Raw genomic sequence first — 144,179 nt, forward strand, 5'->3', positions numbered from 1 at the left:
CCCACTGTTGTATCTCGGCCGTGGAAAGGGTCCAGAATGCACTAGGCCCTCTCAGCACAAAATCAGTACAACAAATAAATGAGTACAGTGGAATTCTGAGTGACATGGCTCCCCATAGATTCTTTACGACTGAGAAAGTACCATTTTGTAGACAATTACTCCAACTATTACGCTCAGTTTGCTAAACTGTTGGCTCCATAGTTATTCTGTTTAAGATATTCTAACCACATCCATGAAGATGTAAATGTTCTAACCAACTCAAAGAGTGAACATTATAGAATAAACAGCCACTGAGCAAGTTACTACTGCCCCAACACTAAAAAGATCAGAAATTATTAAAAGAGAGTCACAATGTCAAGTTGTTTGCTTTTCTTAATATATAAAAACCCAATGCCACACTTGTATTACATTTGATATGAATTTACATTATATAATAATTTAAATATACCCTGAGGAGAAATTAACTAAAATTATTCTGGCAAAAAGTACAATAAAATAAGATGGTTTCTCTATTTTCATGTATTACATAATATGGATAATTTGCAGAAAATAGTTTTTTTAAACAAACACACAAAAATAAAAATGTATGTAACTTGGGCCAAACATGGCAAAGATAAACATATGCAAAATCTCATTCACAGAAGTCTGGTTGGCTGACATTTTGCATAAAAGAAGTCAGAACTCCAGGAAGAAAGTGTCTTAGAGATCCAGTCACAAAAATATGACATGAAACTTTACGGATTTCTGCGGCTACTCATTTATGTTTTTTATACTACCTCATATATATAAATTTTCTACCTTAAACTGAGATGTATAACACATAATAAAAATGAATTTGATTTTGAAATGACAATTTCAGAGTTGGAAACAAATTCCAGGTATAAACATCAATTCCAAAACCTTCAATACCACCACCACACTTACATGGACCATCATTTAAGACATACAAGATCCACTTACATTATTACTGAAGGAATCAATGAAGAGCTCTTGTATTTAATGAGTAACTGAAAACTATTTATTTTTTATACTTTTTAAAAAATAAGGAATATTAAAAAGAAAAAATCATGTATTCAAACTAAATACACATCTTAATTCTACCTAATCCTAATAATTCAAGTCTTAATTTTTAGACAGAAGTACCTTGCATGAAATTTGGGTGATTATATTCTATGAAACAGAATTGACATTTTACTTACAAGCAGAATACCATTTCTTTTGAAATTCATTACTTTAACTCAGAATGACAAATTTATACAGTAATTCTAACTGAAGATTTTTAAATAAACATAGTCAATAAAATAGAGTATCTGTTGCAGAGGGAGGAGTTGGTAACTATAACAAGTGATTTGAGCCAAATACAATATACTTGAAAAAGAATTTTTTTAAATGTGTATTATGAACTCTGGCTATATTACTCTAAGAAATGTAGTATCCTTCATCAAAAAAATAAAAGCTTCGCTTACTGAAATTATCATTTAAAAAAAAGTACACACTGCTAATTCCACCAGGTAAATAAAAATATAATCTAATAATAAGTTTCAACCAAAAGGAATACTTAAAGATATTTATAATCTAAACATGGTTTTATACAAAAAGATAAAAAGTCAAATAATATTCCCAAGGGAACATAGCACTCTGGACCTTTAAATATTCAGTCATGTAAGATTCAAACTTCAACCAGTAATAATGTTATTCAGTAATCAAGAAAACAAAAGAAACTTTCAAAACATTTTTCCTACATTCAGAAGATAGTATTATTGATTAAAAAAAGAACTAATACAATATATAATGCATAAATCCTGATTTTAAAGATCAGCAAACTATTTTAAAAAGTTATGATCAGGGGGCTTCCCTGGTGGCGCAGTGGTTGAGAGTCCGCCTGCCAATGCAGGGGACACGGGTTTGTGCCCCGGTCCGGGAGGATCCCACATGCCGCGGAGCGGCTGGGCCCGTGAGCCATGGCCGCTGAGCCTGCACGTCCGGAGCCTGTGCTCCGCAACGGGAGAGGCCACAGCAGTGAGAGGCCCGCGTACCGCAAAAAAAACAAAAACAAAGTTACGATCAGATAGTATTAAAAATAGTGAAATTCTTCACCGTTTTCCCAGAGTGACATTCCATAAGTTACTTAACCACGTCCAACAGGGAAACTGCGCATACTTCATTTTACACAGCTGGGAAACCATACTTTACTCACATTACAACTGCTTCCCATTTTTAAAAATTTAGTAGTGAAGGGCGCTGGAAAGGAAATAACACTTTTGGAAAATATGAAACTACTGTCAATTCATTTAATCCTGATTTATTTACGATGAGATAACCCACGCTGGGCTACACCACTTAAGAGATGGCCTGACCGCTTACTTGAAGTAGCACCCCTGCCCCAACTCCACGAGCCCCTGTCTAGGAGTATCTAACCAACTAGGAAGTAAAGACAGGAAAACATTTACAACTGTGGAATCTACGAGTCAGGTATGTGGGTGTTCACTCCCTTATCACTGCTACCCTCTCAAATTTCAGGAATATATTTTAACATGTTATTAGATATTGTAACAGAACTCTTATCAGAAAAAAAAAAAAAAAAAAACACACCACATTTAAATATCGCACTACTCCCCAGGAAATTTCCTGTTTTTCCAAGTAAAGTGTCCCTTTCATTTCTGACTAGTGCCATTTGACACCAATATCAAATTTTTTAAAGGTTAAACATACATTTGATCACATTCTTTCACAAAACATTTCCCTTCAATTACATATTTATGTTCTTTCTCTCATCCAGAATCTAAGTTGTAATTATAAACCCAACCCCAAATTATTAATAAGTGACTATTAACCATTCATCGTGACATTTAGCAATTACTATATAGAGTTTACATATAACACCAAGTTTCTGAAATATTCAACAAGTACGTTTCTGAATAAAATGTGATGGTATGATTTCAATTAGTATTTGGGAAACAAGATCCAATTCAGTTACTGTCATTGCTGATAATCTCTATTTCTATTAAACGGCAATTCCAAGTAAAACATATTTTTCTCCATTATTGATACTGTAGGATTAAAAACAAATATTTAATCTCTTCCAATGAACCCTCAGCACTGATTTTAAGCAGAAAAATCCAAAAACTCAATGAAGAATAACAAATTAAGCTTTATGAAATACAAGTGAACCAATAGTTCTTTAAAAACTGCATCTGTCAAGAAGAAAATGAATACATTTATTCTCAAAATAAACAAAAATGGGGAAATTAACAAAATACATTGCTAAAATAAAACAACTGGAAAATGGGTATTCCTTTATTTGTGCATGTTAATAATAGCATATGAAACCTAAATCCTGCAGACTTTAAATTCAGTGTTTCAAATCATTACACAAAAAGAAACAATATTGTGATGTTATAATACTAAAACTGTTTCATATTATCTTTTTATGGAACGAATTATGGGAGAATATATGACAAATTCACAATTATTTAGAAAAGCTAGTACTATTCTTTATTTTTATATTTACTGGTTTTAAGCAAATGACATTCAAATGTCTTTCTTGGTATACTCTTTCACAAGAAAAAACAATGACTGAGCGAGCCACAGAGTTGTTTAACTGGACAAAAAACACTAAAAACTGAATAACTAGCAATTCACAGATGCTCCACTTGACTGTCACTCAGAAGCTGACTGTTCCCAGGGTAAACTTGGTAAGAACTGGAACAAGGACTTTCTCGATGCAGGGACAAAGCTGTGTAGAGCTCTGTTCTTGGAGCCAGAGTGAGCCGGACACTAGAAAGTTCAGGAGATTAGGGCATCTCTTTGTGCAATGCTTTCAAATGTTCTTGAATGAATCGTATAGAATTTCACAGCCTTGGCCAAAGATAGCTTGGAATTAACATCAAGGATAAAGTTTCTCCCAATCTTACTTCAGCTTTGAAGCAAAATACAATGCTAAACATTACCTAAGAATTATATGAATAAAAATAACAGATGATGGGAAAGGTATATATTTAGGTGCAAGAGACATCACTCAAAAATCATAACTGATGTTAAAACTCCCCACACTGCAATTAATGTCACAAATCAGAATCCCACTCCCTGCCAACTCACACTCATGGAAAACGTGATGAGAATAGTCTGTGATTATTATTTTACAATCTCCATTATCATGTTTTCAAAGATTTGCCAAAAACAAAAGAATACTGCAAATTTTAGAAGACAATTCCATCCATACTGTTGTGTCTAAAAAATAGAACATAAAATAGTACATAAGAAAAGTTTGATACAAAAGCATGCATCTCAATCATGCTTTACACTCAACTGCTTTTACGCAAGAATTTAAATAAGTAACCAAACTTCTTTCTTTCCAAAGTATGCCTTCCAGCAAAAACAGAAACCATGCAAAGATGAGGTAATATTTACATACTGTTCACTTTAAAAAAGCACATTATTCTTCAGAAAAATGCTAAAAGCATGACATACTAACACACTGAAATGTTATGTGAGAAATAACTATGCTATGACCAATGCCTGATGCCTCAGATTTGTGGTTTACATTAAATACATGATTCCTCAAATGTAATTCTAAATTAAACATGTCTAACATACAGAATTTTAAACATAACGAGGACTCTGCTTTGGAATAAAAATCCCAATGTGATAAGATGTTTCTCCATACTATTGAAAATCAATCTTCAAAACACATATTTGACAGTAGAGAGATCTGATTCCAATAACACTAGCCATACTCAAGTTAATTCTGTTTTTTAAAATCACCACTTGAACTGTATTCCTGGGAGACAAGCACACCTAGCCTGTCAGACAAGTTTTGCTGGAGAGACTCCTGAGCGACAGAAGAACATTCACAACCCTGCAGAGTCAGGCCACCTTGAACACTTCTAGAAACCAACATGCTCAAGAAATGCCCAATTTCTTCTAAATCACACAGCAAATCCTCACCTAACATCCAACCTAACAGTATTGTTTGATTTTAAAGAAAATTTAAAGGGTAAGATCTAGATATTGACACCAAATAAATAGCAGATAAGATTAAAAATAAGACATTATTTTATAAGCAAAAGAGATTTGCCTTCAAACAGGTTTTTTTTTTCCAAGATTCAAAAGATTTATTTGGAAAAATCAGCACAGGACAAAGATATCCTTAATATTCCTCCTCAGAATATTTGAATATTCAGAATCTATATGAAATGTAGACAGCAACTCTGAGTTCACAGGACATCAACGGTGCATACAGATGTAATCCCCATACCCGCCCTCCCCAATGTGCTACTCTGTCTGCCCCTTAGTGACATCAGTTTTCACTAAGCTTCTACCTTCAGGGCAACTTGCACAAACTAAAAAACAGAAAATCATTTGCATTTTTAAATGGCTGGGATTAGTTAAAGCAACCAAAGTATTACTATTACAGCAAAGTTTAGTAAAACTATAAGAGAATACCACTAATAACATTTTAAAATTATCCAAGATGATTTCTTTATTGAGATTAACTACATAGAATTCACAGTACTATGGCATACTTATATTTAGCTAAAGTCACAAACACATTTGAACATTCACAATGATGAGTATCATCATTACCATTCTAATCTACAAAGCTTATGAATAAAGAAAAATACAAAAACCTCACGTTTTACAAAAAAAAAAAAATTTTAACGTCTACATACAATAACAATAAAACCACTTCTAGGTAACAGGTAAAAGTGTATTGTTTTCCTCTAGGTAGTCAGGAATGAAAGAATGTTTAATACCTACGACGCTTATTAGGGCCTTCAAAGTTGCCCCCTTGGCTTCCTCTACCAAAACCACCAGGACCACCACTACCAGGACCTACACCACTCATCGGTGCTTGGGGGGTCTCAGAGCCTGTTCTACTACCCATAGGTGAGCCCATCTGAGACGGTGGTCCTTGTGGAAATCTATCATTGTGCTATATAATACCACATAATACATGTGAAGTCCATTTGGAACACACCAAATGTAAGTGACAAGAAAAATTGGCAAAATCCCAAGTGGTGGTGTCATGAAGTTCAGCAGAAAGTCCAGCAGAATCAGGATCACACATAGAAGGAAGAAAGGAGCAATTTAATTAGTTACTATGTTTAAAAAATAAAAGAAGCATCTGAATGAAGAGTTACATTTTGCTAATGCTATGCCCCAATTTCATGAAAAAAGAACTGATTTTATGAAGTGAATGCCATCTTAAACCTAATTAGTTATTATTATACTGTTCTGATCTTTCTTTTTTTAATTATTTTTTTTTTTTGGCAGCACCGCACAGCTTGCGGGATCTTAGTTCCCCAACCAGGGATTGAACCCAAGCCCTCAGCAGTGAAAGGGCCGAGTTCTAACCACTGGACAGCCAGGGAATTCCCTCTCTCTTTTTCATTAAAGTTTATACTGCATGTAACAGCGCCGTGTAATAAAAACACTGTTTTTTTAAAATCAGAGAGACAAAACTAGGGAGCAGCATCACATTGTTTGAAAAAGTAAACATAAAAATTTCAATAGCAGTGCTTTTAACATAGAAAGCATGAGTATAAACACACAGTTATAATTTCAGTATGAAAACTTACGAGGTGTTTTTCTGGAAAGACTATCACTGGGAAAATAGATTTAGTTTTTAAAAGCTGACAATTAGCGTGTACTACTAATAGCAGAATTAAAACACTTGAATTATGTATTTTGTAAAACTTCACAGTAATAACCACATATATTAATCTCAAAGGTTGAACAGAACTCCCTACATGCAGCAGTAAAATATCACTGTGAAAAAGACTAACGGGGATATTTAAATAAACTTTACCATTTCTGCGGGAGGTATGGAAAAGCAGGACAGTTACTTTTACTTTTAACTCTCTGCTGATGATTATATGCTACACAAAATTTAACCAAAGTATTTACAAATTTTTACTAGCTCTCAGACATTTTACTACAAAATAAGCCTCCAATGGAGGAAATAGCAACACTAATTAGTATGCAACATCTGACCTGATCACAGTCGATATTACGGCACTGCCTCATTATCTCCCTATGTTAACACTCATTTAAAAAACCTGTTAGCATGTCCAATTTGTCCAAATTCTTAAAGGACTGTATTTAAAGTAAATAAATTTTAAAATAATAGAACACTGCCTCCATCAGTTCTAAGACGCACATTCACTGCTCACGTCTCTGAGATCAGGAGGGTTTAGAGCTGATGGCAGGTCTGCGTTTACAGCAGCACCTTTTCTTTCTCAGCAGCAAAGGCGCCTTCAGTTCCAAAATTGAACTGCCTTTTCCAAATATACGATCAACTAATTTCCCTTTTCTAAATGTCACTTAGGACAACCATTAAAAAGAACCAAATGAGAAAATGTCTTAGGAATATAACATCTCAAATAGTGACAGACTTTAAGGGAAATGAAAAACAGTAGCAGTCTTGCCACTGATTCTCAAATATGAATTACAACTGAAAAACGTTTTTATATTTAACCCACACAAAGATATCTTCACACTCTCAAACCAAGAAATGAAATTGTCTACTTTAAATTTAGTATCAAATTTAATTAAAATTAGTAAGTCTATAGTAAGAATACAATGTAAGTTTAAAATATATTTTAAAACTTTAATGTAAATTTTTTACAGTTAAATTCTCTGAAATTACTCATAAATGATTTTTTTACGAAAAATGACAGAAAACTGTGTTTTCACACATATTGAGGTTTTGTACCCCACCAAAGGTAAAGAGTTCACACAGGAATAAGAACACGATCACAAAATACTTGACCATTACACTGAATGCTGGTAAAAGGTGTGTACAAATTAAATTAAAATCACTGTAAAATCACTAGAGTTAACATATATACCTGCTATATACTTAAGTACAAAAGCATGCCATGGATCATAATCCTAACTCTTGGGAAACTAAAAAATTGCCTCTCATAATCACCATCTAACTTCACAAAATTACCTTTTCTTCACTGGATACTGATCTTTACTGACAAAACAAATGATGCCAAATTATGTTAAGTGTGAAGTTACCTTTGGGGCAGAAGTATATATTATTGAATATAATCACAATAATGTTTATGATACATTACCACTGCTCCATTATCTGGCATCATTGGAGTTCCCATATTTGCAGCTCCTTCTGGCCCCATGGCAGGACCAGGACCCATTGGTGGGCCAGGTATAGTTCCTCTGTTGTTCATATTCATACCCATCATTGGAGGAGGACCTTGGTTACCAGCAGGTGCTGGGCTAAACGCATCTACGTAAAACAATCTATACTTAGAGCTGTCCTATCTTAGTTGATAAACATTTAAAATTTAACAATACTTAGGCAATCTATATAACAAGACTATTATCAAAATTATTTTACTTCCTTGAGAACGGGAAACTCAATTATCTACTCTGATAGAGCATTATATTTGCTAAACAAATGTACATAAAACAAATGAGAAAACTGTCAATTATTTTTAGCACATTTGAGACTATAAAAGCTTGAAAGTTTTCTTTAAAAAATCAGTATTATTTGCTGTAGTCTGCTTTTTAACCAAATACTCCCTTACGAGTGGTGACAACTTTCTACCAGTTTAAATTAATGGCAAAGGATTAGCACTTAGGAAACCACTTAATTTTCTTACAGTCATGACTAAAAATACTAGCATGTAAAATTATATTAAATTATGAAGGGAGAAGCCATGTCCTCATACATACACATACACACACACACACACACACACACACACACACACACAAAGTTCACTGTAAATAAATTCTTGGCTTTTATATAATTACTGAACATCTCCCAAAATTATAGGAGGTACTCTTTTTTAACTTTATATAGAACTATGCAATAGAAACAAACAAAAAAATTGAAATGATTCATCATGACAAAACTTATTTCTAAAAGCAACTGCAACCAAATACAGATAAAATACTAATACAGCTGTTTGAATTTTTTCAACATGCTGAAATTCTGGAAATGAGAACAATTGGATACTTCAAATTTTTTCATCAAAAGACATCCATCCACCTGCTTCATGTTAACTGCAATAATGTTTAAGCTGTAATACATTTATAAGGGCCTCAAATACAACATTTTTGGGTATCCTCTTTGAACTTAAAAATTTTTTAAACTACTCATACTTGTTTATCATTAAAAATTCATGACAAAGACTGATTCTGAGTTTTCTTCTAGTATTTCATTATCCAGTTAATTTCATGACATTCAGAACTCAATTTCACAACAACACATTATAAATAGGAGTGGCAGTTTTCATTCAAACTCACAACTCTACACAGCACCCAATGCAGCTCAACCGGCACAGGACTGGGTCCAGGGAGCTGAGAGGAAGAAATCTGACTCCCTGCCGGCCCCTAGCAACAGACCCCTGCTCCTTCTGAGCCCAATCCCCAGGACCCCAGCCACTTCCTAGGGAAGGAAGTAGTTCCTTAATGCCCCAAAGTTCTTGTTAGTTAATCTACACTTCAACTACACAAGAATACTTCTACTCCCTTAAGATAGCTATAAAGAAAAATTTTTACTAGACTTCCACAACATCTCCCATAAGTGAAATGAGGAAGGGTAGAGACAGTATCCAGGAGGAATATTACCTCAACTTTCCCCGAAAAGAACAGATCAAGGATTAGTGGTTTTTCTTCTTTTAATAGAACATAATTATCACACCTAACTTATGAGATACGAATATAACTATACAAGTATGGGTATAATAAAATAAATGAAAAATATTTAAAACTATCATTAGTTGAGGTAGACTTAGTAACTATGTCTTCTACCAGATGGCTGTAATTACACTAAATTTAAAGATCTAAGGAATGTTAGAATTATCTGGTCCCCCGAAAAGCAGTTATATAAACTATGTTCCACTTCGTACACACTGGTAACAGACCAGAAAATCTGTCATGTTTAATCCATGCAACTTAACAGGATATGACAATTTACCAACTTAACAGTGACATTCAACTGCATGATAAGGACTTGTAGCTCCATGGATCCATAACTATCATGAGGATAAAATCTCACTTCGAATAAAATGTAAAGAGGAGAAAATTAAATGGCGTGGATGTTAGGGGAGCTAATTAAGTGCTCAAATGTAAACATGGTTCTCTGGTGAATAAAATGCCATTAAAATTTTTAATTCTCTTAAATTCCTCACTAAATAAGGAATCTAAAAGTACATTCTCTCATTTCTTCTAATAAAGTTGCTAATCAAGTAAGAAAGTCAGAATGTTTTCATGGTCTCTGAAACATCACAAATGTTTCAAGTTTGGTTCTGATGTTAATGACACACTTAAAATCCTTAAATCCAACTGGATTATATTATACACCAGCCCACAACTTACTGTGAAAAAGACATAAATACTGAACTACCTTTACATTACTAGACCCTCAACTGTGCTTTCTAATTTAGAACTTCTCATGTACTCTTGATGCACTAACTTTTTTCATGTATCCATTGTACTAACTTCACAATTAAGCTCTTTTGGTTAAGGGTTATGTCTCATGCTTCCTTTGCATATCAGAGATGCTCAATGACTACTTTTTGGTAGATAAGAAAAGTGACGAAGTAAACAGCAATTGTGTTAAATGATTTAGATTATCTAACTGGCAATGGCAACGGAACTGGCATGGGGGAGGGGTGCTTGGTCATGGAAAATGCTCGATCCACATATTAGAGGCTTTAAGATGTCTTACTCCACATACTACATGTACATTCCAAGTACAATCTGGATTTCCTCAGTGGGAGTGCATGTGATGCACACTGGAATGTTAAGGTAATGTAATCTTTACAACAATATGTACATTTGACTTTATATAAAGATTCTAACCTCAGCTTCTGTGGGACAATGTGAAATTAATATATAAAATTTTATTATTTACCTAATTTTCAAACGTATGACAGTTCAAACTTAATAAGACATATGAAAACATCCCATACTTATTTTTCCCTTAGCCTATTTACTTGATATTGCTGCCCTGACAACCTGGTTATACAAGCAATCAATATTAAAGATGCTAATATAGGCACTTTTTTAAAAACTTCACATCAACTCTAAACATACACATTAGTCTAAATATGCAAGACACATCTCATTTACTTGACAAGTCATAGATGTCTCCAAACAGTGCAGTTCTGTGCACAATACTGTGGGTTACGGCAAAATAGTTAAACATTCAGTAAAAGGAATAAAAATAGCCTCAAAGTTACACAAAAAATTATCTTAAAATAGAAATAAAATACTCTCAAAAAGTTTATAGACACTACAACTCAGAAACTATCAAAATTCCAAGATAAAAAAGCCAGTTTCAAGGCAAGAAATCGGATTTTTAAAAATGCAACAACATAGCTTTATTACACCATGTGATGACTCAACAAGTTTCAGGTCATTTACCAAAACCTGTTTACAGGTTTCTTTTTGTTATATCTATTAAAACATAATACCTCTTTTAGCCTAAGAATAAACAAAATAAAAATGTTCTTCCTAGGCATGTATTTTTAATATACTGGTATTTTTTTCCTCATTAAATAAATGTAAGAAATTTCACCACTTACAAACGCTGGTTGCAAGTTTTTGTTTGTTACTGATATGTAGATAACACAAATAGCATGTACACTTCCCTGAAAAATGACAAGTAAGTGACAGAAGGGTTTGCTTCAAATCCCTACCTCCCATGTTTATTGCTCCACGGGGACCCATATCACCCATTCTCATTTCCTGTTCTCTCTGTAAGTAAACATAGTTGTCACAGTCAACCTATCGATCTTAGGACTTTACATTTCCCATCTAAAATCAAAAAGAAAAGAATAAATTGCGACATCATGTTCCATTAAAATATTTTTAAATTTCCAACATCATTTATTTAATAAGAACACTGAAAAGACACTTCAGTCTCCCAGGCTTAATTAATATCCTGCATGTGCTTAGAGCACCCAATTTATATTGCTATATTATCAATGAGTCATACAAAAAACCTACTACAGGATATTTGTAATGTTATTCTCCCTAGAGATCATACACACATGCCTAGATTCTAAGAGAAGAAAAATCTAACAATAATGACCACCAGGACCAACTATTTTTCCCTCCCAGGTCTCTAAAGTCTTAAAACAGAAATGACTGTTACCACTTTCGTATTCAAATGTATTCAAACACACAACACAAGCAGCTGTGGGGTACTAAACCAAAAATAAGGTTATAGACAATTTTCATTTTTTAAATATTATAATTCACCTTTGCATTTTTATTCAAGTGCTCAAGCATTATTTCACCCAGGACCTACAGATAGATATACCATGAAAGCCTCCACTACACACAAACAATTACTGAAAGCTCAACATAATTTTGCTTCCTTTATTTGAACAAGAATTTTTCTTGGAAACCGAAATAAAAGTGTTATTACACAGTTGGAAAGTTCTGAAACAAAATGCTCTTGAGGTTACCTGTGACATAAAAAGCCATACAAATGTACAAAATGTTTTAAGTTTCAGTATAGAAACTACTTCCTAGAAACCCATTTACCAACAATAGTTATATAGAATTAACTTCAATGAAATCTCTAGGTGAAATTACCCAACATATCATAATTGAAATTTACACTACTATTTAATGATCTTGTGCAATACCAGACAAGTGTGTTAAATGTAGCAAATCATAAAAAACACTGAGGCAAAAGTAGCAATGTCTAAATCTAAAGAAAGCATCATTTTTCTACTTTTAAAAGCAGTCTTACTAATAAAATGGGTTGGTTTTAAAATATAGTGAAAAACACCTATAAAGCTAGAAATAAAGGAAATAAAAGCCTATGATAGATAAATGCCACTAAGCAGCAAATCAACTGCCCATCTAACCTAACAGAGATGCCTCAAAAGTTAACCTTTAATGAAGCTATGATATGAGAAAAATACCACTCACATAATAGCTTCATGAAGAAACATTTCTCATTGCCTAGAAAACGTAAATACCAAAGCTTTCCCAAAGCTAACTTTTAACTTTCCAAAAACTAAATTTCTTTCATCATAAAACATTTGACTATTAATGGATACTATTACTGACCAGCAAAAAAGCTATTTTATAAAACTGACTACTGATGAACTCATATAATTTTGCAATTATAGGGAAAATGCTATTCTCTAATCACACTTAGCACTATTATCAGTAAATTAAACCAAGTTGTCACTTCCTCATCAGCAAAGCCTACTGACAAAGTGTGGACTGTTTGCGCATATCCAAAATCTTCCAGGTACTATTTATATGAGATACTCTTCAAGAAGAGCTGCTTGCACTCCAGCACCAGAGAGTAAAATACATGGATTTTATGGCCCCAACATTTTTAGGGGACAAAGGTGTAACATATTTTTTGACTTGTCTTAACTATGAAAGACTAGAAAGGCAATATCTAATCACTAACAGAGGGTAATTATTAGTCTCACTCTTTGAGACTTCAATTTTCAAATCCCCCTTAAATACCCCAAACCCTAGCTTCCTAGTCATATTTTAAGGTTATTCTTTCTATAAACCCGCTACTACATACTTCTAGTAAAATGCAAGAGGCAGAAGTAATATTTAAGGGTAGTGTTATCAACAGAAATTAAGACAGTACTTCTCATTATAACTTGATATATCAATAAGGAGAATCACTTGAATAACCGCACTTTAACTATGTACCCACCCCAATAGAAATACATAAACAAGGCCCTCACTTCTCCTAAGAATTCTTCTAATATATTTTAAATTAGAACTGATACATGTGTGATATTTTTATAATACAAATTTTAATGATGCTTTATTACTTTACCAAAAATTATTGTGCTTTAACAGGCAACAACTTATATGTAAAAATCTCAAAAGACTGCAGTGCAATATAAAATGATAAAAGCTATGATAAACACTCCATTTTAATTAATTCAATAAATCCTCATAGCAACCCTATGAAGGTCTACTGTTATCCTATTTTAGAGATCATAAAACTGAGTCATAGACCTGCTCAATAACTTACTCAGGGTCATACATGTAGCAAGTGGTTGAGCTGACCTATAAACTTCTGCCAAAATAGAGTTCACAGAATTTTCTTCTTCACAGGGCACCTTCATTCTTCAAGAATTCCAAGACCAACAAAAGGCAAGATTTTTAATGTATTCTTACCATGTTTATAAGAGACTGTGCCTTTTGATTAAAAGAATTCTGTACTGTAAAGCAATTATACTCCAATAAAGATGTTAAAAAACAAAAACAACCAAAAAAACCCATGTCTACTAGTTAGACACATTTTGCTTCTCTTCTTCAAGTTCATTTCCCAGGACGCTGAAACCTCTCTCATATTTCAATGCCTTTAAATTGAATAATAAAATGTTAATTTGTATTTTATGGAAAAAAAAAAGAAAAAGAATTCTGCGTATGTATTCTTGAAAGCTGGTCAGTGAAATATGCCTAAATTTACCAAAAAAGAAAGTAAAGTACAACTGATTCCAAAGCAGCATTCCATCAACAAAAAGGTTGTTCTCAAGGTGTGGTTCCTGGATTGAAGAGAGTCCCCAAGACACATCCAAGACGTGCACAAACTCAAAACTACTTTATTAGAACACAGTTCTAACACTGGTCTAATCGGGCTTTTCACTGAGACACTCGCAGGGATGGTGCAAGAGCAATGATGGGCAAAAATCCTGGTGTTTCAGCACAAACCAAGGCACTGGCATTCAATGTTTACCAGTAATCGTTGTACTCTAGACATTACAATACAACTCCATTTAAATGATTTCAATTATGGCTGTCCCAGCCAGAGCATCCAGAAAAGACTGAAGATTAGATTGCAAGAAAATAAAACAGGACTTCCCTGCTGGCGCAGTGGTTAACAATCCCCCTGCCCAAGCAAGGGACACGGGTTCGAGTCCTGGTCCGGGAAGATCCCACATGCCGCGGAACAACTAAGCCAGTGCACCACAACTACTGAGCCTGCGCTCAAGAGCCCACGAGCCGCAACTACTGAGTCCACGTGCTGCAACTACTGAAGCCCATGCGCCTAGAGCCCACAACAAGAGAAGCCACCGCAATGAGAAGCCTGTGCACCCCAACAAAGAGTAGCCCCTGCTCGCCGCAACTAGAGAAAGCCTGTGTGCAGCAACGAAGACCCAACACAGCCAAAAAATAAATTTTTTAAACAAATAAATAAATAATTTTTAAAAAGAAAACAGAAGCCATGTATCAAAGAGCTGGATTTTATTTTTATTTTTTTTCTTTCTGGCTGAGCCACAGCAAGCAGGATCTTAGTTTTCTGACCAGGGATCGAACCCAGATGCCCCTGCAGTACAAGTGCATGGTCTTAACCACTAGACCACCAGGGAAGTCCTCAAAGAACTGCAGTACAGGTAGTTCATCAGTTTCTAAGACATGGGTCTGAAACAGCTACCAGTTTGGTTCTGAAAAGATCTCTGACTCGTGTTCAGTTACTTCATCGAGTAGGTCAGGACCCTGTCATGAGACAGGTGGAAAGAATAACCCTGTCACAGTATTTTCTCTGGCAGCAAATGAGATGTGGCCGATCAGGGGAAAATGAAGCACACCAAATGGGTGAGGTCAGTCAAAAACACGGCACAGACTTTCAGTATTCTGACCAGGCCTCAGAGATGTGGCATATCAGTATGTGAAAAAGGGGTCTCGAATTTATGTGGACAGGAAGGTAGACTATGGTGAGTATATGGATAAAAATAATGTGAGATAACAAGAAACAACAATTACAGCTGATAACATATTTCCGAGTGACCAGACAAAAGAGAAGGCATAGAATGGACAATTCTTCTTTGGCCATTGTTTGGTACAGTCTCATTTCCAAATCATGATTGTCTTTATAGTTTATAAGGACAAGAATCAAAACACTCTTTTATATTAAAAAAATAATAATTTCAACTATGAATACCTGGATGAAGCAGTAAAAATGATTAATTTTATTAAATCTCTAACTTTAGGTACATGTCTTTTTATTATTCTATGCAACAAAACAGATATATACATTTAGCATTTCTGCTGCATTCTGAAATATGGTGGTTATTTCAAAAAACACCATTCTTATGATTGGGCTGAAAGCTGAATAAGACACATTTTCTTGGAGCGAGATTTTTACTTGAGACAGCATTTGACAGACAAGCCGAATAGTGACCTGTGTACCTGGCAGTGATTTCTGACGAGTGGCTGATACTAAGAAATGTGATTTGTTTCTAACTTTGTATAACAAAATACATTAACATTTTTATGACTTGTGTAACTCAACTGGTCAATATTTTTCAGCTCGGTACATGACATTACAAACTCATGCATAGGTAGAAGATCCACTCAAAGGTAGACCAATGGATTCTAATGCAAAAGAGTACTTTTAAGAAAATACTGCTTGTCAAGTTTCACTGCAGCATCAAACAACAATATTCACAATTAGCTGAAAAGGTTAAAATATATATACCTCTCTCCACTTACTTATCCATGTGAAACCAGATTCTCTTCGTATTTTTTAACCAAAAGAGCATTTTGCAATAGGTGGAATAATGCAAAAGCAAATATGGGAAGCCAGTCATTTTCTTATAAAGCCAAACACTGAAAAACAGTAAAATAACACTCTTCCCACTACACAAAGTTGAGCATTAAAGAAATTTCAAAAAAAATGTAAAAATAAGGCCACTCTTCCCACTATAACATATTTTCTTTTAAATTTCTCTTTTAATTTCTTACATGGTAAACATTGATATAACCTAAACATAAAGCTCTTTGGGGTCTTCAATAATTTTTAAGAGCTTTAAAAAAGGATTTGAAACCAAAGTTTGATAACCACTGTTTTTAAATTCCAGTCAATATTTACTTGTGAAAATGTAAAGTGGCAGAAATTTTGCACTAATGTAAATTAACTAAACCAGTATACCCCAATGTGCAGAACCTGACATTATTTTATGTATAATGTTGATTTTTTTCCTTTAATACTTAATACTCAGGATATCGATCTGTGATTTTTGAAGATATTTTAGGGTTTTCTAGGTAATCTAATTTAAACAAATATTGACTCTATGTAATTATCAACTGGAACAACATGCTGCAGTCAATGACGAAATGTGCTCACCTCACACACTGATCAGTCTAAGTCCTAACAGCCACCATCATTCTTCTTTAATTCATAAAGTCCTCTCTCATGTATGTCTCTAAAGAAACTTCTAAGGATTTTCTAAGGATCACGATGTGCCACTTAGGTTCCATGTCTTAATAAAGAAAATGCTAAAAATCCTGATATAAAAATGCTGGAATAAAACTTTTAAATCTAAAAGAAATATAATTCTAGAGAAACATATAAGTTTTGGCAAGTAACAATAGTCAACCTTTTTATCATTAAATATTCCTAGAAATTTTCCTAAAAATAAATTACTCTTAGCACTTGGAAATATAGCTTTTCCTTCACTAGAGAAGTTTACATACAAGAATAATAAGACTGTTAGATAGCTAGTCAAACATTCATTGGAGAAAACAAACTGTCAGCATCTGGAAATACTAGGTAACAAACATATTTACAAGAACGGAACAAAAATCAATTATGTGAAATATTTTTTAAAAATAGGTATAAACAGGGCTTCCCTGGTGGCGCAGTGGTTGAGAGCCCGCCTGCCGATGGAGGGGACACGGGTTCGTGCCCCAGGTCCGGGAAGATCCCACATGCTGCAGAGCGGCTGGGCCCGTGAGACACGGCCGCTAAGTCTGCGCGTCCGGAGCCTGTGCTCCCCAACGGGAGAGGCCGCAACAGTGAGAGGCCCACGTACGGCCAAAAAAAAAAAAAGGTATAAAGATAAATAAAATCACAAAAAAGTAGGCCACTTTGCCAAGAAATTATCCACTCATTTAAAAAGTGTTAAGTTATGGAAAGGTGTGCATCAAGAAATTAATCTTCTAATAAACTAAAAAGGGAAGCAAGAAAAGGTCCTATTAATAGAACTCAAATAATAGCATGCAAACTTTCCAACATAACCAACAGAGAAAGTGTGGAAGACTTAACATTTTTAATTCAAGTAATAAAAAACACTTTCCAAGACATTATATCACTCACTGTTATATGGGGGGGGGATATTTTAAGTAACATAAGACAATCTTTAAAATATACAATTTATAGTGGGTTTTTCCCTTCAATTTGCATTCTAAAATGTCTGCCCCCGTGAGTATTGAGGAAACGTTCCTCAGGTTTATGATTGCTTAAGTGAAACTTTACATCACATTTCATTAGGGAACTGCTAATTAAGACAAAACAGTTACCACAACACATCTATTAAAATGTCCAAAATCCTAAATGGTGACAACAGGAAATGCTGGTGAGGATGTGAAGAAACAGGAATTCTCATACACTGCTGGTGGGAATGCAGAATGGTATGCCCGCTTTGGAAGACAATTTAACAGTTTCTTATATAACTAAACATACTCTTACCCTATGATCCAGCAATCATGCCCCTCGTTATTTACCCAAAGGCACTGAAAACTTACGTCCACACAAAAACCTACACAAGGATATTTGTAACAACTCTATTCATAACTGACAACCAAGATGTCCTTCATTTGGTGAATGGATAAACAAACTGTGGTACATCCAGATAATGGATTATTCAATGTTAAAAAGAAATGAGTTATCAAGCCATGAAAAAACATAGAGGAGGGACCTTACTTAAATGCATATTACTAAAAAGCCAATATGAAAAGACTTCATATCGTATGATTCCAACTATACGACATTGTGAAAAAGACAAAAATATGGAAACAGGAAAAGAATCAGTGGTTGCCAGGAATTATGGGGAGGGAGGAATAATAGGTGGAGCACAGAGAATTTTTAGGGCAGTGAAACTACTCTGTGTGAGACTGAATGGTGGGTACGTGTCATTTTCCATTTGTCAAAACCCAGAGAATGTGCAACACCGAATGTAAACTATGAACTTTTGGTGATGTGGATGTGTAAGACACAAGTGTGCCCTGTATGCTGTGGGAATCTGATGTTGGTAGGAGTCTGACGTGAGGGCATCTGTACGTATGTGGGGTGAATGGGGTGCGTGGGAACTGTCCCTTCTGCTCAATTTTGCTGTGAACCTAAAACTACTCTTAAAAATTTACTTTTTAAAAACTTTAAAAATTTTTTTTTTTTTTTTTTTTTTTTTTCCATGCATTTTTTTTATTTATTTATTTATTGCGGTACACAGGCCTCTCCTGTTGTGGAGCACAGGCTCCGGACGCGCAGGCTCAGCCGCCATGGCTCACGGGCCCAGCCGCTCCGCGGCATGTGGGATCTTCCCGGACTGAGGCACAAACCCGTGTCCCCTGCATCGGGAGGCGGACTCCCAACCACTGCGCCACCAGGGAAGCCCAAAATGTTTCTTTTTGAATAAATTATATCTTAATTTATATCACAAGTTTTAGTCATGAAATAATAAAACATTTCTTACTTGTTAAATACTGAATCAGAAATAGAAGGAACCACAAATACAAGTAGGGGGCTTTATCCTTAGTTTACTGTACTGATTAAGCTAAATACATGCACCTCTTAAACTACATTCACTCAACAGTGTATTTTTATTTTTATTTTTTTATTTTTTGCGGTACACGGGCCTCTCACTGTTGTGGACTCTCCCGTTGCGGAGCGCAGGCTCCGGACGCGCAGGCTCAGCGGCCATGGCTCACGGGCCCAGCTGCTCCGCGGCATGTGGGATCTTCCCGGACCGGGGCACGAACCCACGTCCCCTGCATCAGCAGGCGGACTCTCAACCACTGCGCCACCAGGGAAGCCCCCAGCAGTGTATTTTTAAAGCCTGGTTCAGGTAACTTTGTAAACAGATTGTTCTGAGGTCACTGTCAAATTCAACTGACCATGTAGCAAAATTAATTGCCACTTTTTAAAACACAGGATGGCTTTCTAATTGAAGATGAATTAAATATAACTACACATAATCTAGCATGCATCAAGAGACAGAAGGGAATATTTTAAACAAATCAATTTTTAAAACAAATTTATATTGAGCTTAGAATTTTATTTCTAATCTATATACCTGAGAGACATTTTCAAGTTTATCCTTTTCAACTGTCATGGCAAACTCCCTCTGAAAAGCTGCTTTTAAAAACTGAAATTAATTAGGAATATATGTAATTATTTTTCAAATTTAGTTATTTTATCCCAAACTATTAAAGAAATCAGCAATCTGAATACCGACTACAACACAGACTACTTTCAATTACATCTTACCAAGGCACATATAATACTGGTGACCGGTTTGCATTTCTTTACCTGTAACCCAGTTCATTTCCATATCAAAATCAAAACAACTATCATGACTGGCCAGATCAAGGGAAGAAAGATTAAAGAGCAAATATAAGCTGCATAAGAAGCAATTCCAAATCAGTCCCACCAACAGAAGAAAGCAAACAAAGCACATGTGTTCCAATGTATGAAGGATCAAGAACGTATTTAAAAGAGGAGAGTGTCTTTTTCTATTCATGATACTAGACATAAAACAAGTTATCTTAGCAGTCTACCAGAAGCTTTGAAATCCTGACAAATTATATATTGTTTCTAAGTAGATAACTCAAAGCAACACATTCAAAATATAGTAATATTTAAAATATTTAAATAACTAAATACAATTCAAAAAGTTATTTACAATTATAAGATAAACTACTATACAAGCATTTCTATTGTTCAAAAGCAGGATTTAGAAAAAGCAATAATACGTCAAATTAAGACGTTATATATATTATGAGAATTGTAGCAAATTTATAACCAGAAAAGACAGGATTTGAAACGTGGTGCACAGTGTAGTGGAGGATATCATAAGACAAAGAGGCAAACTCACCCATTTACTTTAAATTACTTGAAATTTCAAACAGAAGTAAATGCATTTCATCAGCAGAGCACGCTTACAAACCCAAGTTTTTTGCTCCCTGCCACTAGCAGTTAGTTAATAATTACACATGGATATCGATATTCACATTTATCTAGTTCGCTTTGGTAGAAAAATTCTGACATTTCAGGTGATACTACAGAGCTTCATGCCCTCAACATGAAGTACAAAAGATACGGGATACTGATTGGCCTAAAAAAAATTTTTTTTTACGTAATCCCCATGTAGGAGAACTCCTGTAGGGGGCTCTAAATATTACAACAAGAAATCACAAAGCAGAACTAACAAGTTTTTATGTCTTCCTAGAACCTTCTGTTATTACTTCAAGCTATTTATTAACTGAACAAAATTCCTATTGTTTGCATTGCATGTAGTGGACATTTCAAAAACATGTTCACTTTAGTTCACTTGTATTCGCCAATCTTAACTCTCCTCTTCTCCAACCCCTCTAAAAACGTAAATGTTACCTAAAAGATCTGACCATTCTGAACCAAGTAAGATTAGAAGAACTTACCATTTCAAAAGAAAAGACAGAGGTATACCTACAACACAGTGGAACAATAAACCAATCACATCAGTTTTTAAAAATGTACCCAAAAGAGCCCCAGAAGAGTGCAGAGACTACACACTCACTCTCCACCATACAATTTTCTCTAAACTCTCAGAACTTTTTAGCTGCGTCTCTTAACCTACCCCACATAGGTCCCCGGTCCCTAAAATACTCTAAAATCCTCAAAGATGTGACCCTGGGCTTGATTCCCCTCTGTATCCTCTATGAAGCTCAGGACTGTTTTGAACACAGGAAAAACAAGGAACAAATTTTTCCTACTAAAGGGAACCTCCAGTCTTTGTGTAAGACTAACTATCTTGAAGGGATAGTCAAGTGGAATCTGCATACTAAAAAGTTATGTGTGCTGAAAACCAAGATTAAAAAAATGGTTATTTTACTGTTTAAAATTTACTCTTGGGCTTCCCTGGTGGCGCAGTGGTTAAGAATCCGCCTGCCAATGCAGGGGTCCCAGGTTCGAGACCTGGTTCGGGAAGATCCCACATGCCGCAGAGCAATGAAGCCCACGGGCCACAACTACTGAGCCTGTGCTCTAGAGCCTGTGAGCCACAACTACTGAAGCCCGCGTGCCTAGAGCCCGTACTCCGCTACAAGAGAAGCCACTGCAATGAGAAGACCACGCACCGCAACAAAGAGTAGCCCCCGCTCGCCACAACTAGAGAAAGCCTGCGCACAGCAACGAAGACCCAATGCAGCCAAAAGTAAATAAATAAATTTAAATTTTACTCTTTACTATGTGACTCCATTATGAACTCTACAGAAATACATCAATAGGTGTGTTTCAATGCCACCTATGTTTCAAAACCACTGATGTTGAACATCTGAAATGTTAGTATTAAATAAAAATACTGAGGTTTAGTGGCTCATAAAGAACCCTCAAAACTGTATGATTGAGTTGCACGCTGTCATCTGAAAAAGAAGACATCAAGCAACTATTTAACTCTCCCAATTTGCATCTCAGTAACTACAATATAACAAATACAAGATTCCTGACCTCAAAAAGCTCAAGAGGGCTCAAATACTGGACAACTGTGAGAAAATATTTAGATGGCAATATAAGTACTAAAAAAGAATCATTAAAAATGATACAGAAAAAAAAAAAAAAAAAATGATACAGGATCACAGCCGGGGTGAGTAGTCAGGGAAAGTTATGTATGTGCTGAGTATACACACTCCCCAGGAGGGTAAAAGGGATATGGGAATTTTTGTGGAATATGAGCCCCTCTGTGACTCTAATGGGAGGTAAGGCCGATGAAGACACTAGAGTCATCTAATATGACATAGAAATAATTAAGTCCAACAAAGTGTCCTCTGATGAAGTGGTTAAAGAATATAAAGGACATGGTAACCATTTCAATCTGGATTCATTCAAAAGACTTTTAAACGTGAATGATAAAACAGAGGGGGAATATGCTACTTATAAGCGTAACATATGATTAGGGTGACCACACACACATCCTGGTTTGCCTGAGACAGCTTATTTTATGCCTGCTGTTAAAAAAAAAAAAAAAAAAAAAGTAATTTTACATAGTACTCATATTCACTTGTCCGAGTTTGGATGAAAATTTTATGCTACCAGAAAACTACTAGAGCTAATCAATGAATCTGGTAAAGTAGCAGGATACAAAATTAATGCACAGAAATCTCCTGCATTCCTATACACTAATGATGAAAAATCTGAAAGAGAAATTAAGGAAACGTTCCCATTTACCACTGCAACAAAAAGAATAAAATACCTAGGAATAAACCTACCTAAGGAGACAAAAGACCTGTACTCAAAAAACTATAAGACACTGATGAAAGAAAATAAAGATGACATAAACAAATGGAGAAATATACCATGTTCTTGGATTGGAAGAATCAACACTGTGAAAATGACTATATTACCCAAAGCAACCTACGGATTCAATGCAATCCCTATCAAACTACCAATGGCATTTTTCACAGAACTAGAAAAAAAATTTCACAATTTGTATGGAAACACAAAAGACCCCAAAGAGCCAAAGCAATCTTGTGAAAGAAAAATGCAGCTGGAGGAATGAGGCTCCCAAACTTCAGGCTATACTACAAAGCTACAGTAATCAAGACAGTATGGTACTGGCACAAAACCAGAAATATAGATCAATGCAACAGGACAGAAAAACCAGAGAGAAACCCACGCACATATGATCACCTTATCTTTGATAAAGGAGGCGAGGATATACGATGGAGAAAAGACAGCCTCTTCAATAAGTGGTGCTGGGAAAACTGGACAGCTACATGTAAAAGAATGAAACTTAGAACACTCCCTAACACCATACACAAAAATAAACTCAAAATGCACTAAAGACCTAAATGTAAGGCCAGACACTATAAAACTCTTAGAGGAAAACATAGGCAGAACATTCTATGACATAAATCACAGCAAGATCTTTTTTGACCCACCTCCTAGAGAAATGGAAATAAAAACAAAAATAAACAAGTGGGACCTAATGAAACTTAAAAGCTTTGCACAAAGGAAACCATAAACAACACAAAAAGACAACCCTCAGAATGGGAGAAAATATTTGCAAACGAAGCAACTGACAAAGGATTAATCTTCAAAATATACAAGCAGCTCATGCTGCTCAATATCAAAAAAACAAACAACCCAATCCAAAAATGGGCAGAAGACCTAAATAGACATCCCTCCAAAGAAGATACACAGATTGCCAACAAACACATGAAAGGATGCTCAACATCACTAATCATTAGAGAAATACAAATCAAAATTACAGTGAGTTATCATCTCACATGAGTCAGAATGGCCATCATCAAAAAATCTACAGACAATAAATGCTGGAGAGGGTGTAGAGAAAAGGGAGCCCTCTTGCACTGTTGGTGGGAATGTAAATTGATACAGCCACTTTGGAGAACAGTATGGAGGTTCCTTAAAAAACTAAAAACAGAACTACCATACGACCCAGCCATCCCACTACTGGGCATATACCCTGAGAAAAACCATAATTCAAAAAGAGTCATGTACCACAATGTTCACTGCAGCTCTATTTACAATAGCCAGGACACGGAAGCAACCTAAGTGTCCATCGACAAATGAATGGGTAAAGAAGATGTGGCACATATATACAATGGAATATTATTACTCAGCCATAAAAAGAAACGAAACTGAGTTATTTGTAGTGAGGTGGATGGACCTAGAGTCTGTCATACAGAGTGAAGTAAGTCAGAAAGAGAAAAATAAATACCATATGCTGACACATATCTATGGAATCTAAAAAAGAAAAAAGAAAATGGTTCTGAAGAGCCTACAGGCAGGACAGGAACAAAGATGCAGACGTAGAGAATGGACTTGAGGACACAGGGAGGAGGAAGGGTAAGCCAGGACAAAGTGAGAGATTGGCATGGACATATATGCACTACCAAATGTGTAATAGCTAGTGGGAAACAGCCGCATAGCACAGGGAGATCAGCTCGGTGCTCTGTGACCACCTAGAGGGGTGGGATAGGGAGGGTGGAGGGAGACGCAAGAGGGAGGAGATATGGGGATATATGTATATGTATAGCTGATTCACTTTGTTATAAAGCAGAAACTAACACACCATTGCAAAACAATTATACTCCAATAAAGATGTTAAAAAAGAAAATTTTAAAGTTTTCCTTACAAATAATTAGATATTATTAATTAGATATTATTCCTTACAAATATTCGTATAATATTAAATAATAATAATGCAAATAATAATATTTGTATTCCTTACAAATATTAATTAGATATTATTCCTTACAAATAATTAGATATTATTAAAATTATTAAATAATCCTTTTGAGAAGTGATCGAAGATTTCAACAGCTGGTTAAAATTGATATTATATCTTCAACACAAATGCCCCAAATCATCAAAATCCTAAGGATCACTTCCTAGAGTATATGTTAACATTATAAACATGTATCTTTGTTTTCATTTGATGATAAAAGTCTAAGTTCCAATTATGTACCATCCTTAAATATTCAGAAAAGTTCTTCGCTCATTGTAGGAAACCAAATTATTTTAGTAAATAAATAAAACATATTAATAACAAAAAATTGGGCACAACTAGAGCATTCTATGCGAGGCCACTGCAGTATAACTGTTATTATCCATTCTGATTTTTACCATCATGTCCAAACCATCAGAAGCAGGTTGCCATTACACCAGCGATAGGTAATAACCTTCCCACACCTAAATCTGACTCCAAACACTACAGCAAATAATTCTTCAGTTATTTCCATAGGATGATGAAGAGGCTATAAAAACCTCCTGTGAAATATGTCCTTTGTTCAAATGTGTCAGATATTTAGCCTTCCAAAATAACGCAATCTTCTACTTCAATACAACCAAATTACTTGTCAAAGCTAAATACTTTACTGAAAAAGAGAAGTGATGGCCATGTTAAAACCACAAAATGGCAGCTTCTCTCAAAAATTCACAAACTATTTCAGAAAACGTATTTGTACCTCCTCATTAGTAAGTGACACCTGGGATCAGTTGGCTCTGCCAGCACCTATTAATGAAAGTTCATTACTGGCTAGAGTTTCTGCCCTGAGTTTTGTACAGCGAACATGGGGGGAAGGGTTAGGTTATAATTAAATCAAGGAATGATGATAAGAGAAACAATACCCACTCAAGAAGCAGGAAGGGACTGGCATAAAATTAAACAACAGGCCCAATGTGGCAGCTCTTCCCATAACTTCTGCTGATTTATAACCGTGACTACTAATGAACCTTCTGAATACTAATTTGGATTCTTCAGAACCAAGAACCAAGGTTCTAGGATATGAGGCACTCTGCTCAATAAACCTTCTAAAAACGCTGAAAAAGAACACGTAAGTTAATATAATTACATTTTAAGTCACAAACTCTTCATGAGTTTGGTTAACATGAGCCACTTTTTATAGATTTCCCCCCCAGCTCTCAGACTGGCCTGAGAACAGAGGTCGGCAAACTTTTTGGGGAAAGGGCCAGATAGTATTCCAGGCTCTGCTGGCCATACAGTCTTGACACAGCCTCAGAGTTATGTCACCACTAGTCAACGCTGCCATTTTGGGGCAAAGCAGCCATAAACAAAACATAAATACAGCTGTGTTCCAAAAAAACTGTTCAGAAAAAAATAGGCAGTGTTCAGATTTGGCCTGGCTTACCCTAGTCTGTAGACCTCCAGTCCAGATGAAATATTTTAAAAACTAAAAATGTATCATCTGAGATAATACTCCCTTCCATATATAGGATGAAAGCCCAACTAAAAGTTGCCACACCAAAATCCCACAGAGCGCGATTCACAGAGAATGTTGTGCCATTTATACTGCTAACTGTATGAATTGTGTCTGCCTTGTCCAATGACCCTGAGCTCTCCCTTAAAACTCCCCAGGTCCCATAAAAAATTCAACTGCTACTACTATTCTCGCCTCAACATATGTCTCACTGCAACATATGGCCAGTGGTTTTCGATCTTTGCCAAGGAAAATAAGCAAGCTGAAGGGCTTTTTAAAATGCAGATCCCATGGCTCCAACCCAGACCCACTGGATTAGATCTCAGGCATTTTTCTTTTTTACGTTCCACAGATGTGCTGCAAAGATTGAAAACTACAGTATTTAGTCGAAACTGTCGATCGACAACCCATCAGAATCTACTGGGATCACAAATGAATCAATTAAGTAGGACGGAGACCTGAGAACCCACATTTTTTGAAAGCTCCCTGAGTGCTTATGATGCACAACTTGAAACACTACCGTGGAAGAGGTGTTACCCTCTTAGCCAGGCTACATCTGCTGTGGCCTCTCTGCTCAATAATTCCAGGAGCTACAAAGGAATACCTCTAAGGATTTGACATGGGTCAAATTACTGCCTTGGTATATAATACACATTCGGGTCTTTATGCACGTGTTCATTTCTCGAGGGCCAGTCTCACCTACTCAAACAGGAATAAAAGTTATTCCATATCAATTCATGTATATATCTTAAAACAGATATGAAGGGCTATTCTCTTCTTCACTAAAAACCAAACATTAATATTTACCATGCCAGATAAAGAAACTTCTTAAGTTTTAAAACAAAGTAGCATCCAATCTAAGCACTGCCCCAATTTTCCTAATCAAAGTATTTTTATAACTACATGATGAAACTACTAAAGCCAGAATGACATTTAGACATTTTATGACTTACTCATTTTTCCAAGAAAACAAAGTTTACTCCAGGAAACTGCATTTTAAAAATATTCTAATTAAAATCTCCCCTTTACTCCAAACCAAACTGCATCCACAAATGAAGACTAACACACAGCAGTACTTAAATGTTTAAACTACTGAATCTACAGTAAGTGAAACAACCTAATAGTAAAAAGTCACAAGACAACCATAAACAGTCTCACAAATTCTTACTGTAACAGAATAACTTCTGTGATGTGTTCAAAAGCTGTAAAACTGCGATAAGTAGAAAATTTCAACCTAGTAAATACTATCTAGAAAATGGTTCAAATACACTATGGTAAAGATAAACCTAAATGCAATTAAGGCACAGAATAAAAATATATACATTGTTATGGGAGTCAAAAATGTGTTATGCTACAGGAGTGAACACTAACATGTTTAATCTATAATTACCAGATCTATTACCAAAGAGCATGACTTCCTCTTAGGAGGAATAAGGTATGAAATTAAAATGACAGCTTCTAACTGATGAAGAGCCGGCATATCCTTGAAACTCTTAAAAATATATTCACACGGGGCTTCCCGGGTGGCGCAGTGGTTGAGAGTCCGCCTGCCGATGCAGGGGACACGGGTTTGTGCCCCGGTCCGGGAAGATCCCACATGCCGCAGAGCGGCTGGGCCCGTGAGCCACGGCCTCTGAGCCTGCGCGTCCGGAGCCTGTGCTCCGCAACGGGAGAGGCCACAGCAGTGAGAGGCCCACGTACCGCAAAAAATATATATAGATAGATAGATATTCACATGTATGTCATAATATTATGATAAATTTGAAAGCTAAAAAAAAAAAAAAAAAAACCCAAAAACCATGACCAGACATGACGCATCTTTTCTTTTGGTAAGGGCGGGAGCCGCGCTATGCAGCACGTGGGATCTTAATCACCTGACTTCGGTTCAAACCCGTGCCCCTTGCATTGGGAGTGAGGAGTCTTAACCACTGGACCACCAGGGAAGTCCAGATGTGTCTTTTGTTACATTAAAAAATATATATATTATTCAAGACAAAGTATTTATTTTATACTTAAAAGCCCATACTATTAGTTGTGCTGGAATATTCCTAAAAGGAATATTAGAAAGAAACGTGAGGTGGCATCTTAAAACGAACCAAGTAAACCTACATGACTTTTATTACCCAGGCAAGCTGAACACTTACCATTTGATTCCTCCCTTTATACTGAACAGTGAGAAAAGAGAAGCACATAAGAGGGCCTAATTTCAAAGCTTTTAAAAACAAAAACAAACATTAAAATTGTTTAACAATTTTTCCCAAAGACAGTTTTCAAAGTAAAAATGAAGAATAACTAATGCAACAATGGCCTCAATGTTTCTTCTATTAACACAAACCAGTCAAGACTAGTATAGAGCTTTTGTTAATATTTCTTTAGTGCTTGATTAGTTTATATTAATAAGCATTATGGAGCTAGGAACCAAATAAAACTGATACCAAAATGATGAAAAACCTGTGTCTATTCATAATTTCTAATCTCAAAAATACCTAAAAATAGAACAAGGACTATATTTTCCCCTAGATATTTAATTCCATTACTACATACTATGATTCCTTTCCAGAAAATTAAGAACATAGTAACTTTGTGGCCTAACATGAGTATTAATTAAAAAAAAAAGTCACCAACACTCCAGCCCAGGATTCAGCAAACTTTTTCTATAAAGGGCCAAGGAGTATTTTATTTTAGGTTTTGTGGGTCAAAAATACTCTGTTTAGTAGTCTTTTTTTTTCTTGTCCATCAACCCTTTAAAAATGTAAACACCATCCTCGGCTCTGTGGTAGGGTGGTATGAAAATGGGTGGAGGTTCCAGGCTACAGTTTGCAGACCTCTGCTCCAGCCAAATTAATCTTATGATGCTTCAAATATGCAACACATACTTTAAGTAACTACTTAAAAATATCTTAATATTAAAATACTTGATCATCTAAATTTTCTAAGAGCATGTTTATGAAACAATAAATGATCTATTTTTAAAATGCCAATAAATCTGTCATATTTTTAAATATCTAATTTGTTTATTCTCAAAGTTCCTTGGCTATCTATAAAATTTTACCCACCACTAAAATGATTTTGAAACATTCGAATGTTTTTAAGAATTTGCAGTATTTCAATTTTAAACTGTAGCAACATTTCTAAATAGTTTTTCAATAGAAAAGTAAAGTCGAAACTATCTGTTGTCCTTTATTAATTATACCTATATTAAATACCACTGAACATATTAAAAAACACTGGTGTAAGTTTTTTTTAAACTGAAATTTCAAAGAATGAAGAGTTTGCAATCAAGCTTATGATGTAGCCAGCTTAAGTTTAACAGAATATTTTATTTAATCATTTCCTTCTGGTCCCTAAATGATTTACATCATTATACATAGCTACACATTTGCTCCAAGAATATAAAGTGTATGCCAGAGAAATATTAAGAAAGCTAATTCCACCAACTTTACTATAAGCAGGCAGTTTAAAAAAAGATACGTTGAGGTACATAAAAGAACTGGGAAGAATTTCCTAATCCTCAATGGAATGAAATAAAATTTCCCTAAGAAATATATCACATGTGGTTTACATCGACTGTATTTTAAAATAAAAACGCTAGTTTTCAAAATATATGCGCCTGAAATTATTTTTTAATTCCACATTCTTTTATAACATCATAAAATATCCTCACATTGATAAATCCAACAGATTTATGTTCAAATGTAACTATGAAAGACCACCATTTAAATATGTCACTATGCAAGTGCTATGTATCCAAGAGGAAAAGAGAATTGCAATAATGCTAGAAATTATTCAAAAAGAAAGTTCAAAATGTACTCAACTAATTTTCTAATGGGATTTATAAATCTATTAATTTAAACTTTTAGTGTGACTTATAAATAATAAAAAAATTTCTAACAATTTAAATGCCATATAATTTTCATTCAAAGGATATTTACTTGATGGAAGGTAAGATAAAAAGTTCTTGTTGCTATTCTACTTAGGATTTATATTGCTGTCTGTATTCATTTTAAGTATTTTTTTAATTTTCCAGGGACAAAAGAACAGGGACAGAGACAGTCAGAAAAAAGACACCAATGATTGGAATTAATATATTTAGCCTCAGAAACTTACTTACTAAATAATCATGGCTTTTGAACAGCTAGAGGAAAAAAATACTGGTAAGTATTTTTTAGAGTGAGTTGTTAAGCTGGCATTCATCTAAGGTGAACAATGAGACTCTGTTAATTATTATTAAGACCCTGTGGGTTATAACCTACTTGAAGTATCCTTTTTTGCCCTACCATTTTGCCCCCCCAAAACAAAACCCTGAGTCAGATAATGTCTTTGGAACTAACTCCAGTTTACAAGAAATTCGGGCATAAACAAACTTGCTGAACATCACTGCAAGGATACAGTCAACAAAATCCAGGACGTGAGATACTCTATACGAGGAGCTGTTTCTTTAAAAAAAAAAATAAGGAAAAAAAGAGGGAGAGAAAACCTATAGACTAAAATGACTGGATTTACCAACCGATCTGAAGAAACCAACTACTTTTTAAAAAAAAAGTAAGACTTGGGCGAACTGGAGCTTTTAGTAGTTAATATTAAATAACTGGCAATTTTTAAGATATGATAAAGACATTTTTTGAGAGTCCTTATCTTTTAGAGATACACACTGAAATACGAATGAAATCATATGAAGTCAGGGGTTTCATATAAAAAAAAATTAGGGAAAGTGGGTATACTTAAAGATGAAAAAGATCTGCTAAGTATTGATAACTGTTATGGTTGAGTGATGAGCACATACTACTTCTACTTTTCTCTATGTCTACCAAACTAAAGAATTTTTAATGTCAATTAACGGTGAAAATCAGTCAAGTGGAGATGATGAATTTATCAAGATTCCTAGTTTAGTAGGAATTAAAAAAAGATAAAGTAAAATAGAGAAAAATTTAATATTCATTTCATAAAGCATGATTATCTTCAGAAACTAATTTTAATTTATTACCTGTAAGAGGTTAAGAAATTCGTTAGTTTAACATAAACATGACAAATTCAGAAAGATTAGAAAATATATTACTATATAAAGCAGAATCTAAAGAATTCTAAATATATATCATCCGCCTGACAATGTAAAATCATTTTAGTTAACCAGTATTTTACTTACATTTTCCATATAGTTTGGCTTAAAGCCCTCCTGCTGTCGCCTCAGCTCCTCCTGTTCTCTGTGTCGGATCATTTCCTCTTCACGACGACGGTGCTCTTCTTCATGCCTGAGAGATTTTTAAATAAAAACTCAGGGTGGTTGACATATAAGCCATAATACGGTATTTTATTTCAGGTAAAACAAAATCATTTATATATATCATTTATTTATACTTTATGCCTAATCTGTGATAACGAGTGGCTTACCAGATTTACCTTCCTTTTATTTTGCTCTAAACCATTACTAAATCAAACAAACCAATAAAATAATTTATCTAGGGTAAATCAAAAAAGTAAAATAACAGCATATAACTAGGATAATTATATGCTTACAGTCAAAAAATCCAGAACCAAAAGCTCAAGCCAGTACTCTATTACTCCACAAGAGAAAGCCTGGGATTCACAATCACTGGCACAGCAGAGTTAGTTCTTAGAGACACTCAGAACCTATTCCAATACAAGCCACTGCAAAGGACCACATTGCCTAGACAAAAATCCTACTACGTGCAAAAGGAAGCCTTAACAAACATTCTCTCCCCCACTTCATTAATGCACTGAGGAAAGTATGCACCTGGAGCAGGTGTCTGATTACCACCTGTTTTCGCAAATTAAGTTTTATGGGACAATCATTCCCTCACTGTCTGTGGCTACCTTTGGGCTAGAGCAGTGCTGAATAGCTGATACACAGACCATATGACATGAAAAGCCTAAAATATTTACCATGTAGCCCTTTCCCAGGAAAAGTATGCCAACCTCTGCCCCAGAGATATCAAGCATGGAACAACAACTACAAGACAAACAAAAAAGATATGTATGTGCAGGATTACTATTAAATCATAATTAGTTACAATATGATTAAGAGGGAAAAACCTACAAAATAATATTAAAGTAACAGTCTGACATTATACTGACATTTAAATCAATGCAAAAAAAAAAATAAATAAAAAATAAATCAATGCAAACTCAAATATACATGCTCTCCACTCAAAAACAAAAAAGTAATTTAAATAGCAAAGACTATATAATGCTGATGCCCCCTCAGTAGGTCTCATTTTCCAGGCTACTCTTATAAGCACCCTTTTACACAAGTATAGATACTTCGTTGTTGTTTTGTACACCAAACACAGTACCTGAACTAAAAGAAATGGCGGTTTCACCCACAGCCAGCAAGAAAACAGGTTGTTAGGACTTCATATCAGACCATGTGCAAGTAACAAGACAATGTTCCTAAGGTATTTCAAGCAAACTCTAGATTTTGAGATATCTACGTCCCCAGTGTAGATCTCTATTCAAGGAAACAGAATATTCCAATAAACCGGTTAATCCATTTCTAGTACATTAACACACTCATAAATTTTATGGTTAAGAAAATACTTTCATGTTCATACACTGGTGAAAATGTACATAGTGACAAGAAAAATTCTCTTATTCAAAAACTCTAAGGCCACATGTGTTTTTCAGACTTTAAAAAGGGTTTAATATACTATTATGATATCCCCAGTAGGATCTATTATGATACCCCAGCAGTACCCAATAATCAACACCATTAATACTTCTGTAGCAAGATGAACATTCACATTCTACAAATATAACAAAGGTTTGGCATGACCACAACATAAAACAGGTCAGGCTTTGCATCATACAGGCTCATGTCAGATCCTGCCACTAAATGATACTCAAAGCTTTTTGGTCTTCAAGATTGCAACAATGACTTTGTTGAGGACCAACGTGTAGCAAACAATTTTATGTGTGCAAATCCATTTCCAGTAAACTAAACAGAAATATCTATACATGTGTGCAAGAATGTATACACACAGATACAAGACTGTACATTAATTAAAGGCAAAAGGTTGAAGACATTCAATTACAAATGAGGGACAAGGAATACAATACAACCATTACAAAGAGGCAGATTTGCATTTACTGACATGAAACAATGTCTAAGGTACAGTGTCAGAAAAAAGGCAAGCAAAACAATAGTATTCCTATTGCTGCATCTAAAAACCATTTGTAGGAGCAGAGAAGAGAGTATGAGAGTTTCTATCGCACTGGGGATAATCTGGGGAGACAAGAGCATTGCCCTTTTTCTTTTGTACACATACGTATCATGTGAGTTTTTTTAAACATGTATTGCCATAACATTTTTAATTTAAAAGATATTTTAAACAAAATTTATAATGTACTTCTCCCCATTGTTAGAGCAATTTTTTTCTGATAAAATATGAGACTACATTTATATCTGGAGAAAAAATACGGTAAAAAGGTATAAAATCACTTTAAACATTTGCTATTTTTTTCCTTCCATTCCATTGCCTATAGATTCCAGAGTTTCTACTTTATTTTGTGATTACACCACACTGACAATTCCATAATATAAATTTACAGGCAACATATAGGAACATTCCCTACTGTACATGCTTGCTTTTAATTTTTTTCTTTCCACAAGATGCTTTAACAATTATCTTTATATTTAATGTCTCTTTGGATCAAGGATAATTTCCTAGGTTATATTCACAAATGTAACTAATAAGCATGATGAATTTTAACATCCTTCATGTTATACTTAATTGGAAGCTGACAAAACCTCTATTTTACAATTTATTTTAATTGGAAGCCCACTAATTGTCTCATATTTTAATAGGACTTTGAAACCTGAGAGGCTTTAGGCACTAAGCTATGATACGACTGATATAAAAATGTCCTGCTCTTTGTTCCAGTCCAGCACTATGGCCCCTACACCCACCAAAGGCCTCAGTCCATCTGATGATCTTTATACTTTGTCAAATGACATAAAAAGGGAAAGAATGGATGGATGGGTAGATGAGTGAGTAGGAAGGAGTAAGGGAAGGAAAGAAGAGAACAAATGAACAAGTACTAAGTGGGCCAGTTACAGCCTGAACCAGCCCATCTAAGCCCTGTCCGCCTTCATTGTCACAGCCTCTGAAGAAGTGACCCACGAAAACCTAACTTATTTGTAGCATTGAAATGAAAACCAGAAAATTTTGTATACTCCAAATTATTTAATTTCTTTCAAATATATTTTCTTAAGCAGTTTTTTCAGTCTCCCAACTAAGGTAAACAGAAAGGCTGTGTCCGGACTCTCTGGCTGTCTCACGTGGCAGCCTCCTGAGTCAGACCAACTTCTGCAGGCTGCTGCATTTTTATCTGCTTTCTGCTGCAAGGGCAGGATATGTTTAACAATTATTAGTAAAGTAAGTTCCTAGACACTATTTTTTTCCTTTCCTTCATACATGCTGCAAAATAACTCACACATTATTTACATTTCTTAAATCAAGAAACAATTCTTACAATTAACTTCAAAACAAACTCCACAGGCACAAGTAAAGATTAACAGATTTATCACTGGCTGTATCTGCTAGAATACAGCCAACCATAAAAGTTACGCATCAAATTATCACCTAATTGTTGATATATCTTTATATTGTTAGTACACACTTATCTGAATTTCAAATTGAATCTGATATACCTCTGCAATATTAAGTAAGATTAATGGAAGACCATTCGGTGAAAAATTACCAGGTACATAGAATACTTATCACGTCAAGCAACCAATATTTCAATTATTAAACAAGTAACCTATTAAAAATTCCAGTAAGTACTGCGTTCTATTTTGTGCGCTTCACTTTCTTTTTAATAATCTGATCATATTCCAACTAATGTCTGCCTCCCTCCCAGATTACCTAAGTGCCACACCAGCAGAGCTTGTGTCTTTTGTTTTCCACTGTATCCCCAGTACCTAGAGTCCTCTTTTTCATTTTTGTATTTCCAACTAATTTTAAACTTACAGAAAAGTTGCAGAAATAGTAGAGTTCCTATATCTCCCTCATGCAGCATCCCCTAATATTAACAACATCCATAACTATAGTACAATTATGAAAACCAGGAATTCACACTGGTACATTGCTACAGTTCAACTCTAGGTCTTACTCAAATTTCACCAGTTTCCCCACTATGTCCTTCTTCTGTTCCAGGACCCTATCCAGAATCTCACATTGCATTTAGTTATTATTTCTCTTTAGTCTCCTCCAGTCTGTAACACTTCAGTGTCTCTTGGTCTTTCATGACCTTGACACTTTTAAAGAGAACTGATTATTTTGTACAGTGTCCTTCAATTTAGGTTTGTCTTAAGTTTTCTCACGACTAGCATAAGGTTATGAAGCTTTGGCAAGAAAACCAAAGAAATGACAATGTACACTTCTGGGTGCATCATATCAAGGGGTGCCTGGCGTCCGTGTCTTATTAAGGGTGATACGAACCTAAACACTTGGTAATGGTGGTATCTACTGGGTTTTTCCACTTCAAATTTACTATGTTTCCATTTGTACCTCATACAAATTTGAGACTCCACAAATCCTGTATCCCAAGTTTTGCGCAACCACCTTAGCACCTATTGGGAAATCTTGAATGAACTATAGGCGTGCCTCATTTATTGCCCTTCCCAAAAATTGCATATTGCTTTTGCACACTGAAGTTTTGTGCCAACCGCGTGTTGTCAGATGGTTAGCATTTTTTAGCAAGAAAGTATTTTTAATTAAGGTACACACATTGTTTTTTAAGACATCATGCTATTGCACACTTAAAACACTATAGTATAAAGGTAACTTTTATATGCACTGCGAAACAAAAAAATTCACTTTATTGCAATATATTGTGCTGGTCTGGAACCAAACCCACAGTATCTCCAAGGTGTGTCTGTATTACTGCAGTATTCACCCATTGGTAATTTTTCTCTCAGACTCATTTCACATTTATTATTTGGAATTCTACTTCTAACAACTAAGGAAGAGTTGTCCATTCTCCCCATTTATTTACTTACTCATTAAAATAACTTCTATCAGCACAAACTCATGGATATTTACTTTATTCAACAGTGTAAAATCTAATACTATCATTTTTTATTTTGTGGTTGAAATTGTTCCAACTTTGGCCCTTAGGAGCACCTTCAGTTTGGCTCCTGTGTTCTCTCAACATGCCCTAGCATTGTTCAAGTACTTTGCTTCTCTCTGACACAAGATTTGTCAGGCTCATCTTGGACTTTTCAATCCTGGAATCAACCACTTCTCCAAAAACCCCTGGTTCCCTTTATTGGAGAATGGTGCTCAGAAACAAAAATCTGGGCATTAGATGAGCTCATTGTTCCTGAAGCATCACTGCTTCTAGATGGACAGGGCTAGGAAATATGTATATATCTATGAACCGATGTAGATATACATGTCTATATTTCTGTATCTGTCTAGATTAAATGCCACTCAGTTCATACTGATACTTAGAATCCCCATTAAACATCACAGGAGTCGTTTTAATTTTAGCCTTTCTCCCTTCTTTCTTTCTCCAACAATGAGAAACCTGGTTCATACTGATCTGTACTAATATATTCACTTAAAAAAGTATATATTATTTTCAATAAAGTCTTGATCAAAGAGAGGAAAAAAGTATACACATAAAGTAGTTTCAGAATTGCAAACCTATATCCTTATGAGAAATACATTTACTAACTAGATTAAAGAATTTATATATTGTTCTTGCCACTAGCCTATAGTATTCAATCAAGATACAGTTTTCCAAAGTTATTTAGGTTCCTTATTTTCTTCCCCATCTCCTTCCAGTGTGACAATGCTGTCCATTTATATATAATATAGTTAAGTTTATCTGTTATATTTTTATTCCCTACTTTGGGTTCCCCCACATTGATTGTTTTTTTCTTGGTTTCTGTTTTTCTTTTTGTTGACTGAAATACAATTGATTTACAATGTTAGTTTCAGGTGTACAGCAAAGTGATTCACTTATACATATATACTCTTTTTCATATTCTTTTCCATTATGGCTTATTACAGGATATTGAATATAGTTCCCTGTGCTATACAGTAGGACCTTGTTGTTTATCCGTTCCATACATAGTAGTTTGCACCCCACATTGTTTAGTTTTAATTACTTATTATTTTAGCACACTAGTATAGGGCACTAATTTTAAAAGTCTACTTGTCAAGGATAAATGTAAGAGAAGAAAGCTGGATTCAGGTAGGTTTATGTTAGGGGAGAGGAGGTTTCCTTTTCTTTGTACAAGTAGAGGAGACTTTAACACATTTACATGAAGTGGAAAGAAGCAACAAGAAAGAAACTGAAAAAGGTCCCTCATGTAAGAAGTTCATGGCGGGAGTTATTTACACCAGTGGTTCTCAAAATTTAGGATGGGCTTCCCTGGTGGCGCAGTGGTTGAGAGTCCGCCTGCCGATGCAGGGGACACGGGTTCGTGCCCCGGTCCGGGAAGATCCCACATGCCGCGGAGCGGCTGGGCCCGTGAGCCATGGCCGCTGAGCCTGCACGTCCGGAGCCTGTGCTCCGCAACGGGAGAGGCCACAACAGTGAGAGGCCCACGTACCACAAAAAAAAAAAAAAAAAAAAAAAAAAAAAAAAAAAAATTTAGGATGCACCAGAGTCACCTGGAGGATTTACCAAAGCACAGGTGAATCAGCTAATGATTCGGTAGTTCAGAGGGAAGGCTTGAGACTTTCTAACCATCTCCTAGGTTAGAATGCTGATGCTGCCTGCCAAGTACCATAAATTGAGAATAAGTAGGTTAGAGTAAAACCAGAGAAGTACCAAGACAGAAATACACAAACGCTGGTATAATCAGGTATCAAGTTGGAAGAAAAACACTAAAATATATGTCTAGTACCTATCTCCTGACCGTGAAGACACTTCAAACTCATTAACAGTTTTTCGCTTTATTTCCCATGAGCACCTAACTTCCGGTCACAAGCACTTACTACTTTTATAGCACTTTCAAAACAAAATTTTAAGTTTGCTTTAATCTATAATATCTTTGTTTATAACAATTCCTAATTATGTTTTTGTTTTTTTCTTTTTTTGCGGTACGCGGGCCTCTCACTGTTGTGGCCTCTCCCGTTGCAGAGCGCAGGCTCAGCGGCCATGGCTCACGGGCCCAGCCGCTCCGCGGCATGTGGGATCTTCCCGGACCAGGACACGAGCCCGCGTCCCCTGCATTGGCAGGCGGACTCTCAACCACTGCGCCACCAGGGAAGCCCCTAATTATGACTTTTGAAACTTGTAAGAGTAATACTTATCTCATATTTTACAACTGAATACTGCAGGTACAAGAAAAGCTGTTAATTTTTGTTTCTACATCTTGGATCAACTACTCCCTTAAACTTCCTTACTTAACCTAAAAGATTTTAAGTTGCCCATCACAGTTCTCTATTATGTACTGAGATCTTTAATGCCCATACCCTTTTTACCATGGATTCCAGATATCTTTTTTTTTTTTTTTTTTTTTTTTTGCGGTACACAGGCCTCTCACCGCTGTGGCTTCGCCCGTTGCGGAGCACAGGCTCCGGATGCGCAGGCTCAGCGGCCACGGCTCACGGGCCCAGCCACTCCGCGGCACGTGGGATCTTCCCGTACCGGGGCACGAACCCGTGTCCCCTGCATCGGCAGGCGGACTCTCAACCACTGCGCCACCAGGGAAGCCCCCAGATATCTTTTTTAAACAAATTATCACAAGTACAAAAATGCTTAACGGCATTCAGAGTAGTAGTATACGCATGAAAAAAAAAACTCAGATCAACGCAAATATATCCATCTCTGGAAAAATGGCCCCGTAAATCACGGTGCATTCTTACAATAAATTATACGAAACAATGCCTAAGCCCTTTATGTAAGTTCACATTGTCTGTAAAGTGTCCATAATCAGCTATAAAAAACATAGAATAACAAAGATTTGTGTTATCTCAAAGAGTTATGTTATCTTCTGGAGTAATTCCCTAAATGTGGTCAGAAATCGACAATTTTGGTTTCCTCCCCTGTATTTTCCAAGTTATATAACTTGTTGATAACAGGCATTGGGAGTTTTATTCATAACATACATAATGAAACCTACATATATTCACGTATATGTTATAGTGATGTTCTTTACCTCAGTTGTATTTGCTTCCGTTTTTGCAGCTCTTGGTTTCTAAGTTCTTCTAAGCGTCTGAGTTCCTCTTGACGCCTCATTAAATCTACAAGATATTGATTACAGATTAATATTTTTAGCTTCCCCTTCTGTATTTTTATATTCATAAGCATATAGATTCTCTATGACTGGCAATATATGTGGTAACTTATTCATACTCATGCACCTAGCTTCTCTTTTTGTCTATCACATCATTTTACAATGAAAGATTATAAGCTGTGTAATAAATTAATATCACTTCTGGGCCCATTTCTTCATGTGTATGAAGAAAATAATAAATCCATCCTTATATTAAGAAATTAAAATGGGCAGTAACTGTTTTAAAACAGGGCCTACAACATATTAAAAATAGAATAGTAGCTACATTTTCATTTACATAGTTTTAAACAAATTAGAATTTTTTTCAGCAGCAAGCTCAAAGCCCAAAAAGATGCCTTGGCAACCATCAGCAGAGAGCATGTAAGAACCAGACCAAACAGTACGAATAATGAGATAGGACATGGCATAAAACTCAAAAACATCCCTCCCAACACAATCAGCAGGTTTCCTCCTGCATCAGGTCTGTGTCATATGAAGGAGGGCAATGAGGAAACAGTTCTTGAAAGGGGAAAAGGGCTGAATACTGATATGAACAAGACCACTTTAAACAGGACGAACATTCCCACTGTCACCAACCCGTGTCACATCATCAAGAACAGGGGTTCCATAAACAAAAACAAACAAACAAAAAAACAATAAAATATATTTCCAGAAAAAAAAAGAACAGGGGTTCCACTGCAGAATAAGATGATGAAAGATACATTTGTTTTGCACATCTGAGAAGCAGTGGGTAAACTTCCCAAGTATTAAAACTCTTTGTACTATCTTACCAAATTACATGTCCACGCATGCATAAAATATATATATACACATATACAGATATATGAATACCCTGAATAACACAAGTATTGGTTGTTTTTATTTTCTTTTTCTAAAATCATGTTGCCTGAAATTTCTAAAATAAACACATATTATCTTAATTGAATGTTTCTTAATAAATTGCTATATTCAGAATTCACTTAACATAATACTTAACAGTTAAAGTTAATATTTCATGTGCCAATAACTCTAAACATCTTAACCATAACAACACAGGCATAATTATAACAAGGTATTATCCTCCCTACAGATTGAATTATGTATTAATTATGTCAAAGAAAAAAGATCCAGACAGATTATAAATGTGCTCTAGCCATCCAGCCACTACATGGTTCAACTGGGATGTATAGCCAAATCTATCCTTATTCCAAAGCTCTTTTCAAAATGCCAGCATTGCAAACCTGGCTGTTCAGCCTCAACTGAGAAACTTAAAAAAAAATTTTTTTTTTAAGATTTTCGGACTCTGCTCAGGAAAGCCTGCTTTGGTATATGGGATAGGAACCAGGCGATTCTGATAACATGCCAGTTGAGAAAACATTTAGCTATCTTAAAACCCAAACATGACTACAATTAAGTTCAAACATTTTTACCATTAGCTGTCAACCTTGACTACTCATTAGAATTACTTAAGCACCTTTTAGCCATAGACCAATTAAATCAAAATCTCTTGGGATGTGGACCAGCTATGAGTATTTTTTTTTGAAGCTCCCTAGATGACTCCATTCTGCAAACAACATTGAGACCCCATAACTATCATATAATTTCTATAGCTGGCGAGACTTGTAAAGACCAAAAATATACAATCTATTTATATTCCTAAGGGGAAATGCGTCAATAAGCCAAAGCATGGGAAGTATCTTACTACCATTAATTACCCAAGGAAGTCAATACAGCGCATCCTGTAACAGTTTTATTATTGATTTTGTAAGGTTAGCTGTTCTTAAATCAGGGGCACATATAGTAATAAATGTAAAATTACATTTTCTTCCATGAAAAGGAATAAGAAAAGAACATAAATGTTTTCTGACAACTGGATGTTCTCCTTTTAAGCTGGGCCAGTTAAGACAGGTGCTTTAACCTCTCAGATCGTGCTTTCTCACCAGTAACATGGGTATAATGATTAGCTCAAAGGATCTGACAATCAAATTATCAGATAAGCACAGTATCTAACAGTCATGAGGAGCACTATCAACTTAAAACAGAACGACCATTTTACATCTTCCAAATTACTTCCTTTAAGTTGCTAATATCCAGGGTTCCTGAAATTTCACTAAAGTTTATATATTTGTATACTGCCATGATAATATTCTTCTGGAGGAAAATATTACCCAAAAAACAGGTAACCTGAGGTGCTTTTTATCCTTTAACCCAGTAAATCACACTCATAGGAATTTTTCTTATAAAAATAATCCAGGGAATTCCCTGGCAGTCCAGTGGTTAGGACTTGGTGCTTTCACTGCAGGGGCCCAGGTTCAACCCTGCCAGGAAACTAAGATCCTACAAGTCACACACGGCCAAAAAAAAAAAAAAAAAATCCAAAGGCATCCACAGACATAAAGTATCAGCTGCAGCACTACTCACTAACAGACCAAATAACATTTAAAACTGTGTACCTAACAAACACAAAAGACGTAAAACTGTATCTATAATTGCAGTATATCATAATCACGAGTATACAGCAAAAAGGGAATAGAGGGGAATATGGACAAATTTTAAGTCTGATTTGCTAGACTGTAGGAAAGTGTTCTCTCAATGTAATATCCTTCAAGTCATGAAGACTAAACATATGCTCTCTGATCTAACACAGCTCCTTCCTAGAAATGTAAGAACTGAATCTATAGATTGAAAGGGCACATCTGGTCCCAAGAAAAGTATGATGGTGTGCAATAAGATACATCTGGAATATAAGACTGGACAGATGGAAAGATGTAATAAAACAAGTATAGTAGAATGTTAGTAACAAAATCTAAGTATTAAATACCTTAAAATTCTTTCAACTTTTTTTTTTTTTTTTTGGCCACACCATGCAGCTTGTGGGATCTGTTCCCCAACCAGGGATCCAACACATGCCCTCTGCAATGGAAGTGCAGAGTCCTAACAACTGGACCCCCAGGGATTTCCCCTCTTTCAACATTTTTATGTTTAAAATTTCTCATAACAAAATGTTTGGGCGGAAAACATATCCTGGATAAGTTACTGAACCTTAAAAGAATTCACATGGAAGCCTGTTAAAAGGATCAAGTCACAAGGGAAAAAAATCCAGGTTTGTCTCAGACTTTCCCACAGAAACATACTATCAAGTACTTAAGAAAGGGGAGAAAGAAGCATGAATTTTACGCCATTCAAGAGAGGATTTAAAGTATAAGATCATGAGGACTTCTCTGGTGGCGCAATGGTTAAGAATCCGCCTGCCAATGCAGGGGACACGGGCTTGAGCCCTGGTCCGGGAAGACCCCACATGCCGCGGAGCAACTAAGCCTGTACGCCACAACTACTGAGCCTACGCTCTAGAGCCCACAAGCCGCAACTACTGAAGCCTGCATGCCTAGAGCCCATGCTCGGCAACAAGGGAAGCAACCGCAGTTGAGAAGCTCGTGCACCGCAACAAAGAGTAGCCCCCACTAGCAGCAACTAGAGAAAGCCGCGCGCAGCAAGGAAGACCCTACGCAGCCAAAAATAAATTAATTTTTTTTAAAAGTACAAGACCATGGATGTTTTAGAAGATGCAGGAACACTGTTTCTGTGAACCTTCTGACAGAAGTCACGAGGATAAACATCAGAGAATCAAGTGATGAACAGAAAAGTCATGACTCAACATATTTAAAATAGGGCTGAGAGAATTATGTGAGAAACATGTGAGAACTACGGTTAAGGAACATTAAAAAGAAAACAGGGTCTCAAAGACACATTTGCACTTCCACTGTCTGTTGCACTATTCACAATAGCTAAGGTAATGGAAACAAACTAATGTCTATCAACAAATGAATGGATAAAGATGTAGTTGTGTACATACAGATACATAATGTACACACACAAAAAATGTGATATACAGAAATATAGACACACACATTGGAATATTATTCAACCATCAGAAAAGGAAATCCTGGGCTTCCCTGGTGGCGCAGTGGTTGAGAGCCCGCCTGCCGCTGCAGGGGACACGGGTTCGTGCCCCGGTCCGGGAGGATCCCACATGCCGCAGAGCGGCTGGGCCCAAGAGCCATGGCAGTTGAGCCTGCGCGTTCGGAGCCTGTGCTCCACAACGGGAGAGGCCACAACAGTGAGAGGCCCACGTACCACAAAGAAAAAAAAAAAAACAGATAGTGAAGCAAAAAAATAACCTGTATTAAGTATAATGGGATTTGGATCTAGAAAGGACTACATAAACAGCAGTAAAATAGAAATGAAGCAACTGTTAAAAGGAACTGGTGTGTCAGTAAGAATCAACATTTACAAAAATTTGCTAAGATATATACATATTGACTGCAACACTGTTTTTACTAACAAGCTGGAAAGAGAACTAGACATCAATTAAAAGAGGATAAGCAGGGCTTCCCTGGTGGCACAGTGGTTGAGAGTCCGCCTGCCGATGCAGGGGACATGGGCTCGTGCCCCGGTCCGGGAAGATCCCGCATGCCGCGGAGCGGCTGGGCCCATGAGCCATGGCCGCTGAGCCTGCGTGTCCAGAGCCTGTGCTCCACAATGGGAGAGGCCACAACAGTGAGAGGCCCGCGTACCGCAAAAAAAAAAAGGATGAGCAAAACTAATTATAGCCATTTAACAGAGTATCATTAAGCCATTTAAAAAATGAAGCAGATCTATACGTACACACTTATACAGAAAGTATAAGAGCAAGGAGCAAAAAAGATCTTCTTGGTTATAAATAAATACACACACACACACACATCTACTGACATATGCATGATTTTTTTTCATTAAAGGATACAGAAGAAACAGTGACTCCTATAAGAAAGCAGAAGGCGGGGCCAGGGAAAAGGACAGTTTTCTGTGCTGTCTGAGCTTTCCATTTCCAAGATAGGTCAACTAGAGAGCCCTGTGTCTCTGCAGAGCCAAAGAACTAAGATTACTTCAAGTTGCTCCCCAACCTGAATACACCCTTAGAAGCGCTCGATAAAATATAAAATTGTAGAACAAAAGAGAAGATTGTAAATTTTTTTTTTTTAAACAAACTAACACTGAAACGAATTTATCACCTGCAGACTTTTGCTGAAATACAGCATGCACTTCAGGAGAAGTAAACCCAGAAGCAAGGACTAAGATACAATAAGCAATGTGCTTTTCTAATATTATAAACCAAAAACTGTTAACATGGGTTATAAATAAGCACACAAAAAGCAATAAAATGAAAGCTCATAGGAAATAACTACAAAATTACTCTGCTTCGAAAGTCAAAACTCCCTTAGGGGTGAGGCAAAGTTTTCTAAGAGCTCACAAGAGCTCTACGAGGCCTAAAGAAATGTTGTTCTTTGTCATCACTACATCCTCAGTACCTCACATGGTGTCTTCTACAACCAACATTCAATATGGGTTCAAGTAATGACTGTTACACTACTGCCTGTTAGTAGCAGCAACAAATATCTTTCAGCACAAATGTTTACACATCTGATCAATGTTTTTTCCTAACTATGGCATGACCATAGAGAGCAGGAAAATAAAGTGGCAAAGTGCATGTCAGGCTAAGAGCTGAGAACAATTCATACTGGACAGAAGTGCAGGAGCAACCATGAGGCCTGGGAAATTAAAATTTTTTTAATTTCCCAGTAGATTCTGGTGTGTAGCCGATTTTTTTTTTTTTTTTTGGCCATGAGGGGCAGCATGAGGGATCTTAGTTCCCCGACCAGGTATTGAACCCGGGCCCCCTGTAGTGGAAGAGCAGAGTCTTAACCACTGGACCACCAGGGAAGTCCCTGGCCAAATTTTTGAATCATAAAATCTAAGGCTGGATAAACTTGAAGCTCTCTCTTCCAGGTCTAAGCAGCCTATGATTCTAAAACTTTATCTTAGATAACAATTTTCAAATTTCTGCAAGAGACCTAGTATAAACGTAACTAGTTTAAACATATTAGTATATGATATGAATGACTTCAATTTTATTAGAAAAAGAGTATTTTACAGTTTATAGAAACGCTAGGTTTAGGGTCCAAATGAAACCAGAAATGTCTGACTAGTTTCTAGCGTTTGCTGAGTTTGTTTTAACTTATTTGGCATCAACGCAGTTATTCAGTGACTTGACCGTAATTGCTCAATAAACATTTACTGAACAGTTTAAAAAAAAAAAAGAAAAAAAAACTAACCTGGATTTTATCTAAAAGGAAATGAGAATCTACCAAAAAGATTTAGAGATGAATGATGATCAAATTTTCACCTTTTAAAGAAATACTGGCTCTAGTATAAAGAATACTTTAGGGACTTCCCTGGTGGCACAATGGTTAAGAATCCGCCTGCCAATGCAGCAACTACTGAGCCTGCGCTCTAGAGCCCGCAAGCCACAACTACTGAGCCCATGTGCCACAACTACCGAAGCCCGCGTGCCTAGAGCCCGTGCTCCGCAACAAGAGAAGCCACCGCAGTGAGAAGCCCACGCACCACAATGAAGAGTAGCCCCCACTCATCACAACGAGGGAAAGCCCACGTGCGGCAACGAAGACCCAACGCAGCCATAAATAAATAAATAAATAAATTTATTTTTTTAAAAAAAGAAGTCTGCTGCAGAAATTGGGCAGCTGTCTGTGGCGCCATGACCTCTGGGGGCAGTCAAGAGAAGGTACATAGAACTTTACTGAAGTGCTAAGTTAAAAAAACAAGTGCAAAAAATTTAAGAGCAAAATAGAAAGCAATCAGATGCTTTATTTTAAGAAATACAAAATTTGGGGAATTCCCTGGGGATCCAGTGGTTAGGACTGCGTGCTTCCACTGCAGGGGGCACCGGCTGGATCCCCGGTCAGGGAACGAAGATCCCACAAGCTGCACATCATGGCCAAAATAAATAAATAAATAATTTTTTAAAAAAGAAATCCAAAATTTTACAGATAATGGAAAAGATGAGTAATAGGAAGAACCAGAAAAAGTTATTTGGAGAATTAACAGGAAAGAAGAAAGGGTAGAGATAAACAATATAGACAGGGATATAAAGAAACCTAGAAACAGGAATGGGAAGAAGTAAGCTTCTGAGATATATTTAAGCAGCTTGACATGTTAGGTATCTGACCAATGAATGCGAGTAAATGTTATGTTATGTATAACACCTGTTATGAGTGCTCTTAAAAATTCAGTTAGCTCTGCCTCAAGTGTTTAAAATGTTCTTGCCAAACACTCAGAATTTAGTATTCCTGAATTCCCATACCCAACAGCACACATGAATCTTTTTCATCTCTGCCAAGGAATATCCATCTGTAAATCTTCCGACATGTAGTAAGAATCTTAAATAGCCAGCATTTGCCATAATTCTTCTTTCCACCAAACAAAATCTTGATATGTGACTTTATGCCACAACTACATACCAAGAATCACCTCACTGGGCTTCTCTTTGCCAGCAGAAGCATGTACTCACTTCTGGCAAAAGTTAACAACCTTAATCACCTCCAACAATACTATTTATGTAGGTAACTTATTTTTAGTAAGTTTTTTTTCCTAAGGAAGTTCTCTCAGAAAAGTGAAATGTTTCTTTCTACCATTTTCAGTTTCAACTGTCTCTAAACCCCTAACTAGCGACTTAGTAATAGGTGTCAACGGGGACACCTACACGGAAACGCGTCTTACCTTGCCGCATGAGCATCAGCTGGTGCTCGTGCCGGGCCGCTTCCATTTCCGCCTCCAGTTTCTCTTTGGCTTCTCGGATGTTTCTATCAACCTGCTCACGCTGCTGCTTCTCCATTTCATCCAGAGCCTTCCAGCGAGATGCATACTCAAATTCAAATGTCCCAGGCTGAGCAAAACGTGGCGGCTGTTCTCTTTCCCTAAGTTTACAAGGAAAGACACACAGAAATGTTATGTTTCAAAGGTAAAATGACATGTAAGAACAACGAACACTACCATTCACTGAGCTATTACAATGTTCATGGCACTGTTGACAAGTACCCTCCATGAAATATATCACGGCAACATTGTCAAGCAGGTTTTAACAAGCCTAAGTTTGAGAAACTGCCCAAAGATGCCCAACTAATTAGTAAGGGCACCAGGATTCAAACCTAGGCAATCTGATGCTACAATCTACACTCCCCTAATTAACAACTCCAATAAGGCCTTCCTGGTTTTCACTCAACAATTTTATATAAGGTAGTCTGCAACATATGACCCAAATGTCCCTTAAGTTAATTGGCTGAAGTCAGATTTTTCTCTCTAAAAGTATAACTTTTAGGGATAGTAATACAAGCAGATACAGTTAACTGTTATGTACCAGGTTCATTGGCTAGGCCAAAAACTGTAGGCCTAATTTACTAAAACTGTCTTAATATTTGTTTGCCTTGCTAGACTATAAACTCATTGAGTACATGAAATTTCTGTTAACCACTGTAACTAAGTACGTAGTACATATCTAGCACATTGTACACATTTAGTATTTATTTCTTTGAATGAATAAATGACCGAAAAAATTTAAGACCTGTGAATGTACCTGACAGTCAAAGAAATTCTTCAGTTATTCAAAAGTACTGATAAGAACATAATTCTCACTCATCAATAAAAGTACAGATGGCATGCAATCACAAATTTTAACTTTTATTTTGGGGTGGGGAGGGGAAGATGGTGGATGGGACAAAGTTGGGAGATAAAGGGAGAGGTTGTCACAGAGGGAAAATGTAGTGACAAGAAACAGCTGTGGGACTTCCCTGGTGGCGCAGTGGTGAAGAATCCTCCTGCCAATGCAGGGAACATGGGATGGAGCCCTGGTCCAGGAAGACCCCACGTGCCGTGGAACAACTAAGTCCATGCGCCACAGCTACTGAGCCTGCGCTCTAGAGCCTGCAAGCCACAACTAGTGAAGTCCACGCGCCTAGAGCCCGTGCTACGCAACACAAAAAGCCACCGCCATGGAAGCCTGCATACTGCAACGAAGAGCAGCCCCCCGCTGGCCGCAACTAGAGAAAGCCCACGTGCAGCAACAAAGAACCAACGCAGCCAAAGATAAGTAACTAAATTTATTTTAAAAATAATAATAATAGGCACCCATATTTGTCATTTAAATCAACTACAAGGAAAAACATCCATCTGCACTAAAATCAAGGAATGCTCATTAAAACATGCATAAAATGTCATCTTGAGCCTACACTATCATATCTTAACATCGTAACATCCATCTTCTGTCAGGACAAAGAAAAATACTTTTATACACACACTCATAAGTATAAATTGGTATAGTATTTGGGGAGAACCATCTGGCAGTATTAATCACAGTTAAATATGCATAGCCTTTGATCTAAGCCATCATACCTCACTTTCTTGGTTTTAAATGGTATTTCTCACTACTTAATATGTTTTATAATCTTTGGTTCATTAATTATTGTATAGCCCCGCCATGAGAAACGTAAGCACTGTGAGGGCAAAAACAGTTCTAAGTTGCACTGGCAGGAACAAGAACAGTGCCTAGCACAAAGGCATTCCAATATTTGTTGAACTCATGCATGCAAATATTACAGGTTTTTTGTTTCTTTCTTTTGGGCCACTCCATTCAGCATGTGGGATCTTAGTTCCCCAACCAGAGATGATCAAACCCACACCTCCTGCTTTGCAAGCACAGAGTCTTAACCACTGGACCGCCAGGGAAGTCCATTACAGTTTTATTTACTATAATAAATGAGTGACTGGTTAAGAACAATACAACATATTCATACAGGCAACTTACGCAAAAATATCTGAATCACACTGAGTGAAAAGTAACTGAAAAAGAATAACATATAACATTTTGAAAACAGGCTATTTTTATTTTTCATCTTTAAGAAAAATTCTTAACTCTTTGCCAAGTTACTTAACTAGAACCATCTCCACTCCACCCCTGCCAAAATGTCTCCTAACTCACGGCACTTCCCTGGTGGTCCAGTGGTTAAGACTCCACCTTGCAGTGCAGGGGACGCCGGTTCGATCCCTGGTTGGGGAACTAGGATACCACATGCCGCGGGGCAAGAAGCCCACGTGCCACAACTAGAGAGCCCACACACTCTGGAGCCCACGCACCACAATTATAAAGAAGCCTGCACACCGCAACAAGACCCGATGTGCCACTACTAAGACCCAAGCAGCCATAAATAAATAAATAAATAAATATTTCAAAAAGTCTCCTAACTCTTAATTCATAATACACCTGAAGCATACTAAATACAGAAATTTTCATATCTAAAATTCTTTGTTGGGGCTTCCCCGGTGGTGCAGTGGATAAGACTCCGTGCTCTCAATGCAGGGGGCCCAGTTTCAATCCCTGGTCAGGGAACTAGATCCCACATGCATGCCACAACTAAGAGTTCACATGCCACAACTAAGGAGCCCACATGACGTAACTAAGGAGCTGCCGAGAAGCAACTAAAAGAGCCCATGAGCCGCAACTAAGGAGCCCACCTGCCACAACTAAGAGCCGGTGCAACCAAATAAATAATAAATAAATACCAAAAAAAGAAAATTCAGGGCTTCTCTGGTGGCACAGTGGTTGAGAGTCTGCCTGCTGATGCAGGGAACGCGGGTTCGTGCCCCGGTCCGGGAAGATCCCACATGCCGCGGAGCGGCTGGGCCCATGAGCCATGGCCACTGAGCCTGTGCGTCTGGAGCCTGTGCTCCGCGACAGGAGAGGCCACAACAGTGAGAGGCCCGTGTACCGCAAAAAAAAAAAAAAAAAAATCATTGTTTCTCTGGCATAAATACTACTGACAGTATCCTCTTACCTACCCCATCCATGCCCCAGTTGTAAAAGTTGAGACTTCGAAGTCAAGTTAACATTTTACCAATATACACAAGAAAACTAGCATTCCATGTAGACCAGCCCACTCTAGTAACCAGATTGTATGACTGAACAGCACACCTTATAATCCAACAATACTCGATTACAAATGTGAAGTAATAAATACCCTTGAGAGCACAGATCTAAATTATCTTTGTTAGTAAAATCTTACTTATGATACTGCTGAGTTTTCTGCATTAGCTTCTCTGGCAAGCCATCTTCATCATCAAACTGCTCCATGGGCTCCACAATGACTGGACGAGGGGTCCTGGACAGGTACAAAGCATTAATAAGAATTAATACAGTATCAAGAATTAACGTCCTCCTAGAAATCTTTTATAGTAACTCCAAGATACATACTTGGAAAATTTCTTTCCTGAGTAAAATGTCTGAAATCAGTCAAAAACACTGGCTGCACAGACACAGGTGAATGTCCAAGTCAAAAATCAGTGTTTATTTTTAGAGCATGGAGTCTATTCAAGGTGACAGAAAAATACATCAACCACGAACCTGCGTGAGCACCGCAGTTAACTTTTACAAAGCACAATGCAGAAGAGCGAGTACCTGACTCTCATCCTGTGTGTGTCGTCCTCATCCCCCCAACCCCATCACCTCAAATTCCCACCACTGCCCACCTGTCAGCCTCCCTCTGTGTCCAACCAGTCTTGTAAAGAAAAGTCTTTCTAAAACCCAAAATGAGACCTAAAAGATTATCAGCCAAGAAAAAGGGAACGAGGCGGGGCCAGAAGCAACACATGCAAGGAGGAAACGGGGTGGGGGGACAAGAAGAGTGGATGATGACACAGATCTGACCTGGAAACCCTCCTTTATTGTTTTCCAAAGGAAGGGAAAGCTCACTGAGGAAAGACAAGAAAGAAAAGTAACTGCAGTAGATGATATACTGATATTAAAACTTTCCTTGCTATCAGTCTCTCACCACGCAAACAGACTAAAATCTATTTATACTGCCTTCTGAACAGAGATGCTTCAGAGAGAAAAAAGTCACGGTTAATTTTTGAGGTGTTAAGAGACGAGCTAGAGAGGTGAAGGGGCTTCCGCAGTTCAGAATGCTTCCCTAGTTCAGAAGGCTTCCCTTTACAAATAAATAAAGGTCCAGAGATTAAGAGACTAGATCCTCCACTGTAGGGAAAGGAAAGATATAAATCCGTTATTTATAAAGTTATTCCTGGGCTAATGAAGACATTTTAGAGAGAAAATGAATTAGAAGCAGATGTGGAATACCTTGGGGTGATGAAGACAGTGAGATTAGAAACCTCAGATAAAATGCGTGGGAACCCAAAAGAAAAGGGATTCACAGGCCTCATTTTCCAGGGTGAGATCTCGTGTCCAACATGTAAAAACAGAAACATAAGAAAGAATAAGTAAACACAGCCTCCAAGAGTACACATAACCCAGTGAGGTGTGAGAAAGCAGCCAAGAATTCCTGAACCCACCCAGCCCATAGGACGATCTAGTATTCTAAGAGCACCCAAAGGGGCCCAGGGACAAAATGAAGAAGATGCACTATATGGACCACTTAACCACTGGAAGCCTTGGCAGGGCCACAAACATTCGAAGAGTAATAGAGCCAGGTAAGAACTACACCTGAACCGAGGCCAGCAACGACTGAAACCTGCACCCTCCACTTCAACACCACAAGGCCACCACCACCCCAGAGAAAAATCAGAAGAGACCTCAAGAGGAAAATGTACTGGGGCTTCCCCTGTGGCACAGTGGTTAAGAATCCACCTACCAATGCAGGGGACATGGGATCGAGCCCTGGTCTGGGAAGATCCCACGTGCCACGGAGCAACTAGGCCCTTGCACCCCAACTACTGAGCCTGTGAGCCACAATTACTGAGCCCGCATGCCACAACTACTGAGCCTGCGCTCTAGGGCCTGCCTGCGAGCCACAACTACTGAGCCCACATGCCACAACTACTTAAGTCCACATGCCTAGAACCTGTGCTCCGCAACAAAAGAAGCCACCACAATGAGAAGCCTGCGCACCACAACGAACAGTAGCCCCTGCTCACCGCAACTAGAGAAAGCCCACAGGCAACAACGAAGACCCAACGCAGCCAAAAACAAATAAATAAAATTTAAAAAAATAATAATGCCAATGTCATAACACTGACATTTTTGTCATTTGGGGAGCTAAAACAGATAAAAGGAAATAACAGATGTAAATAAATTCAATGTGTGATCTTTGATTGCAAAAAATAAGTTATAAAACACATTACTAGGCAATGGGGAAACATAATATTCAATTAAAATTAAACTTTAATATTCAATATTAAATATTGGATAAACATTGTTTCCTCAGTGTGACAATTATATTGTGGCTTTATTCACAGAAGATACATGCCAAGTACTGTAATCAGGGGTCAAGTATGTTATCCACTGCTGACTCTTAAATGAATTAGCAAAGAAAAAAACAAATTTGTACATATAGTGAAAAAACTATGACAAAATGCTAACAATCAGTGAGTGTAGATAACATTTATATTAACATTAAAGGATTGTTTTAAAGGGAAAATATCTTTCTCTAAACTGAAATTAAAACATACACTTTTTCCTCCTTCTAAGGAAGCAACTCCAACATCATCTTTAGGGTATCAGTTGGAAAATAGTAAGAACAGACCACTATATCTTCATTGAAGTTAACCTGAAATGATCTTTAAAAAAACAAACCAAAAAAAAAAAGGGAAAGGGAAAAAAATTTGAAAAGTGAGCACCTATCATTATGCCTCCTCAATTCCTGTGAGCTCCAGGCATGAGCACCTCTGCTGCTCTAGGTGTGATTCCAATGTTTAAAGATGTGGACATACCTTTATTATCATAGGTGAAGCTTTTTAATTTCCCCTTTTTTCTATTTTTCTGCCTCTTTTGTAATTTCAAAACAGCATAGACATATAATTTACACATACTTTTGCTTACTGTGTGGTAATCATTATATATACTGTGTACAAGGTCATTTACCTAAAGGCATGTGTGGTATACAACATTTTATGACAATTTAAAGGTATTTTCAAGAGAAATTTTGATTACACAAGATGTCTACATTTAGAAACTAAATCCCTGTGATACCACTCCTATAAATCACTTGTATTACCTCAGATATCTGAGATACAGTCAGTCCATCAGTAAATATTTGATTACCTAACAGGTACCAAGACTGCAGTTGGGGCTAGGGATACAATGATAAACAATCCCTGAAAGTCTTCTAAGAGACCCACCCCCTCCAAAAAAATGAGTAAACAAAAGAACCATTTTAAGACCTAAGAAGAAAAAACGATGCTGTCAGAAAGAATAACAGAGGCGCCACTTTAGATAACGCAGTCCAGAAAATCCTCTCCATAAAGCGACCCTTCAGCTGAGACCAACTATTCAAACAGCAGGGAGAAGAGCATCCTGAGCTCCATGAGAATGTTTAACAACAAAGGACCTGAGTAAGGAGAGTCTACAGAAAGAAGAAAACACTCCACCTGCAGCACAGTATAAGAACCAAGGGAGGGCTTCCCTGGTGGCGCAGTGGTTGAAGAGTCCGCCTGCCAATGCAGGGGACACGGGTTCGTGCCCCAGTCCAGGAGGATCCCACATGCCGCGGAGCGGCTGGGCCGGTGAGCCATGGCCGCTGAGCCTGCAAGTCCGGAGCCTGTGCTCCGCAACGGGAGAGGCCACAGCACTGAGAGGCCCGAACACCGCAAAAAAAAAAAAAAAAAAAAAAAAAAAAAAAAAAAGGCAAGGGAGAGACTTCCCTTGTGGCACAGTGGTTACGAATCCACCTGCTGATGCAGGGAACGTGGGTTTGATCCACGGTCTGGAAGATAAGATCCCACATGCCGCAGAGCAACTAGGCCTGTGTGCCACAACTACTGAGCCCACGCGCCTAGAGCCTCTACTCCGCAAGAAGAGAAGCCACAGCAAAGAGAAGCCCACGCACCACAATGAAGAGTAGCCCCGGCTCGCCGCAACTAAAGAAAGCCCGTGCGCCCCAACGAAGACCCAATGCAGCCATAAATAAATAAGTTTACTTAAAAGAAAAAAAAAGAAGCAAGGGATTTGGCATCAGACTAAACTCTACCATTTATCTGCTGTGCAATCTTAAGCAAACTACTTAACATCTCTGGGCCAATTTTCTCACCTGAAAAATGGAACAAATAATAACCAGTGTTGTTCTGGAAATCCATGAAATAAGACACATAAAATGTTCAACACCTTGCCCATTCCCTCAAAATTGTTATAAATTATTCTAAAAGCTACCCGTAAGAATTAAATATTTACCAATGCCTGGCTATGACTTTAAAAAACAGCAATTAATCAAAGCCTGCAGTGGAAAAAACATACTAACCACACACCTTGCCTACTGCTTTAGTCCTTGCCTTCCTTCACTCTTTAAATAACTATTACAAGCTTACTATGTGGCCAAGAAATATTAGAATACAAATGTTAGGATTATAGTGTTAAGCCAGACAAAGTCCCTGCCCTAGTGGAGCTTATATTCTACCGCAGAGAAAGACATGCAACTTAACACTAAGTGCTATGGAGAAAAATAAATTGGAGAATAAAGCATCAGCCTATTTTAAGATAGAACAGTCAGCTTCCCTGAGAAGATAACATCTTAGCAAAATGTGAATAAAATGCAAGAGCAAGGCCCATGATGATCTGGAGAAAGAGCATCTCTAAGCAAAGGGAACAAGAGCCAAGTCCCTGAGAGAACAAGTTGGCAGAGCTGTAATTCATGCTACATCTGCTATAAAACAGCTTTAACACAAATGCTTAACTGTCAAAAACAAACTGAAAAATGCTTTACAAATCACCAAACGAAGCTCCTTGGGGCCAGGAAACAATTTTTTTACATTGTCTTTGTATCCAATTCCCCAAATCCTAAAATATTTGAACGATCCCAGTCAACAGCACAAGTGCCAGAGGTGGGCACAGTATCAGATAAAAGAAATCAATTCAGTAATCAACTAAGGAACTTTTACACCAAATTCAGTCTGAAGACTAAGTAAGAATGCATATCCAGAGCTTTCTTGTGGGCAAACTGAAAGGAAAGACATATTAATATGGCAACAGGTTTAATGACCATCATAATTACTTTAAAATATTTTTAAGTAAATGGAGAGATACATCACATTCGTAGATTGGAAAAGGTTGATAGAAGATGTTAATGTTCCCCAGAATGATCTGTAAACTCAAAGCAATTCCAATCAAAAGCCCAGCAGATTATAAACAGAAACTAACACACCACTGTAAAGCAATTATACTCCAATAAAGATGTTTAAAAAAAAAAAAAGGCCTAGCAGAATCCTTTTTAATTGACAAGCTGATTTTAAAACCAGTAAGGATATACAAGGAAATGATAATAACCAGAACAATTTTGCAAAAAGAATAAAGCTGGATGATACTATCTGACTTCAAAGCTTAGGGTAAGGCAATTAAGAAAGTATAGTACTGGTGTAATAGACATACTGATCAATTAAACAGAAAAAAGAGTACAGATTTTTTTTCCAGTTTTCCAAAACTCCAAAATCCAGTTTTCTATGATTTCCAAAGGGGAAATCATAATCTTTTCAATTAATGGTGCCAGAACACCCAGATATCTATGTTAAATAAATAAACTGTTACCTCCCATCATACTCAATACGAATCACAGGTTTAAATAAAAAGCTATAAAATTTCTCAAGAAAACATGAGAAAGCTTTGCTACCTGAGGAAAGGCAAAGATATCATACAAGGATTCAAAAAGAACAAAGCATGAAAGAAAATAAATTGATAAACTGGACTTCACCAAATATAAAAACTTCTGCCTTTGAAAACCACTATTTAAAAAATTAGAAAGCAAACCACAGACTGGGAGAAATAGTCTTAATACAGACCTGTACCCAGATCTGTTAATAATGTAAGACAAACAAGTCAATTAAAAAACAGACCAAAAATGTCAACAGACATTTCACAAAACACATAAAAAGAGCCAAAAAGCACATGAAAAGATGCTCATCATTGGTCATTAGGAAAATAAAATCTAAACCACAATGAGACACCACTACACTCACTACAATATCTAAAAGGCTGAAAATACGAAGTGCTGTTAAGGACATGATCAACTAGAACTCTCTCATCCATTGCTGGTGGGAATGTAAATAGGTACAAACATTCTGAAAACAGTTTGGCAGTTTCCTATAAAGCTGAACATATGGTCATTTCCTCCTAAGTATTACCCAAGCCACATGAAAGCATAATGTTCACAAGAAGCTTTGTACACAGATGTTCATAACAGCTTTATTCACAATGGCCAGTAGTTGGAAGCAACTTGAACATCCACCCACATGTCACCGGACAAAGTTGTAACTCGGCCATAAAAGGGAACAAAATACTGGTACAATGATATGGATGAAATCTCAAAAACACGCTAAGCAAAAGAAATCAGACATGAAAGAATACACACTATATAATTTCATTTCTATGAAATACAAGAAAAGACAAAACTAATTTATAATAACAGAAAGATCAAGAGCGGTCTAGGCAGAGATAAGAGGTGGGGAGTAACTGCAAAAGGACACAAAGGAACTTTTGTTGAATGCTGGAAATGTTCTATATCTTGACTGTGGTAGTAGGTTACATGACTACATATATACATTTTTAAAAACTCATTGAGCTCTACATGCAAAATTGGGTGCATTTTAACATATGTAAATTATACTTCAAAGTTGACCAAAATGTCATTCATTCATTAAATGTAACATTTTGCTTTGCACACAATAGACGTTCAGTAAATTGAACAAAAATTGTAGTACAAAACATTCCTGAGATTCATGTAGAACGGATCAGTACACTGAAGTCTGAATAAAGTAAGACTCCTGACGGTACATAAATATACCCTATTTGTATTCACTGAGTATTTATTCAACACCTACTTACCACATGCCAAGACAACATACAGAATGCACTGCAAAGAAAGAAGTGAGAACAGAGAGAAGCCCATGTGTAACTGTATAGAAGAATGACAAGACATTTAAACTCACGTTGTTAGCAAGAATGCCCCATCACCACATCTCTCCAGAGCCTTTCGTGCAGGAGGTTTTGCTGCAAATTCCACAAAGCCTTTTCCCGTAGCTCTACCACGGTCATCCACGACAACCACAGCTTTCTCTACTGGACCAAACTGGGAAAACGCTTGCTCTAGAAGCTCATTGGAGACAACCGGAGAGAGGTTCTTGACAGTTAAGGCTGCTCCATGTGTAGCAAAACGAATTCGGAGAGGTCTGCTCTTCAAAATGGTGCCATCCAGCTCTGCTTTTGCAATTTCAGCCAGTGTTCTGGACTCCTTTTTAGGAAGAAAAAAATCACCTTTTAAAAATTACAGTAACAAACAATTTTAAATAGTGGTTTGTTTCTAGGGAGGAGAGCTGGGCAGCTTTAGAAAATGACTGATAAGGTCATTCTGTTTTTGCGTCATTCAATGATGGTATCACATGCATTTTATTAATATTTTAAAGATAATTAATTTTAAACATTTTAAGTAGAAAGTTCCAACCTCAATGTCGTGTAAAAAGTCATCACTTAAAGATGATCTACTCATAAACAAATTGCCAACTATTAAATATTCAAAGTAATATCTTTTATCAATCTCCTACATGTATTAAAAGAAACACATAATTACTTTTTGAGACCGATTACCAGTTACTAGAAACTATTACTGAAAATATATTAATTCTCTACACACTCCATGTTTCTGATATTTGTATCTTAATAAAGCGTACCACCTCTCCAATGCCAGACAAATCCCTTTCCATTTTTATTTCCATTTCTTTTATATTATCTGTAAGAAAACTACTATCAGGTGTTATTAATCACCTCTTCTGAAATACTTTCATGGGCCACACATTTCTCACCATTACAGTGAGAGAAGCAAACACACATTCATGGGCTGTAAGAGTTCTCTCCCAAAAAAAGAGTTCTCTCCATTATACAGAAAAGTGCACATGCACTTATTATAAACTAGAAAATATGTTCATTGCTGAAACTACAAGTTAAGAGAACTTCCTTCTTGAAGAATTCAAAGCTGGTATAAAACAGGCATCTAAAACAACAAACTGGTAAACTTACTACAAGTATGTTCTTTTTGTGCTGTGAAAACTTCCCAGCAAAAACTGAAAGAGGCTTTATACGCATTTGTGAGAAAAGTACTATGTACTTTCTTATGAATAAGGTCACAATAGCTTTTTATTCAATCCCTAAAATGTTCACAACAGCTTTAAATGACAGCACTTAGGCAAAAATCTACCTACAGAACCAATTTTACAAAGACAAATGAACCTAACCTTTTGATAGATATTCAAAATAGCCATTTTGTTTATCACTCTTAACTTAGTAACAGTAGTAGTAGTACCAGCAAACATTTCACGAATATCTAACAAGGGATATGTCCTTTGCAGCTAAGATGTCATGTAATCCAGCAACTCTGAGAGGCAGATTTTAGTAACAGAGTCTTGAATTAAAATGCTGTCACACATATAACTGGGAATGGGAAGAAACGTGAGGACATTTCATGGGGTGATGATAACATCTTGATCTAAAATCATGAAACCATACACTTAAAATTTGTGCATTTCATTATATGTAGATTTCAAATACCTTAAAAAACAATATTGGACTCTAGCTAATGATAAGCATGCTGAAGTGTTTAAGAGTCATCGACTGATGGACGGATGGAGATAAGAAATACAGATATGTGAAAAAAATACAGCAAAATTTAACCATAGAATCTAGGTATTGAGTGTATGAATGTTCATTTTTATACTCTGAAATTATTCATAATAGTATGTTTGCGGGCAGGGGAATAGAGAGAGCCTGGAGGACTTTGTAAAAACTTTGTAAAACTGTCAAGTGTTTCTAGAGGGCATCTCCTGCTCAGATTCAGTCAGACATAGTGACAATGTCACGTATCTTCTTTTTTTCAGGATGAGCAAGAAATCTCCATTTTTATGTTAAATCAAGTACTTTTTTACTGTTGGCAACAAATTCAATTTTTAATACTTTCTGGCCAAATAAAATGGTTATGCTGTCTGGAATTTTCAATGCCACAGTCCATCTTCAAAGTTTATACTTTTTATGGTTTTAAATGGTTCTACATCAGGGTTCCCCCAACCTCAGCACTAGTGACATTAGAGGCAAGATACTTCTTACCGTGGAGGGCTGTCCCGTGCACGGTAGGATGTTTATGCTAGTAGAACCACTCCCCAGTTTGACAACCAAAAATGTCTCCAGACATTGCCAAATGTCCCCTGGGAAGCAAAACCACTCCATTTGAGAACCACTGCTCTAAACGTGCATCAGTGCATCAAAGTAACTGTAAAGTCAATTAAAATTATGTATTTGAAATGAACCAGATTTCTTTACTTCATAGCTCCCGATAATGACAATAAGATAACTTTTATTAAGTGGTTATTACATGCCAGCCATTCATTCCTCCCCCCATATATACACATATACACACAAGTGTGTGTGCACTATCTTTCATTATCCTTACCAACAATCTAACGAAGTGGGTTTTGTTACTATCCTCCCTTCGCATATGGGGAAACAGGCTTATTATAAAGGTTCAAGTACCTTGCCCAAGATCACACACAAATGCTGATTTCTATCTATACAAAATTCACAATCTCCATCAATACACCATAAATACAGCCTTCCAGCTGGTATCTCTGCATCACTGTTCATAAAACGTAAACTACAGGTTCTTAACTGAAAGGAATACAAAAAACAAAAAGAAACTGAAGTGACTACCCCAAGACAGAGACTGCTTCAACTAGGGCCTAATGATTTCCACTGGCTCCACTTTCACTTTCCAACAGCTCTTTCCAAAGCACAAGATCTTTTCCCCCACTGTTTACTAATGGTGAAAATTCCCCACCGCAAGAGTACTAATAAGTTAATAAGGAAATACACTGACACAAAATGAAAAAATCCTTGTAGTCATTCAGTAAAGTTGCTTAAGTAGCCTGCAGTACATTCATACTGTGAAACACAATGTGGTCCTTAAAAAGAATCTAGTGCCATGAAAAGATGTTGAAGATGTTTACATTAAATAAAAAACTCAAAGCACAATACAATGTGTATGGTACAATTTGATTTTTATGGAAAAATTACACAATGTTTAACAGTGATCATCTTTACTAAATGTACTAAGGTAGGGAAGATCTGCTAATGTTAGAATTGTAATTAACAGAATGTCTCTGAAAAAAAAGAAAAGAGAATGTCCCTGAAATAAAAGATGACTTCAAACTATATGCTGGGCAGGCCAGTTACATTCTCTGCTACGTCTCCTCTAATATCTTATAGATCTAATAACGATCTATAAGAAGCACATATCATGTCATAATTAAACATAAAAAAGCACCAGAGGAGGGGGTTTAGTCCCCAGTGACTGACTAAAAGTAAATTCAGTTGATTTTAATTCTTTAATTAGAACAATGGTTCTCAAACTTTAACAAGTATCAGAATAACATGGAAGGGTGGTTAAATCCCAAAATTGCTGGGCCCCAACCCCAAATTTTCTGATTCAGTAGATCAAGGGTGGGGCCCTAGAATTTGCTTTTCTAACAAATTCCCAGTTAACAATTTTTGAGATGGTTTAGGGTCAGCATTGGTATTATGAATGGCAGGGAAGATCATTTAAGTGGACTTCTGCTTACACTAGGAAGAGATCTGAAGTTACTGGACGGGGACCAACCACACTTTTGTGAATCACTGCTCCAGAAATCTGGTTTACTAAAGCTAAAAGTAGGGGAAAATAAAAGCAGAAACCAAGTTCCAGTCAAACTAATGACAGTTTTAACTACAGTAAGCTTGCTTTAAAATGAACTACAACTTTTCAGTAAATTTGTCCAATCTAAATTGTCAGTAACCATCCAAAACCTAAAAAGCAGCGTCTGGGTCTAAAATTCCACAAAATGTGCCCAAAATACACACAGTGTTTCTCATCGCTCATGTACCATGGACTCAACAATATGGGTTAGAACCTCACGAGTAGCTGCCACTTAAATTCTTTTCCCCACCATTACATACAAGGAATGCTGATCCTACACCATCTCAAAAATGTTGCCTCACCTCATCAATTAACTGGAAAACTACAATTAACTAGAAATAGATTAAATATTAACTACTGAACAAGTAAAAAGAATTCCTAAAAACACACATCAGATCAAATTATACCACTATTTTAGAGCCACTACACCACCAGTACACACTACAGCCACCATACGATTACTTATATTCAGATCAGGTATGCACTATGATTTTTCTAAGTAGAAGAAAATACATAACTCAGAAATATTTAAAGCTCTTAAATATACCTGTTAAACACAGAGTTCAGGTTAAACAGTAAAATTATCCAAGAAGTAAATCTCATAAACTAAATTCTAATTTCCAACTGACAAATTTTTAACATTCCTACACAAAAATTTAGGGTGATGGAGTCTAGGAGCATATCTCAAAGGAGCAGACAACAGCAGCCCTTCTCACCTCCTCATTTCATAATCCCACAGATAACTTTTTTAAAGAAAAGAAAAGCGAGGACCTGTATTTTCCAATATAGTAGCCACAAACCACATGTGGCTATTTAAATTAAGAATAAAAATACAGTGGGTGTGAAAAAGAATTAAAAATAAACATGGGGAGACTGAGAAAAAAATAAATAAATTACAAAAATAAATTAATTAAGAATAAATAAAATTTAAGAGTCAACTCCTCAGCCGCAATAGCCACATTGCAAGTGCTGGACACTCACATACGACCAGTGGCTGTTCTATTGGACAGTGCAGACACACTGAGGAAGGAAGAATTTTTAGTAGCTTTAAAATTAGGAAGGAAAAGGATTTTTCCACATCAAAAAAGAAATGTTTATTGGCTTACGTATAAGGCTTCCAGAACAGGGAAATTCAGCCTTACCATTCTTCCTCCAGAATATCAACTTCAAAATAGAACAAGATGGTGCCAGAGGCCAAAGATGGTTAAAATGTTAAATAACACCCTTCTGGAAAGTTTACTAAAAGTTGCCTATAACACGTTATTGTAGAAGCCTAAAAGCCTAACTTCCTTTATTTTAAGATAAGTTTTGGATTTACGTTAAAAATAATTTTAGCAAGTGAAAGGCTGTTTCTCTAATGTCCAAAGGATAATTAAACATACTTATAATTTCATGTTCAAAATGCCAATTATTAAACTTGAATTTTAAGAAAATGTCTAACCCTTCTCTTGAAGCCATTTAGATCTTCAAATGTTCTCCCTAATACTAGTGCCACTGAATTATAATCAGTTTTCTCTACATATTAAAATTTTGCCTTTGTCTACTCACGGAGAGAACTCGATTTTGAAAGTTTAAGTTCCAAAAGGAAAGCTTCGGGAAACTGCAATGAACATAAAATTTGAGGATCAAACTAGAAAGACAAAAGACACAAAACCCACTTATTTATATAAAGCGGCCTCCCTCTAAGAAAGATATTCTGTTGGGGAAAACAAAATCCATCTAAACATGAATTACATTAATGCTGCATAAGTAACACTGTGAACACAAAGCACATAGAAAAACCTAATAAAGTAGCTCTTTTGTCCTGTAAGTGTAAACTCTCACTGCTCAAATTTCTTTTAAAGATAATTAGGGAGGCATAGTTTATACATGATGTCGGAAAACCCATTAAGGTTTAGACTGAAAAGGGGTAAAATATGTGCTATTCTAGTATCACAATGTATAAGCGGGACATAAAATAGCAGTAAGTCCCCGTGGGAAGCACGAGGCACGAGCTGAGGAGAGGGGAGGAGAGGGGATACGAGGGGAGGGGAGACGAAGGGAGGGAGGGAGACGACGGGAGGGAGGGGAGGGGAGGCAAAGGGAGGGAAGGAGAGGGGAGAGGAGAGGAGGGGAGGGGAGGGAGACGAGGGGAGAGAGGGGAGGGAGACGAGGGGAGGGAGGGGAGGAGAGAGGAGAGGAGGGGAGGGGAGGGGAGGGAAGGAAGGGAGGAGAGGAAGGGAGGGAGAGGAAGGGAGGGAGAGGAAGGGAGGGAGAGGAAGGGAGGGAGAGGAAGGGAGGGGAGGGAAGGATGACCTCTCGGCCCTCGCGGCCCCGCGCCCCGCCCCCGGCCGCCCCTCACCAGGCGGATGAAGCCGAAGCCGCGGTCGCGGTTGATGAACACCTCGCTGGGCTCGCCGTAGCGCTCAAACAGCCGCTTGAAGTCGTCCTCGGTGATGTCCGTGGGCAGGTTCCCCACGAAGAGGCGGCAGCGCTGCGTGTACGTCTTCTCGCCCGGCTTGAGGAAGCTCTTGATGTCGATGGTGAAGCCGCCCTCCTCGGCCGGCCGGTCCTCGGCGGGCACGGCGGGCGCGGGCGGCTCGCCGGGAAGGGCGAGCGCCATGGCCGCCGGCTCGCCCTCGCCGGCCGCCGACTCTAGAGCGCGGAGGCGCGCCGGGTTCTTCTCGATGCGCACTTGCTTCAGGTTTCCTCTCAGCATCATCTTTGCGCGTGCCCCCCGGACCCGGCCTAGAGCTCGACCTGCGTGTCGATGTCCGCGCACGGAACCGGGGTCGGGAAGGACGCGCTCGGGTACGCCGCCAGCTCACCGCCCGCACTCACGCCCCGGCCGTTCGCCCAAGATGGCGCCGCCACAGCCGCGGTGGGAAGGAGAGACGCCGCCGAAGCCCCGCCCCTCCGCCGAAGCCGCGCCGGGGCCAACGCGCCTGCGTACTGCTGCGCCCACGGCACCCTGGTGGCGCGCGCATGCGCACCGTTGTGCGCGCGTCCCTGTTCGCAGCCTTCCCAGGGCTGAGAGGAAGGCAGATCCCTAGCACCGTAGGAGACAGTGATGTTGGAAGTTGCAGCAGTGTGTGAAAACGCAGTGATTCGGGAAATGTCCACATTCTCTTACATGCCAGCTCAATTTTCAATGACAGCAGAAAGTGAAAACTTGCAGATTTATACATAGCATTGAATAACGAGGTATTTCCCAGTAATTGAAACAAGTAAAAACACATTTCTGCCCTTTTCAAGAGCAAGCTTTTATTATATTTCCTAATGAAAAATCCAATTCTATAAAATAATTGTGATGTTGATTATTCACCTCAGAGAAGGACTCCGTGAACACCTATGGACCACACCCTAGGACAGGGTCATCAAACGTTTTCTTCAAAGCGCCAGATGGCAAATATTTTAAGATCTTCAAGCCATAATCTGAGTCGGCCAAACTACTCAGTTCTGTCCAGTACCGCTCCTGGCACGTGGTAGGTCTTCATTGGGTATTAAAAAGAAATGAATTCACAGTCACTTTACAAAACCGTTCAGTTTCTCGTGAACTTAAACAAATGCTTGATTTAGAACAGCAATCCCTCTCCTATTCATCCAACTGAAATGAAAACTTGTGTTCACTCAAAAACCTGTATGAAAATGTTCATACGGCTTTATCTGTAATCAACGAAAACTGGAAACAACCCAAATGTCCAAATGGTGGATAGTCTAACGGTGGTACATTCATGTAATAGAATATATTCAGCAGTAAAAAGGACTAAACTCCTGATAGATGCAATAATGTGACTCAACGGCTACATACCGAATATATGACATTCTGGAAAACTAGCTACAGAACACAGATCAGTGGTTGCCAGGAGCTGGGAGGTAGGGAGGGGTTGACTAAGTAGAGATACAGAGAAATTTTTGGAAAGATAAAAGTACATCTTGGGACTTCCCTGGCAGACCAGTGCTTAGGACTCCACGCTTTCATTGCCGTGGCCCCGGGGTCAATCCCTGGTTGGGGAACTGAGATCCTCCCCACCTCACTCAGAGCTGATATTGTCAAATTTATTAATTTCACCGAAAAAAAAGGCACAGTAAATAAAATTGGCTCACTATCCACACCAAATCAACCAACCTAATTCCATATGTAGCCACATGCGCTGCCTTCCCTCCCGTTACAATGAACGAATGGTCAAAAATCCCCTCTTAGGGCTTCCCTGGTGGCGCAGTGGTTGAGAGTCCGTCTGCCGATGCAGGGGACATGGGTTCGTGCCCCGGTCCGGGAGGATCCCACATGCCGCGGAGCGGCTGGGCCCGTGAGCCATGGCCGCTGAGCCTGCACGTCCGGAGCCTGTGCTCCGCAACAGGAGAGGCCACAGCAGTGAGAGGCCCGCGTACCGCAAAAAAAAAAAAAATCCCCTCTTAGGCCAAACCACTGGATGGCAGGTTTCAAGTGCTTCGCTTCTATAGTTACCTAATCCCCTTCCAAGTGATTAGTTACTTGATCTGTACTGAACTATTTCCATCAGCAAAAGAAACTGTTGATAAAACTTTCTTCTTGGAAAAAAAAAGGAAAGAAAAGGGAAAAACCTTCTCTACACCGCATGTCGTTCTTTAGCTACTATTTCTTTAGTCAAGAAAGAAAGAAAGGAAAGAAGAGTTGTCTGTTTTCTGTCTCGATTTGCTCATCCTTGATTTCTTCAGCCACACTGATCAGATGTCTATCCCACATTCCATCCCTCTGAAACCTCTCTTGTCACCATGGGCGACAGCTTCCACTTTGACCAGATGCAGCAGTCATATCACAGATCTTCCAGCAGCATTTGATGTTGTCGATCTGGGCCTGAGTTCTTTCATGTGTAATGTGGGAAGAATACCTTCTTTACAGAGTTACTGTGCCTGTTAAATGAACTGAAGTATAGTCTTTGGAAAATAATCTGGCATCATAAATACAAGTACTATTATCGATCGCTTCCCTCCTACATTTCTGAAACACTGTTCTACCTTGTGCACTACGATATTCCCTGATATTCTCACAGCCACCGGCCGCTCTCTCTGTCTTTCCTGGGAATCTTCACTTGAGAATGTTGGAGAACCACAAGTCCAAGTCCTCCTCTCCTCTTCTGCTACACTCATTCCCCAGGTCAGACCGTCCACACCAGGGTGCCTCAGAAGCATTGGAGCAGGTTTTTTAAACCTCAACACTATTGATATTTTGGGCCGAATAATCATTTATCGTGAGGAGATGTTTAGCAGCATCACTGGCTTCTACCGGTAGATGCCAGTAACACCCCACTCGCAGTGGTTACGAACCAAAATGTGCTGGGAATTATTCGAATTGCTTTACACTCACTCAATCATCACAACAGTCATTTAAGGTGTATACTATTAATATCATCTCTTTTTTTAAGACTTTACTTTTTGGAGCTGTTTTCAGTTCGCTGCAAAATTAATAGGAAGGTATAGAGATTTCCCATGCACTCCCTGCCCTACACCTGCACAGTCTCCCCACTATCAACATCCCCGCCACATGGGACGTTTGTTACACTTATTGACCCTACACTGACATGTCATCATCGCCCAGAGTCACGAGTTTACATTAGGGTCACTCTTGGTGGTGTACAGACTCTGTGGGTCTGAAAAAATGTATAATGATGTGTATCCAGCATTGTAGTATCCCACATAGTATTTTCACTGCCCTAAATCTCCTCTATTCTCCACTTATTCATCACTCTCCCCATCCAACCCCTGTTAACCCCTGATTTCTTTACTGTCCCCATAGCTTTGCCTTTCCAGATTATTTCTATGTAGCCTTTTCAGTCTGTCTTCTTTCACTAAATAATATGCATTTAAAGTATTCTAGGGCTTCCCTGGTGGTGCAGTGGTTGAGAATCTGCCTGCCAATGCAGGGGACATGGGTTCGAGCCCTGGTCTGGGAAGATCCCACATGCCGCGGAGCAACTAGGCCCGTAAGCCACAACTACTGAGCCTGCGCGTCTGGAGCTTGTGCTCCACAACAAGAGAGCCGCGACAGTGAGAGGCCCGCGCACCGCGATGAAGAGTGGCCCCTGCTCGCCGCAATTAGAGAAAGCCCACGCACAGAAATGAAGAGCCAACACAGCCAAAAATAAATAAATAAGTAAATAAATTTTAATAAAAATAAAAATAAAGTATTCTATGTCTTTTCCTGATCTTATAGATCACTTCTTTCTAGTGTTAAATAATATTACACTGTCTGGATTACAACAGTTTATCCATTCACCTACTGAAGGACAACTTGGTTGTTTCAGGTTTGGCAATTATGAATAAAGCTGCTATAAATATCTGCATCTGGGGCTTCGTTGGTGACGCAGTGGTTAAGAATCCACCTGCCAATGCAGGGGACACAGGTTCGAGCCCTGGTCTGGGAAAATCCCACATGCCGTGGAGCAACTAAGCCCGTGCGCAGTAGTTGAGAGTCCGCCTGCCGATGCAGGGGACACGGGTTCGTGCCCCGGTCCGGGAAGATCCCACATGTCGCGGAGCGGCTGGGCCCGTGAGCCATGGCCGCTGAGCCTGCGCGTCCGGAGCCTGTGCTCTGCAATGGGAGAGGCCACAACAGTGAGAGGCCCGCGTACCGCAAAAAATAAATAAATAAATAAGAGATCTGTAGTTTTCCTCATATAGATCTTGTAGATAAATTGTTACATTTATATCTAAGTATTCTAAGTATTCATTTGTTTTGGGTGGCAATGTAAGTGGTATTGTGTTTGTAATTTCAAAGTCCACATATTCATTGCTGGTGTGTAAAAACATTACTGACTTTTGTGTATTAACCTTGTATCCTGAAATCATCCATTTACTTTTTTTTTTTTGGCCATACCACGCGGCTTGTGGGGTCTTAGTTCCCTGACCAGGGATAGAACCCGAGCCCCCTGCATTGACAGCATGGTCTTAACCACTGGACCGCCAGGGAAATCTCCCCCCTCCATTTACTTTTAATCTATATATGCCTTTATACATTTTTTTACATTTTTTTATTTTATTTTATTTTTGGCTGCATCTGGTCTTAGTTGCAGCACACGGGATCTTCACTGAGGCATATGGGATCTTCCCTTGTGGTGCACGGGCTCTTTGTTGTGGCATACGGGCGTCTCTCTACTTATGGTGTGCAGGCTCCAGAGCACGTGAGCTCTGTAGTTTGCAGCACGCTGACTCTCTAGTTGAGGCACACGAGCTCAGTAGTTGTGGCGCACGGGCTTAGTTGCCCCACGGCATGTGGGATCTTAGTTCCCCGACCAGGGATCAAACCTGCGTCCCCTGCAGTGTAAGGCAGATTCTTTACCACTGGACCACCAGGGAAGTCCCTATACTTTTATATTTAAAGTGGGTTTCTTATACACAACATAGAATTGGGTCTTGTTTTTTGATCAACCCTGTCTTTTAATTGGTAATCTCTGTCTTTTAATTGGTGCACTTATATCAATGATGTTCAAAGTGATTACTGATATAGTTTGATTAATATATACCATATTTGTTATCATTTTTCATTTGTTGCCCTAGCTCTTTGTTCCTATATTTATACTTTTTAATTGAAATATAGCTGATTTACAATGTTATGTTAATTACTGCTGTACAGCAATATGACTTAATTATACATATAATACATTCATTTTCATTCTTTCCCATTATGGTTTATCATTCTCCTATTTTTGTAGACCACACTTTCTGCCTTCTGTAGTCTTAACTAAGCATTTTATAATTTAATTTTCCCTCCTTCTTAGCATATCAGTTGTACTTATTTTTCTACTTTTTTAAGTGGTTGCCCTACAGTTTGCAATGTACATTTATTTACAACTAATCCAAGACCACTTTCAAATAACACTGATAACTTCACAGGTAGTGTATTTTGTAATCGTAAAATAATCCTGATTCCTCCCTCTCATCCCTTGTATCATTTCAGTCATTCATTTCATCCATATACAAGCCTATATATGTATAATTTAATATATTGTTTCTATTATTATCTTGAACAAAGTTATCTGTTAGATCAATTAAGAATAAGAAAAATAAAAGTTTTTACTTTATATTCACATTCCTTCTCCAGTGCTCTTACTTTCTTAATATAAATCTGAGTATCTGACATATATTATTTTCTTTCTCTGTAAAGCACACCTTTCAACATTTCTTATAAAGCAGATTCACTAGCAACAAATTCCCTCAATTTATCTTTGTCTGAAAAAGTCTTTATTTTTCCTTCGCTTTTGAAGGATAAGATTGCAGGAAACAGAATTCTACAATGGTGTTTTTTTTCCTCAACACTTTAAATATTTCACTCCACTCTCTCTTGTTTGCCTTGTTTCTGAGGAGAAGTCAAATGTAATTATAATCTTTGTTCCTCTATTGGTAAGGTGTTTTCTTTCTCTGGCTTCTTTCAGGAAATTTTCCTTTAATTTTCTGTCGTTTGAACACGACATGCCCACGTGTAGCTTGTTTTTGTGTTTATCCTGCTCTCTGAGCTTGTGGATCTGTGGTTTGGTATCTGACATTAATCTGGGAAATTCTCAGTCATTATTGTTTCAAATATTTCTCCTGTTCCTTTCTTTCTTCTTCCTCTGGTGTTCCCATGACTTGCATTTACACTTCCACAGTTCTTGGATATTCTCTTCTCTTCCCCCTTGACCTCCCTACTTGTTTCATTGCTTTTCAGTTTTGGAGGACCTTTTGGTTTTGCTTTTGTTGTTGTTTTTTTTATTTTTATTTTTTATAAATTTATTTATTTATTTTTGGCTGTGTTGGGTCTTCGTTGCGGTGCGCAGGCGTCTCACTGTGGTGGCTTCTCTTGTTGCGGAGCACGGGCTCTAGGTGCGTGGGCTTCAGTAGCTGTGGCACGCGGGCTCAGTAGTTGTGGCCCGCGGGCTCTAGAGTGCAGGCTCAGTAGTTGTGGTGCATGGGCTTAGCTGCTCTGCGGCATGTGGGATCTTCCCGGACCAGGGCTCGAACCTGCGTCCCCTGCACTGGCAGGCAGATTCTTAACCGCTGCGCCGCCAGGGAAGCCCCGGAGTTGTTTTAAGGTCACAGTTCGATAAGGCCGCAGGCACGGGCCCCGTGTTCTCTCCCCGCTCCCGCAGGCGCCCCCCAGCGTCCCCACCTCCTCCGCCCCCACCACCCACAGTCGGGGCTCGGCCCGCGGTCTGTGCGCCGGCAACCGCGCCCTGCGGCCCCGGAGGAGAGGTGCCAGGAGGAGGGGCGATGCACCTGGGCCCGGCTCCTGGAGCCCCATCTGCGTGATGGGCGGCGGCGCAGAGGCTGGATCAGGGCCGAGGCTTCCAGGGTGGGGTGCGCACTCGCCCCGAGAACCCCGCAGGAGCCTGACCCCTCGGACCCTCCCCTGTGAAAGCCTCCACGTGCCCACAGCAGGCGGGGCACCGCCTTGCGGAGGCACTCGGAGGCCCTGACCAGACAACGTCCTTCTCTGCAAAGGGAGTGACCATCTGGGCCACCAGGGAAGCCCGCAACTTACGGATAAGCAGAGTTTCACCCACAGAAGGAGGAAGATGCAGGACCATAGAGTTTTTGTTTGTTTGTTTGTTTGTTTTTGCGGTACGCGGGCCTCTCACTGTTGTGGCCTCTCCCGCTGCGGAGCACAGGCTCCGGACGTGCAGGCTCGGCGGCCATGGCTCACGGGCTCAGCCGCTCCGCGGCATGTGGGATCTTCCCGGACCGGGGCACGAACCCGTGTCCCCTGCATCGGCAGGCGGACTCTCAACCATTGAGCCACCAGGGAAGCCCTGACCAGAGAGTTTTTAAACTTTGATCGGAGCTATTTAGCGGAAGAACACAAAGAGATGCAGTCATTCTTCAGTTAAAGAATGTAATACGAATGTGCGGAGAGTGAAAACGCAGGCCACACCAGCACTGATACGGGAAGAAGCTCTTGGCCTGCAAGCCTGCGGTCCTTGGTCATGCCTTCCGCCTGTCGATGGTGCCTAGATGATCTCACCTGATGTAACCAAGATTGAGAGCTACGGGCCTCCCCAAAGCCTCTCAGCACTGCCAGTTACCTTCTTTCTTGAGGGGAATTTGTGGATTTCAGATAAGGATACCTAAATCGTTTTCTGAAACTTATCAATTATGAACACATAGCAGGGTTCTGCTCGCAAATAAACATGCAAACAAAAATGAGGGAGGCGAGGAAGGTCAAACCAGGTAGAGAGACGACTTACACAAAACCTGGAGTCGTGACAGGGTCTGCGTCTCGGGGAAACAGGAAGTTTAGAAAGCCAAGTCCCTGGAGGGATGGGTAGGAAGGAATTACAGGTGAAGCTGGTCGAGGCTGCTAGGTCCCAATGGTAAGTGTCCTTGTGCCAAGGCGAAAGCGGGTGTGTCCTCTCGAAACCCCCTGCATGTTAAAGTCCCGACCCCAAGGACCGCAGAATGCAACTGCACTTGCAGGTGATATTTTAATGAGGTAGTTTCGTTTAAATGCCTTCTTTAGGCGGGCCCCAATCTGATATGACTAGTATCCTTACGCAAATGGGAGTTTGGGGACTTCCCTGGTGGTCCAGTGGTTAGGACTCAGCACTCTCACTGCCGTGGGCCAGGGTTCAATCCCTGGCAGGGGAACTAAGATTCTGCAAGCCACGTGGCATGCCACCCCCCCCCCAAAAAAAAGTAAATGGATGAAAGAGGATGGCCTGTAACTTTTCTTTCTTGTATTATTCTTGTCAGGTTTTGTTATTTCTTTGATATTCATTCAATATCTTTGTCAGGATATTTTTGCCCTTGTAAAACAAGTTCTGAAGTGCCCTTTTCTTTCTATTTTCTGGGAGTTTATGTTCAAGATGGGTATTATCTCTTCCCTATGGAAGATTTTACCAGAGAAGGAATCTGAGTCTGCAGTTTTCTTTGTGATAAGGCTTGTAATTTCAGAGTCAATTTCTTAGACAGAGACAAGCCATTCAGATTTTCTATTTTTTCTTGGGACAGATGTGGTAAGTTGTTTCTCAGGTGATTAGTCTACCACATCAAATTTGTCAAACTCTTTGACCTAAGCTGATCGTAATACTTTCTTACGTTTTTAGCGTCCATAGGATCTCCAGTGGTTCTTCATATTGGTTATTTTTCTCTTTTTTGCTCCCTTGATCAGTCTCAATAGTGAAACTGAGTAGGACCCTGTGCCGCTTTCCTGGGTATAAGCTTCTCCATGTTCCCCACCTTTGGTTTGTAGGAAAAGCTTTGATCTCCTAGGCCTTCCCCGAATTCCAAAGAGTAGACTCAAGCAGCTAAAAATTAGCGAAGTGAGAAAATGCAGAAACAAGTAATAGTAGCTTGAACAACAGTTGAACCATAAATCAGTTGCAGGACCTCTAGTTCCTCCTCAAGGGATGTAGGTAACAATCTGAGCAGAGCCTTGAGTCATTTCACAGAAACCAGGGCTCCACCACATGCAAACTGCTTAACAAAGTCAGAGACCCAGGCAAACTGGAGCCAGACTGACAAAAATCTGTGTTAAGACCCAACCAATCAGAAGAACCATGAGCTGATCACACACTTAAGACTCTTACCCTAATTTTAGTCTTTAAAAACCCTTACCCTGAAGCCACCAGGTCATTCGGGGCCTTCGAGGGTTGGCTGCCAGGTCTCCTTGCTGGTGCCTTGCAAATAAATGCTACTTTCCTTCCCAACAAGCCGGGTCAGTGGATTGACTGCTGTGCCTCGGGCGGGCGACCCGAGTTCGGTTTGGTAAACTGGAGGTTTACAGTTCTATTAATTTGTAAGCACATGACTTATGAAAGTCTTTTTAACACGCGTGAGCGAGCTGTTTCTCGCATTTCCCGGGTTTTAGGTTTCCCTTGCTCTATCTGTAGGCGTGAACTGGAATAACTGCTCTTCACTCCAAATGTGACTTCCAGGGCAGTGATGCGTAACCATCTACTCTCCAAGCTTAAAAGCTCAGCTGCTGGGACTTCCCTGGCGGTCCAGTGGTTAAGACTCCATGCTTCCACTGCAGGGGGCATGGGTTCCACCCCTGGTTGGGGAACTAAGATCCCGCATGCTGTGCGGCGTGGCCAGGAAAAAGAAAAAACCACCACAACTGAGCTGCTTAAAAAAAAATCAGTCATAAGCTTTTGAACACCTTCTCTAGTCCAGAATATCACACCACTATTTTCCCAAACTAACTTCTCACTTTCTCAAAAACAAAGACTTGCGTATGTGGCTCAGATTATTCTTTCAACTCTAGTTAACTTCTCAAATTCTTAATTTCATCCTAACGTGGTCACACGTTATAGTTCAACATTATAAGAGATATGCTCCACTTCTCAAATTTTGTACTTCACGCTGTCTTTATCCACCACCTCTTTCCCTACGGCCTACCGCTGATGCCAACGAGCTGGAGTTTCAACCTCAAAGCAACGGGGAACTTCAGGGCTTTGAAACAGAAGTGATACGACCTAAAATGATACAGCGTCACTCCCTCCACCAAACTTGACTGAGCTCTTTGCTCCAATTACTCATTCACTTCTCCATCCTGTACAGCGAACTATAACTTATACACACACAGTGGCTATTAGCAACTCTTACTTGACTACAGTACTGAGTAAGGGAGGGACAGGGGATCACAGGAAGAAAATGGCTCAAGGTAAGAGTCTTTTTTATTATTCTTTATTTTTTAATAATTTATTTTATTTATTTTTGGCTGTGTTGGGTCTTCATTGCTGCATGCGGGCTTTGTCTAGTTGTGGGGAGCGGGGTCTACTTTTTGTTGCTGTGTGCAGGCTTCTCATAGTGGTGGCTTCTCTTGGTGTGGAGCACAGGCTATAGGCACGCAGGCTCACTAGTTGTGGCGCATGGGCTTAGTTGCTCTGCAGCATGTGGGATCTTCCTGGACCAGGGGTTGAACCTGTGTCCCCTGCATTGGCAGGTGGATTCTTTTTTTTTTTTTTTTTTTTTTGCGGTACGTGGGCCTCTCACTGCTGCGGCCCCTCCCGCTGCGGAGTACAGGCCCCGGACGCGCAGGCCCAGCGGCCATGGCTCACGGGCCCAGCCACTCCGCGGCATGTGGGATCCTCCCGGACCGGGGCACGAACCCGCGTCCCCCGCATCGGCAGGCGGACTCTCAACCACTGCGCCACCAGGGAAGCCCTGGCAGGTGGATTCTTAACCACTGCGCCACCAGGGAAGCCCCAATGTAAGAGTCTTAAAGACAGCAATTTTGAAAATCTGAGGTTTATGAAAAAATTCAGTTGTGCTCTGTGAGATGACAAAACCAATAAATTGCCACTTCTTGAGGGCTGTTATTCTGAAATTGCCCTAATTTTTGATATTAAATTTGTAGTAGGAGATAATTTTTTTCTATTGCCTTTTCTCAGTGAAATTAAAATGATGGAAACAGACCTTGGGTATGTCCAGATCAGAGGTGACAAATCCTGCAGCAGGCGAGTGGGGGACGGTAAGCAGGACTTTCACTTACTGTTTTCTTCCTTCCTTCTTTAAGGTGAGTCCATACTAATTTTACAATGTGAAAAAAAGAGCTAGATAAGGAAAAAGAAACTAAATGATTCACCAGGCTAGAGAGATTTACTTTTATCATCTTCTGAATTTACAGCTGACTTTTTCTTCAACATCTCATTATGAAAAATTTCATACACATCAAAAAGTTGAAAGAAATTTACAGTGAACACGGATAAACCCAGCACCTACGTCTTTTGAATTTTTCACATTTAACTCATTACCACGTGCCTCATAGGTGTGCCTGCAGTATGCTGAAGAAATGAAAGAAGTTAAAAGTTGAGGATCTAATTTTGTCTTCTCAATGGATAAAGTGGCCACTGGTGGATTTCATTAGTTTGCTCAGATACACAAGCGTCTAAGACAATCACATAACAAATCTGTCATTTGATTAACAGGTAAGTGTTCATGAAATAACAGGCACAGGAACCGTTTGCAGAGGGATTTCAGAACTGGATATGCTCAGAGTATCCCCACAGGCCTCTAGAGGAGGCTGGATTTTGGATACACCCCAGAGCCCCATTCAGACCCAAATATGAAAGACTGAAATGGTCCAGCTGTCAGAAAACAAAACGGTTATAAACTAATGAGAATGATCTTCCTGGTTATTCCCCAAACACTTTTCTGCGCTGGCCTCGCCTACAGAGTCTGCAAGCGCTCCCGTGTTGGCCCTACCAAGGACGCATCTCGATCTTCTCAGGCACCGCTCACAGGAAAAGCCTTGAAACAAGTGTATGTAAGGATGGGATACACAACAGAACTGCTGTCAGAAACCACAAACAAAGGGAGAATTAGTCAATACATGGTGAAGGGAACACTGATTAACCAACTGAAAAAACGGACACCCTTAATTTTCGTAAGTGTATTTTTCTTTCAGATGAAAAGAAAAAAATGCCACAACACAAAAAGGTTAACTTACTATATTTTTAATATTTCTTATATTTGTACCAACATAAAAATAGGTATACACTCTTTATGCTTATAGTTTTTACATGACAATGAAAGCTAAAACATTTAAAAATTAAGTTAAAACAAAACCAATAAAACAAATTCATCACTTTAATCTATTTAACATGACAAATGATGCTGCTTTGCTCAAATAATAAAATAACATTTTGCCCAAATGAAATAAACCGTAAGTATTTGGTCTAATAGCAAAAAGCTGCAGTTTCAGATCCCCGTTCTGTTTCTGAATAACAATGCTTGCTCACCTAAGTACCTTGTTCGACTGGTACTGATAAATTCAAGTCTTTCCCTCCCTCTTTCAGAGTATTAGCCACACCAGTCAAATGTCAGTCCTGAAGTGCCCATTTTATTATTTATTTTTTTTGGTGGTACACGGGCCTCTCACTGTTGTGGCCTCTCCCACTGTGGAGCACAGGCTCCGGACGCGCAGGCTCAGCGGCCATGGCTCACGGGCCCAGCCGCTCCGCGGCATGTGGGATCCTCCCGGACCGGGGCACGAACCCGTGTCCCCTACATCGGCAGGCGGACTCTCAACCACTGCGCCACCAGGGAAGCCCTGAAGTGCCCATTTTAAAAGGTGTGAATTGAAAAACTGAAAAGATCAACAATTGCCTTCACTGAAATCGGCATTAATCACTACAAATCCAATTAGCGTTAGAACCTGGAGCAGAAGCCATCTTCACTAGTTACTTGCTATGATACTTATTGCTAATGAGCTGATGAACCACTCCGTCTGGGAGCCTCAGCACAGAGGCACCGACTGTCAGGGTACAGGTCTGAGTAAGTGTGCAACCTCATCATGTCAGATCAGGTCTAAGGTGTACAACAGCTTCACGCCCTCCTTTCCCATGTTCTCCTGTAATCTGTGTTCCACAGTTTTACTTTTTTTCAAATCAGATTTTAATTTTGAATATTTAACACTATTATTGATGTGCATTTCACTCTCCTCATGTTTGCTAAGAATATGTGATAAATGCTGCCAATCTTTGCACCCATTCTCATTCTTTAGTTGATTTTTTCCTTCCCCAAAGAGTTTGCAATATAGACAAAACACAGAATCTTTCGAGGTCGAATAAAGTAACCAGGATCTAGTGGTTTTTTCACCATTTGGAAGAATTCTTGTATAGTAAGTTTCTGAAAACTTCCTCCCTGTACTGTCCTTTGGAAAGTTAAAATTTCTCACTTGAGGTGGATCATTTTCAACTAGAGTGTCCCTTTCTTTAATACTCAAAATTCGGGGCCACGTACCCGGATCTGCAGAAAGCACAGCTGGTATAATGGAGTCTTCTGCTTGTTTCTCTTCCAGTTGCTCTTGAAATTTATCAGCTATGGTTGACACAGAAGGAGGTAAATTCACATCCTGTTGGACCAATGGTGTATCTTGGCTACATTCTGCTGAAACCTGTAGTTCTGAAGTCTTTTCCTTTTTCACTGGTATTTTTTCTATTTTTTCCAAAAGTATATTCAATGACCCATACAATTCTCTTTCATTTTCTTCTCTAACAGCATTCCTTTTTCTGTTTTCTGATGCTAGCACTTTTTTTGAGTTTGTTTCCATCATCTGAGGAAAAATAGATTACAATTTTATTTTAAATTATTAACACTGAAAAAAATTAATGTATATACAAATGCCAATAAGCACATGAAAAAGATGCTTATCATTAATCATCAAAGAAATACAAATCAATACCACCACATACCCATTCACACCCACTAGGATGGCTATTAATGAAAAAAGAGATGATGACAGGCATTAACAGAGGTGTGGAAACACTGGAACCTCCTCGGGCGCTGGTGGCCATGTAAAATGGTGCTACTGCCTGGGAACACGGGGGCAACTCCTCAAAGTTACCAACAATGCAAAAATGAAGACATATGTCCACACAAAGACTTGCACAAAGTGTTCACAGCAACACTAGTCACAGTAACCAAAAAGGAGAAGTAACAAGGTGGTATTACCCATACAATGGAATATTATTTGGCAATAAAAGTTAAGTGCAGTAAAGATATATGCTATGACTTGGATGCACCTTGAAAACAGTTATGATATGTGAAAGTCCGTCACAAGGTGCCACACAGCGTATGACTCCATCCCATGAAAAGACACATTAGCTCTCTGGAGTCAATAAAATCAAAATGCAAAAACAGTCAAAATAACACAGGTGCATACACTGTGAAGGACATCCTGCTAGCTGTAACATTTTAGTACAGGGACCACGGTATCCAACGGCGCTCAAGGAACTAAGAGCATTGTTCTGATTCAGTCCCGAACGCAGACACAGCGCTGAGCTAAGAGAAGCAGGAGTGACACGATCAGGTTTGTGCTCAAGGAAGACTGCTCTGATGGCACAGCCGTCTCCGGTGCTCAGGAAGGCCGGGGTACAGACAGGCCAGGAGGCTGGGGGGCAGTTTGGGCAAGAGGGGAGGGCGGGCACGTCGAGGGTTTGGTGCTGGAGACAGCGCCGGGAGAGGGTAGGAAGTAGAATATGGGTTAGCTGGTAACTGAGTGGCTCTGGGGACGAAGACAGAGGAGCAAACGTAACCGAAGTTTCTGCCAGGATGGGGGAAGTTTCTGACCGGATGGGGCTGTTTACTGATTTGGGAAACAAAGAAGGAAAGCAGGTTTGGAGTTTCAGTTTTAGACACAGAGTTTGAGATACCTGTGGAACATTCAAATGGAAATTAGATGGATGTACCAGTGTGAAACTGAAGAAATACGATCTATAGATATATTCCGGAAGTCATCAAAATATGTATTCACTGAAACTATGGGATTGGATAAGACTATACCAGAAGAGCATATTTAAGAAGAAACAGAACGCCAAGGACTGTTAGAGTTATTTTTTTTTTTAACATAACCAAACCCAAGCCTTGGGCTTATTTCTTCCCTTCCTGAGTTTCTCGGTAGTGAGTAGGCAGTCAAGTTGTTATAATTCCCCACACATCTAAGACTCATCATTCTGGAGATCACTAAATTGAATCCAATGTAGATCCCAGCCTCAGGGAACTCATGGCGTTCGTATAATTAAATGCTGGTATCAGATGCACTAGAACATATATACTATGTACATTTTTTTGGCCACACCATGCGGCTTGCGGGATCTTACTTCCCCACGTTAATTTAATTAAGGTTTCAGGTGTGAGGTCAAATCTAGTTGTGTGACTTTCGGTAAGACACTTCTCTGAAATTCAGTATCTTTAACATAGTTCAAAGGTTTTATTTATTTGAAATTGAATATACATTTAATAAAGAACATCAACTAATGATACCTGGCTAATTAAAACAAATAATTAAACTAATTAACACCCCCTTTCCCAGAAGTTAACAACTTTCAACATTTTTAGCTGATTCTTTTCGTGTTCACTTCCAAATATCAAAATAACATGTTTGTATTGCTTTTACTGATTTTTCCTCCCAGTTTTCGGCATCACTATTGACTTCTCAACGAGGAAGATGCACAGTTGGTTCTCCTTCTCGCTGTGCTTATCACACACTCACCCTCCAGCCACCTGCTCATCCTTCTTCAACTCTGGCACCACTGATACTTGGCCAGATAATGCTTTGTTGTGAAGGCCTGTCTGGCCCCCTCTCAGTGATGCCAGGAGCACTCTCCCAGTTGTGATAAAAAAAAAATGTTGGAAGACCTTGACAAATGTCCCCAGGGGGACAAAATCACCCCCCATTAGGTCAGTGGCCAAGGCCCAGATTCCATCTTTACACTGATGCCTGTGCATGCTATTCTGAGATAAGCCACTAACTGATAAGCCAGTTTTTCCTTAAGGTCCTCATGTATCACCAAGGCTTTCTATCGTGAAGGCCTGCCACTAACCACTTATAAACACTAATGTGGTACGGGGAAAGCACATTTACAAAACTTCTGTATTATACAGAAATATCATTCCTGTACTTGCCAACTGCTTATGAGCTACGCACATGACTGACACATGCACGGTAGAAGACAAAGACACTTTTGGGGGGGATCAGAGTGGCAGTCAGGATAGTTATTCCAGCAATTCTGAATAAGTGGCTGCTGCCTGTTTTGACTATGTTCACTTTCCCACGTGTACCCCCTCCGGGGTTCGTTTAAAAGTAAAGACTGATAAGCTGAGCCATCCTTATGTTCAGAGGGTAAGCAGGGTATCTGTCTGAAGTTTATGAACTCATTGTTCTTAACTGAGCAAAGCACAGAGCCTAAGCAGGTTACAGGTCAATCCTCCACACACACACACACCCCCACGTACAAATATGATGACCTAAGATAGTTACTTATTACCAAAGCAGAGAGTATTTTTTTTTTTTTTTTTTTTTTGCGGTAGTGGGCCTCTCACTGTCGTGGCCTCTCCCGTCGCGGAGCACAGGCTCCGGACACGCAGGCCCAGCGGCCATGGCCCACGGGCCCAGCCGCTCCACGGCACGTGGGATCCTCCCGGACCGGGGCACGAACCCACGTCCCCTGCATCGGCAGGCGGACCCCCAACCACTGCGCCACCAGGGAAGCCCCCGAGTATTTTTTTAATTTAACCTTTTATACCCAAAATATTGTCATTCAACATGTAATCAATATAAATTTTTTTGAATTTTATATACAGCAGGTTCTTATTAGTTATCTATTTTATACATATTAGTGTATATATGTCAATTCCAATCTCCCAATTCATCCCACCACCACCACCACCCCTGCCACTTTCACCCCTTGGTGTCCATACATTTGTTCTCTACATCTGTGTCTCTTATTTCTGCCCTGAAAACCAGTTCATCTGTACCATTTTTCTAGGTTCCACATATATGAGTTAATATACAATATTTGTTTTTCTCTTTTTGACTTACTTCATTCCGTATGATGGTCTCTAGATCCATCCACGTCTCTACAAATGACCCAATTTCATTCCCTTTTATGGCTAAGTAATATTCCATTGCATATAGGTACCACATCTTCTTTATCCATTCGTCTATGGGCATTTAGGTTGCTTCCATGATCTGGCTACTGTAAATAGTGCTGCAATGAACACTGGGGTGCATGTGTCTTTTTGAATTGTGGTTTTCTCTGGGTATATGCCCAGTAGTGAGATTGCTGCACCATACAGTAATTCTATTTGTAGTTTTTTTAAGGAACCTCCATACTGTTCTCCATAGTGGCTGTATCAATTTACATTCCCACCAACAGTGCAAGAGGGTTCCCTTTTCTCCACACCCTCTCCAGCATCTGTTGTTTGTAGATTTTCTGATGATGCCCATTCTAACTGGTGTGAGGTGATATCTCATTGTAGTTTTGATTCGCATTTCTCTAATAATCAGTGATGCTGAGAAGCTTTTCATATGCCTCTTGGCCATCTGTATGTCTTCTTTGGAGAAATGTCACATAGGTCTTCTGCCCATTTTTTGACTGGGTTGTTTGTTTTAATATTGAGCTGCATGAGCTGTTTATATATTCTGGAGATTAATTCTTTGTCCATTGATTCGTGGACAATATTGCAAATATTTTCTCCCATTCTGAGGGCTGTCTTTTCATCTTGTTTATAAAAGCTTTTGCACAACAAAAGAAACTAAGTTTCATTAGGTCCTGGTTGTTTATTTTTGTTTTTATTTCCATTACTCTGGGAGGTGGGTCAAAAAAGATCTTGCTGTGATTTATGTCAAAGAGTATTCTTCCTATGTTTTCCTCTAAGAGTTTTATAGTGTCTGGCCTTACATTTAGAAATTTAATCCATTTTGAGTTTATTTTTGTGTATGGTGTTAGGGAGTGTTCTAATTTCATTCTTTTACATGTAGTTGTCCAGTTTGCCCAGCACCACTTATCGAAGAGGCTGTCTTTTCTCCATTGTATATTCTTGCCTCCTTTATCAAAGATAAGGTGACCATATGTGTGTGGATTTATCTCTGGGCTTTCTATCCTGTTCCATTGATCTATATTTCTGTTTCTGTGCCAGTACCATACTGTCTTGATTACTGTAGCTTTGTAGTATAGTCTGAAGTCAGGGAGCCTGTTTCCTCCAGCTCCATTTTTTTTCCCCTCTCAAGACTGCTTTGGCTATTCAGGGTCTTTTGTGTCTCCATACAAATTTTAAGATTTTTTTGTTCCAGATTTGTAAAAAGTGCCACTGGTAATTTGATAGGGATTGCATTGAATCTGTAGATTGCTTTGGGGAGTATAGTCATTTTCACAATATTGATTCTTCCAATCCAAGAACATGGTATATCTCTCCATCTGTTTGTACCATCTTTAATTTCTTTCATCAGAGTCTTATACTTTTCTGCATACAGATCTTTTGTCTCCTTAGGTAGGTTTATTTCTTAGGTATTTTATTCTTTTTGTTGCAATGGTGAATGGGATTGTTTCCTTAATTTCTCTTTCTGATCTTTTGTTGTTAGTGTATAGAAATGCAAGAGATTTATGTGCATTAAATTTGTATCCTGCAACTTTACCAAATTCATTGATTAGCTCTAGTAGTTTTCTGGTGGCATCTTCAGGATTCTCTATGTACAGTATCATGTCATCTGCAAACAGTGACAGTTTTACTTCTTCTTTTCCGATTTGTATTCCTTTTATTTCTTTTTCTTCTCTGACTGCTATGGCTAGGACTTCCAAAACTATGTTGAATAACTGTGGTGAGAGCCGACATCCTTGTCTTTTTCCTAATCTTACAGGAGATGCTTCCAGTTTTTCACCATTGAGAATGATGTTTGCTGTGGGTTTGTCATATATGGCCTTTATTATGTTGAGGTAGGTTCCCTCTATGCTCACTTTCTGGACAGTTTTTATCATAAAACTGTCAAAAGATTTTCTCCGTCTTTTGAGATGATCATATGGTTTTTATTCTTCAACTTGTTAATATGCTGTATCACACTGATTGATTTGCGTATACTGAAGAATCCTTGCAGACCTGGGATAAATCCCACTTGATCATGGTGTATGATCCTTTTAGTGTGTTATTGGATTCTGTTTGCAAGTATTCTGTTGAGGATTTCTGTATCTATATTCATCAGTGATACAGGTCTGTAATTTTCTTTTTTTTTTTGGTGTCTTTGTCTGGTCTTGGTATCAGAGTGATGGTGGACTCATAGAATGAGTTTGGGAGTGTTCCTTCCTCTGCAATTTTTTGGAAGAGTTTGAGAAGGATGGGTGTTAGCTCTTCTCTAAATGTTTGATAGAATTCACCTGTGCAGCCATATGGTCTTGGACTCTTGGTTGTTGGAATATTTTAAATCACAGTTTCAATTTCATTACTTGTGATTGGTCTGTTCATATTTTCTACCTCTTCCTTGTTCAGTCTTGGAAGGTTATACCTTCTAAGAATTTGTCCATTTCTTCCAGGTTGTCCATTTTATTAGCATAGAGTTGCTTGTAGTAGTCTATCTTAGGATGCTTTGTATTTCTGCAGTGTCTGTTGTAACTTCTCCTTTTTCATTTCTAATTTTATTGATTTGAGTCCTCTCCCTCTTTTTCTTGATGAGTCTGGCTAAAGGTTTATTAATTTTGTTTATCTTCTCAAAGAGCCAGCTTTTAGTTTTATTGATCTTTGCTATTGTTTTGTTTCTATTTCATTTATTCTGCTCTGATCTTCTATGATTTATTTCCTTCTACTAATTTTGGGTTTTGTTTGTTCTTCTTTCTCTAGTTCCTTTAGGTGTAAGTTTAGATTGTTTGAGGTTTTTCTTGTTTCTTGAGGTAGGCTTGTATTGCTATATACTTTCCTCTTAGAACTGCTTTTGCTGAATCCCATAGGCTTTGGATCGTTGTGTTTTCATTGTAATTTGTCTCTAGGTATTTTTTAATTTCCTCTTTGATTTCTTTAGAGATCTCTTGGTTATTTAGTAACATATCGTTTAGCCTCCAATGTGTTTGTGTTTTTTACATTTTTATCCCTGTAACTGATTTCTAATCTCATAGCGCTGTGGTTGGAAAAGATGCTTGATATGATTTCAATTTTCTTAAATTTACTGAGGCTTGATTTGTGACCCAAGATGTGATCTATCCTGGAGAACTTTCCGTGTGCACTTGAGAAGAAAGTGTAATCTGCCGTTTTTGGATGGAATGTCCTATAAATATCAATTAAATCTATCTGGTCTATTTTGTCATTTAAAGCTTGTGTTTCCGTATTACTTTTCTGTCTGGATGATCTGTCCATTGGTGTAAGTGAGGTGTTAAAGCCCCCCACTATTATTGTGTTACTGTCGATTTCCTCTTTTATAGCTGCTAGCAGTTGCCTTATGTATTGAGGTGCTCCTATGTTGGGTGCATACATATTTATAATTCTTATAAATTCTTCTTGGATTGATCCCTTGATCATTATGTAGTGTCCTTCCTTGTCTCTTGTAACATTATTTTAAAGTCTATTTTATCTGATATGAGTATTGCTACTCCAGCTTTCTTTTGATTTACATTTGCATGGAATATCTTTTTCCATCCCCTCACTTTCAGTCTGTATGTGTGTCTAGGTCTGAAGTGGGTCTCTTGTAGACAGCATATACATGGGTCTTGTTTCTGTAACCATTCAGTGAGCCTGTCTTTTAGTTGGAGCATTTAATCCATTCACGTTTAAGGTAATTATCTATGTGGATGTTCCTATGACCATTTTCTTAATTGTTATGCGTTTGTTTTTGTAGGTCCTTTTCTTCTCTTGTGTTTTCCACTTAGAGAAGTTCCTTTGGCATTTGCTGTAGAGCTGGTTTGGTGGTGCTGAATTCTCTTAGCTTTTGTTTGTCTGTAAAGCTTTTGATTTCTCCATTGAATCTGAATGAGATCCTTGCCGGGTAATCTTGGTTGTAGGTTCTTCCCTTTTATCAGTTTAAATGTATCATGCCACTCCCTTCTGGCTTGTATTCTGCTGAGAAATCAGCTGTTAACCTTATGGGAGTTCCCTTGTATGTTATTTGTCGTTTTTCCCTTGTTCTTTTCAAGAATTTTTCTTTGCCTTTAATTTTTGTCAGTTTGATTACTATGTGTCTCAGCTTGTTTCTCCTTGGGTTTATCCTGCCTGGGGCTCTCTGTGCTTCCTGGACTTTGGTGGCTATTTCTTTTCCCATATTAGGGAAGTTTTCGACTACAATCTCTTCAAATATTTTCTCGGGTCCTTCCTCTCTCTCTTCTCCTTCTGGGACAACCCCTATAATGCGAATGTTGTTGCATTTAATGTTGTCCCAGAGGTCTCTTGGGCTGCCTTCATTTCTTTTCATTCTTTTTTCTTTATTCTGTTCTGCAGCAGTGAATTCCACTATTCTGTCCTCCAGGTCACTTACCCATTCTTCTGCCTCAGTTATTCTGCTACTGATTCCTCCTAGTGTATTTTTCATTTCAGTTATTGTATTGTTCATCTCTGTTGTTCTTTAATTCCTCTAGGTGTTTGTTCTTTAATTCTTCTAGGTCTTTGTTATATATTTCTTGCATCTTCTTGATCTTTGCCTCCATTCTTTTTCTGAGGTCCTAGATCATCTTCACTATCATTATTCTGAATTCTTTTTCTGGAAGGTTGCCTATCTCCACTTCATTTAGTTGTTTTTCTGGAGTTTTATCTTGTTCCTTCATCTGGTACAAAGTCCTCTGCCTTTTCATTTTGTTTATCTTTCTGTGAATGTGGCTTTCCTTCCACAGGCTGCAGAATTGTAGTTCTTCTTGCTTCTGCCGTCTGCCCTCAAGCAGAAGGTAGTTTTGACATGTACTCTTTTGAAACGATAACATGACTGCAATCTTCTATAAGCCGCACCCAAAAGCTTTGTTAAATATGAAGCATAATATATACAAAGAAGATAATAAAGATAACATAAATAAGCCTTCCTTGCAAAAACTAAAAAATCAACTATGGGTATCCACTGTTTCCTCTACTGTGCAATAAGCCTCGCACTTCAGAGTTACTTTTCCTTAAAAGCTAACCATTTAAACCCTCGTCCAGTGAAATGGGGTTAAGAACATTCCTGGTTTTACATTGAGGATCCATGTTAAATTAATTTTTTTAATTAATTTTTTTGTGGGATAATCTGAGGTCTGGCTTATTTATGTCCATACCAACAAAAAAAATTGTTCCAGCACCACCTGCTGAAAAAAACCTTGCTTTTCCTATCCAAATGATTTTGTACTTTCTTCTAAAATCAACTGACTGTATTTGTGTGCTTCTATTTCTGGCCTGCCTATTCTATTGATCTATTTGTTTATATGCCAATACCATACCACCTTGATTACTATGGCTTTTTAATGTCTTTTTTCCCAGGTTTACTGAAGTATAATTGATAAAAACTGTACAAATTTATGGTGTATGATGCGATGTTTTGAGGTTTTTAATGTCTTGAAATCAGGAAGATGACATTTCCTTAATCCCTACCTCACACCATACACAAAATTAACTTGAGATGGATCACAGATGTAAACATAAAATCTAAAACTAAAAAGCTTATAGAAGACAACATAGGTAAATATCTTCATAACCTTGGTAGGCAGAGTCCCTAAACAAGACACAAAAAGTACTAATCAGAAAGGCAAATAGTAAACTGGACTTTATCAAAATTTAAAACTTGGGCTTTTCAAAACCAACATTAGGAAAACGAAAAGACAAAACACTGTCCAGGAGAAAAATCTTCCAAACACATTTATTTTATAAAAGATATGTATCCAGAATATATAAAAAGAATTCCTACAACTCAATAATAGAAAGACAATCCAATAAAAAAAAGTGAGCTAAAACTTGGATACTTTACAAAAGAAGATATATGAGTGATGAGAAAGGAACAGTAGTTATCAGGAAATTAAAACCACAATGAGATAATCATTTCATACCCACTAGAATAGATTAAATCAATACAGACAACACTAAATTTTGTTGAGACTACAGAATAATTGGAACTATCAAGTTGTCAGTGGGAGTGCAAAATGGTAGAGAAAAGAATTACTCATTGTAACGTCTGCAAAACATAAAGACTTAAAACAAGCTTACTTACAACAATTAATTTTAATACTCATTTGAGTATGAGATGAGAGATTGACAGAAATGGAACCATATGAGATTCTAAGATAAATATGCTTCATGTAAGCTAACAAGGGAGAAGTTACTGCAAACTTGATCATTTAAAACTCATTAAAAAAGAATTACCTGTTTATATTTGTTAACACAACTTTGGCAGCAAAATCTCATCTGCTGACCTTCAATGACTAGGAGATTGTTTCCAGCACCTTTGCTGGGCAGGTACTCCCCACACTGCTCACAGCAATTCATCACTAGACCATTGGCCAACCTGTACTTGTTAAAGCACTGGTTACTGCACAGCTTATGTGTTACATTGTTAACGCTGACTTCATGCCGAATCTAAAAACAAAAACCAATTTATTAAATAAATGAACTGGATTAGCACCATACACGAGATACCTAGTTTTTTCAACAGAAATAAGGAACCTTTAGTAATTTCTCAGTGGATGAAACATTCACGTAAAAGACTTTACAAAAGCACATTTCACTATTCTTTCATTTTTATCTTTGATTTCTTTGTAAAATTGTGCTTTGATTTTATAAAAGGAAAAATAAGATTCATAGAACAAAAAGCAACAAAATCAGACATTTAAGAATTACAGGGGCTTCCCTGGTGGTGCAGTGGTTGAGAATCCGCCTGCCAATGCAGGGGACGTGGGTTCGAGCCCTGGTCCAGGAAGATCCCACATGCTGCAGAGCAACTGAGACCTTGCCCCACAACTATTGAGCTTGCACTCCAGAGCCTGTGAGCCACAACTACTGAGCCCACGTGCTGCAATTACTGAAGCCCTCGCGCCCAGAGCCCCTGCTCTGCAACAAGAGAAGCCACCACAATGAGAAGCCTGCGCAACCACAATGTAGCCCCCACTTGCCACAACTAGAGAAAGCCCATGTGCAGCAACAAAGACCCAACACAGCCAAAAACAAATTTAAAAAATAAATAAATTTATAAAAAAAAATTACAAGAAATGGTTAGCAGGTTTTGATATGACCTGCTTAAAAATAAGTGGATTGGGAATTTGCAGGTATTATAAACTCCACTGCCCTAGAAAATTGGGGTGGGGGGGTGGGCGAAGGGAACCAGTATCACCCACATTCAGGATGGAGTCTGTATATACCTAAGTTCTTGCTTTGCTCAGCTCTATGGTAGCTGAGATAAAATTGTGTCTGGGATTTACACGGCTTCAGGGTAATCCAGACCAAATTCAGTTACCAAAGACCATGTTAAGTGGGGACTCCCTGGATGCCTGGGAAGATGGCAATACCGCCTAAGAAGTGTGAAGTGACCTACATACTTTCACTCCACCTGTTCTACGTGTTCTTGTAGGACTGGTTGTTTCCTTCATGTCCTGAACCTACATTTTCATTTACTGTGGCTAATAAGAACAAAATCCACCATAAAACTATTGCTCTCTTTATGAGTACATTCAGTTCCACACAAATGGATGATTACCCCCCATACTATGGGGTGGGACATTTGTTATGAGACAATTCTAACATATGCTTATTCTTCCCTTCAACTTCACTGAGTAGATTCAAGACTCATCCATTAGGTAGATGGCAGAACATATAATAGCACCTAAAAGTTAAAATTATCGCTGTGAACCTAGATAATAACTTAAGATATAAAATCACAGACCTCTGTTAGTTTACTGCAGATTGTACATCTTGATTTATTCAGAACTCTTTTTCGAAGATTCTGGTTATCTTCATAGGGAGACAAAGATGTACCACAAAATTTTTGGAAGGATTCACTTGACTCCCCTTGAGGAACAAGAGTAGCCTTTTTTGCAGGTGCACCTCTGAAACACAAGGGATAGACACAATTTAAGAACACTGCATTCTTATTTTTTGGCCATGCTGAGTGGCTCATTTCCCCCACCAGGGACTGAACTCGGGCCATGGCAGTGAAAGCCCAGAATCTTAATCACTAGGCCACCAGGGAACTCCCTAAGAACATTGCATTTTAATAAAAGTCAAATATATATGAACAATAATTGACATTTTTCATTTTCTCATGATTTAATCCTAAGAATCAACTATAATTTTTGGATCTAGAAAAATCCACATTTTGGTTTAACTGCTAACAGTTCCTAAATAATATGGTAAGATATTCAGAGATAAAAATATTTTGTTGTCACAGGTTATGACCTTTAGAACCTTGCCGCAGGTTATGACTTCTAGAAGCATTCAAAAAGGGTGTTAGCAACCGGGTAGAACCAAGGTAGAGGATGGGGAAGGGGGTGAGGCAAAGGCAGTGGTGGGGTAGGGTTGATTTATTTCTATACCTAAACTCTATTTTCCTGCCAAGAGTAAGTACAATACAAATAACCCACAGCTCTGACATACGCTAGGACAACTCAAGCTCCATAAACTTGAAGAAACCTGTGCATCAATTCTATCCATGAATCTTCCGCAACTCTCTAAGTACATTCAGGACACAAATTCATACTGCCAGTATCCAATCATATGGGAGCATGTTGAAAGGTACAGCTTACTTTTTACATGTCACCTTGCGTTTCTTTGGAGTACGCTTATGAGAGAAGGAAGAGAGGCAGGTGGTAGAACAGAAGAGGTGAGCTGATCCTTTTCGCTGATAAGCTGTCTGTCCCTTCTGTAAAGGTTTTTTGCAGTTTGCACAAGTGATTTTAGCTGGTTTAGTGGGTTGCTGTTGGACAGAAGGCTGGGAGATCTGTTTAGGAAGTGAGTCCACTGGTGATAAAGAATCCACCCCTGGCTGTTTCTGATTACGGGGAAAGGATGCTGACTGGGAGATCCAAGAATCTTAAAAAATAAAACACATAAGAAAAGTCACGGAACAGTTAAAAACTCCCATCAGAAAAATATTTAAATTTTTCATTTTGCGCAAGTCTGAGAGAATAGTGAGGAAGCCTTGCTGTACAACCCCAGGGGGACTCTCCCCTTTGTACTCTAAGTGAATGATGCTTTATTGTGCCAACACTGGAAATGGCAGCCCCGGAATTGTGCAATGCGGTAGCCAGCATCTCCAAGCCAGACCCTCTGTGCTAGAGATTGTGCAAGTAATTTAAACTAGGTCTTGGTATTCTCAGCTACAAATCACAATGATACCCAACCTATCAGTGTTATGAAGACTAAATGAGAGGGACTTCCCTGGAGGTCCAGTGGTTAGGACTCTGCGCGCTTTCACTGCCATGGCCCAGGTTCAATCCCTGGTCGGGGAACTAAGATCCCACAAGCTGTGCAGCAGGGGAAGAAAAAAACTACATGAGATAATGCATATAGTAAAGCGTTATGTTCTGTAAACAGGGTACTTCCTAAGGCACTTTTTCTTTTCTAAGACAAAAGTATTAATACATTATAAAATAAAGCAAATATACAAATATAAAGATTATAGTCTGGTGTATGATACCCATTTTCATAACAGCTTCCCCCCTAACATTTTATTATGAAAAATTTAAAGCATATAAAGCTGAAAGAATTTTACTGTGAAAAATATGTCCATCATATAGATTTTATACTATTTTACTTTTTGCTTTATCACGTTTTCTATTTATTCACCCTGCTAAATAATCTATCTTCTCTATGTATTTCAAGTAATTTGTAGATACTAGTGCACTGCCCTCCAAAATACTTGCAAGTACATGTAATTTAGACATAGCATTTTAAGGCAACTCTGTCTACAATTACCTGCCAGCCTTCTAGACTATTTCCCAGGCATCAGTGTAGGTGGTGGATTACACAGGAGACCCAGCTTTCCTACCTTCACACGGGGACTCCATCATATATTACTGTTAGCTTCAAAATGGTACAATATTATGTACAGGTAACAGTGCCTCTCAAACCTTAACATGCATACGATCACTTGGGAATCTTGTTTAAACAGAGATTCTAAATCAGTAAGTCTAGGGAGGGGCCTGAGATTCTGCATTTCTAACTACCTCTTGAGTAATGGTGAAGCTTTGAGAAACAAGGCCCAAGAGCACTGAATTATTCTGTCATCTCTCTTCAAACACAGCTTTTGTCGTTAGGTGAAGGTCTATGGCCCCTCCACCTATTATAGCTCTAAGCGCCTCATAATACTACCAACACTAACAACTCTGTTTTTACTTCTAAATTCCTACCCATTGCTGCTTCTAATTTTGTCCTTTTCCAGATATTTTTATCTTAACAGGCAAAACCAAAACAGAACAAGTAACCAAAGGAATTCTTTCACTCCGCAGAAAGATACGCTGGCAAATATGAAGTATATTCCATAAAGTTTTGTTTTTGTTTTTATTTTGGCCGCGTCACGCAGCTTGTGGGATCTTAGTTCCCCGACCAGGGATTGACCCTGGCCCCACAGCAGTGAATGTGTGAAGTCCTAACCACTGGACCACCAGGGAATTCTCTGGGCTTTTTAATTTTTTTTTTGCAGTACGCGGGCCTCTCACTGTTGTGGCCTCTCCCGTTGCGGCGCACAGGCTCCAGACGTGCAGGCTCAGCGGCCATAGCTCACGGGCCCAGTCACTCTGCGGCATGTGGGATCTTCCCGGATGGGGGCCCGAACCCGTGCCCCCTGCATCGGCAGGCGGACTCTCGACCACTGCGCCACCAGGGAAGCCCCGGGCTTTTTAATTTTGTACACTTACCCATGCTTAAAGGGGACAGAGTTATATATAAGTGTGTAAAGTGAGACATCAACTATACCGCGCAATAGATTCTGCAGGGTTTTTCACTTTAGCATTGGTGCATACATACATAAAGCAAATGTTTTCTTTGTTTATACTGCAACTATTGAATTTCTCCTAATTTCAAAGTTTCTTATTTCATCAAATTCTTATTTTATCGTGTTAGTGTCTACAGGCTAAATAAAACAGGGTCCCCAACCCCTGGGGGCCTGGGACCAGTAGCAGTCCAAACGAGCACAGCTTCACCTGCCACCCCCCATCCCCCCATCGCTTGCATCACCTCCTGGAACATCCTCCACCCCCCACCGTCCGTGGAAAAACTGTCTTCCACAAAACCAGTCCCTGGCACCAAAAAGGTTGGGGACTGCTAAAATAAAAGGTCTCTCAACCAAATTCTTCCATGCTCTATCCCCAGAATAAATTTTACGAGAAGGGGCCCAGAAGGATTTAATCCAATCCCTCCTTATATGCAAGGAAAATTAAGGCCTAGAAGCTAGAGGTGATTTGCCCAGAATTCCAGCAAGTACCAGATCCACTATTTGAGTTTTAGATATTCTTTTTTATTTTATTTATTTACTTATTTTTTGGCTGCATCAGGTCCTAGTTGCGGCGTGTGGGCTCATTAGTTGCGGTGTGCGGGCTCTCTAGTTGTGGCACGCAGGCTCCAGAGCTCGCAGGCTCAGTTGCCCTGCGGCATGTGGGATCTTAGTTCCCCCGACCAGGGATCAAAGAGGCGCCTCCTGCAATGCGAGACGGATTCTCAACCACTGGACCACAAGGGAAGTCCCAAGTTTTACAGATTCTTGATTTCTTCCTGCATCTAAACTCTTCTGCCTAAAGAACAACCTTTTAGTATTTCTTTAGTGTTGGTCTGCTAGTGAAGTTACTTCAGTGTCTCAGTGGGGTTTTTAGTTGTTAAAGAGTAACACATACACATGAAGTTTATAATCTTAAGTGCACAGCTCAATGACCATCTTCACAATGAATATGTACTTCTATGACCACCACCCAGATAAACACACAGAAAACTTCCAGGATCCTCATGTCTTTTCCACGCAGTCACTCCCCTCCTTTCCCACAAGCCATCTGTATCCTCACTTCAAAGATAAGTTCTGCCTTATTTTGAACTTCGCATATGAAATCACGTAGTGTGTACCCTCGTCTCAACATCTCATCTGTTTCATTCACACTGAAGGTAGTTGTTCATCTGTTTCCATTGTTGAGTATTCCATTGTGTGGCTGATACTATTTATCACTCTACTGCTGATGGACATTTCGATTGCTTCCAATTTTTTTTTGGTGGGGGGACATCAAAGGTTTATTGGGTAGGGGCTATTGGGTTTATTGCCCACCGCAAAAGTTCCTGGAGCAACACCCTACTGTGTACGACAGACAGGAGGCAGGACATGGGAGCAGTCTTTGCTACTCAGGGGAGAAGGAGGCTACCATCTACAGGCGGATGATTGCTTCCAATTTTTGACTATGATTCCTCTACATGTCTCTTAAGGGTCTCTTGGGTATTTATCCTGCTCAGAATTTGTAAAGGTTCTCGAATTCAAGGGTTGATGTTTTTCTCCATTTTAGAAAATCCTCAGTTACACCTCTTCTGCCTCATTTCTTTTTTTCTTTTTCTGGGACATTAATTACATGTCCTTTTCATCAAATGTCCTAAGTCTCTTACATTCTTTTCTGTATGTCCCCCCTTTTGGTTCTGACTCAGTCTAGATAATACTCTGATACATATTCCAGTTCATTCACACTCTCTTCAGCTGTGCCAAACCTACAGCTAAAATGTAGACTGTCTGATACTCCTAGTACCTGTGCCCCTTGTGGGTTCATTTCTATTGTCTGCTTTTTCTCTTATTTCATTACATGGCCTGCCTCCTCATATCCCTAATAGTTTTACACGAAAAACTGAAAAAAAAAAATTGAAGACTCTGGATTATGTTAGCATCCCCAATCCAAAGGTTGATATATATATTTTTTAAATCAGTGTCCGTCTTTGTGGGCCCCTGTGAGTCTGTTGAAAGTTCCCCTTAGATTCTTAGCAGCCTTTTCTGGAACTGAACACATACCCGTTAGAGAAAAGCAACCCCAAGTAAGAGATGACTCCTCTGAGGCTCCTTCTCAGATATGAGAAACATTTTTTTAGTGTATTTGTAGCTCTGTGATGCTTTCGATATTTTATATGTTTTGTCTCCCTGTCCCCCATTATTCTCTGCAGGAGGGACAGGAGTTACCTATCGATTATTAGTCTAAAGTCTATTATTATCAGAAGAACTTCCTAGAATCAGTATCATAGCCAGAGATGTTTATAATCCAACAAAAATACAACACAGATGCAAGAACAATTTCTAAGTCTGAGTATTTTCTTTGATGAAATTTTGCTGTTTACATAAAGATACATGATGGCTGAAGAACTTTCACTGAAATACAGTCTACCTTAAAGGTTAATGAAAAGATTAAATGACTCAAAGGTCCATTCTAATGGACATGATCTTATTTTCATAAGATATTACACAGTTTTATTTGTACTTTATGCAGAGCCATAATTTTATAGGATAATATTTGAACCCTTAAGCCCTAGATTCAAATATAACTCAACTCCAGAAATCCTCATCTTGCTCTTATTTTTTTTCTTTTTTCTGTGCTGGAAATCCTTCATTCTATAGAAGTGGGAAGCACACAGCAACTAAAGTAAGACACTCTGGGGGAGCTCTGACTCTAAATAATAACAACAATTACAATAGTAATACAATGGTCACCATATTATTCTGTAAGTCTTCTGGTAAAATTGGTTAATTTTACAAAAGCTGACAGCAAGTAAAAACAAAATTTAGGGTTAATACTAAAATTAGACAGCTTTCACTATGCTACATCCAACTTAAACAGAGTGAAAAGAGCAACAACGAGAAGACAGTCCTGGGGCTTCCCTGGTGGTGCAGTGGTTAAGAATCCGCCTGCCAATGCAGGGGACACGGGTTCCAGCCCTGGTCCAGGAAGATCCCACATGCTGCAGAGGAACTAGGCCAGTGTGCCACAATTGCTTAGCCTGCGCTATAGAGCCCATGAGCCACAACTACTGAAGCCTGTGCCCGTGCTCCGCAACAAGAGAGGCCACCGCAATGAGAAGCCCGTGCACCGCAACGAAGAGCAGCCCCCGCTCACTGCAACTACAGAAAGCCCGTGGGCAGCAACGAAGACCCAACACAGCCATAAATAAATAAATAAATAAATAAATAAATAAATAAATAAATAAATAAATAAATAAATAAATAAATAAATAAAAGAAGACACTCCTTTTTGACAAGTGACTCCACCTTTCAGAAAGCTTCAGACACATCTTTACCATCACTCTTTACCTGACAACTCTGTAGACCCTCTTTTTAGAATTCTGGGCCAAATGGTATTATTTAAAGGATAGGGCCTCCCTGGTGGCGCAGTGGTTAAGAATCCACCTGCCAATGCAGGGGACATGGGTTCGAGCCCTGGTCTGGGAAGATCTCACATGCCGTGGAGCAACTAAGCCCGTGCGCCACAACTACTGAGCCTGAGCTCTACAGCCTGCGAGCCACAACTACTGAATCCCACGTGCCTAGAGCCCATACTCTACAACAAAAGAAGCCACCACAATGAGAAGCCCGCGCACAGCAACGAAGACCCAATTCAGCCATAAATAAATAAATAGATTTATTTTTTTTAAAATAATAAAATATATAAATAAAGGATATAATTCTGTAACTTTTTTCCCCCGAAATAGAACTTTAGAGAACCCAGGAACACTGTAAATTCATCCACACTTCAGAGATAACAGAAATTCATTGCCACAGCACAAACAAAATAGTTTAAATGTAGTTAAGAACGTCTTCATATATATGAATGAATGTCAGGGGAGTCCTTTAATGCTTTTTGTCTGTTACTTTTTAAAATCATTGATACCTCATGGCATGAGAAAATTATCACTGTAATATAAAATACAGTTTTGAATTAATGAGATAAAAGGATGACAAGAATAAAAATACATCCAAGAGCAGTCAAAACTACTTTCAAACAACTTTTGCTAGTCTCAATTATGTCCACAATTTGAGTGGAGCAACAGTATAGCATCTAACTACAGTATGCTTTTTTACAGTTAAGTAAAAAAGCATACTTAAAAAAAGTTAAGCTTACTTAAAAAGCATACTTAAAAAAAGTTAAGCTTTTTTACAGTTAAGTCTATGTGCTATGCTTTTACATTGAAAAGCATGTTATTGATCCACTTCATCATTCAATACACAACTTCAATTTACTCCAGAAGGTGAAAAACGGTCAAGGCTGAAACATAAAAGAAATACATGGCAAGCCTTCTGGCTTTAACTTCACTTAAGAGCTTATATGTACATAAGATGTAATTCATGCTTGCAAAAATATACATGTAAAATTTAGGAAATAATTACAAAGCAAAAAATAAGAGTGAAAGAAACAAATCAATTACACGGCAATAAAAAATTTTAAAAAGAAGAGTGAAAGAAACAGAGATCCAAAAGAATGCTTTTCAATGGACATTATTCCAAGTCTTCAACATCATCTTCAACCGCTTTTAAGCTTAACACATCACTCAATATAGAAATCACAAGTTTTTTATATTATTTTTCAGGTTTCACTCAATTAATAAACAAAAGATGTACATAGTAATAAGTAGATGACAAACATAAATGAACAAATTCATAAAAAGTCTGCAAAAGTATTTTTAAAAGTTCAATGATCATTAAGAGGATATCACCTCTAAATGATCAGTTTAGCAAACATTAATAATACTCCTACCCCTGAGGAGAGCTTACATTATAACAACAACAACAAAAAAAAAACCCATAATTTTTTGGTGAGGACCATTCTGTATTAACCATGAAAAGCTTTAAAAATATGTTGACATTTGACTCGGCAATTTCACCTACAGAAACTTTTCACTAGAAAATATGTGTGACAAACTTAAGAGATATTCATGAGAAACCTGTTTATAACTGCAAAGACTAGACACAAGCTATTAAATAAATTATGAACATAAAAAGCTTACTATGTTTGACATAAGCGAATACGCTAAATGATGAAATGTCAAATGTTTCCCCTCCACCCCAGGTCAAGAACAAGACCACAGAAGGCGCTTTCACTGCTGAGGGCCTGGGGTTCAATCCCTGGTTAGGGAACTAAGATCTCGCAAGCCGCGAGGCATGGTCAACAAAAAAAAGAACAAGACAAGACTTTATACTCTGATCACTTCTACTCAACATTACATAAGAAATAAAAGGGGATCTGCCAGGCCAAACTATTTCCATAATAAAACTAAGATTATGTGCCTTTTTCATGGTGTTGGCATCTGCACTAATGGTGCAGAAGCAACGATGTTAGGTAAAACTGCTGGCAGTGGAACCAAACTGTACTAGTAAAATTTTCTTCACTATCAGGCACTTGCACAAAAGAAAGAAAAAGTAGCACCTGTACTTCCTATTGTTCTTCCAACAACAACTGGTCAACACAATTCTGATGCTATAACTACCTGGAGTCAGCACCAGCCCCCATTTTGAAGGCAGAGTCCACAAGACTGCCCTCAATTTACATGCCACCTGGACTTCTGGCCAACTGGCTGTAAATCTGGGAGGTTCCTAAGGCCCCTTCAGATTCAATAATTAGCTAGAATGATTCAGGGAACTCAAGAAAGCTCTATACTTATGATCAGTTTTATTTAAAGGATACAAATCAGGACCAGCCAAATGAAGAGACATACGGGGTGAGGAAGGGTCCCAATGCCAGAGCTTCTGTGCCTTCTCTCTGAGGAAGCGGATAGCGTCACCTACCCGGCACAGATGAGTTTTTATTGGGTTTCATCGTGTGGATGTGACTGGTGGGATTATTCGCTGCGTGTGACTGGACTCAATCTCCAGCCTCTCTCTCCTCCATGGAGGCTGGGCTGGCTCAAAGGCCCAACACTCAAATCACATGGTTGGTCTTTCTGGTGACCCTCAGCCTTAATCATTAGTTATTAGGAATCTGGTAAATTTCAAGGATTTATTCTCTCCCCCAAGAACCAGGGACAAAGGCCAGTGAAATTATTTATTATGCAACAGAAGACTTTAGTGAAAAGGTAAAAATTAGTATTAATTTTACTGAATTTCAGCCTCTGACTACATCTTAATACTCTGTATGATGAACAGGGAAGCATCCAGAAGCCACTTGTTTCATACCAAAGAACAATGAGAAAGAGTGGAAAAGCACTTGTAAAATTGTTGCACTGCAAGCTGAACTAGCCTTAAAGGAATGACAAAACAAACTGGTTATTGACATTTTCTTAAAATAAGCCTTTCACTTCAAAAAAATAACAGTATTTGTTGCCAGTGAGAAAATTTGAGCTTTCGAGTGAAAATCAGAATCTTTGAAAACCTGCATCCACCACTGCTAGCATGACAGCTTTCTAAGGTGTCAACATTTAGAAGACCTAGGTAACTCAGTGAATCAACACTTTCCAAATAATTAAAGCACAATGTTACCAAATCATACAAAGGTAAAATTCATTCAAAGATAAATGAATTTTAATGTAATAAAGCATGAAAAGTTCATTATATAGTTTCAGATTCCACACTGTAAGAACTTTTAAGAAACTACCACTTCTCAAGTTTTGGTGCTGTGTCAAAAGGAAAAGGAAAAAACTATCCATAATTAACTAAAAAGGTTACTAAAATATTGTTCCATTCTACAGCCACATATGTATGTGAGGCCAGATTTTCTTCTTATACTTCAAACAAAAGAAGATATTGCAACACATTCAATGTAGAACTAGATTTGAGGAGCTAGATATACCTTGCTGTTTTCTATCAAGCCAGACTTCCAAAAAATTTGTGGGGCTTTCCTGGTGGCGCAGTGGTTGAGAATCTGCCTGCTAATGCAGGGGACACGGGTTCAAGCCCTGGTCTGGGAAGATCTCACATGCCGCGGAGCAACTAGGCCAGTGGGCCACAACTACTGAGCCTGCACGTCTGGAGCCTGTACGTCTGGAGCCTGTGCTCTGCAACAAGAGAGGCCATGATAGTGAGAGGCCCACGCACCGCGATGAAGAGTGGCCCCCACTCAATGCAACTAGAGAAAGCCCTCGCACAGAAACGAAGACCCAACACAGCCAAAAATAAATAAATAAATAAAATTTAAAAAATAAAATGCTTTATAAAAAAATTTTTAAAAAAGATTTCTGTAACTGTAACACATCACTTTTCACTAAATTTCTTTAGTGAAAGTAGTTATCTTTCATCAAAAATATGTCACATACTTTTGTTAAATGAATAAATACCTTTTAAATTTGTTTTAATTTCTAGTATGATAACAGATTAAAAACAAAACAAAAAACTTTGGGATCTTCAATCACTTCCAAGAGTGAAACTGAGACCAAAAAGTTTGAGAACTGTCCTATAGAAATTAATAAACAATATAAACGAAGACATTTAGTGTGTAGAGTTTCAATAGTAAAAAATGAAAAGCCATATAAATGCTTAAAAAGTAGAGGAATAAATATCTCAGACAAAGGAATATCTTATAGCCACTGAAACCTCTACTTTTAAAATGACATAACAGGGGCTTCCCTGGTGGCGTAGTGGTTGAGAGTCCGCCTGCCGATGCAGGGGACGCGGGTTCGTGCCCCGGTCCAGGAAGATCCCACATGCCGCGGAGTGGCTGGGCCCGTGAGCCATGGCCGCTGAGCCTGCGTGTCCAGAGCCTGTGCTCCGCAACGGGAGAGGCCACAACAGTGAGAGGCCCGCGTACCGCAAATAAATAAATAAAATAAAATTTAGATTAAATAAATCAAGAGAACACAAAACTAAATACAATATGCTCTAAATTCTGTTTTTAGAACCACAGAGGCAAAAGACTGAAAGCAAACAAACCAACATTTTAAGTTGTCAGTCACTTCTACTTAGTAAGGTAGGTGACAGATACTATTTTCTTATTTCTAACTATGATTTCCTTCAAATGTTCTGTAATGTTCTCATAACCAGAGAAAAAGATTAATTAAAAAAAATTTTTTAAGAAAAAAAAATACTAGCATTCCATTAAAACAACAAGTGATTCGGTTCTTAGTTCTAATTACTTTCCAGTCCTTTCCTAAAATTCTAAGTTGGTCAATAGCTAAAAGCACTAAAATGACCCAAAACAAACAAACACAAACACAAACAAAAACCTGAAAAAACAAACAGCACACCAAGTCATGAAAAATCCACAAAAAAGATTTGCTAAATTTTAAATAACTTTCATTATATTTTACCAGAACACAACTGGCCTCATAAGAGTCTTTAAAATACAGATATCTGATTTGGGACTTTCCTGGCGGTCCACTGGTTAAGACTCAGTGCTTCCACTGCAGGGGTTCAATCCCTGGTCAGGGAACTAAGATCCTGTATGCCATGTGGTGCGGCCAAAAAATAGGGGAAAAAAACAAGTCTCTGATTTAAAGGTAAGAAAGTTTTCTAAATTTAAAATGAAGCAACTAATAAAATGCTGATTTAAAACCAAAAATCAGAGACAAGCAGTCTAAAAGTAAACACTTGAAAAGCAAAAATTGAAAGGTCAGATTATGTAATTACAAATTAAATAAAATTTAATTGTTATGTAATATTACTTTAATCCTTTAGTTCACTATCCATCCTTTTATTCTATGACTTTTACATTAAAATAAAGATGCTAGTAAACAAAGATGGAGGTAGTAGTTATGGGAGTTTTCAATTAAAACACTTCACATATAAATCACATTGGGTAAAATAGAGTAGACTGCACAGTTTTATTTAGCAAAAAATTCTATTTTAATATGAAAGTTAACAAAAAATATTTCACATATAGAATAAAATAGACATAGGTACTAAAAGTAACAGCCAAAAGTTTATTTACTTAGTGTGGAAAGAAAATATTTAGTATCACTTACTGCTTACCAGGATTGTGATGAGCTGTAAATCCTCCGTTCTGAAAAACGTCTCCTGCCACATTCATTCTACCAGGATTAAAAGGTCCTACAGCAGTCTTGGTCTGTGAAGTTAAAGACGGGGTGTATGTTTGCATATTAACACCAAAGTTACTCGACTGCAGTCCGTTAGCGACATCTCCCAAGCTGGTATTCTATAGTGATGTTATATTTGTAATTGTTAAGTTCATATCTCGCCCATCATTCAGAGCTTAATACCTGTTTCTAAGGTTGTAACATTAGTAATATGAATTTCAGAGTCGATTCTGTAGTGATAACACCATTACCCATTCCAGCATTTACCTTACTTCTTGAAAGACTGGAAGTGGAGAAATCCAAATCTTTGGTTCTGTTTTGACTTCCAGGAAGTGCCCATTCAATAAAACTAGAAGAAATTGTCTTTTCCTTTCCATTTGTTTCCATGTCTTCTTCATCATCAATGACAATTGTCTCACTTACACTTCCCTTCTGAGAAGCCAAACCTCTTGAGGAAGGAAGAATTATGGAATAATTTCCTTGTAGCTTTTCATTTCTTGATGCAGCAAATATAAAATTTCTTTGATCAGCTATTATTGGTGCAGAACTTGAAGGAGGTTGTATAGATTCAATAAATACAACATCATCATCATCGTCCTCTGCTGACGAGTTCCTAGATCTATTAACTAAAGGACTAGCTGGGTCACCCAATGCCACGTCCATGAGACTAGCTGCCATGGCTTTACTCCCTAATAAGACAGGGGTCTGTTCAGTCAAGTCTAATCCTCCCGCTGAACATTTATCTATGCCAAAGAACCTATAACACAGAGAGAAGAGAAAAAAAAGTTCTAGTGTACTGTAATCATTGCATTTTATTGCAATTAAATAGCACAAGTGAAATTTTAAATTATTTTATGTGATTTTATCTAAGTCCTTCCTTGAAACAGAAAATTGTTCAAAATAATTCCATCAATTACCAATAACTCAGGGTCCAAAAACAATCATTATACTAAATATACCTTTATCTACTAAAATGACTATGATATTGTCCAAATTCTATTTCCCTAGGGTCTTCTGTCATTGTTTTTTCAAATTCTCTGCTTCCAACATTAAACCTTTCTGAATCTTTTTTTTTTTGTCCTTGTTGAGGAATCACCAGACACTATGCTATAGGTTTTTTATACAAAATTCTGAAAAACCCATGATGTAGATATAATTTAATTCATTTTACAGATTAGGAAACGAATCTGGGTAAGGCCAAATAGGACTGAAACTCAGGGCTCTAACTCTAGGCTCCAAATTCTTAGCCACTTTGTTTTATTCAGCAAACACCTCTGTGTACCTACTATGCACTAGAGAATGACAAACGAAAGGATCCAGCAGAGACATAGTTGGAAGAATCTGGAGACGGGACCGACCAATGAAGCACAGCTCTGAAAGCAGATGAGAGAAGAGGAAGAGGAGGATGCGTGCACAGCTGGTGGTGAAACTGATCATGAACAAAAGTCTCCTTTATCTCAAAAGTGAGAGGGGAAAAGGTAAGTGTATGGCTGTCCCTTGGTGTCCACGGAGGGACTGGTCCCAGGATATCCACGGATGCTCAAGTCCCACAGTTAGCCCTCCGAATCCAAGGTTCCATATCCGCAGATTCAACCAACTCTGGATCGTGCAGTACTATAGTATTTACTGAAAAAAATCTATGTATAAGTGGATCCATGCAGTCCAAACCCATGCTGTTCAAGGTTTTGTCCAGTTGTAATTAGAACGTATATAAGTATGTAGAAATAATAGATGGAAAGCTGAGGTAAGTTTATACATCCTGGCTTCAATTTTCTTAGAAGCTCAAGACAGTGAAGGAGGTAGGATCTGTATGGGTGTTGAATAATAAAGAAAAGTCACTCATACAGCAGTCATCATTCAATTTTAAACATCTCATATTGAAATATACTAAGTAACATTCTATTCTAAAATTTCCCCAACTAATTTTAAGTGATAGTACTTACAGTCATACATTCGGTAATGTTTATTCTTAATAGGTGCTATGCCGTTAAATACAGCAATGCAGTAAATGCTTATAAAGGTGAGGCAGGAACTATTCTTTTTCCCATTTTACCCATCAGGAAACTAAGACTCAGAAGATAAGAAGATAAGTAATCCACCTGGCCCGTCCAAGTCTCCACTGCTGGAAAGGGTAGAGTCAGGACTCAAATCCAAGAAATGTGACTCTATAATCTATTTCACAGCCACTACATTATATGCAATTACTGTATACAATTTTTTTTAAAATTACTTGTTTTATTAAGATGAGTGAATTCATTAAAACAAAATCAACATTCAAATAACTCTAGTTCAAAGATAAATAACAAATCTAAGGAACCAGTTTAAAAGGGTTATAAAGGAAATACAAAAATTAGGATCATGGTTAACACTCATCCAGTAAGCTTATTATGTGGTTGATTTTCAGAGAAAAGAGGCAATAATTCAGCCTAAACTGAATTATGAAATGTAAGAGCTGTTACATACGAATTCTCTCTGTCTTTTCTGTATTTGAATAAACCTAGAACAAAAAAGAACAATTTCTGGAAAAGAGCTATAGCTGACTCCACAGTACCCTCTGGTGGCTGTTAGGCCCTATTTTAATCTTCCCAAAGGAAATAACAGGAAGAGCATTCTTTTTTTTTTTTTTTTTTTTTTTTGCAGTACGCAGGCCTCTCACTGCTGTGGCCTCTCCCGTTGCAGAGCACAGTCTCCGGACGCGCAGGCCCAGCCACTCCACGGCATGTGGGATCTTCCCGGACCGGGGCATGAACCCGTGTCCCCTGCATCGGCAGGCGGACTCTCAACCACTGCGCCACCAGGGAAGCCCTGGAAGAGCATTCTTTATGCTCAGCTCATTGTAGTCATCTATTTCTGATAAAAGATTAAGTATTCACCTATTTTCAAATTCCAGGGGCTTCCCTGGTGGCGCAGTGGTTCAGAGTCCACCTGCCGATGCAGGGGACACAGGTTCGTGCCCCGGTCTGGGAAGATCCCACATGCCGCGGAGCGGCTGGGCCCATGAGCCATGGCCACTGAGCCTGCGCGTCCAGAGCCTGTGCTCCGCAACGGGAGAGGCCACAACAGTGAGAGGCCCGCGTAATGCAAAAAAAAAAAAAAAAAAAAAAAAAAAATCCAGATTGTAAAAAAATTAAAACCTAACCCTAACCACTAGTAGAAGTCATTGTGGGGCTTCCCTGGTGGCGCAGTGGTTGAGAGTCCGCCTGCCGATGCAGGGGACAGGGTTCGTGCCCCGGTCCGGGAGGATCCCACATGCCGCGGAGCGGCTGGGCGCGTGAGCCATGGCCGCTGAGCCTGCGCGTCCGGAGCCTGTGCTCCACAGCGGGAGAGGCCACAACAGTGAGAGGCCCGCGTACCGCCAAAAAAAAAAAAAAGAAGTCATTGTGTATATAATTTAACCGTCAAACACTTTCTTAATTCCATAAACATAAGACTACAAAAAAGTTTTAACCATTTCTATAACATTATCTAAAAAGAGAAAAAGTTATAGTTTAGCTAAGACACTGAGCCAATTACCTCACTTCATTGAGTTTTACTTTTCTAAACTATAAACTGCAAATGGGGATAAAAAGGACTCTGAGGTTTTAATTGTGATAAGTGAACTTGCAAGTCCCTAGTCTCTCTGCCTGGACATATTACAGAGTGCAAAAAATGTTAAATCCCTCTCCACTGAGAGGGTATTCAGGCAAATACTTTGCCTACACCTTAGGATTTCAACAAATGTCTAGTTAATCTTAAATATTTACCTACTCTTCCTGTGGTATCTTATTCATCTACAACCATTTAATGTTTAATTGATCTTCATTTTGATGCAATGAAAATTAATATAAAATCAAAGGAAAATCCACACAGAGAAGTGCAGAATCTAATGGGCGTTCCCTGGTGGCCTAGTGGTTAGGATTCCAGGCTTTCATTGCTGTGGCCCATGGTTCAATCCCTGGTCGGGAAACAGATCCCACAAGCCTCGCAGTGCAGCCAAAAAAAAAGTTGTCCTAAGAACAGAAAGTTAGGCTGAAACCCGAGCAAGACTCTTAAACGCAAACTATCTCTAGGTTATGGGTAACAACCCTGCAAAGTTAAGAAGGTATTTAATTAGGGGTAAAAACAAGAGTTAACAGTAAAACAAAGACACAAATAAGGGTAGTTTGCCCTATTGTGTTTACTTTTAGTAACATCTCAGCAGTTTTTATTTCCTAAAGGTTGCTACAATTATCTTTTTTTTCAAAAATTATGGTAAAATATATACAACATAAAATGCCATTTTAATCATTTTTAAGTGTGCAGTTCAGTGTTAGTTTTTTAAATATGTTGTTTTTTTTTTGCAGTACGCAGGCCTCTCACTGTCGTGGCCTCTCCCGTTGCGGAGCACAGGCCCCGGACGCGCAGGCTCAGCGGCCATAGCTCACGGGCCCAGCCGCTCGGCAGCATGTGGGATCTTCCCGGACAGGGGCACGAACCCACGTTCCCTGCATTGGCAGGCGGACTCTCAACCACTGCGCCACCAGGGAAGCCCCTTAAATATGGTTTTTTAAAGTTGCAAAAATTTCTGCTGAATTCTTAAGATATAACTGAGTATCATGAATTTTCCTGAGATCACCTTCTATTAAAAAAAAAAAAACAATTGAATAATTTAGTAGCCATTCAATATTCAATTATGTTTGTGTACAATTAAGTAAAACTTACATATTAAAACGAATCAGTTAAAAAAACAGCTGCTAAAGTAGAAATGGTGAGATATTAATATGACAAGATTAGTATGTGACGAGAACGGTAAACTAACCTGCTCATGAGTCTTCAAATGTTAAAATCACCAAGAAAGTATATTCAATTATTTAATTATTGCTTCAAAGGTTTATTTTTTTTTTTTTTTTTTTTTTATGCGTTACGCGGGCCTCTCACTGCTGTGGCCTCTCCCGTTGCGGAGGACAGGCTCCGGACGCGCAGGCTCAGCGGCCATGGCTCACGGGCCCAGCCGCTCCGCGGCACGTGGGATCTTCCCGGACCGGGGCACGAACCCGTGTCCCCTGCATCGGCAGGCGGACTCTCAACCACTGCGCCACCAGGGAAGCCCCAAAGGTTTATTTTTTGGCCACCTATAAGCACACCTATATTTTTGCGGCTCTATAAAAGATAAAGGATGCATGCTACAAAAACCTGTTGAACACTAATGAGTTTTATGACATGTTCTACAGCACCTCTGGACTTAATATTGTCACAGAACAGATCTTTCTTAATATTAAAATATTTATATATTTACCTAAAAATAATATCAATTCCAAAGCCAGCTTCATGGTAGTGAGTATATACTACAAGCATTCCCATTTAAAATCAGAAACAAAATAAAAATATATGATGATTCTGGAGGTTTTACTCACAAATGTAATGAAACAGGAAAAAAGAAAAATCAAATGAACAGTTATGACAAACAGCAAGAGAATTACTTAAGTGTCTAAATACAAAACTACTATCTAGAAATCAATAGCCTGGTAGGGATTAAGATTGTAGACTGATCACACACAACTAACTTCAATCCCTTCTAAAACCCCCATAACAACAGTAAAGTTCCTACTGACAAGGAAAAGAAAAACAAAAAGAAGAAACAAAAGGAACAAAATTTGATAAGCTAAAGAGCAGGTGGATAAGCAGTTAACCAACTCTGCTGAGATAGCCAAACTCTAAAATAATGATGGAAAAGGCTGAGAAATATCCCGACTTATGCTCAGAATCTTCACGAGGCTCAAAGCCTATAGCTCCAGATATCACGGGACTAAGGAGCAGGTGGCTAAAACAGGAGGATGTGAAATCCCAAATCCCTTCCCTCCCTCTATTTTGGTGATGACACCCTGGCCCAAGTTCTAGACTTTTATTCTTTGGAGAGAATAGAACATAAGGTTTTTGTCTCAGGTTCACCAGGCACTGGTGAATGCTTCAATAGCATGCATATGAAATGCCCCCTCTCTCACTTGATTTCCAGAGAGCTGGCATCCAGACTTCTATCTTGCAAGCAGCAGACTATTATTCCCTGGAAAACTTCTTTCTCAGAAACACTCCTTTCTGTGGAATTAGGAACACGAAAAAAGGAAAGACCTAAAAATAACGACTTTAAAGATTCTCCATCAACTGGCCAAAAAAGAACCATCCTACAGTGAAGCTCCAAGCTGAAAGTTCCATTCACTCTTCCAATCTATTCTCCATTTCCCAATTCTTAATCTTGAGTAGACCTGTCAAGAATTATGAACTATCTGGAAAAAGCTTCTAATGAGAAAATTAGTTGTTAAAAGAGAAAAAACAAACAAACAAACACAAAGGAAAGAAAAAAAGGCAGGAAAAAGAAAACGTAAAATGAAAACCCACAAACTATTAGTACTCTAGACAGATACATGACAAGCAAAAGACCATATAAAACTAATATTTCTAGTATAAAAAAGAGCTTTGGGAAATGAAAAGCTTAGCAGAAATGGAAAACTCAGTAAAAGGGTTGAAAGATAAAGCGGAAGAAATATCAGGAAACAAAACAAAGATAAGAATTGCAGCCACCATTAACTGTGTGTGTGTGTGTGTGTGTGTGTGTGTGTGTGTGTCCCACATAACTTATGGGCTAGGCGGCGATTTACAATCTTCATAGCAATCGGGAAGACAGACACAATTTACTCACTTATAAAATGTGCATAATAAAAATGTATTTAATTGAATAAGACGTGCATTTATAAAGATGCATTTATTGACTTATTTAGTTTGCACTTGCCAAAGTAGTAAGAGAGCAGAGATGTGAACCCCAATTTGGCTGGCACTAAACCTAGTCCTTTGCACACTGCGCTCAACTACGCTAGGAACACACTGCTGAGAAAAGTGGCTTTTCTAAGTGGTAATACCTGAGTCAGTGACTTGATCTCCTGCCAGTCTTTAAGTCCCCGCTAGTTCCCTTTCCCTATGAAAGTCCCTCATAGCTCTAGCATCCTACCCACATCCCTTCATCTCACAAAACTATCAAGTAACGTGAAATATCAGCACTTCAGATATCCTATGAACATTACCCAGTTGAAACAATATCCATTCCTAAAAGCTGTCTAACTAATGAAGTGTGCTGTGACGCCTAACAGCCTACGTGCAAAGCCAAGTTTGTCAAGGATTTACAAGGGCAGAGGGAAGGCAGGGACACTACTATGAGAGATGCACTAATCACAGGTTTCTTTTTGATGACCAGTGGAAAACTGATCCAAAAGGACAAAATAGGCAGGACCTAAGACTATACAGAATCCCAGACAATACATGGAGAATCAGATTTAGAAAAAAAAAAAAAAATCATCATTTTCAGACTCTTAATAAAATTACTGATTCAGGCAAGGATTGGTGTTAAAGCCAATAACTGAACAGCTGACAGAGCACTGGGCATTTTATTGTACCAAAGTGAACAGCACATAGGTTACTTCTTAGTAACAAGGAAACAACACATTAACTTCATAATGGAGGCTGTCACTACCAATTCCGTGGTCAGTCTCAGAATCACGGCTAGAGTGAGAACTAGATTATCTCCTCTTTTTTTTTTTTTTTTAAAGACTATCTCCTGACTTGACCCTGGCTAGAGAGCTGCCAGGGTGCGTAAACACAAATAAATCTTCCTCAAAGGGACGACAAACTCACACAGAAGTATCGCCTCCGTCGACCTGACAACAGTACATTCAGTAATTTTTCTTAATCCAGCGATGAAGAAAAAAATTATTTCTATCCATAAGAAAGCCAATAAAAAAACCCCAAAGCTAACCAGAAAGCATTAAAAACGGAGCTACCTTTAACTCTTGTTTTAGAACCCTAGAGAATACAAGCGGTGTAAAATGTCAGCGCCCGCTCCCAGTGCGTTCCCAGGGATCAGCCTGGCCTGGCTATGGCGACAGGGCCCGCCCCAGAAACCCGCTGAAGGTAAGAGAAAGGCCAGCGCCACAGAGGCGCACCCTGGCGCGGCGCTCACGGTACTGGACAGAAACGCGGGGACAACTACTCACAGTGGCGGCGCGGTCCTCCTCAGCTTCAGACAAACGTCCACCAGACTGGCCTGAAGGCGATTCCTGGTCCTAGAACGAAAAATGACAAATGATTTAGTGCCAGCCAACCTGGACGCAGCACCGGTTCGTAACCACCAGCGAGACGGAGCAAAGGGACAAGAGGTCAAGGCGTCTCCGCGTTCTCCCCCCTCCCCCAACGCAATGCCGCCGAAACGCCAGGTACAAACAGCAAGGCCCCGCCACGACCACAAGAGACTACACGGTCCCTATGAACACCAGGAGGGAGGTGGAGGGCGAGCGCAATCTGGACGCCAGCGGGGAATCCTAGCCCCCTATGCTGCCCACCCTCCGCCGGCCCCGTCGCGCCCGGACCCACTCGCGGGCAACTCGCGTCGCCGCGGGGCGGAAACCCCCGCACTGGCCCGGAGCCCGAGACCTGCCCGCTCCGCGTCCGCCATTAGAAACTCGCCCAGATAAACTGTGACGAGAAGACGCGGCGCGCCGCGGCCCCGGCGGCAGAGGAGGGGACCGGTGCGGGGGGGGCCCGCGCCCTCGCCGCCAAACTTGGGGACCTCGCGCCGTCGCCGCCGCCGGGACGGTGCGAGCGCGGCCCCGAGCACGCACGGAGGCGCACCTCCCCCGCGCCGCCGGCCCCCGCCCCGGACGGCCCCGAGCGACCCCCGCCGCCGGCGGCCGCCTCACCAGGCCCTCGCGGCCGCGCCCGCACTCCTGCAGCCCGCGGGCCGCCCGCCAAGGCGCCTGGGACATCAGCGGAGCCGCCGGCAGCCCGAGGCCCCGACGCGCTAGCTGCGACTGCGGCCGCGCCGCGGGGCGCCTGTCCCGCGTCAGTGGGAGGCTCCGGGGGCCGCCCTCACCCATCTCCGCCTCCCGGCGCCTCCGCCTCCGCCTCCGCCTCCGGAGGCTGCGCCGCTCCCGGCCAACCCCACTGTCGGCGGTTCTGTGCTGGAGACTAGGCGGAGACAAGCCTCACCCGGTTCTGGCTGCGGCTTCGCGGAACGAACCTCCCCGCCCCCACACCCCGCGCCTTTCAACAAGCGCAACTCCGCTCGGTCCAGTCCCGGCTTTAGCGCTGGTGAGGAGGCGAACGCTGCGACTGCAGCGTCGCGGCCCGGAAGGCCCCGCCCCCCACGCCCTCATTGAGGGCAGGAGAGGGCGGGCCGGGCGGCTCGGGCCCGCCCATTGGCTGCGCCCACCTGCCTCCAGGACGCCCCCTCGAGGGGGTGGTCCGACGCCCTGTCCATCAGGCACAGGCTACACCCCCGCACCTCTATTCCACCCCCACCTCCTCCTTCCCCGGCCCCACCCCAGCCCGACCCGTGAGAGTAGGGTCGCAGACGCGCGTGTCCGGTGCACCTGCCTCGGCTTGGCCCCGGGCGACCCGAGGGCCTGAGCCGGGCCGCCTGCCCCCGCAGCGTCTGCGAGGGACGCCGCCCGAGGATCGCCGCGGCCTCGATGTCCCCCACCCCCTCCCTGTCCAGTGTCTGGGAGCCCCGTGAGGGCCGAGCGGGCAGGGGCTGCGGCGACGCGGGCGGGAGCCGGGGGCCGAGAGGCCGGCGGCGGGGGTGCCCGCGCGCTCCGAAGGCTGGAAGCGCTCTCCCTCGCCTCAGCCCGGTGGGGAGGCGTCCCTCGCTCCCGTCATGGCTGCGGGAGGAGACGACGTCCTCCATCTTGTCGGGGCCGCGGGGGGAACTCGGGGCAACTCCGACTCGTCCCGGCCCGGGCTGGGCCCCGCCGTCTGGACGCGAGGACAGCGCCCTCTGCCGGCTCCACACCTGGCCCCGGCCGGCGCGACAGGGCCCGGCCCAGATGCCGCTCCCGCCTCCGCCAGCCAAGATGGAGGCGGCTGCGGGTCCACGAGCGGGGCGCCCGCCTGTCGGAAGGGCTGGGCCGGCCCCCGGGCCTCTGCCCTCGTCGGCCCCCAGGCGGACGAGGCCCCGGGCCGGCTCCGCGGCGGGAGGGAGCGCAGGTGCGGACCGGGCTGGGCCAGGTCGGGCGAGCTCCGACCAAGGAGCCACCTGGGCGGCGGGGCTCTGCTTTTGTTCGTCGTCTACCACCTATGTCCCGGGCGCACATCACGGGCTGTGCGGGTCCCGAGGTGTCACGTAGGAGGTGAGCGGGGAGGCCGCCCTGGCGGCAGTCGGTGGGACTGCAGCCGACGCTGTTGGTTTTAATAGAAGTTGGTGAAACACCGTATGACCATGATTTCTGGAAATACGGCTAACATGATTTTCTTTCTTTTTTAAAAACAGATTGAGCCCCCTTTGATTATTTCTTCTGGAGAATGGTAAAGGCACAGGTTTACTGAGTGACAGACACAGATCAACGAGACAAAAGCACTGTTAATGGATTGATGAGAGTCCCGTGTAATCTAAGTCCTGTGGTACTTACTGTACCGTCAAGACCATCTTGATTCAGAAAATGCAGAAACACCCTTCATGATAAAACCACTCAACTAACTAGGAAGAGAAGGAAACTACCACCACAGAATAAAACTCATGTATGAAAAACCTCAGCTAACATCATTCTCAAGAAGCTAACAAGCTTCTCAAAGCTTTTCCTCTAGGAACGGGAACAAGGCAAGCATGCCACTTTCACCACTACTATTAAACATAGTACTGGAAGTTCTAACCAGAGCAATTAGGTAAGAAAAAGAAAGGAAAGATATCCAAATTGAAAAGGAAGAAGTAAAATGATCTCTCTTTGCAGATCATATAATCTTACATACACAAAACCCTAAAGACTCCACAAAAAAAGCTTTTAGAACTAACAAATGGGGACTTGCCTGGTGGTCCAGTGGTAAAGGATCCACCTTACAATGCGCAGATCGCGGGTTCCATCCCTGGTCAGGGAACTAAGATCCCACATACCGAGGGGCAACTACGCCTGCATGCCACAACTACTGAGCTTGCGCACCTCAACTAGAGAGCCTGTGTGCCACAAACTACATGTGCCTTGGAGCCTGCAGGCCACAACTAGAGAGAAGCCCGCGCCCCACAATGAAGAGCCTGCACGCGGCAACAAAAGATGCCGCATGCCTCAACAAAGATCCCACGTGCCGCAACTAAGACCCAATGCAGCCAAAAATAAAATAAATAATTTTTTTTAAAAAACTAATAAATGAATTCAGCAGAGTAACAGAATACGAACTCAAACCCCCAAAATCAGTTGCATTTCTGTACACTAACAGTGAACAACCTGAAAAGGATATTAAGAAAATAATTCCAGGGAATTCCCTGGCAGTCCAGTGGTTAGAACTTGACGCTTTCACTGTGGTCGCCTGGGTTCAATCCTGGGTCGGGGAACTAAGATCCCGCAAGTGGCACGGTGCAGCCAAAACAACAACAACAACAAAATAATTCCGTTTACAGTAGCATCAAAAAGAATAAAATACCTAACGAACATAACCAAGTAGATGAAAGACTTATACAATGAAAACTACAAAACATTGCTGAAGTAAATTTAAAAAGACATAAATAAATAGACATCCTATGGTCACGGATTGGAAGACTTAATATTGTTAAGATGTCAGTGTTACCCAAAGTAATCTGTAGATTTAATGCAATCTTTATCAAAATCTCAGTGACATTTTTACAGAAATAGAAAAATCCATTCTGAAATTCATATGGAGTCTCAAGGGACTCCAAAGTGTCAAAACAACCTTGGAAAAGAAGAAAGCTGGATGACTGACACTTCCTGACTTCAAAACTTACTATAAAAGTTCAGTAATCAGACTTCCCTGGTGGCGCAGTGGTTAAGAACCCACCTGCCAATGTAGGGGACACGGGTTTGAGCCCTGGTCCGGGAAGATCCCACATGCCACGGAGCAACTAAGCCCGTGCGCCACAACTACTGAGCCTGTGCTCTAGAGCCCGAGAGCCACAACTACTGAGGCCCGCATGCCTAGAGCCCGTGCTCTGCAGCAAGAGAAACCAACGCAATGAGAAGCCCGTGCACCGCAATGAAGAGTAACCCCCGCTCTCTGCAACTAGAGAAAGCCTGCGTGCAGTAATGAAAGAGATCGCATGCCTCAACGAAGATCCCACGTGCTGCAACTAAGACCCGATGCAGCCAAAAATAAATAAAATAAAAAAATTTTTAGAAATGACACAAATGAACCTATCTATGAAGCAGAAATAGAATCACAGACATAGAGAACAGACTGGTGGTTGCCAAGGGGGAGGGGGTTGAGGGAGGGATAGAGTGGGAGGTTGGTGTTAACAGATGTAAGCTTTTATATATAGAATGGATAAACAAAAAGGTCCTACTGTATAGCACAGAGAACTATATTCAATATCCTGTGATAAACCATAATGGAAAAGAATATTTTAAAAAACATACGTATAACTGAATCACCTTACTGTACAGAGTAATTAATAAAACATTGTAAATCAACATACTTCAATTTAAAAAACAAACAAAAAACAGTGTGACACTGGCACAAAGTTAGACATATAGAACAATGCAACAGAATCCAGAATCCAGAAATAAACTCAGTCATACATTGTCAATGATTTTTGACAAGGGTGCCAAGACCATTCAATGATAAAAGAAGAGTGTTTACAATAAATGGTGCTGGGAAAACCAGATATTCACAGGCAGAAAAATGAAGCTAGACCCTTACCCAACAACACATAGAAAATTAGCTCAAAATGGATCAAAGACCTAAATGTAAGAGCTAAAACTCTTAGAAAAAAAATTGTGTAAAAGCGTCACAATATTGATTTGGCAATCATTTCTTGGATATGACACCAAAAACACAGGTAACAAAAGATAAAGCAAACTGGACTTCATGAAAATTAAATTTGGGGGGCATCACAAGACACTATCAACGGAGTAAAAAGGCAACCCACAGAAAGAGAGAAAATATTTGCAAATCATGTATCTGTGAGGGATTAATATCCAGAATATATAGAGAACTCCTGAAACTCAGTAGCAAAAAACAGCCCAATTATAAACTGGCAAAGGACATAGACAGACATTTCTCCAAAGAAGATATACAAGTTGCCAATAGCACATGACAGGATGCTCAATATCAGTAATCACTAGAGCACAGTAAATCAAAACTACAAGGAAGAATGTCAGGGTTCAATTTCTGATTCCACATCTAAGGCACTTGGAAGTTGCCACTTTGTCCTAAAAACAAATGAAAAGCTAAATAGACCGAAAAATCGACAACTCTTCCAGGATTCATAAGTGAGTTGAGGACACAAGGCAAACCACATCCCTCAGGACTGGAGGAACAGACCGTCCAACACAGGGAGTCCTGGTTGGCCGGAGCAAGACCGGGAGTGGAACTGCCAATGGGAACCAGTGCTATGGTCGGAAAACCTGAAGAGTGGCTGGAGGCTCAGTGTGGATAATTTTTTTAAAATATTTATTTATTTTTATTTTTGGCTGCGTGGACTCTCTCGTTGTGGCGCGCGGGCTTAGTTGCCCGGTGACATGTGGGATCTTAGTTCCCCGAAAGAACCTGTGTCCCCTGTGTTGGAAGGCAGCTTCTTAACCACTGGACCACCAGGGAAGTCCCTCAGTGTGGATAATTTTGAGAGTTAAAAAGCTGAAGAGGACCCAGTTGGGGAAGGGGGTGGGCACAGTTCTGTGAGTTTTACGTCCAGGAGCTTGACCAGGTTCTTACAGTAAATATCAGGAAAAATCCCTTCTTGCTTCCTGCAGTGAGCAGGGAAAGGGAACCGTTTTGAAGCCAGAGCACACCGTTCTTTTTAACAACCTACCCTCAGGAGAAACTATGTAACCAGAGCCTAACCTGACCTGGGGGAAGGGAAACACCCAGCTTCAGCCCCCTCTGGCCTCTCACCTGAGAGAAAGCAAATATCCAACTCCAGCCCACCCTGACCATCCTCTCCCGGGAAATGGTGAAGAAATAAAACAACAGAAAACGCTTGTGAAATTCACAGTCCCCAGTTCACAGGCTTCTTAAGACCAAGACCCAGTCATAGGGCTTTGGATGGCTTCCCCTCTCTCCCCACCTCATTACAAAGGGCCTAATCACAGCAGTTCCTTTCACCCAGCATATTATGTCTGGCAATCGAGACATATAAGGCATACCAAAAGGCAAAAGACAGGGGTAGGGACTTCCCTGATGGTCCAGTGGTTAAGACTCCGTGCTTCCAGACGTAGAGAATGGACTTGGGAAGGGTAAGCTAGGACGAAGCAAGAGAGAGGCATGGACATATATACACTACCAAATGTAAAATAGCTAGTGGGAAGAAGCCGCATAGCACAGGGAGATCAGCTCTGTGTTTTGTGACCACCTAGAGGGGTGGGATAGGGAGGGTGGGAGGGAGACGCAAGCGGGAGGAGATATGAGGATATATGTGTGTGTATAGCTGATTCACTTTGTTATAAAGCAGAAACTAGCACACCATTGTAAAGCAATTATACTCCAATAAAGATGTGAAAAAAAAAAAAGACTCCATGCTCCCAGTGGGGGCCCGGGTTCAATCCCTAGTCAGGGGACTAGAACACACATGCCACAACTAAGATCCCGAGGGCCGCAACTAAGACCAGGCACAGCCAGATAAATAAATATTGGGAAATAAAAAAAGACAGGGGTAAAGAAGGGCATTGATAAGTCGATTTTCCAAGAAGACTTACAGCTCTTTTTTTTTTTTTTTTTTTTTCAGATCTATAAATTTATTTTACAAATTTAGGTCCATTTACATTCAGTTAACAATCTGATCCTTCACCAAACTGCCAAAACACACCTTCATGATTTCAAATATTTTATCTTAAAAATCGTTATCATCATTTTTAAAACTCCAGACGCATTTCAGAACGTTTTTTAATGGCAGTAACTAGAGAAAGGATTTTACCATCTTACTTAAGTACTGGCAGACTGTCGTCAACAAGGGTCCTGCGGTTAGACTTACAGCTCTTAACGTGTACATTCTTCCCAAGTTCATATGGGTAGATCACTTTCTGGGTCATTGAACACACCTTAAATTTAAAAGAATAGAAATTCTACAGTGTCTGATCTTAGACCACAGTGTAATTAACCTAGAATTAAATAACAGAAAGATAACTGGAAAATCCCCAAACAAACGGGGACTAAACAACACACTTTTAGATAACATGAGTGAAAGAAGAAATCCCAAAAGAAACTAAAGTATTTTGAACTAAATGAAAATGGAAATACAACTTACCAAAATTTGTGGGATACAGTGAACGTAGTACGTAGAGTGAAATTTATAGCACTGAACGCATATGCTGGAAAAGAAGAAAGATCTACAATTAGTCAAAGAAGTTTCCATCTAAGGAAACTAGAAAAAGAAAAGCACATTAAATAAAAAGTAAGCAGAAAACAAGAAATAAGAATTAGAGCAGAAACCAATTAAATTTGGGCATAACCTACTTGAAATAGACCAATTCCTTGAAAGACACAACCTGCCAAAACTCACACATGGAGAGACAGACAACCTGAATACTGTGTAATTAAAAAAAAGACTTGAATAAAAAGTTTTTAAAAAGTACACATGAGCCAAAAAAAAAAAAATGTACACATGAGCCAATTTTAAATGGGTCTCACTAACTGTAGTAGACTGAATAATGTCTCCCAAAGAGATCAGTTTCTAATCCCTGCAATCTGTAACTGTTTCTTTATATGGCAAAAGTTTGCAAATGTAATTGAATTAAGGGTCTTGAATTAGGCAGATTATCGGAGAATCAGTGTGGGCCCTAAGTGCAGTCACATATATCCTTAGACGAGGGATCCGTGTAAGATCTGACACAGAGAGAGAAGAAAGCAACGTGACCATGGACGTAAACGTTGGAATGCGGTGGCTCCAAGTGAAGGTGTGCGGTGCCCGCCAGAAGCTGGAAGTGGTAAGGAATGGGTTTGGGCCTGAACCTGCAGAGGGAACGCAGCCCCGCCAACACCTCACGTTTGGCCCGGTTAAACTGATTTTGGACTTCTGTTATCCAAAACTATGAAATTATATATTTTTTAATTAAAAAGAATGCAATGATTATTCCCCCGTGTCTTTGGGTTGGAAACCCAGGTAGGACTTAGCTGAGTCCTCTGCTTCGGGGTCTCACGAGGCTACAGTTAGGGATCGGGGGCCGGGGGGGCTGCATTCTCACCTGTAGGCGTGACTGGGGAAGACCCCACTTCCAAGGTCATTCAGGCATTTACAGCATTCATTTTCCGAAGGCTGTCTGACTGAGGGCCCCAGCTTTTTGCTGGCTGTCAGCTAGAAGCTGTCTGGAAATCCTGGAGGTGGCCCACGAGTCCTGGGCATGTAGGTTCCCTCCAAATAAGCGCTCATTTCACTGAGCCAGCAAAGAGAATATCTCTGCAGTCTGCTAAGAGGGGTCCTTATATAATGCAGCCTAATTAAGAGGGTAATATCCATCACCTCTGCCATGTGCCGCTGGTGAGGCTCGAGTCACACTAAAATCGTTTTCCACTAAAAAGCCCAGGCTCGGGGCTTCCCTGGTGGCGCAATGGTTGAGAGTCCGCCTGCCGATGCAGGGGACACAGGTTCGTGCCCCGGTCTGGGAAGATCCCACATGCCGCGGAACGGCTGGGCCCGTGAGCCATGGCAGCTGAGCCTGCGCGTCCGGAGCTCCGCAGCAGGAGAGGCCACAACAGTGAGAGGCCTGCATACCGCAAAAAAAACAAACAAAAAAACAAACAAAAAAAACCCCCAGGCTCCCTGGAGAAATGACTGCATCAGGTGTGGGGCAGGAAATGTATCAGATGATCCTGGAACTTCTTGTCATAACAGAGAGCAAGGAAACGTGAAGGTTGACTCAGATCATAGCGAAAGGGCTTAGGAGCAAAGCTGAAATGACCAGGGTGACACATTATGACCATCAAAAAATGATAACTACAGAGGATTAAAACCATCATGTATGTTTTAATCCCTGAGTTAATCACATCCTAATAAAATAATCCCTTAGAAGGATAATTGTAAAACAATTCATCATCTTGAAAACTGGTAACTAAAGAGAAATAATTGATTTTTTTTCTGTAGAAACTATCTCAGAATTAGGAAATTACTAATACAAAGATTCTCTCTATAAATATTCCAACTAATAAAGTATTATAAAAATTTATAAACTGTAACAGGTGTGTAGTGAACGGAGGTCTGGCCTTTACCCTCAGCTCTTGGGAGTTGATCTCTTGGTCTACGAAGTAAGGGGAGTCTTTGTCTGCCTGGAGCTTTGGCCACCAGACAGTCTGAGAGTGTGATTTAGGATGGGGGCTTTGGCTGTGCCACATCCGTTCCAAGCTCAGGAGGAAGTGGAGACAGAGGATCAGCCCAGCCACCAGAAAGGGCTGGAGACTAGAAGTTAATTCTGCCCACAGGGGCAGAGTGTGACTGATGGCTAATAAAAACATAGACACCAGGGGGTGTGGTGAGATGCCTGGTTGGCTATACTGTGTGCACACATCACACCCGGGGGCGGGGAGGCAGTGCCCCGCATGTTCCCACATGGGGAGAACAACCGGAGATCTGCCTTTGGACCCCCGCACTTCGCCCTGGGTGGATTGCACCTGTCTCCTTTCTCTGTAACACACCGTGACTATAATAACTTCCTGTGAGTCAGTCACGAGCCACCACACCTGAGGGGGTCTCGGAAGCACGGGAAGTGAGGACGGTCTGAAGAGCTCCTGGCCCTCGAGGTGTGACTCACTCCTAGAACAGGAGGCTGGGTGACAGCAACTGGCTGGCGAGGAGGGACGAGACCAGAGTGACAGCGTGAGGAGCGGCTGCCACCTTCAAGGCTAAGCAGAGCCCCCAGGAAGACCCCTCACCAGCAGGGTCTGTAGGGTGTGGTGTGACCATAACTCTCAGAGTGTCGGAGAATGCTCCTTAGGGCGGCACCAGCAGAACTTTCTGGAAATCTACTCACCCCCAGGCTGCAGGCGGCCTCGCGTACAGCGCGGGGCCTGGAGGTCAAACATCCAGCCGGTGCGAGTTCTTTCCTTCCTGCAGTGCGCTCTCCCGCGCCCCCTGCCGACCGCCTCGGCGTCGTGCCGGCTGGAGGAGAAAAAACACCAAAGGACCCCAATCCATTTCACCTGGGAGGCAAAAGGGTGAATTTGGAGCTGAGGCCATCAGTCCTAACCAACCTGGGTTACATCATCCTGGCCCGCCCGCTGTCACCGCTGTCACCGCTGCCTGGTGGCCTCCTCAGCCACGGAGGCTGACCGCCAGGCCATGGCCTACACCTCTTGCCACAGGGGTTGCCTTAATTTAACTCTCCTCCAGTTAGACATGGTTCTTATCACACTTTTAATTCATACAGTGCATGATTAGTTATATTTTCCAGCATACATACACATATGCTTTCTCTCTTTTTTCTTCTCCTTTTTTTTTTTCTTTTATGTACATGTTCTTTCTCTACCACGCTTCCTGAATGCCACTTTTTGGTTCTTGTTTAATATTCCTGCTTGTTGAAATATCGCATGTATTTGTTCTCTCAGTGAGGGGCAATGGGGAAACCGCACAGCCTCTGTCATGGGAAGTGTGTGTTTGCTCTCACTCTTTTTTTTAAAATTTTTTAAAAAAAATTATTTATTTATTTACTTTTGGCTGTGTTGGGTCTTCGTTTCTGTGCGAGGGCTTTCTCTAGTTGCGGCGAGCGGGGGCCATTCTTCATCGCGATGCGCGGACCTCTCACTGTCGCGGCCTCTCTTGTTGCGGAGCACAGGCTCCAGATGCGCAGGCTCAGTAGTTGTGGCTCACGGGCCTAGTTGCTCTGCGGCATGTGGGATCTTCCCAAACCAGGGCTCGAACCCGTGTCCCCTGCATTGGCAGGCAGAGTCTCAACCACTAGCACCACCAGGGAAGCCCCTGCTCTCACTCTTGAAGCGTCATTTAAGTAGATATAGAGGTCTAAGTCGACCATTATCTTTCCTCAGCACATTAAAAATACTATTACATCATATTCAGATATGTATTGTACCTAGTGAGAAGTTTATAATTATTATAATTTGACTTTTTTGTATAAACACTTTAATTTCTCTTTCGGAAATTTTTGTGTCTTAGATATTCTGTCACTTTGCTATGATTTTTGCTGTGAGGACTTCTTTTAATTATCTTGTGCAGAACTAAGTATGCTTTTTCATTCTAGAAATTCATATCTTTCTTTAATACTGGAAAATTCTCAACTATTTAAAAAAATATTGCCTCACCCTATTTATCCCTAATTTTTCCTTTTGGGTCTCTTAATAGACACATAAAAACTGTCTTAAAGGGCTTCCCTGGTGGCGCAGTGGTTGGGAGTCTGCCTGCCAATGTAGGGGACACGGGTTCGTGCCCTGGTCCGGGAAGATCCCACATGCCGCGGAGCGGCTGGGCCCGTGAGCCATGGCCGCTGAGCCTGCGCGTCCGGAGCCTGTGCTCTGCAACGGGAGAGGCCACAGCAGTGAGAGGCCCGCGTACCACACACACACACAAAAATTTAGAAAACTTGTGTATCAAAGGCAATTGTCAAGAAAGTGAAAAGACAACCTATAGAATGCAAGAAAATATTTGCAAATCATATATCTAATAAGGTCTAGTATCCAGAAAATATGACGAACTCTTACAATTCAACAACCAATTGGCCCTCATATCTATCAAAGGTGACCAATTTTTTTTACAAGAAATATCATAAAGGGCTCATGGTTTTAAACATATCTGATGTGTTTCAGTCTATGGAAATTATCTTATTTACTGCTCAGATTGCCTTATCTTTGTCAAGTGGGAGCCTCTTCAATTTAGCTTTCAAGTACTTTAAACATAACACGACTATGGTCCTCACTACCTCGGGTGACAAGACACTCCAGGCTCACGGTGTACATTTCCCACCCAAGACCTGGAATAAGTCATCCAGTCCTAGCGCTTCAATAGACAAAGCTGGGAAATCTGTCTCCATCTATACTCCCTCCCCTGCAAAGAGGAAACACTTCTTGAGTTCATACCAATACTGTCAATTCAAATTTAGGACTAAAGGTGTTCACTTAACCTATTCTATTGTGGATCTGTGCCTTCTTTTTTTTTTTTTTTTTTATGCGTTACGCGGGCCTCTCACTGTTGTGGCCTCTCCCGTTGCGGAGGACAGGCTCCGGACGCGCAGGCTCAGCGGCCATGGCTCACGGGCCCAGCCGCTCCGCGGCATGTGGGATCTTCCCAGACCGGGGCACGAACCCGCGTCCCCTGCATCGGCAGGCGGACTCCCAACCACTGCGCCACCAGGGAAGCCCGGATCTGTGCCTTCTTATTTCACACTGAAAATATTCATTCTCAAGGACATTAGGAGTGATATAATTAGAACCTCCTCTTATGCTGTAGCCTATAATATGCATAAAACAGACTTAGAATAACAATAACAACATGAGTACTGACAGTAGTTTTCAAAAACGTGTTTGGGGCTTCCCTGGTGCGCAGTGGTTAAGAATCTGCCTGCCAATGCAGGGGACACGGGTTCAAGCCCTGGTCCGGGTAGATCCCACATGCCGCGGAGCAACTAAGCCCGTGCACCACAACTACTGAGCCTGAGCTCTAGAGCCTGCGAGCCACAGCTACTGAGCCCACATGCCACAACTACTGAAGCTCGCGTGCCTAGAGACCGTGCTCTGCAACAAGAGAAGCCACCACAATGAGAAGCCCGTGCACCGCTACGAAGAGTAGCCCCCACTCGCTGCAACTAGAGGAAGCCCGCGCACGGCAACGAAGACCCAATGCAGCCAAAAATAAATAAATTAATAAATAAATTAAAAAAAAAAAGAATCTCTGGTGACAATCAGTTTTCTTTCATTACTTGTACTTTGGACCCCAGAGAATATTTCCTTTTTCATTTCTTTTTTAAAAAGTCTAACAATTTAAAAAATATGTTTCCATGTATGTCATTCAGGGTCAGTTTTCCCAGATGCAGAGTGTTGTCCTTTCAATTTTTAAATTTTGGTACAAAATTTTCTTGAATTATATATATATATAGCTGCTCCATGGCATGTGGGATCTTCCCGGACCAGGGCTCAAACCTGTGTCCCCTGCATTGGCAGGCAGATTCTTAACCACTGCACCACAAGAGAAGGTCCTGAAGTGTTTCTTTTCTGAATTATGTTACTTCATCCCTGATTTTCTCTGGTTCTTATTTACATTGTTTTTTCAATTCTTTATAATTTTTAATGTCTTTTAACTAGTTTTGAAACACTAGGCCATTGTTTCTGTCTGTTTTGTAAGCATGTCTTCCTTTTATTTTCTTTAGGGAACTTATCTGGTTTCTTACTATTTTTAAAAAATATTAATCTTATGTAAGATTCAGCATGGATCTGTTTCAGTTATTCTTACATTATAGTAGTTTCCCAAACTTTAAGGTGGGAGGTGCAATTTGTTTTCCTGACTTTACAGCTCTATGGCGCCATCTTCTGTTGCCTCTATGAAAAGTTAAATAATAAAAGGCCGCTGACCTGAGACTAAAAGGACTGCCTCGCAATCCACTCTGTTTTATCTGGACTCTCTTTTTCATTTTCCTCCTTAGATCCTGAGCTGCTTAAATCTTTAACACTCCTAGGAAGAGAGACTAGGCTGGTTAGTTTTGAGAGTTTGGGGGGGGGCAGTCTCTTTCAGCACCTTTGTATCTTACTTACAACACGTTGTACAAAACGCTGGTGTTTCAGATTCTGCTCTCAAGTTGGCTCACAGGCCTTCCTGGGAATACCGACTGGTCTTTTGGGGATTTTACTTTTCTCTGGGGCTGTCTCTTCCTCTTGCTCCCTCTGGCGCACATGCTGATACCATTTGCCTCTTGCAGCATTAGGTGGTTCGCTGCTGTCTGCTCGTGTTTTGGAGATCTTGGGATTGCTGTACCATCTAATTTTGTTGTAGATATCATCCGAGGATTTTTGTTTTTTTCATCCTAGTTGTTCTGTGTGAGCTTTTTTTAAAAAAAAAAAAAAAAAAAACTAACATTTTCTCTAAACCAAAAGAGATATGGTTATATTTTCAGAGCTTGAGCAGTCTCTGTTATTAAGTTCATGGCATGAAATATACTTGTCATCTTTTCATGGGATGTCAACAGCTGTCAACAGGATATCAGCATTTTTAATCTCGTTAGGGTTTTGCTTGTTTTAGGTCACGCCATTTGGCATGTGGAATCTTAGTTCCCCGACAAGGGATTAAACCTGTTCCCCCGGCAGTGGAAGCGCAGAGACTTAACCACTGGACCGCCAGGGAACTCCCTTGTTAGGGTTGTTTTGACGTAACGAGGTTAGAAATATGTACAGGACTACACCTAAAACTGTCAAACTTCATGAAGAGATGTGGCCATAGCATTTAAATGAGAATATCTATTTCCCTTGGTTTAGATATTCCTGCTTGGGACCCATCTTATATGAATTGGAGCTTCAATATCAAGAAATATATACACAAAGATATAAAAGCACATCACTTGCAGTGCTAAAAAGTTGGAAGTCAAAAAAAAAAAAAAAAAAAAAAAAAAAGTTGGAAGTCAGTCCATAATTGGGGAATAGATTATTTGTAGAACATTTGCATGTGGATTAGTCGTTCAGCTATCAAAATGAATTAGAGCTTTATCAATTAACCTGGAGAGATGTCCATAATCTATTTTGTTTAGGAAAATCTTCCAAAATTTGGAAACAAAAAAAGGTGATTAGCTAACAATATCTGGCTCTAGCACTTTCCAAAGAGCTAGGCTGAGTGTCTTCTACTTCCGGAAATATAACAAATTGCTGTTTACAAATGATGAGGGGCCACGTGCCACAACTACTGAAGCCCGCGCACCTAGCGCCCGAGCTGCGCAACAAGAGAAGCCACCGCAGTGAGAAGCCCGTGCACCGTAAGGAAGAGCAGCCCCCACTCGCCGCAAATAGAGAAAGCCCACGTGCAGCAATGAAGACCCAAAGCAGCCCAAAAAAAATTAACCTGGGAATTCCCTGGTGGTCCTGGGATTAGGACTCTGGGCTTTCACTGCCGAGGGCCTGGGTTCAATCCCTGGTCAGGGAATTGAGATCCCACAAGCTACGTGGCATGTTCGCCCCCGCCAAAAAAAAAAGGTTAACTTGTAAAAAACTAGTAAGATGTGTGCCATGGACTGAATTGTGTCCCCCACCAAGTTCTGTTGAAGCCCTGACCCCCCTGTGGGACTGTGTTTGGAGGTGGGGCCTCTAAGGAGGGAATGAAGGTGAGGTGAGGTCACTGGGCGGGGCCTCGGTCCGGTAGGCCTGATGGCCTCACAAGAGCAGGAAGGGGCAGGAGAGCAAGGAGGCCTGGTGTGGACACGGTGAGAAGGCGGCCACTGCAAGCCAGGAGGACAGACTTCACCATGCACCCATCCTGATGGCACCCTGGTCTTTGGCTTCCAGCTTCCAAAACTATGAACGAATAAATTTCTGTTGTGTTAGCCACCCAGACTGTGGTCTTCGGTTTCAGCAGCCTGAGCTGGATAATACAATGTGATAAATTTTTCCTGACTAGTAAAGACTATAACCCCGAAGGTTCTGGTTTTATTTTGCTATAGCGTATTAACACTGATTTTACATATAATCTAGCAGTCACATGACAGCATCCCTTTTATCACTGTTCATATAAATCCACATTAATGATTCAAGTAAAATTTTGACAGATGCTTAGTATTATTTGTGTGGGAATTTTATCTTCCCTAATTTGAGAAATAGGTGGTGCTTTTGCCCTTTTAAAAAATTTGTGGTAAAATATATTTAACTTAAGATTTGCCACTTTCCTCATGTGAAGTGTACAGGTGGTGGTATTAATTACGTTCAGGTGGTGCAGTCATCACCACCGTCCCTTTCCAAATTCTTCACCCCAAACAGAAACCCAACACCCACTTAGCAATAACTCTCAGTTTTGTTCTTCCCTCGTCCCTGGCAACCACGATTTTCCTTTCTGTCTCGACGAATGTGACTATTCTAGGTGGTCCATGTGACTGGACTCGTGAAATACTTGTCCTTTTGTGTCTGGCTTGTTTCACTGAGCACATTTTCAAGGTTCGTGTTGTAACATGTACAGAACTGCCTTCCCTTTTGTGGCTGAAAAATATTTCATCGTGTGGATGGATCACATTTTGTTTATCCATTGACTACTCATGGACCTTAGGGTTGTTTCTGCCTTCTGTGAATAATATTGTAACTTAGTGTCCAACTATCTCTTTAAATCCCTGTTTTCAATTCTTCTGGATACATACCTGGGAGGCCAATGACTGGGCCACAGGGTAATTCTCTGTTTAGCTTTTGAGGAACCACCATGTGTGTGTTTGTTGATAGACTTTATTTCTCAGAGCAGTTTTAGGTTCACAGCACAACTGAGCAGAAAATACAGACATTTCCCGTGTGCTCCCTGAGCCCACAAGGCTTCTGCACTATGGACACCGTGAAACAAAGTGAGACCTTTATTACAACCAGTAAACCTACACTGAGACGTCCTCATCCCCAGAGTCTACAGTGTACACTCGGGGTCATTCCTGGTGTTGCACGTTCTGTGGGTTTTGGTGCCTGTATAATGACACGTATCCACCATTAGAATAAAGCAGAAGAGTTTCACTGCCCTAAAAGTCCTCTGTGCCCCACCTGGCAGCCACTGATCTTTTCACTGTCTCCATAGTTTTGTCTTTTCCAGGAGGTCACATGGTTGGAATCACACTGCATGTGGTTTTTCAGATCAGCTTCTCTCACTTAGCAATATGCACTTAGGTTTTCTCCATGTCTTTTCATGGTTTCATAGCTCATTTCTTTTCAGCACTGAGAACATTCCACAGTATGGATGTACCACAGTTTGTCCACTCATCTACTGAAAGACAAGTTTTCAGCTTTAGCAGCTATGAATAAAGCCGCTATAAATGTTTTTGTTCAGGTTTCTGTGTGGATATAAGTTTTCAACTCATTTGGGTAAATGCCAAGGAGAGCATTTGTTGGGTCCTATGATAAAAGTGTAGTTAGCTCTGGGCTTCCCTGGTGGCGCAGTGGTTGAGAGTCCACCTGCCAATGCAGGGGACACAGGTTCGTGCCCCGGTCTGGGAAGATCCCACATGCTGCAGAGCGGATGGGCCCGTGAGCCATGGCCGCTGAGCCTGTGCGTCCGGAGCCTGTGCTCCGCAACGGGAGAGGCCACGGCAGTGAGAGGCCTGCGTACCGCAAAAAAAAAAAAAAAAAAATGTAGTTAGCTCTGTAGAAACTGCAATCAGAAACTGAATACGTTGAAGTTGTAAACCCCAAAGTGAGGGTGTTAGAAGGTGGGGCTTTGGAAGGTCGTTAGGTCACAAGGATGGGGTCCGCGCGAAGGGGATCACTGTCCCCACAGAAGGGACCCTGTCTGCCTTGTGAGGACACAGTGAGAAGACCTCTGGCTTTGAATCAGGAAGGGCCGCCCCCAAACACCTTATCTGCTGGTGCCTTGATCTTGGATCTTTCAGCCTCAAGAACCGAGAGAAAAAAAAACTGTGTTGTTTATAAGTCTACTTTATTCTGTTGCAGCAGCAGGAAAAGACCAAGACAACTGCCGGGCCGTCTTGCACAGCAGATGTGCCGTTTGCATCCCGACGGGCCACGGGTGAAGGTTCCTGTAGCTGCACAGCCTCAACAGCGTTTGCTGGCATTTGGGTTCCTCAGTGTTCTGGATTTTGGCCGTTCTCACAGGTGTATAGTGGCATCTCATTGCTGTTTTCTTTCTTTCTTTCTTTCTTTTTTTACCAAGGGGATCCATGTTTCTGTTTGTTTGTTTCTCTTTTGGCTGTGCCACGTGGCTTGCAGGATCTTAGTTCCCCGACCAGGGATTGAACCCAGGCCCTCAGCAGTGAAAGCGCCGAGACCGCCAGGGAAGTCCCCTATCTTAATCATTTTTTTTTTTTTTTTTTTTTTTTTTTTTTTTGGCTGCGTTGGGTCTTTGTTGCTGCACCTGGGCTTTCTCTAGTTGCACAGCGAGCGGGGGCTGCTCTCCGTTGTGGTGCACGGGCTTCTCATTGCGGTGGCATCTCTTCTTGTTAATCATTTTTAACTGCACAGTTCAGGGGTACTAGGTACCTCCATATTCTTGTGTGACCATCATCACACTCCACCTCCAGAACTTTTTCTTCATTCCAAACAGAAACTCTGTCCCTACTGAGCTGACAGACCGTTCCCTCCACCCCAGCCCGGGTCACCTCTATTCTACTTTGTGTCTCTACAAAGTAGGACGGCAGGCATTTTTATTTCTGTACGTGTCAACAAACATTTATAAACTCTACTGGGAATTACTGCTCATTACAGGACACCCTCAAACACAGTAACCACTGGAGGGCTCCGGGAGTGCTAGCTGTCACTGTTGCAATGTTTGTTCAGAATTTTGTACTTTCCAAACCAAAGTAAAAAAACACTGAAAAGTAGCACTAGATTTGCTGTAAAGCTCTCATTCCTGAAAGACAGTTAGTATCTCCAGCTTTTGACAGGTGGTCCCCACATCTCAGTGTAAAGGGGGGACTCCATGTGATCAGAAGTCTGCTGCTTCTGGAGCAAAAGGACATGAACCACATGGAAGCTACTTGGCATTTCCCTGTTCTACTTGTTGGTCACAAAAGACACTGTGATTGTCACATTATTTTCTGTCGCAGACACTACTGGACACTCATAAAGGTTTTCTTTCTTGCTCCATAAATGAGGTACCAGGTCACCAGAATGGCCAGCAGGAGCCATGTAGTCTGCCAGGGTCTGGCCATGGTCCCTCAGCTGGGAAGAAACAGGAAGCGTCCCCTCTTTGCCCTTCAAGGGGCCAAGGAGGTGGGAATTTTTATATTTTGTTGATTAGTGTATCCTGAGCTCCTAGAAAAGTGCCTAACACAGTCAATAAATGGAATCAATTTAAGAAGAAAAACCATACAATCATTTCAACGGATTAAAAAGAAATATTTTGGGGAATTTCCTGGTGGTCCAGTGGTTAAGACTCTGAGCTTCCACTGCAGGGGTCACGGGTTTGATCCTCGGTCAGGGAACTAAGATCCCACATGCCACGTGGCCAAAAAAAAGAAAGAAAAATAAAGTCATTATAGCAAAGTTGCAGGATACAAGGTCATTTGCTATCTTACATGTCAGCAGTGAACAAGTAGAATTTTAAATTAAAAACAAACTACCACTTACATTAGCACCCTTCAAAATTAAATACTTAGGGGGTGGAGTCAAGATGGCAGTGTGGGAAGACGTGGAGTTAGGTCTCCCCACAACTAGGGTGTCTGCCGGCCGCTGGTGGGGCCTCTGACCCCAAGGAGATGGGAGGAACCCCCAAGTGAACTGGTAGGACGTAGGAAGACAGAGGGTGGAGGAGAAATGGAAGCCAGACAAGGTCAGCGCCCCTGAGGCCAGGGAGATCAGGAGAGGCAGGCAGGAGGGACCCTCCCAGACCCCAGACCGGAGGAGCAGGAGAGGAGAGGAGGGCATCTGCGCTGAGCACTTGAGCCCAGGAAGCTTGCTGGCCTCCCAGGTGAGGTCCCTGCCCTCTGAGACCAGGGTGGGGGGCACACCTGGGCCCCTTCTGTTCCTTGAGCCTAAGCCCCAGCCCCCATAGCTCCCAGGGCTTTTTCCAGCCCTGTGGGCCCTGAGCATTGGCCCCACCCACTGCCCAAACCTTGCCCTTCCTTAGGCCCCACCCTCCACAGCCAAGGCCTTCCCCCCACCATTTTTTTTTCTTTTTTTCCTTTCCCGCCTCCTCTTTTTTACTATTGTGGTACTGATGTACCTTCTGGTTGTTGATTCATCTATATTTTTATTTTTACATTCTTTCTAACATATCTGTTAGTTTCCTAGTCTAATTTTGGTTTTTTACTTTGTTATTTTTCTCTCTTTTTTTTTTTTGCCACCCCACGTGGCTTGCGGGATCTTGATTCGCGAGCCCGAGGTTGGAGGGAAGCTCCTGTGGTGGGAGCTCCGAGGCCAAACCACTGGACTAACAGAGAACCTCAGACTCCAGGGAATATTCATTGGACTGAGCTCTCACAGAGTTCCTCATCTCAGCACCAAGACCCAGCTCTACCCAACAGCCTACAGACTCCAGTATTGGAAGCCTCAGGCCAAACAAACAGTAAAACAGGGACACAATCCTACTCATTTAAAAAAAAAAAGAGACGGCAAAAAAATATATCACAGATGAAAGAGCAAGATAAAAACCTACAAGGCCAAATAAATGAAGAGGAAATAGGCAATCTACCTGAAAAAGAATTCAGAGTAATGATAGTAAAGACGATCCAGAATCTCAGAAATAGAATGGAAGCACAGATTGAGAAAATACAAGAAATGTTTAACAAAGATCTAGAAGAACTAAAGAACAAACAAACAGAGATGAACAACACAATAACTGAAATTAAAATTACTCTAGGGCTTCCCTGGTGGTGCAGTGGTTAAGAATCTGCCTGCCAATGCAGGGGACATGGGTTCAAGCCCTGGTCCGGGAAGATCCCACATGCCGTGGAGCAACTAAGCCCACGCGCCACAACTATTGAGCCTGCACTCTAGAGCCCGCGTGCCACAACTACTGAAACCCGTGTGCCTAGAGCCCGTGCTCCGCAACAAGAGACACCACTTCAATGAGAAGCCCGTGCACCACAATGAAGAGTAACCCCCACTTGCCACAACTAGAGGAAGCCCGTGCACATCAACGAAGACCAAATGCAGCCAAAAATAGATAAATAAAATAAATAAATTTAAAAAAATACTCTAGAAGGAATCAATATTAAAATAACTGAGGCAGAAGAATGAATAAGTGAGCAGGAAGACAGAATAGTGGAAATAACTGCCAAGGAGCAGAATAAAGAAAAAAAGAATGAAAAGAATTGAGGACAATCTCAGAGACCTCTGGGACAATACTAAACACACCAACATTCGAATTATAGGGGTCCCAGAAGAAGAAGAGAAAAATAAATGGTCTGAGAAAATATTTGAAGAGATTATAGTTGAAAATTTCCCTAACATGGGAAAGGAAATAGTCACCCAAGTCCAGGAAGCAAAGAGAGTCCCATACAGGATAAACCCTAGGAGCAACACACCAACACACATATTAATCAAACTAACAAAGATTAAATTCAAAGAAAAAATATTAAAAGCAGCAAGGGAAAAACAAAAAATAACATACAAAGTAATCTCCATAAGGTTAGCAGCTGATTTCTCAGTGGAAACTCTGCAGGCCAGAAGAGAGTGGCAGAATATACTTAAAGTGATGAAAGAGAAAAACCTACAACCAAGATTGCTCTACCCAGCGAGGATCTCATTCAGATTCGATGGAGAAGTCAAAAGCTTTTCAGACAAACAAGAGCTAAGAGATTTCAGCACCACCAAACCAGCTTTACAACAAATGCTAAAGAAACTTCTCTAAGCAGGAAACACAAGAGAAGAAAAAGACCCACAAAAACAAACCCAAAACAATTAAGAAAATAGTAATAGGAACATACATATCAATAATAACCTTTAATGTAAGTGGATTAAATGCTCCAACCAAAAGACAAAGACTGGCTGAATTGATACAAAAACAAGACCCATATATATGCTGTCTACAAGAGACCCACTTCAGACCTAGGAACACATACAGACAGGTGAAGGGATGGAAAAAGATATTCCATGAAAATGGAAATCAAAAGAAAGCTGCAGTAGCAATACTCATATCAGATAAAATAGACTTTAAAATAAAGACTGTTACAAGAGATAAGGAGGGACACTACATAATGATCAAAGGATCAATCCAAGAAGGCGATATAACAATTATAAATGTTTATGTACCTAACATAGGAGCACCCTAAAACATGAGGCAAATGCTAACAACCATGAAAGAAGAAATCAACAGTAATACAATAAGAGTGGGGACTTTAACACCCCACTTACACCAATGGACATATCATCCAAACAGAAAATAAATAAGGAAACACAAGCTTTAAATGACACAATAGACCAGATAGATCTAATAGATATTTATAGAACATTCCACCCAAAAATGGTAGAATACACTTTCTTCTCAAGTGCACATGGAACATTCTCCAGGATAGATCACATATTGGGTCACAAATCAAGCCTTGGAAAATTTAAGAAAATTGAAATTGTATCAAGCATCTTTTCTGACCACAATGCTATGAGACTGGACATCAATTACAGGAAAAAAACTGGAAAAAACACAAATATATGGAGGCTAAATAGTGTGCTACTAAATAACCAAGAGATCACTGAAGAAATCAAAGAAGAAATAAAAAAATACATAGAAACAAATGACAATGAAAACAGGAAGACCCAAAACCTATGGGATGCAGCAAAAACAGTTCTAAGAGGGAAGTTTATAGCAATTCAATCTCACCTCAAGAAACAAGAAAAATCTCAAATAAACAATCTAACCCTACACTTAAAACAATGAGAGAAAAGAGAACAAATAAAGCCCAAAGTCAGTAGAAGGAAAGAAATCATAAAGATCAGAGCAGAAATAAATGAAATACAAATGAAGAAAACTATAGCAAAGATCATTAAAACTAAAAGCTGTTTCTTTGAGAAGATAAAGAGAATTGATAAACCCTTAGTGAGACTCATCAAGAAAAAAAGGGAGAGGACACAAATCAATAAAATTAGAAATGAAAAAGGAGAAATCACAACTAATACTGCAGGAAAACAAAGGATTATAGGAGACTACTACAAACAACTATATGCCAATAAAATGGACAATCACGAAGAAATGGACAAATTCTTGGAAAGGTACAATTTTCCAAGACTGAACCAGGAAGAATTAGAAAATATAAACAGACCTATCACAAGTAATGAAATTGAAACCATAATTTTAAATCTTCCAACAAACAAAATTCCAGGACCAGGTGGCTTCACAGGCGAATTCTGTCAAACATTTAGGGAAGAGCTAACACTGACCCTTCTCAAACTCTTCCAAAAAATTGCAGAGGGAGGACGGAACACTCCCAGATTAATTCTACAAAGCCACCACCACCCTGATACCAGAACCAGAAAAAGATATCACAAAAAAATAAAATTATAGACCAATATTACTGATGAACATAAATGCAAAAATCCTGAACAAAATACTAGCAAACAGAATCCAACAGCACATTAAAAGGATCATACACCATGATTAAGTGGGATTTATCCCAGGGAGGCAAGGATTCTTCAATATACACAAATCAATCAATGTGATACACCGCATTAACAAATTAAGGAATAAAAAACATATGATCATCTCAAAAGATGCAGAAAAAGCTTTTGACAAAATTCAACACCCATTTATGATAAAAACTCTCCAGAAAATGGGCATAGAGGGAAACTACCTCAACATAATAAAGGCCATATATGACAAACCCACAGCAAGCATCACACTCAATGGTGAAAAACTGAAAGCATTTCCACTAGGATCAGGAACAAGACAAGGATGTCCACTCTCGCCACTCTTATTCAACATAGTTTTGGAATTCCTAGCCATGGCAATCAGAGAAGAAAAAGAAATAAAAGGAATACAAATTGGAAAAGAAAAAGTAAAACTGTCACTGTTTGAGGATGACATGATACTATACACTATACATAGAAAATCCTAGAGATGCCACCAGAAAACTACTAGAATTAATCAATTAAGCATTAATTCATTAATGAATGAATTTGGTAAGGTTGCAGGGTACAAAATTAATGCACAGAAGTCTCTTGCATTCCTATACACCAACAACAAAAAATCAGAAAGAGAAATGAAAGAAACACTCCCATTTCCCGTTGCAACAAAAAGAATAAAATACCTAGGAATAAACCTGCCTGAGGAGGCAAAAGACTTGTACTCAGAAAACTATAAAACACTGATGAAAGAAATCAAAGATGACATAAACAGATGGAGAGATATACCATGCTCTTGGATTAGAAGAATCAATATTGTGTAAATGACTATACTACCCAAAGCAATCTACAGATTCAATGCAATCCCTATCAAACTACCAATGGCATTCTTCACAGAATTAGAACAAAAAATATCTTACAATTCATATGGAAACACAAAAGACCCCGAGTAGCTAAAGCAATCTTGAGAAAGAAAAACGGAGCTGAAGGAATCAGGCTCCCCGACTTCAAACTATACCACAAAGCTACAGTAATCAAGACAGTATGGTACTGGCACAAAAACAGAAATATAGATAAATGGTACAGGATAGAATGCCCAGAGATAAACCCACGCACATATGGGCACCAAATTTACGACAAAGGAGGCAAGAACATACAATGGAGAAAAGACAGCCTCTTCAATAAGTGGTGTTGGGAGGGCTTCCCTGGTGGCGCAGTGGTTGGGAGTCTGCCTGCCGGTGCGGGGGATGCGGGTTCGGGCCCTGGCCCGGGGGGAATCCCACATGCTGCGGAGTGGCTGGGCCCATGCACCACAACTGCTGAGCCTGAGCTCTGGAGACTGCGGGCCACAGCTGCTGAGCCCGTGTGCCACGGCTGCTGAGGCCTGCACGCCTGGAGCCCGTGCTCCGCAGTAGGGGAGGCCGCGGCGGTGGGGGGGCCCGCGCGCCGCGGCGGGGGGTGGCCCCTGCTCGCCGCAGCTGGAGGGAGCCCGTGCACAGCGGTGGGGAGCAAACACAGCCAAAAATAAGTAAATAAATAAATTTATAAAAATAAATAAATAAATAAATAAGTGGTGTTGGGAAAACTGGACAGCTACATGTGAAAGAATGAAATTAGAACACTCCCTAACACCATACACAAAAATAAACTCCAAATGGATTAAAGACCTAAATGTAAGACCAGACACTATAAAACTCTTAGAGGAAAACATAGGAAAAAGACTCTTTGACATAAACCACAGCAAGATCTTTTTTGACCCACCTATTAGAGTAATGGAAAAAAAACCAAAAATAAACAAATGGGACTTAATTAAACTTAAAAGCTTTTGCACAGCAAAGGAAACCATAAACAAAATGAAAAGACAACCCTCAGAATGGGAGAAAATATTTGCAAATGAAACAACAGACAAAGGATTAATCTCCAAAATATACAAACAGCTCATGGAGCTCACTATCAAAAGAACAAATAATCCAGTTAAAAAATGGGCAGAAGACCTAGATAGACATTTCACCAAGGAAGACATACAGATGGCCAAGAGGCACATGAAAAGATGCTCAACATCACTAATTATTAGAGAAATGCAAATCAGAACTACAATGAGGTATCACCTCACGCCAATCAGAATGGCCATTATCAAAAAAGCTAGAAACAGGGCTTCCCTGGTGGCGCAGTGGTTGAGAGTCCGCCTGCCGATGCAGGGGACGCGGGTTCGTGCCCCGGTCCGGGAAGATCCCACATGCCGCGGAGCGGCTGGGCTCGTGCGCGTCCGGAGCCTGTGCTCCGCAACGGGAGAGGCCACAACAATGAGAGGCCCGCGTACCACAAAAAAAAAAAAAAAAAAAAAAAAAAAGCTAGAAACAGTGAATGATGGAAAGGGTGTGGTGAAAAGGGAACCCTCCTGCACTGTTGGTAGGAATGTAAACTGATACAATCACTATGGGAAACAATATGGAGGTTCCTTAAAAAAACTAAAAACAGAACTACCCTGTGACCCAGCAATCCCACTGCTGGGTATATACCCTGAGAAAACCATAATTCAAAATGAGACATGCACCACAGTGTCCATTGCAGCACTATTTACAATAGCCAGGACATGGAACCAACCTAGATGTCTATCAACAGATGAATAGATGAAGAAGATGTGGCACATATATACAATGGAATATTACTCAGCCATAAAAAGAGATGAAATTGAGTTATTTGTAGTGAGGTGGATGGACCTAGAGTCTGTCATACAGAGTGAAGTAAGTCAGAAAGAGAAAGACAAATACTGTATGCTAACGCATATATATGGGATCTAAAAAAAAAAAAAAAAAAAGGAACTGATGAACCTAGTTGCAGGGCAGGAATAAAGAGGTAGACATAGAGAATGGACTTGGAATGGACTTGGTGACATGGGGTGGGAGGGTGAAGGTGGGGCAAAGTGAGAGTAGCGTCGACATATATACATTACTGAATGTAAAACAGTTGGCTGGTGGGAAGCAGCAGCATAGCACAGGGAGATTGGCTTGGTGCTTTGCGATGACCTAGAGGGGTGGGATAGGGAGGGTGGGAGGGAGGCTCAAGAGGGAGGGGATATGGGGACATGTGTATGCAAATGGCTGATTCACTTTGTTGTACAGCAGAAATTAACACTGCATTGTGAAGCAATTACACTCCAATAAAGATCTATTAAAAAAACCCAAAAACCAAAATTAAATACTTACATATAAATTTAACAAAATATGTACAAGATCTATATGAGGAAAACTACAAACCTCTAATAAATGAAATCAGAGAAGAACTAAATAAATGGAGAGATAGCCCATGTTCACCGATAGAAAGACTCAATATTGTCACCATGTCAGTCTTCCCAACTTGATCTATAGATTCAATGGCATCCCAACCAACATCCTAGCAAGTTATTTTGTCGATATGGACAAACTGATTTTTAAGTTTATGAGGAGAGGGAAAAGACCTAGAAGAGTCAACACAATACTGAAGAAGAACAAAGTTGGAGGACTGATGCTACCTCACTACTAGACTTACCATAAATTTACAGTAATCAAGACACTGTGGTATTGGTGAAATAATAGACAAATAGATCAATGGAAAAGAATAGACAGCCCAGAAATAGACCCTCATGGGTATAGATCAACTGATCTTTGACAAAGGAACAAAGACAATACAATGGAGCAAAGATAATCCCTTCAACAGACGGTGCTCAAATAACTGGAGATCCACATACAAAAAAGAATCTCGATACAGAACTTACACTCTTCACAAAAATTAACTCAACATAGATCACAGGCCTAAATGTAAAATGCCAAACTATAAAACTTCTAGGAGATAACATAGCAGAAAACTCAGCTGACCTTGGGTATGGAAATGACTCTTTAGATATAACACCAAAGGCACCGTCCTTGAGAGACATCAAAGATAAGGTGGAGGGCTTCCCTGGTGGCGCAGTGGTTGAGAGTCCGCCTGCCGATGCAGGGGACACGGGTTCGTGCCCCGGTCTGGGAGGATCCCACATGCCGCGGAGCGGCTGGGCCCGTGAGCCATGGCCGCTGAGCTTGTGCGTCCGGACCCTGTGCTCCACAACGGGAGAGGCCACAGCAGTGAGAGGCCCGCGCACAGCAAAAAAAAAAAAAAAAGATAAGGTGGATTCCATTAAAATGAAAAACTTGTGCTCTGGGAAAGACAGTGGCAGGAGAACAAGAAGACAAGCCACAGACTGGGAGAAAATATTTGCAAAAGGTGTGTCTCATAAAGGACGGTTAGCCAAGATGTACAAAGGACTCTTCAAAACAGAACAATAAGAAAACACCCAACCTATCTGACACATTGTAAATCAACTATATTTTAAAAAAAAGGTGGGGGGGACTTCCCTTGTGGTCCATTGGTTAAGAATCCACCTTCCAATGCAAGGGACACAGGTTCAATCCCTGGTCTGAGAAGAGCCCACATGCCACAGAGCAACTAAGCCCATGTGTCACAACTACTGAGCCTGCACTCTAGAGCCTGCGAGCCACAACTACTGAAGCCTGCACACCTAGAGCCCGTGCTCCACAACAAGAGACGCCACCGCAAGGAGAAGCCCGCGCACCACAACGAAGAGTAGCCCCCACGTGTAGACCCAATGCAGCCAAAAATAAAATAAAATTATAAAATATAATAATAATAAATAATAAATAAATAAATAAATAAATAAAGGGACTTCCCTGGTGGTCCAGTGGTTAAGAATCTGCCTTCCAATGCAGGGGACACAGGTTCAAGCCCTGGTCAAGGAACGAAGATCCCACATGCTGCAGGGAAACTAAGCCTGAGCACCACAACTACTGAGCCTGTGAGCCACAACTAAAGAGAAGTCCATGCGCCACAAGGAAGAGCCCACACACTGCAACTAAGACCCGACTCAGCCAAAAATAAATAAATAAAGCATTTTTTTAAAAGAGAAAGAAAACACACAACCTGATTTAAAAAATGGGCCAAAGACCTTAACAGACACCTCATCAAAGAAGGTATTCAGATGGCAAAGAAGCATATGAGAGGATGCTCCACATTATATATCATTATGGGAATGCAAATAAAAACAGCAATATGATACCACCCCTACTAGAATGGCCAAAATCTGGAACACTGACAACACCAAATGCTGGAGGGTGTGGAGCAGCAGGAACTCTCACTCACTGCTGCCGGGAACGCACAATGGTGCAGCCACTTTTTTTTTTTTTAAATAAATTTATTTATTTACTTATTTCTGGCTGTGTTGGGTCTTTGTTGCTGCGCACGGGTTTTCCATAGTTCCGGCGAGCGGGGGCTACTCTTCATTGTGGTGCACGGGCTTCTCACTGTGGTGTCTTCTCTTGTTGTGGAGCATGGGGTCTAAGCGTGTGGGCTCCAGTAGTTGTGGTGCGCGGGCTTCAGAAGTTGTGGCGCACAGGCTTAGTTGCTCCGCGGCACGTGGGATCTTCCTGGACCAGGGCTCGAACCCGTGTCCCCTGCACTGGCAGGAGGATTCTCAACCACTGTGCCACCAGGGAAGCCCCAGTGCAGCCACTTTGGAAGACAGTTTGGCAGTTTCTAAAAAACTATACCTACTCTTACTATATGATCCAGTAACCATGCTCCTTGGTATTGACCCAAATGAGCTGAAAACTTACGTCCATGCAAAAACCTGCACACAGATGTTTGTAGCAGCTTCATTCATAATTGCCAAACTTGAAACAGCTAACATGTCCTTCAGTAGGTGAGTGGATGAATAAACTGTGGTGCATCCAGACAGTGTAATATTAGTGTGAAAAAGAAATGAGCTATAATGTCATGAAAAGGCACAGAGGAAACTTAAATGTAAGTTATGAAGAGAAAGAACCCAATCTGAGAAAGTTTCATGCAATATGATTCCACCATTATGACATTCTGAAAAAGGCAAGGCTACGGAGACAACAAAGCGAAAAGATCAGTGATTGCCAAGGGTTGTGTGGGGAGAGGGATGAATAACCAGAGCACAGAAGACTTTTAGGGCAGTGAAAATACTCTGTGTGATACTATAATTATACATGTTTATAAACCCATAGAACGTACAACTCCAAGAATGAACCCTACAGTAAACTATGGGTTTAGGGTGATTATGACGTGTCAATGTAGGTTCATCAACCGTAACAAATGTACCCCTACAGTGGGAAATGTTGGTATCCGTGGATGATACACATGGCGGGGGCGGGTCTACGGGAACTCTCTGTGCCTTCCTCTTAATTTTGCTGTAAACCTAAAGCTGCCATGGAAAAATAAAGGCCTAAAAAAAAAGAAAGTTTCTCAACCTAATAAAGGGTTTATTATTCAGAGTTTGATGCAGACAACAGGTGCCCTTCAGGTGTTCTAATCAGGAGAGGATTGTTACCTACGTGTATTTGTCTCCCCACACCCATTCTCCACTTTCTTCCGTCTTGCCCTCTGATCTGCGAAGGTGCACGTGCATGGACCACACCACACAGGCTTCTGTGCCCTCTGACCTCCAGTTGAGTCTGGAAGGAAACTGGAGGGAAGAATAATGTTGCTAGATAAGATATGGATGTCCAGTTAAACTTGGATTTCAGGTAAACAATGAAAAATTTTTTAGTGTAAGTACGCACCAGGCAAGGTTTGGAACACATTTATGCTAAAATATCATTCGTTGTTTAACTGAAACTCAAAATGAGCTAGGTGTCTTTTTTTCTGTTTGCTAAACTTGACAACACTAGGGAGGAAGGAAAGTGAAGTGGAAACATCCCCGTGGGGTCACTGTGGTTCAGCTGAGTCCCTTGACCAAAGGCCACAGTTCCACCTGGAAGCCTCTCGTTCAGCTTTCTCCCTCCGGGTCAGGTACCGCCCCGCTGGCGTCCTCAGGGCACACTCAGTCCCTGACTCTACATGACATTCTCCTCTGTGGTTTCCCTCCACCTTGTAGTTTCCCTTCATCCTTTAAAATAGTACTTTTATTAAAACGTCATCCAGTTACTGAATGTCTTATGAGGACGCTCACTGATACAGGATTCAGTACTAGGAACTAGGTGCTTTTAACATCACGGAAGGGTTGGAGGAGTGGAAACTAGGCTGTGATGGCTAATTTAACATACCAGTTTCTCTGGATTATGGGGTGCCCAGATATTTGGTTACACATTATTCTGAGTGTGTCTTGAAGGGTGTTTCTGGACAAGGTTGGTATTGGAACCGGCAGCCTGAGTACAGCAGATATAGCCCCCGCCCCCAGTGAAGGTGCCCCGCCCCCGTGAAGGTGCCCCGCCCCCCGTGAAGTACGGTCTCAGTCAAGGCACTGAAGGCCAGGCGAGAATACAGAGGCTGAGCGAGGGAGTGTTCCATCTCCGCCTGACTGTCTTCAGCCTGGGATGCTGGTCCTCACCTGTCTTGGGACCAGGACTCAGAGTGCAACTTACACCATCTCTCTGTTCCCAGGCCACAGGATTTGGACTAGATTTACAGCATGACCTTCCCTCTTCTCAGGCCTTGGGACGCAGCTGCGGCTGTCCTGTCGGCTGTCTCTGGCTGCCAGCTTGCTGAGTGCAGACAGTCACAGAGCCAATTCCTTAAGTTCTCTCGGTCTCTGTTTCTCTCCACCTACCCTATTGGTTCTGTTTCTCTGGAGAACCCTGACTAATAGATTTTGGTGCCAAGAGTGGCTCTAGAGGAGCAGAGTATTAAAGATGAGTTTTCTGAATTGGTCTGCAGTTTCTAGAATTGGCCCCTAATCTAATTATATAAAGACCGTAATGACTCTAGTTCCAGTAGTGAACAGCTTACCAATGGTCCATGGTGTGACCTGGCGATCGAGACGCACAAAATATATCCATTGGATACTGCTAATAGATCGCCTGTGAGAAGCAAGGAGGCAGATGACTGTGTATATGATATTTGTGAGCATTTTCTTCCTCTGCAATCTTTTATTTTTATTTATTTTTTATTAATTGATCTTGAGTACAGTTGCTCTACAATGTTGTGCTACTTTCTGCTGTGCAGCAAAGTGAGTCAGTTATAGGTACACATACACCCACTCTAGTTTGGATGTCCTTCCCTTCTAGGTCACCACAGAGCACTGAGTAGAGTTCCCTATGCTATGCAGTAGGTTCTCATTACTTATCTATTTTACACATAGCAGTGTGTGTATGTCAATCCCAATCTCCCAGTTCATCCCACCTCCCTTCCCCCCTTGGTAACTGTAAGTTTGTTTCCGACATCTGTGACTCTGTTTCTGCTTTGCAAGTGAGTTCATTCGTACCATTTTCCTAGATTCCACAAATAAGCAATGTTATATGATATTCGTTTTTCTCTCTCTGACTTACTTCACTCTGTATGACAATCTCTAGGTCCATCGATGTTGCTGCAAATGGCATAGTTTCGTTCTTTTTTATGGCTGAGTAATATTCCACTGTGTATATGTGCCACATCTTCTTTATCCATCCCTCTGTTGATGGATATTTAGGTTGCTTCCATGTCCTTGCTACTGTAAATATTTGCAAGCATTGTGGAAAAACTAATGAACATAAAGAGATCGACTAGGTGCTGGACAAAGTAGTGGAAGAAAAGGGTGAGCCCAGGTACTCAGACTCCCAGCTCAAGTGTTGTACAATGAGCCGAAGGTGGCTGTGTCTTCCCTGAAGGAGACCCTTATCTCTTGTAGCGCCAGGGCTGAAGTGGCTGAAAACAAAAAAGCACAGTCTCCTCCTGTGACTTACCGTGAGTCACAAGGCAAGCTGAACGGCCAGTCGCGCAGCGTTTGCTGTGGAGGTGAGGGTGCTGCTTTGCGAGCATGGGATTCTGCGAGGTGGAACGGGGGGGTGGGAAGACCCTGGGGAAGGTGGAGACACTGAGCCCCAAGTTCTGATGAGTCTTTTTGACAGGTGGAGAGCCCCACACCCCGTGGAAGTAGCCCCCCTGGCCCCCATCCCCTTCCCCGGTGGAGTCGGGCTCTTTGCCCCTGCCTGGCCTGAGGCAGCTCGCAGGGGGTTCTCCTCAGGAGCCACCGCCTCGCCACCCTAGCCCCGTGACTCGCTAGTCATGTACCAATGGGTAGCTAAAAGGGGGGGTACAAAGTGCGGCCCCTGAGGAGGTGCACTGCACTCCAAAGAACTCCTTGAGTCTCTAATTTTACAGCCAGGAGTCTGGGGGAAGGGTGGGGACGGATACTGAGAGGCTGGGAGAACAGTGGAGGGAATGTGAGTCCAGATCAGGCTAATTTACTGATTCAAGTACACTGAACGTTGCCACCTGGGAGTTGGAAAATGCTAGCTGGTTGGTTGGCTGAAACGTGGACCAAAAGTTGCCCGAATCGTGAGCTGGAAATAGCAGAACTGCCTTAGTTTAATGAAGAGGCAGGGAGACAAAGGCTTAGGGAGATTCAAATGTTAAGAGTGGATTTGTCTTTTAAGACGTACTCACCAGCACTGGGAAGGTCCAGAACACCTACCTTTCACTAATACTGGAAGAAATACATTTGTGAGGGAGAGCTGGCACCCTTGAAGAGCTCCGTGGTCACTCTTCTCTGTCGGCCAGACCTTCCAGTGGGAACTGCAGTCATGCTTTGGGAAACCGAAATGCCAGGGAATAACTGGATCCCAGGTGGGAGGGGCCCACTGCCAAAGGCTAGTTGATGGTGTTCCTACAAATAAGATAGATAGGAAGACTATTGTGTCCTTACTTTATGTGTAGAATCAGAAAATTTCTAGGTCAGTTGAATAGAAGTCTCACCTGAATCAGAAAATCAGGGCGTCATGGCCCGTCAATCAGTTCCCACACTTGAGCTAGTTTACAGGCTCAGAGCCCTTGAATGAACAAGAGAACAGGTCCTCAGAGCAAGGTTCCCAGGGCACTGCCTGAAATTCATGCTGTTAATCCTCCTCCCAGCCTTCACCAAAGGCACTGATGGCCTTTTACCAGGTTCACTGTGCTTTAGGGAAAAGGAAATGATCAGACTTTTCAGGGACTACTGGACACTGGCTCTGAATGGACACTGATTTCAGGAGAACCCATGTCCCTGTGGCCCCCCAGTCAGAGTAGGGGCTTGTGGAGGTCAGGTGATCAATGGAGGTTTAGCTCACATCTTTCACACAGTGAGCCCCGTGGGTGAGCCCCATGGGTCCCCAAACACATCTTGTGTTTTTCTCCCAGTTCCACAATGCATAATTGGAATAGACAGCAGCTGGCTGTACCCCTTTACTGGTTCCCGGACTTGTGGAGTGAGAGCTTAGGGGTGAGAAAGAACACATCCCTGTCCATAAGGCCCACCAGGAGCAGTTTGCTCTCAGCTGGCAAAGCTGGCAATTAGACCTTCACTGTCCTACCTCGGAGGATATCAACTCTCCGGCCCTATGTCAGAGTTTAGTTCACAGGGGTCTTGATCACATTGGTAAGTGTACAATACATTACTGTGAAGGAGCTCTTTATATATTCTGGCTATGAATCCCTTAACAGATACATGGTTTATAAATATTTTCTCCCATTCCGTAGGTTGACTTTTCACTCTGTTGATTGTTTCTTTTTCCCTTTTTTTTTTTTTTGTTGCTTGTTTCCTTTGCTGTTTTTAATTTTGATATAGTCCTATTGTCTATTTTTGTTTCTGTTACCTGTGTTTTTGGTGCCATATCCAAGAAATCATTGCCAAATCCAATGTCATGAAGCTATCTCCCTATGTTTTATTCTAAGTGTTTTATAGTTTTAGCACTTCATCAGAGGTCTTTGATCCATTTCAAATTAATTTTTATATATGGTGTAAAGTAAGAATCCAACTTCAAAAGAAAAAGAAGTGGAAGTATCATATGTCCTGATTTCAAATCATGCCACAAAGCTACAGTCATCAAAACAGTGTGGTCCTGACATAAACACAGACTTGTAGACCAATGGAATGAATAGAGAACCCAGAAAAGAACCCTCAAGTACATGGTCAAATGGTCTTTGATAACAGTGCAAGGGTCCAAAATGTAGCTGCTTATGCTAAGCCCATGTCACAAAACTGAGACTTAATTATAGTTTTAGTTGTCTTACTTAGATTATTACTAGTTAAGTAATCTGCCTTATAGACCCCTTCCATCCCCTAAAGGAAAGTAACTTTGTAATAACCAACATGATTTTTGCAGTTTTGCCTCATATAATTTCCCTGTTCCTGCTCCCTTCTGCCTATAAAAGCCTTTCATTTTGTACAGCTTCTTTTTTTTTTTTTTTGCCGCACCTTGTGGCTTGTGGGATTTTAGTTCGCTGACCAGGGATTAAACCTGGGCCCTTGGCAGTGAGAGTGTGGAGTCCTAACCACTTGACCACCAGAGATTTAAAAAAAAATTTTATTTATTTATTTGGCTGTGCTGCATCCTAGTTGCGGCACGTGGGATCTTTAGTTGTGGATGCAGACTCTTAGTTGCGGCATCCAGGATCTAGTTCCCTGACCAGGGATTGAACCCGGGCCCCCTGCACTGGGAGCACAGAGTCTTAATCACTGGATCACCTGGGAAGTCCCCTTCTGTACAGTTTCTTGAAACTCCTTTCTATTTGCCAGATTGGATGCTGCCAAATTTGAATCGATTTTTGCTCAAATAAACTCTTCAAAAATTTTAATATGCCTCAGTTTATCTTTTAACAGTCTCTTCAACAAATGGTATTGGAAAAACTGGATATCAACATGTGAAAGAAAGAAGCTGGACCCTTACCTTACCCCATATACAAAAATTAATTCAAAATGGATTAAAGACCTAAATGTAAGACCTCAAACATATAAAACTCCTAGAAGAAAACAGGGGAAAACTTCATGGTATTTGATTTGGCAATGATTTCTTGGACATGACGCCAAAAGCACAGGCAACAGAAGCAAAAATAGAAAAATGAGACCACATCAAACTTAAAAACTTCTGCATAGCAGAGGAAACAATCAACAGAGTGAAAGGCAATTTACATAACGGGAGAAAATATTTGCAAACCATATATCTGATAAGGAATATATAGAACTTCACAATAATAGAGTGTATACTTTAAAATTTAAGAGAGTAGATCTCATGTTAAGTGCTCTTAATATAACAAAATAAATTTGGAACTCTCATGCAATATTTTTGGGAATGTAAAACAGTGCAGCCACTATGGAAAACAGTATGGAGGATCCTCAAAAAATTAAAAATTTAATTAGTGTGTGATCCAGCAATCCCACTTCAGGGTATAAATCCAAAACAATTGAAAACATAGCAGCATTGGGACTTCCCTGGTGGCATAGTGGGTGAGAGTCCGCAGGCCAGTGCAGGGGACACAGGTTCAATCTCTGGTCTGGGAAGATCCCACATGCCATGGAGCAACTAAACCTGTGCACCACAACTACTGAGTCTGCGTTCTGGAGCCCGAGAGCCACAACTACTGAGCCTGTGAGCCACAACTACTGAGCCCATGAGCCACAACTACTGAGCCCACATGCCACAACTACTGAAGCCCACGTGCCTAGAGCCCGTGCTCTGCAACAAGAGAAGCCACGGCAATGAGAAGCCCACACACAGCAATGAAGAGTAGACCCCGCCCACCGCAACTAGAGAAAGCCCGTGTGC

At 40.2% G+C, this 144,179-nt stretch overlaps 2 protein-coding genes and 1 pseudogene across 11 annotated transcripts; 1 reads left to right on the plus strand and 2 right to left on the minus strand.

Moving 5' to 3' along the window:
• Positions 1-5,464: 5,464 nt before the first annotated feature.
• PSPC1 (paraspeckle component 1) lies at positions 5,465-64,411 on the minus strand. The gene is made up of 9 exons (XM_032610973.1): positions 63,890-64,411; positions 57,764-58,065; positions 50,905-51,000; positions 47,570-47,766; positions 39,836-39,920; positions 31,844-31,949; positions 11,682-11,739; positions 8,088-8,257; positions 5,465-5,935 (listed from the first exon to the last, which is right to left on the minus strand). Exons 1-9 carry the CDS (start codon positions 64,247-64,249, stop codon positions 5,750-5,752), a joined length of 1,560 nt encoding a protein of 519 aa, XP_032466864.1. The 5' UTR covers positions 64,250-64,411; the 3' UTR covers positions 5,465-5,749.
• LOC116743286 lies at positions 15,339-17,678 on the plus strand (annotated as a pseudogene).
• An 11,517-nt stretch (positions 64,412-75,928) lies between the features above and the next one.
• On the minus strand, positions 75,929-109,739 carry ZMYM5 (zinc finger MYM-type containing 5). Of its 10 annotated transcripts, none has more exons than XM_032611289.1 (9): positions 109,463-109,584; positions 108,588-108,656; positions 106,551-106,641; positions 100,858-101,347; positions 100,526-100,619; positions 89,430-89,715; positions 88,571-88,733; positions 87,058-87,270; positions 75,929-77,539 (listed from the first exon to the last, which is right to left on the minus strand). In XM_032611289.1, the coding sequence occupies exons 4-9, from the start codon at positions 101,266-101,268 to the stop codon at positions 76,781-76,783; spliced, it is 1,926 nt and encodes a 641-aa protein (XP_032467180.1). In that variant the 5' UTR covers positions 101,269-101,347; positions 106,551-106,641; positions 108,588-108,656; positions 109,463-109,584; the 3' UTR covers positions 75,929-76,780. The 10 variants fall into 10 exon arrangements, 8 of the variants coding, with proteins under 8 accessions (XP_032467180.1, XP_032467179.1, XP_032467177.1 ...); XM_032611288.1 differs by lacking the exons at positions 106,551-106,641; positions 109,463-109,584 and adding exons at positions 101,877-102,396; positions 109,290-109,402; XR_004346681.1 differs by lacking the exon at positions 106,551-106,641 and having other exon boundaries at positions 89,430-90,149; positions 100,858-101,038; positions 109,579-109,739.
• Positions 109,740-144,179: the final 34,440 nt, after the last annotated feature.

This window comes from Phocoena sinus, chromosome 18, assembly GCF_008692025.1.
Source record: "Phocoena sinus isolate mPhoSin1 chromosome 18, mPhoSin1.pri, whole genome shotgun sequence".
NCBI classification, from domain to species: domain Eukaryota; kingdom Metazoa; phylum Chordata; class Mammalia; order Artiodactyla; family Phocoenidae; genus Phocoena; species Phocoena sinus.

What these genes read in the sequence shown, in the direction of transcription:
- PSPC1 (XM_032610973.1), bottom strand. Translation starts at nt 64,249, where the DNA reads ATGATGCTGAGAGGAAACCTGAAGCAAGTGCGCATCGAGAAGAACCCG. An exon ending in GGGGCATTCTTGCTAACAAC is followed by an intron (nt 51,001 to 57,763) that starts GTGAGTTTAAAT and finishes GTACCTGTCCAG; the next exon opens with GACCCCTCGTCCAGTCATTG. An exon ending in GCTGATGCTCATGCGGCAAG is followed by an intron (nt 39,921 to 47,569) that starts GTAAGACGCGTT and finishes AATATCTTGTAG; the next exon opens with ATTTAATGAGGCGTCAAGAG.
- ZMYM5 (XM_032611286.1), bottom strand. Translation starts at nt 101,268, where the DNA reads ATGGCAGCTAGTCTCATGGACGTGGCATTGGGTGACCCAGCTAGTCCT. An exon ending in CGCAAGGTGACATGTAAAAA is followed by an intron (nt 88,734 to 89,429) that starts GTAAGCTGTACC and finishes CTTGTGTTTCAG; the next exon opens with AGGTGCACCTGCAAAAAAGG. An exon ending in GTGTTAACAAATATAAACAG is followed by an intron (nt 77,540 to 87,057) that starts GTAATTCTTTTT and finishes ATTTTTCCTCAG; the next exon opens with ATGATGGAAACAAACTCAAA.